This window comes from Crocodylus siamensis, chromosome 9 (assembly GCF_052110815.1).
Source record: "Crocodylus siamensis isolate JL-2025a chromosome 9, ASM5211081v1, whole genome shotgun sequence".
NCBI lineage: Eukaryota > Metazoa > Chordata > Crocodylia > Crocodylidae > Crocodylus > Crocodylus siamensis.
The window spans coordinates 37,904,469-38,042,693 of NC_143403.1; the positions used below are offsets into that span (position 1 = coordinate 37,904,469).

The 138,225-nt window shown below is 45.3% G+C and overlaps 4 protein-coding genes across 12 annotated transcripts; 2 read left to right on the forward strand and 2 right to left on the reverse strand.

The window, feature by feature from the left end:
* The first annotated feature begins 24,580 nt into the window (after nucleotides 1-24,580).
* On the forward strand, nucleotides 24,581-38,479 carry CFAP263 (cilia and flagella associated protein 263). 6 transcript variants are annotated; one of them, XM_090062990.1, is made up of 9 exons: nucleotides 24,589-24,798; nucleotides 25,846-25,972; nucleotides 26,887-27,048; nucleotides 29,788-29,958; nucleotides 30,435-30,515; nucleotides 31,061-31,216; nucleotides 34,803-34,910; nucleotides 36,121-36,276; nucleotides 38,244-38,479. In XM_090062990.1, the coding sequence occupies exons 1-9, from the start codon at nucleotides 24,692-24,694 to the stop codon at nucleotides 38,328-38,330; spliced, it is 1,155 nt and encodes a 384-aa protein (XP_089919116.1). In that variant the 5' UTR covers nucleotides 24,589-24,691; the 3' UTR covers nucleotides 38,331-38,479. The 6 variants fall into 6 exon arrangements, with proteins under 6 accessions (XP_089919119.1, XP_089919122.1, XP_089919116.1 ...); XM_090062991.1 differs by having other exon boundaries at nucleotides 24,592-24,798; nucleotides 29,788-29,943; XM_090062993.1 differs by lacking the exon at nucleotides 26,887-27,048 and having other exon boundaries at nucleotides 24,581-24,798.
* Nucleotides 38,480-38,619: 140 nt separating this feature from the next.
* Nucleotides 38,620-45,129, reverse strand: PRSS54 (serine protease 54). Its single transcript, XM_090063941.1, has 4 exons — nucleotides 45,076-45,129; nucleotides 43,703-43,902; nucleotides 42,260-42,515; nucleotides 38,620-39,705 (listed from the first exon to the last, which is right to left on the reverse strand). Exons 1-4 carry the CDS (start codon nucleotides 45,127-45,129, stop codon nucleotides 39,268-39,270), a joined length of 948 nt encoding a protein of 315 aa, XP_089920067.1. The 3' UTR covers nucleotides 38,620-39,267.
* An 8,766-nt stretch (nucleotides 45,130-53,895) lies between these two features.
* LOC149857362 (diacylglycerol O-acyltransferase 1-like) lies at nucleotides 53,896-94,713 on the reverse strand. 3 transcript variants are annotated; one of them, XM_090062796.1, is made up of 18 exons: nucleotides 94,633-94,713; nucleotides 90,090-90,210; nucleotides 87,658-87,745; nucleotides 85,974-86,014; nucleotides 83,902-83,987; nucleotides 81,746-81,798; nucleotides 81,317-81,422; nucleotides 77,119-77,244; nucleotides 75,167-75,250; nucleotides 72,074-72,177; nucleotides 70,477-70,515; nucleotides 68,559-68,600; nucleotides 68,421-68,465; nucleotides 65,083-65,195; nucleotides 59,455-59,520; nucleotides 57,511-57,598; nucleotides 55,688-55,750; nucleotides 53,896-54,440 (listed from the first exon to the last, which is right to left on the reverse strand). In XM_090062796.1, the coding sequence occupies exons 2-18, from the start codon at nucleotides 90,194-90,196 to the stop codon at nucleotides 54,273-54,275; spliced, it is 1,419 nt and encodes a 472-aa protein (XP_089918922.1). In that variant the 5' UTR covers nucleotides 90,197-90,210; nucleotides 94,633-94,713; the 3' UTR covers nucleotides 53,896-54,272. The 3 variants fall into 3 exon arrangements, with proteins under 3 accessions (XP_089918922.1, XP_089918921.1, XP_089918923.1); XM_090062795.1 differs by having other exon boundaries at nucleotides 75,167-75,253; XM_090062797.1 differs by lacking the exon at nucleotides 90,090-90,210 and having other exon boundaries at nucleotides 75,167-75,253; nucleotides 94,633-94,675.
* A 99-nt stretch (nucleotides 94,714-94,812) lies between these two features.
* On the forward strand, nucleotides 94,813-101,583 carry GINS3 (GINS complex subunit 3). 2 transcript variants are annotated; one of them, XM_090062799.1, is made up of 3 exons: nucleotides 94,813-95,019; nucleotides 95,790-96,023; nucleotides 97,356-101,583. In XM_090062799.1, the coding sequence occupies exons 1-3, from the start codon at nucleotides 94,951-94,953 to the stop codon at nucleotides 97,584-97,586; spliced, it is 534 nt and encodes a 177-aa protein (XP_089918925.1). In that variant the 5' UTR covers nucleotides 94,813-94,950; the 3' UTR covers nucleotides 97,587-101,583. The 2 variants fall into 2 exon arrangements, with proteins under 2 accessions (XP_089918925.1, XP_089918924.1); XM_090062798.1 differs by having other exon boundaries at nucleotides 94,890-95,225.
* The last annotated feature ends 36,642 nt before the right edge of the window (nucleotides 101,584-138,225 follow it).

A 138,225-nucleotide genomic window follows, 5' to 3' on the forward strand; every position in this document is an offset into this window, starting at 1 on the left:
AACCTCCCCTGCTGCCATGATGAGCCCAGTGCTTCCTGTTACAGCTGAACCATTCCCTAGATGCCGGTGACCTGTGACCAGCCCAAACCACTGAGCCCCCAGCCCACGTCTGTCCCATTAACCCCAACACATCCCCTGCCCTGCGGTCACTCAAGACCCAACCCAACCCACCAGGCCCCAGAGTACCTCAGCCAGGGGCCCTGAAACCTGCCAGCCCCACCCTGCTTCAGGGTCTGCTCCCAAAATCTGAACTTCCATCTCCATCCAGTGTCATCCCTGCAGCTGCCCCAACCCCCATTTCCAACCATGGCGCCATTCTCAAATTGCAGTGGGGCTCAAAGGCACAGCAGTGCTCAACACACAGGGAACTAAGAGCACTTGCAGATTGTGGGGGAACTCATTTACCAGAAAAAGTGTGTTAGTTTGACCAGGCTTCGCGGGATCTGTATAGATCAAGTGCTTCAGCGGGGCTTTTTGGGGCTTTTATGTAATAGCTGATTCAATCAGCTATTAGATAAAAGCACAAAAGAACCTCCCACTAAAATGCCCAATCTATACAGATACTGCAAAGCTGGGGCAAACTAATGTGATGCCTCTTCTGGGTATGCTCTGGGCTCAGTGCGAGGGCACACCAAGCTTAATGTAAAGCACCATTTTTCTGGCTTTTTTCACATCTTTTTTTACACCTGGCCTAGCTTGTCTTGGCCTTCCGATACTTTTTGTACAAGATCAACCAGGTTTATTTTCTCTAGATTCTGCCCAAGGAATCCTTTCTGCCAGGCTATCTCCAGAAGTAATATGGAAGGTTCAATCCATTATCCAAAACCAAGAAATTCTGATCCACTGACTCTCCCATCCCTCTTGAAGAAGGGGAAGTGAAGCTGACTAATTAATACTTAGTTTCATTATTACAGTTAATGTTGTCTCTGGAGCATACAGGTACAACATCAATAACCTCTAATTTAATTTCTGCTGCACTTCCCTCCTTGCAGTGAAATCACAAGGGTTCTTGTATCTTAAAGACTGTGCAAAAACTTCATTACTACGGAGATAAGGCTGACCAGCAAGGCTTTGTACTGAACATTTAATGCAGTGGTTCTCAACCTTTTTAGGCTCAAGGCATCCCTTGATAGACTCAAGGCACCCTTCAGAAAATGCTAGCTATTACTTTTCATTCTTTTTTTGACTACAGAAAAATAACAGAGCAATTATTCTGGTGCAAGGAACTCAGAAAGCCCACAGCAGTTCAGAATGGTGTTAACTCTATGGATGCCTTTTTGAAAGCTCTGGATTTATCTTGTGAATAATGTTTGCATACCTGACAGTGCTAATATTGCATGACACCCTGTGGCACTCTTGACAGGATCTCAAGGCACCCCCCTCCCCACCCTCCTGGCACCCTGGTTGAGTATCACTGGTCTAAGAGGCCCATACTTAGACTTCTGCAAACCTGGAAATAAAATTAAGGCTATACAAACTTGAATCTCTTGAAATCAGAAAATATAGTCAAGACCAACTGGGGAGGATCAAAGTCTGAGTCTGTCACAAGCAAAAGAAGTTAGAAATGTACATGTTTTGTCTGGTAATTTTATTGTGAGGATTGTATCTTGGCAACCACTTGCTCAGACACTCCGATTTCTGAACCATGAAGCTTTCCCTAGGAGGCATGGCAAATCTGAAAAAAAATTAAGTGAGCAGCATTAGATAAAAAAGGTTGTGAATAAGAAACCTAGTCTCAATCTTAGCTAAAGTGGTGCTACTACTCACAACGATAGCTGAAAATGTCCCAAACAAAATAAAGTGGTAAATGTAAAACCTCTTACTCCGGTTTACGACTTATTTCCAGTCAGTAACAGGTACTCTGAGATGATGAACAGTTACTAGCACAAGTCACTGATCAGTTCACTGGTATTCTGTAAGTAAGCAAAGGGCTGAAATTATGATAGTATCAGGTGCTAGCTTATCTGTGTAAGTTTGATCCAATAGTATAGGTACAATTGCAGTAAAGACATGGCAGCAAAGGCTTTAGTATACCGTGGGCATATCTAGCCCCGTGCTGAAGCACCCTCCTGCTGCAGCCAGACCATATGCAGCACATTGAGCTGGGCTGGAGCAGCACCAAGCTGGCAGGCTGACTCCCAGGACCCCCTGCCAGCTTGGGCAGCACCACCCTAGCTCAATGTGTTGTGGTCCCCGGTACATGTTTAAACACTGTGCCAGGGAGAAATAAACTCCAGCACAAACTACACTGGAGTTTATTGAATCACATTAATATTCCCATGTAGATGTGCCCAGTAACAACCAAACTACAGACCCGAGGTTACTGGAGCGTTTCTCTTCTGGTTGCTAGCACATCTTCACTGGTACTGTTATTCCTGCTAATAAGTTATACAAGTATGCTGCACCTGCTACAATCACATCTTCATTTTGCCATGTCACCATACCCTAAGTACTCACCAGAGTAAACAATACTCGACAAACTGACCTGTTATACCCAGATCCCTACTTCTGGCTGCACTTCAGGTCCTTCTTACTAGCACCTAACATTGGCCTAGCTGTCATCTGAAAGCAAAAGGGCTCCTTCTCTGGAAGATTTGACTGGTGTAGACTTTTAAATAAGTCATAAGTTGCTGTTTTCCTCAGGCTCAAGTGTGCTACATTGAACTCTTCCCTGGAATATATATATAAAATAGTGCTTTATGCTTAATCCTACTCCTTAAATCTTCAGATCAGAATGGACTACTATGTGAAAGAAGCATTTGTTTTGTGTAACCCAGCCTCATTTGCTCCAGGCAGCCTGCATTACATACCTTTGTTTAAATGCAGGAAGCCCCATTTCACTAGTTCTTAGTGCAAATTGGCTTTATGCTTGCTTTTCCCCCCCACCCCTTTACCCAAGGTCATCAATTGCCATAACCATGTGGTTATTTTTGGAGCTGCTCAGAAAATGGTCTTGTCTGTGAAAAAATCTAAAATGTTTTTTGTGATTTGTTGATATTGGGAAAATTGTTGAGTTTTCAAAAAAAGATAAAAATCTTAAAGATTAGAATCAGAACATTTAAACAAAACACTTTTTCTGCAAAAAATGTTTTGGAAAAATGGGGGGGGGGGGTTAAAAGTTTAAGCATAAAATGTTCATTCCACTGTAGTTATTTCTCATTTGATCTGGGAATTCTTTATTCAGATATATCATGTCACATAAGAGGGTGATTCATGTAAGCTAGAAGAATTCCCATACCAGATCTGAGCGATGGAACTTCTGGCCAAGTGTTCTGTCTCTCACAGTAACTATTACCAGCTGCTCCAGAATAAGGAACAAGAACAGTAAATGGAATAACTTCAAGAGTTCCACTTCCACTGTTGCTCTACCTTGTGCTTCTGGTTCTTGTTTTTCCCTATGAAAGCAGGCTGAGGGGGCCAGCTCCATTGCTTTAGGAGTTTTTGTCTTGTTAGTTCTCATTCTCACCAGGGCAGAAATGACTAGCATTTATTGGGCAAATTCCATCTAGTGCTCTTGCTTCCTTTTTCTCTGTGCTGCAGCACATATCTGTTCTCCCTGCTCTCCTGCAATCAAGGCCAGTTCCTGCCCCACTGTTAGCTCATTTGGCCTCTACATTAGCTTTGTTCTCTGTGAGAGCCATCAGTTTCTATAGCTGTTGGCCTCTGCTTACAACCGCTTCCTGTTGACTGGCAAGATGTTCCTTTGCAGGCTGCTTTCAGGCTGTTTCTTTCTCCTGAATTCTGTCTTTGTTCAAAGATGGAAAAGAAATTAACACGACCAAAGAAATTAAACTTTGTCTTGCTTTACAAATGTCTGTGTACATCAACCAAAACTCCTCATAAAACTTTTTAATTGTTAGAAAACGTCTTCACTGTTAAAACAGTTATTTATTTAGCAAATGCAAATCTGTGGAGCCAAGCTAGAACAGTGAGGCAGTGGAATAGACTGCCTAGGAAGGTTGTGGACTCTCCATCACTGGAGATGTGCAAGAAGAGGTTGGACAGCCACTGGTCGGGGAAGAGCTAGGTATAACTATCCCTTCAATGTTCCATGAGTATTTCCAGTGCTTCTGGGCTTTGCTGGTTGCCCCTGCCACCCTCCTGCCCTTTGACTGGGGTGTGCCAATACTCCTGCTGGGACTGAAGCCGAGGTTCCTGGCTAGGGGGTTTGGTTACCAGTGGGGATGAATCTTAATACCAGTCAAAATACATGTAGATGTACTGGTGTAGATGGCAGCTTGGGCTCAGCCCTGAAATGGGGAGAGGGGAAAAAACTTTGCCATATATTATAGAGGGAACAAGACTGAACCTAACTGAGCTGGAGTTGCCTTGCAATAATCAGTCAGCAGCCTCCAAACACATGGAACAGGATCTAAGTCAGATCTTCAGCTAATGATCAGTGCAGCTCCACTGATGCCAATAGGGTAATGATAATTTATACCCATTGAGGATTTGACTCTCTAAGGCCAAAAGAGAATGGAAAGGCCATAATCTGAAAATATTTCCTAAGGGTAGAAGCTGGATTTCTCCACAAGTTCCTGGAGTGTGATTTGGAGCCAATGTAGGGGTGAACATGGCAGGTTCATATGCTCCTACACAGATCTACTGGAGTGCAAGGGCACTGAACCAGGTTGACCATTGTAGCCTTAGGGGTAGAGGAACAACCTTGTAAATGTAACAGCCTTGAAGTTTGGAAGGAAGCTCCCTTTCCCACAGTTCCCATGAAACTTCTCTATGCCACAGCTCAGCTGCTTGGCGTAGAGGAAAGGATTTAGCTCTTTATTAGGTTTTTAGCCCTTATACTGATACTTGAGATGAGACAGGAGATGCTAGAGAAGGCACAGCCGAGGACTCCATACAACTACAGATCCTCTCCCACCTGCTTGTATTCTGCAAGGGACATATAAGCAACCCCATGTGACACCACCAACATTTTACAAGCAACTGTTGTGAAGACCCCTCTCTACAGCCCACCTACTTGCCATTAACTCAGAAAGAAGAGGTGGCAGAGGGAGATTTGTCTGATCATGTGACTGGGAGGAAGGGGACAGTCAGAAATTCTCTCCCTATATCAGGCAGAAGATTCATCCTGGCTTTACAGTTTATAAATGAATTAATGAGGATTGCAACCTTCCCAGGCCTACATTTTCTTCAAGGTTTATGTAGGTCCTGCATTCAAGATGGCTATAGGGAATTGGAAGGGGGGAGCAGGATGGCTAGGAAAGGAGAGAGAGAACAAAGATCTGTAATGAGGGGGAATAGCCCCTTACCACTGAATAGCAATGGAGAAGAGAAGCACAGAGAGAAAATGCAAGGAGTGGAGCATAAAAGAGAGGAGTCAAGTGGAGAGATGAAAGATAAAAGGAGAGAGAACAGCTCCATTCTGCCAGAAATAGTCTCTTCTGAGTCAGCCATGCACAGAAAAGGCTGGGCCGAAGGACCAGATTGGAATAAAGTAAGGCTCAATAATCTCCCCAGATACACCCAAAACTCAAGCTCTGCTGATTGATTGGTAATGCCAGAATGAGAAGTCACAGAGAGGAGATTCTGAAAATACTATCTTAACTCAAAAGAGGAGATATAAATAGCATATATTTAGGATATAATGGCTCACCCCCTTCTTTGACACTAATAATAATCATTTAGGTTTAGAGGCCCTAGAGGCACTTGGCCGACTCCATTATCTTCATCCGTTCACCTATGTTGTGTGCCTTTGTCCTCCATTCATCCACATTTCATTTCTGTAGGTCTGACACTGTATCATCTAGCCATCTTTGTCTTGGTTGTCCAGGTGGCCTTCTTCCTTCCAGTACCCCAAGGTGTATTGTCTTTGGTGTCCAAATTGTTTCCATTCTTTCACTAGGCCCAGCTACTGTCGTCAGTGTGCTATGATTTCCTGTATCGGGGTGAGGCTCTGTACAATGAATAAAACTACTTGTTGGTTCTTGTGTGCCATGCTTGTGTCCTGAGATCATACTGTGCACCAAAGATTTTCTTCTTTGACTGTGTTGAAACTTAAATGGTCTCACCATTGGTCATCAGAATGAATGCCCTATTGAGATGACCAGGGTAGTTCACATCCATCTGAAATATTGTTTCAGGCTCTCTGCAGCTTCAAGCAGATGTCACTGGGGCACGTTTAGAAGGTTTTCTTTGTAACTACAAGGGTAGGGACTTCATTAAAATAAAAGAATAAGAGTATGGGGTATAAGCTATCACCAGCAGAATAAGTACTATCCTTTGTGTGGCCATGAATAGTTTCTCTCTGGCTGTGCGTAGAAGGACTGTTATTACCACCAGATTTTTCAGAAGGGTCATGGTCTAGGGCAGTGGTTTCCAAAGTGGGTGCACACACCCCAGGGGGTGCACAAGACGATCCATTGGGGTGTGGGAAGAAAATATTAGAACTTCTATTTATATTTATATAAATATATTGGGGGGGTGTGCTCAAACATTTTTTACTGATAGGGGTGCGTGAATATAAATATACATATATTGGGGGTGCATGCTCAAAAAGTTTTTACTGATGGGGTGCGCAACCAAAAAAGTTTGGAGACCACTGGTCTAAGGGACCAAGGACCTCTGAGTTCTGATCCTAGTGCTGTCTTTTTTTCTGGCCTTGGGCAAATCATTTTGCTTTTCTTTACGGGACCTATCTGAATTGATTAGTCTAAATCAGGGATTGTCAACTGGGGGTATGCATACCCCGGAGGTACTTTGAAAGGTCCCAGGGGGTACACAGGGGCAGGTGTGGACAGAGTGCCACCACCCCATGCTGCTGCCTCACAGGAGCAGGGCCAGGGCAGGGCAAGACCAGGGCCGCACAGACTCCACACTGCCACTGCTCCACCACTTATCACTGTCCCCTGTCCACCTCCGGCCCCTCGCCTCTCCCCCACTCCCCCGGCTCCACACCCAGCTGCTCACCACCTCCCACTCCCACTCTGTGTTTGTCTGCTCACCACCCCCACCCGTGCTTTGCAACTGGCTGCTCACCACCGGCCCCCCCCCCCGGTACACTTATTAAAAAGGGGGCCGCCAGGGGTACACTTATTTAAAAAAGGTTGAAAACCACTGGTCTGGATCAGTGCTTTTCAACCTGTGTTCTGTAAATTATGTCTAAGGGGTCAACAAAGGATGAATATGATCAATCAAAAGTGTGCGAATACCCACACTTACAATTCAAAGGGGTCTGCACCTCCATTCAATTTTTTTAGGGGTCTGCAAATGGAAAAAGGTTGAAAATGACTGATCTAGACACTCACCCAAACCTGCTCAGGGCAGAGGGTGAGATCAGCATCAAGCAACAAGTAATGACTCCCTGAGTCTTTGCCCTGGTCCACTCTGGATCTGGAAAGAGAGTAACCTTAGTCCTAACAGACATATGTCTGCTGAGATTTAAGAAAGTCTGGCTCAGCCCCTGACCCTCATGTACCCCTCCCTCCATATGATACTGCTCAGTAGGTCAGTTCTGGCTCAGGGGGGCCTAGAAGGTGGATCAGAGAAAAGAATATGGCATGTTCTTCATACTTTGCTTTGTAGAGGAAAAATGCTGGTTCTTATTAGGCAAACCCTGCGGTCCTTACTGAGGCAAAGCTCACATTTATATTAGTAAGACAAAAAAACTGTTAGTAATCTCATTCCCCATCTGTAGCAGGGCACTAAGGTGCCTGCTACCTGAAAAGGAGCAGTATGGGCTCAGGTATTTGTTGCTAGGGGCAACCAGGAGGAGCTAAGGGCCCACACCTGGTGAGTCAGCTGACCGGAAGGGGCAGGGCTGACTACTATAAGACCCAGTCTGCTCTCTCTCTTTCTGGTGGCAGCCAGGAAGAAGAAGTACTGCCTGACTAAGGAAGAGAGCTCGGCCTTGAATGTGGGAAAGGGAAAAGGCCCAGATGTACAAGCCGCTATTTACACGGGTGAGAGATGTGGTGTGGTTTGGAGAACGTTTAGCCAGCAGGCTTAGATTTGTGTTATTGCTTTTGTTGTTGTTGTTATACTGGAGGACAGGGTGAGGCTATTAGGGGTTGGAGGAGGCCTCATAGGGTTCCACGGTAGCGTGGGGACCCAGGTGCCAGTGAGGGCACAACATTCAGGGGTGCATCAACCCCAGCCCCAGAGCAAGGGGTGCATCAACCCCAGCTTCAGAGCAAGGGGTGCAGAGATTGATGAGTGCCAGAGAACACAGTTGCGAGGCAAGCCAGAAGCGCCCATGGGGCGTGGAGAGTGAAATCAACCAAACAATATCTGGTACATCTGCAAGGCTTGGGGCGTGGTACAGGGGTGGCTGGAGCCACGCATAGCCCATAAAGCTGGAGTGCCCAGAACCCCATTATAGAACCGAGCCACAGGGAGAACCAGCAGAACTATAGCCAAGGGAACGAAGGGCAGCCTCCCTACATAACTACAGAAAATCAAAGACATGGCAGGCAAGATTGTGAGGGTGCTTTAACAGTGACTTGGCACGGTAGGGGGCACTAGGGGAGATCACGGTCACCCCTAGGACCCCATGCTGCTACACCATCCTTAGGAGTTTTGTCTGAGCCAGGTTATCAGAGCTTGGTTCTGGGATTCCAGGTGTTTATCCATTCCCCAGCTTTCAGTGATTCAGGCTGCAGAGTTGCTTAATCTACTTTTTCTCCATAATGCTGGAGACTTCATTGCTTCAAAGCTGTGGGATATGCACAGGCCTTGGCAGAGCCATCCCTAGGGGTGTGTGGGGCCCAGCATGTATCAGCCCTTGCGGGGCTGTAGGTGGCAAGTGGACAGAGTGTAGAGCAAGGTGAGGGAAGGGGAGGTGGTGAGCAGCCAAAGCGTGAAGCAGGCGGCATGCAGCAGCCACAGCGGGGCCTATATGGCACTGTCCGCAGGGCCCCCCCAAAGCACAGTGCCCAGGGCAGTCACCCCAATTCACTCACCCCAGGGATGGCCCTGGGCCTTGGCCCTAGTGCCCAGTTATGACATGCTGAGGCCCTATGTCCAGCTTAAGAGTCGCCATACGATAAAAATAATTCACAAAATCCATAAAAATGGATTTTAATTAAATTTTAAGATGAACTATTGTTTTATTTCTGCACAGATTTATGAAATCAATATGAATAATAACTGTGGAACCATATACATGTATATTTTTGTCATATTACAACAAAACATCCAGTTTTTTCTTCTTATTTAGAGGCCCTTCGTATTGTGAGCCCCAAAACCGTAGTTTAAGTAGCTTAATCCTAAATCCAGCACTGCCTGGCCCCGATCCTCTGTTGCCATTGTCAGGAGAGCTGCAGAGGTAGATCAGATGCTGCAGCCCTGCTCTAAGAGGGCACTGACAGAGCAACCAGGCAGGAGTCACAGTGTCCATTCCCCTGCTGTCACCAGGATACTGGTTGGTCAGTCTTCAGGGACAACGATGAAGGAAAAATATACATTGTAAAACTTGTTCCTTGTACAACCTATTCTACCTGCCATCAGGGTGGATTTGATTTAAATCACTGGTCAGGAAGCTTCGATTTAATCATTGTTTTCTACAAAAAGTGCATTCTAGTTGTTTGATATAACCTTAATACATAGTATTCACAACTCAGAGATAGATGTAGGGTTTATTTTTAGAAGGTACACACTATAGAAAGTTTAGAAGATACACAGAGCAAGCGGGAGACAACAGGGGAGATGCGCTTATACTTTCTGAGAAATCAGGGCAATCAACTAGTTACCTCAAGTGCCTGTACACAAATGCACAGAGCCTGGGAAACAAGCAGAAAGAATGGGAAATCTTTGCACAGTCACGGCACTATGACGTGACTGGAATAACAGAGCCTTGGTGAGAGCTCATATGACTGGAGCACTGTCATGGATGGGTACAAACTGTTCAGGAAAGACAGGCAGGGGAGAAATGGAGGAGGAGTTGCACTTCATGTAAAAAGAGTCATGTGATTGCTCAGAGCTCCATTATGAAGCTGGAGGTAGAGATTTTCAATGGCCAGAGTTAGGGTCAGAGGGGAGAGCAACAACAGCGATGTCGTGGTGGGGTCTGCTACAGACCACCAGACCAGGAGGAAGTGGTAGATGAACCTTTCTTTAAACAGTTAGTGGAAGTTTCCTGGTTACAGACTGTGGTTCTCATGGGGGACTTCAATCACCTTGACATCTGTTGGGAGGGCAATACAGCAGTGCACAGGCAATGCAGGAAGTTTTTAGAGAGTACTGGGGACAGCTTCCTGGTGCAAGTGCTGGAGCGGCCAACTAGGGCCCATGCTGTTCTTGGTCTGATGCTCACAAACAGGGAAGAATTGGTGGGGAATGTAGTAGGTAGTAGATGGCAACTTGGGGAACAGTGACTATGAGATCATTGAATTCAGGATCCTGAGGAAAGGAAGGATGGAGAGCAGCAGAGTAAGGACTCCGGACTTCATAAAAGCAAACTCTGACTCACTCAGGAAACTCATGAGCAGGATCCCCTGGAAAGCCAGTCTGAGGAGGAGAGGAGTCCAGGAGAGCTGGTTGTACTTCAAAGAAGCCTTACGGAGAGTGCAGGAAAAACCATCCCAATATTAAGGAAGACTAGCAAGTATGGCGGAAGACCAGCCTGGCTTAGCAGGGAGCTCTTCAGTAAATTAAAATTGCAAAAAGGAAGTTTATAAGAAGTGGAAACTTGGACAAATAACTAGGGAAGAATATAAGAGCATTGCTTGGGCATGCAGGAATGAAGTCAGGAAGGCCAAAAAGCAATAGGCGTTGCAGCTAGCAAGGAATGTGATGGGTAACAAGAAGGGTTTCTACAAGTATGTTGGTAGTAGGAGGAGAATCAGGGAAAGGTTGGGTCCCTTACTGAATGGGGGAGGCAACTTTGTGACAGAGGATGCAGAAAAGGCTGAAGTGCTGAATGCCTTTTTTGCCTCTGTCTTCACAGGCAAGATCAGCTCCCAGACTACTGCAATAGACAGCACAGTTTGGGGAGGAGGTGATCAGCCAACAGTGAAAGAACAGGTTAGGGACTACTGAAAAGCTGGATGTGTACAAGTCCATGGGGCGGGATGGGACGCACCTGACGGTGCTGAAGAAGTTAGCTGATGTGATTGCAGAGCCATTGCCCATCATCTTTGAAAACTCATGGTGATCCGGAGAGGTTCCAAATGATTGGAAAAGGGCAAACATAGTGCCTATATTTAAGAAAGGGAAAAAGGAGGCTCCAGGGAACTACAGACCAATCAGCCTCACCTCAGTTCCTAGAAAAATCATGGAGTAGATCCTCAAGAAATCCATTTCTAAGCACTTGGAGGAGAAAAAAGTAATTGGGATCAGTCAGCGTGGATTTACCAGGGTGGGTAAGTCATGCCTGACCAACCTGACTGACTTCTATGACAAAGTGACTGGCTCTGTGGATGTGGGGACACCAGTGGATGTGGTGTACCTTGATTTTTAGCAACGCTTTTGATACAGTGTCCCACAACGTTCCCTCAGGGAAGCTAAGGAAGCACAGGCTGGATGAATGGACTGTAAGGTGGACAGAAAACTGGCTGGAGCATCAGGCTCAGAGAGTAGTAATCAATGGGTCAATTTCTAGTTGGCAGCCGGTATAAAGTGAAGTGCCCTAGTGGTCAGCCCTGGGGCCAGTTTTGTTCAACATCTTCATCAACAACTTGGAAGATGGCATAGAACAAATTTCCAGATGACACCAAGCTAGGGGAGGAGCAGATATGCTGGAGAGTAGGGCTAGGATTCAGAGTGACCTAGACAAATTGGAAGATTGGGCCAAAAGAAATCTCATGAGGTTCAACAAAATCAAGTGCAAAGTTCTGCACTTAGGAGGGAACAATCCCATGCACCAGTACAGGCTGGGGGCTGACTGGCTGGGCAGCAGATCTGCAGAAAAGGACCTGCGGGTTACAGTGGACAATAAGCTGAATATGAGCCAACAGTGTGCCCTTGTTGCCAAGAAGGCTAATGGCAGACTGGACTGGATTGGTAGGTGTGTTGCCAGTAGGTCAAGGGAAGTGATTATTCCCCTCTATTCAGCACTGGTGAGGCCAGTTCTGGAGTACTGCATTCAGTTTTGCCCCTCTCACTCCCCCCTACCCCACTACAGAAAGAATGTGGAAAAATTGGAGAGAGTCTAGTAGTCCAGTGGAGGGCAACAAAAATGGTTCAGGGGAATGGGAGACATTACTTCCAAGGAAAGACGGAGGGAACTGGGTTTATTTAGTCTAGAAAAGAGAAGACTGAGAGGGGATTTAATAGCACCCTTCAACTACCTGAAGAGGGGTTTGAAAGAGGATGGATTTAGACTATTCTTAGTGATGGCAAATGACAGAACAAGGAACAAGGGTCTCAAGTTGCAGTAAGGGAAGTTTAGGTTAGATATTAGGAAGAATTTTCTACTAGGCAGGTAGTAAAACACTGGAAAGAGGTTACCCAGCGAGGTGGTGGAAGCTCCATCCTTGGAGGTTTTCAAAACTCAGCTAGACAAAGCTTTGGCTGGGATGATCTAGTTGGAGATGGTTCCTGCTTTGAGCCGGGGTTAGACTAGATGACCTCTTGAGGTCCCTTCCAACCCTAATTTTCTGTGATTCTACACATTTTAAAGCAGTGATTTTTTCAGATTAATTTTGCAGCTACATCAAAAATCTGAATTATGATTATTTATTTTATTTACCAAAGCTAATTGAAGCAGATACTTGTGGAGTCACTGGGAAGTGAACTATGTTCAAGTCACTAGATTAATCATGGATATTTGGGGGATATTTTTGCCACGCTGTATTAAGAGAACAACTACAACCATCACCAAAAACAGCAGACACTTCATAGTTTCATAGTTAGTAGGGGCGGAAGGGACCTGAGCAGATCATCAAGTCCGACCCCCTGCCATGGCAGGAAAGAGTACTAGGGTCAAATAACCCCAGCAAGGTGTTCGTCTAGTCTTGTCTTAAAGACCCCCAGGGTAGAAGCCAGCACCACTTTGCCTGGAAGTTGGTTCCGGATCCTAGCCGCCCTGACCATGAAGTTGCAGCTCCTGATATCTAGCCTGAATCTACCCTCTGCCAGCTTGTGACCGTTATTTCTAGTCACTCCTGGGAGTGCTCAGGGGAACAGGGACTCCCCCAGTGCATGCTGATCCCCCCTGACTAGCTTGTAAATGGCCACTAGATCCCCCCTCAGCCTTCTCTTGTGGAGGCTGAACAGGTTCAGGTCCTGTCGCCTCTCCTCGTAGGGCCTGCCCTGCTGCCCCCTGACCATGAGAGTGGCCCTCCTCTGGACCCTCTCCATGTTGTCCACATCCCTCTTGAAGTGCGGCACCTAGAACTGGACGCAGTACTCCAACTGCAACCTGACCAGTGCCGCTTGGAGGGGGAGGATCACCTCCTTGGACCTACTTGAGATGCATCTGTGGATGCACGACAAGGTGCAGTTGGCCTTCCTGACTGCATCCCCACACTGCCGGCCCATGGTCATTTTGGCATCTGTGCTGACTCCAAGACCCTTTTCTGCCTCTGCACTGATGAGAAGGGAGTTCCCCAGCCTGTAGGTATGCTGCTGGTTCTTCCTCCCCAGGTGCAGCACCTTACACTTGTCGTTGTTGAAACCCATCCTGTTCTCATCCGCCCACCCCTGTAACCTGTCTAGGTCTGATTGCAGCCTATTCCTCCTGTCTAGCGTGCCCGCTGTTGATTAACATCCAATAAGTCTCAACACTTAGCAGTGTTACATGGAGTACTTCAGGCCTGTACGCCTTTCTGAATCTTTGTACTTTTCACTTCTATCGTGCTGTTCATTTTGAAACGTAAAATACAAAAAAAACCCCAGAAAATAAAATTACAAACCCCCCCACTACTCTGGTAAAAGATTATCATGCTCATATAACAAGGATATTTACATTGTTTTATTTAACTAAAACAACAAGCTTATGTATTTTGGATATTTTCTTCAACAAACTTGTATAATTATTTTAACAAAACAAGCACATGTATTTTTTAATTTTTAACTATTTTTGTTGTAAATGTGAAATGTGTTTTTAACAAAAATTAACTGGATTATTTCAGCCAGGTGAACATGATAAACTTAAAATACTGGGTTATGTAGCAAACTCAGTCTTCACCTTTCTCTTTCTGTTTATTCATAGACTGAAAAAGAAAGACAAGCACAGTTCACAGAGATGGTTAATGGGCTCTTCTAGACTGAGTATGGAGTCCCACTGGGTAGAGTGGTTTTCTTTAATCTTTACTAATCTATAGAGGAGCCTCTGGGAACCCATAAGATTGGGTCCCTAATATAATCCATGGCCTGTTGTGCCCTATTTATAAAACTTTAATAAAAAGGTTACATAAATATATTGTCTCAAATAGTATATAATTAGAAGTTACAATCCTTATTCTATGATGATATCTTTGATCTTTAACATCTCTTAAAACTATCTTTATATGGGGTTTCTTAAAAACATCCTAACAAAAAAATTAAAAATGTGATTTAAATTTTAAAAAATCTGATTTCTTTTTTTAAATTAAAAAATCATTGATTTTTATCTACCCTGCCTGCCATCATTTAGTGAGATAGCAGCACAAGCGGAACTGGGGAGAAAGAGAGGGAGAGAGAGCCAATCCTCCTGAGATACTCCACAGTCAATGTTCGGCCGGGAGCAGGGTAGAATGAAACTACAACTCTGTGTATGAGATTAAAAATTCCAATCCTTGCCCATTTGGGACAGATGAGTCAGACTTACTGCTGCTAAGAAAAGAAGAAAGAAACCTAAAAAGGAAAGGGCGTGGAGGCAGAATATGAACATGAGAGTGATGTCAAGGGCTTTCCTGCCTTTGAAAGGCTAAACTGTTGGCTCTCTGGGAACTCTTCCACCCTCTAGCAGCTGGTTAAAGATAGGAACAGAGATGAAGTTTTGGCCATCAAGAAGAATATTTCACAGGCACTGTAAGCCAGTCCTTCAAAATACAGCCACTGTTTGCCTGCAGCTTTCCTTCAAAGGCATCACAGTGGACCTTGTGATACTGAGATTTCATGATATAATGTCCTACGTTCTTTTGACAGAAGTGGCATCAGGGCTGAGATGTAGTGTGGAGGAATAGGCCTCAATCATTGGCATTTTTGACCCACTGCTCACTTCTGACACAAGCCCTGAAGGAGACCCAGCAAGTGGGGCAGCAAATTTCATGAACATCAGAGAATTGGAGTGGGAAACAGCCAATGCTTCATGTTCTCACTGCTCTAGTAGCTCATGTAGAGCTATCGGGGGGTGGGAGTACATTGGAGGGGTAGGGTATGAAGCAGTCAATTTATGTGGCAGAATGGCTTCCAAGGCAAGAAGAAATCAGCAGAAGTTAGGACTACAAGGCGTGACACTTCTTACTCAGTACATGACACCATGGGTGCATCCATACATCACCCTGTGGCAACGTTGTTACAGTGCTGTGCTTTAGTACTTCCTTTTGAAAGTACTAAGGCACAGTGCAGTAACTGCCCGTACTGTGCTGGGTGTGCAGCACATGGTTAGTTTTTGCCACTACTTTGCTATTGTGGCATGCTAAAACAGGGGAGTGTGCCACTACGGTGAAGTAGCTGCCAATCATGGGTAGACTCGCGTGATCACTGTGTTGCCGCAGTGCGCCATACAGCAATGTAACGCATCACTATGGTGATGTAGGGCAACGTGTAGACATGACCTATGTCCATCACCATGGACAATAACATCACAGTTATCACATTTATAGTGTAGGGCACCTCAGGGAGACAGAATGCAAAAACAACTTAAAATCACCTTTATTGCCTCCCAGGCCTGGGGCCATCCAAGCACAAGTTTAGAAGCTAATGGAAATTCTCTATTTCATGCTGGCTGCTCTTAATATTCAAGGGGCCTTCCCAGCAGTCAGGTTTTAATGATGCCACAGCCATCCCCTCCTTTCCTGGGACATACTCCCTGTATTTAGAGGCATAAGAAACTTGATTTAGGAACCATTATACAGTATAACCTAATAAATCCAGCATGCTCTGGACTGAGCACCTGCCAGAAATTTGAAAATTCCAGATTTTTGAAACTAGAGCAGCAGCCAGTCGTGGAGCAGGAGGGGAGGGATGCAGGGGTAGGGCAGCAGTGGCTGCACATAGGGCAACAGCGTGGTGTGGTGGATGGCGGTGGCGGCTGCTGCATGTGAGCTTCCCCCTCTTCTGCTCCAGGACCAGCCACCACTACTCCCCAGTTTGCCGGATTTTCAAGAATTCCAGATTTTTTGTATCTGGATTGGTGAGGTTATACTGTAGTAGCTTTATCCTATCCAAGATTCTAGAGCTGTTTTATACTGAGGCCTGAGTAGGGAAAAGGATCTCACCCATATAATACACCAACTCTTAGACTACATTGCTTCCCAGAGAAAACATAGCATGAAAAAGCACACACTGGGCTTTGTAAATGCAGGAGGCCAGGAAGAACTCCAGTGAGGTCAGAACACTGTATCGGTGTAAACTGATGTGAGAATTGGGCCCATATTATCTTATGATATGTGAGTGGAGGCAACATAGGAAATATTTTTAAAAAATAAGAGTTAAACTGATGGGATATATCATGTATAGGATGGCAAAATCCAATAAAGCTTTCACTTCATAAAACAGAATTACTAAAGAGCTAAATGAGACTTCATAATTTTAGATATTGGGGCCTAATGAGCAAAGGAAGGTGACACTTTTAATTTGATTTTTAGTTAACTGGTCCTCGAGTTTGGTTGTCCTGATGTACAGCTCACCATTGCAAGGAAATGTCAGGCCTAACACCCACTTAAATAAGTCTTAGCAAAGGAAGCAAGAAGTCACCCATAACTTGAAAACCAAGTCACAGACAATATATAGCCTGAGAAGACATTATAGGGAATAATAAATGTGTTTTCATTTTAAATTTATTTAAAATAATCTATCCAGTGCTCTGTATAATGGGATAAAAATCTGATGGAAAAAGAAACACATGAGCCTTGCTGTTGATTAGAGAAAGGGTATTACTATTACCATGTAAATTATTTTTCATAATAGGGTATGCATAAGGGTTGAGTCATACTACTTGATGATTCAAGATAGCACTGTGATAATGGCGTGTTGAAAGGCCTCTTCTTATTAGAGTATAACCAGAAGGCTAGAGAATGCCATGTAGCTGAACAGCTTATCTGTGCCAGAAAATTCTAGATAGTGGCAAAAATCTAGACGTAGATGATACCCATGTGTCGGGCAGTCATCGGGTACGGACGTGTACCCCTATGACCTGCTGACATTCACTGGCCCCTCAGGGTGGCTGCACCCCTGTGGTCGAACCGGGTGAGATCTGGTGCCCTTTCTTTTCCTGCCTGCCACGATTTTGATCATAAAAGGAGATTCACAAAAGGGAGGTGGTGACTACCCATCTCATGCCTGGATCGATTGTAGGGGCTGCCCACAACGCCCAAAGTCCAAAACCAGAATCGAGGAAAGGACCAACTTAAAACCAATCTTTCTACCTTCTTTCAGGTTTATTTATTTATGTATTTTTATTTCACTGAAGTCCTATGACCTTTGTCCTTTTCTTCTTCTGGGCATCTTCAAGGTCTGGTTCCAGTTGCCTGGGACAGTTACCCCAAGAGTCTTTAGTGGTTTACTTTCCCCACCCTGGACTCCTCCCAGATACTTTAAATCAGGACTGCAACAGGCTTAATTGCCGGTGCCTACCCCTTAACAAGGAGGGGGATTCCCTCTGGAGTGATCAGCTGGGAAGTGGGTGTGGTTCTCACTGCTCAGGGTTTTCTGCCCGCCCCCATCTCAGTTGTGGAGCCCCTCTAAACGCGTGCTCCTCTTCTCTTCTTGGGAGAATGCCTGACCCTGATCTGGGCTCTCTAGCTGGTGGGGAGAAATCAAAGGAAAAAAAAAAAAAGGACAAGAACCCCCCCGCGGCAAGCAGTGTGGGTGAATCCGCCACCTCTGCTGCTCCTAAGGTCTTTCCCTAATCCACCTTCTGCCACCTGGCCCCTTCCACCCTCCTTTTCACTCCCGGAGCGAGGGTGCCACTGCCTCTTTGGGGTCTGATCTTCTCTATCCTCGCCCCACATCTCCAGCTCCCAGGCTCCGCTCCTCTCCTCTCCTCTCCTCTCCTCTCCTCCTCCACCGTCCTTCTCCTACTCCCCCATGTTCCGCCCCCAGCCTCTGGATATTGCCCACGCTGTGGATTGGTCTCAATCCGCTCCACCTGTCAAGGAGGTAAAGCCGGGCAGGTGCAGATGGGGAGCTCCCATTGTAGAGTGGACGTCATAACGCAGTGCAGTCCATGCCCCTGGTCAGGGATGCACTCTAGGTGAGTGCCCTCTGGGCTCTCACACCACAAACCTTGGGAAAGTTTGGAATCAGGACCAGACCCAAGTTTTGCAAGTTCAGGTTTACTTTGCTTCTGACCAAGAGCAGGGACTATCTTCCACATGGTCAAGATATAGATACATATGTGTGTTGGAGTGCCATCTCTCCTGCAACCCAGGTAACTCACCCTACTAATGACCCTAATGTCAACAAATTATGCAGGTAACTATGTAGCACTTCTGGATGCAATTGCCAACTAGGTAATTATTCACGTAAATGACTAATTATGGTAATTTGCATGCACAATCACCTGAACTGCATGTGTAATCAGGGTAACAAAACAAACAGGTTAGTCATGTAATTGCTCACCTAGCTAATGCCAAATTAATGTAAAGAGTGAGCTAATAAGTGTCCACATTTTGCATGCTATACTATCTGGACATATAAACTCATACCTAAAGCCAGCTGAATACTGTCTGATGGAATGTGTTCCTGTTGGAAACACAGATTGGCTGGAAGTGACATATTTCATAGAAATGGGTCACTTTCAACAAATCTTCCAAGAGAATATGGCAGGTTTCAAACTGAGCCTGCCAGGCAGGTTTCTGATGGAAATCTGCCTAGTTTCCTGCCAGTTCATCTGGTTGCTTTCCTGGCAGCTGAGCTGAAGGATTCCACTGTATTCAAAATTTTAAAGTTTCCCGACTCCAGAGCCAACTGGCTCCCCTGGCTGCTCCTACCACCATTGCCCTATACCAGTGGTTCCCAACTTCTTTAGACAGTGGACTGGTAAACTGTGGACAGGAAGTGACCACAAACTGGCAAACTACAGACCGGCATACTGCAGACTGGAAGTGACCTGCATACTGCGAACTGGCAGCCAACCTGTTTTTATACTCAGTCTGGCTTCTGGTCTGCAGTATGCCAGTCAATTCTGGACTGCCAGTCTGGGAGCCAACCCTCCTGCAGACTGGCAGCCAACCTTTTGTGGCCTGGTACAAGCGCGGTACCACGCCAGGGATTGGGAACCTCTGCCCTATACTTCCCATTAGAAATTATTGTTTTCAGTTGCTTATAATCATGTCAAACCTTAAATCTTTGGGCTGAAATCTTTCCTTAGCCTGGTTCTTCTTCTTTTTTTTTTTTTTGAAGGTTTCAACCAAACTGGGATTCAGCTGTTCCCAGGAATGAGGCTAAGGATTTTCTCCCCACCTCACCCCCACTTAAAAACTTCTGGAGACTTGCCATCAAGCAGGGGGCATCATTTGTCTCAAAGGTAGGCCTTTTGCAAATCCTATTATAAGCCCCCCAAATTCATCCAAGGTATAAACCTTTGTAAAAACCCCAGATTGCACATGTTAAATGGAGACTCTGAAGAGTTTAGAAGATAATGTCTCAGAAAATTCCATCTCAGTGTAGCCTGTTCCAGCCATTTACAGCTGAGGGCTGACCAGATTGTGCCCTGCCATCTCAACAGAGTGACTGAGCCTGCTCCATCCCCTTACAGGTCCCGTGTTTGACAAGGATGTGAGTGCACCATTCCCAGAAAGTGACTGAGCAGTAGACATGAAGCCAGATTTCCTTGTGATGGCTGCTTTTAGCTGCTCCAGGCAAACCACTGGAGCTGAGAGCAGGGAGCCTGTCTCTCTTGTACTTACAGTGACTCTCTGTGGGTACTAAGGCCACAAGAAGGAGGAATCTTCCAGACTCGGATACAGAAGAGACAAAAACCAGACCTGAAGGAGGGATGGGGAAAGGAGAAGATTGGGAAAAGGAGCTTAGCAGGCCTTGAGTTTGTTTGAAAAAAGGGGCTGGGACTCGGAACTGTCAGGGAGAGCAGTCTTGAGTTGGACTGGCTTTGCAAGGAGACTGAGATTGAGAGTTTGTTAGAGAAATGTGATGGGGAATCACAGGTCAGAGGAAGAACTATGGAGAGATGAGAGCTTTCTGGACAAGGACAGTGGGATTGGAAAGCAGTAGTGCAGGGAATGGGAGTGGGAGCAGGGACACAGTTCTGACCACGTTGGCATGCAGAGGAAAACTAGAACAGATTGGGCAAAGGGCCTGGGACAAGAAGCAAGGAAGGGAGGAGCTAGAGGTAGACTGAGGTTAGATAAGGAACGTGAGGAGAAGACTAGAACTGGAAGGAAATGGTGGTGAAAGAATGACTGAAGACTGTAGGGAAGGGAGAGAACTATCAGACAGGAAATGGGGAGAGGCAAATGCATATTGGTAGGGCAAGGAATCTGTAGACAAGAAGTTGTGGTGGGGGAACTGGAAATGCCTGGGTATGGAGACTGGGATTTGGGTGGAGAGCCTAAAAAGAGAGACAAGAAATCACAGGGCAATGATATGGTTGGAATGAGAAGCTTAAGGAATGGGCCCTGGATGTGGAAGAAGAATGGGACTTTGACAAAGAAAAGTAGGGTAAGAGAGAATTGGGGCAGGGACACACTGGAGGGGAAATAATAGAACTGTCCAACTGGAGGAGTATGTGGGGGAGGAGGGGCAGAAGTATCTGTATCTACTAGGCAGACAAGGTTCTTTGGGTAAATGTGATATCTTTTATTAGACCAATTAAATAGTTGACAAAAAACAATTTTGCAACTATTTAGTTGGTCTAATAAATATATCACATTTACCCAAAGAACCTTGTCTGTCTATGACCTTAGATCAACATAGCTACAGGCAACACCCCTGTATCTACTAAAGAACACTCCTCTCCCAGTCTTGGAATGAAACTCAAGATTCCTAAGTTTTGTTGTTCCTTTGTGATGAACAAGAATCTGTGAAACCCACTAGAAACATGCGTATCCCATTTTCTCTAGTGCTAGGCCACACAGAGGATGGCATCCTAGACTACTAGTATCATTTGCTCTGTGATCCTAAGTGGTGTAAGCCTATACAAAGAATCTAAAAGTAGGTTTATCATCGCCATCAGCGTGTCAACCCCACTGGTAACATGTCAATGTCAATATGATGTCATGATGACATGACAATATTTTTTCAATTTGCTTTGTTAAAAGAAACCTAGGAAATTACACCCCAAAACTACATTATTATTGAAAATATTAAAATGACAAAGTTAAGCACTTAAAAATTTGGAAATGCCAGAACTATAATTGCCTGTGAAACACTGACTCTGTCTCCTAGTGCTTACGCTTTGTGATATGGTCTTTAATTACTTTCTCAGGTATTACTTTTTCCATATGACCCCTGCCTCATTCAGTACACAGGATTGACCTGCTCTGGGAATTAGTCCAGGCAGAGTGGTGTCTTTCTTCCCCCATATTCTTTTATAAAAGCTTATCTCAGAAAGCTTATCTCAGAAAGCTTTATTATTTTAATAATCAGCTCCTATAAGTGATATAGGACTGCAAGTAGGTGGCCTTCTTGCTGGAATACTAATAAGACCAGGGACCTTGTTTCTTTGCTTAAGGATCAGATGTGATTATGACTAAGATCTGTTCTGTTGATAGGTTTTGACATGTTTCAGCCATTAGGTGAATATGCAATATCCTTGCTCAGTTGCTTTGCAAACATGATATGATCATAACTGTGACGCAGTCAATCAAATTGTCTCAATGGGCAAGAAATAGAGCCTGTGTTGCCAGTGCACTGATTTCCATACAGTTATATAAATAGGATTACATTGTGTAATTATATGAATATGTCATTATGCCGCATCACCAACATGCAGTGGACAGAGATGCCTATCTGTAGTAGCTCTGCAACCTCGGTGTTGGTTTGGTGTTGCCACTGAGCTTCTACTCAACATAACTGAAATCAAAGGAATTGTTTACCCTATGTCTGAATTCATCTCAATGACATTACAGTGAAGAATGTCAGATCTGATCCCAGACAGCTCTGAAGATGTGTAAACCCCACTGCTCTGAAAATGGGCAGCCAGGCAAGGGTATCAGTTTGAGGGGGCTGGGACCTTAATGCTTACTGCTTACTTAATGCCCAGTACTGGGCGTGTTTACACATGCATTAATATGATTTAGTTAATGTGCTTTAAATCTAGTACCAATGTCCACTTACATGCGGGGTGCCTCCTCTGACGCGCTGGATTTCCAGTGCTTCAAAGCAGACTCAATTAATAGAGTCTGCCGAAGCACGTAAGTTGTCGTGCTCTGGCAGCCTTGCACAACATGTATATCAGCAGCAGAGCACGCCTCTGCGCTGAGAAAATGGTGGGAGTGCGCTTTGAACTAAAACAAGTTCTATGTGCTTTAGTTCAAAGTACACCACATTCATTTTCACAGCATGGGCGCTGCACAGCTGATGCACATGACATGCAGGTGCTTTTAATTAGCATGGCTCACTAATTCAAAGCACCCAGCACCAGGTCAGAAGCACATGTAAAAATGCCTTCCATTGTGTAGTAGGAGGAAAATGAACATTAGCTTGTCTTAATGTGCATTAACTAAAGAGCACTGTGATTTTACTGCTACATGTCAAAATATAATAAATAACATGAAGCCCAAATTGGAAACAAAAAGATTGAAGGTCCTTACCACAGAACGCACTTACAACTGTATACATTCATATTACAATTGTCCCTATATGTTTATATTCAGCATGCAGTCTCCCCCTTGCAGCTGATCCACATGAAGAAGTTTACAGGAGTCAGGCTAACCAACCCCACCCTTTAGACTAAGTAATCAGCTACACCAGATCCAAAGACATCCCATTTTGTGATTACACGGGCACTTATAAAATAAAGACCCATGGATTCCATAGTTAAAGAATGGCATGGATATGTGAATCCAAGAGAAAAAAAATGTGGTTTTTACTAAAGCAAATATCCAGAGATCACCACTTAGCTCTATATCTAGGAGTATTAAGCATATGCCAATGTTAATTCTCAACAAGAGAACACTCCTAAGTATTTGCATTCAAGCCCATCTAATCATTGAAAGTATGGCAGGAAAAACTGGCCCTGCTCCCACTGTATAGTCATTTGTGACCCTTGTGGCAGCTGCTGATCTCACCCTGAGAAAAAGCAGAAGACAGTACTTTCTGTTTTTAGTTTTGCCACCTGCCTGCTTGCATGAACCTTCAGTCTTTGACTTGCATTACACAAAACCATTCCTTAACTTTATAATATTGTATATACTGATAAGAGACGTTGCTATGGATTTATAACCACATTATGATTCCACGTAGGCAAGTGTAAATCTAGAGTAACTTTAAGTCAGTGGTCTCAGTTCTGATCTCACACTTATTTTGATCTATTATATCTCCTTTGTTTTCAGGGGTCTCAATTTACACTTTCTCCTCCTGTGCCTTAATTTCCCTGCATCTGAAATGGGGATAGTGAATTTGACCCATTTTGTGAGTGCTTTGAGATCTATGGATGAAAAGCAAAATCCAAGTGTGAGGTTTGGTTTCATTGAAAAGGTACCTGGATAATTACAAGAGCTTTGGCAATTTACATTTGGCCTCAGTTTTTGTTAAACCAAAGCTTTTATAAGATCTGCATCCAACAAAGCCATCTTCATTAAATCCCTTTTACAAAACACCGATGAAAAGTTGTTTCAGACAAATAAATGCTCCCCTGCTGTCTGAAACCAAATAGCTAAGACTGATGTGAAACTGACTGTAATCAAATGTAAAACAGACTTTACTTTATTGAAGCACTTGGCAGGGGGAAAAAAGCAAGCAAGCAAAGCATCATCAGTGACAAGAACCTTGGGCTTTTAAACTATTTCACTTTCTCTGATACAAGGTTGCATTAGCAGGGGTGCATTAGGACCTCGAGGCTCAAGGTTTTGGCAGGTGAATTACATGGGGCTGATCCAAGGGCCAGATCCAGCCTCTGCTGCGGCCACCTGTTGGGATCAGACCCCAGAGCCCTGTGCTGCCCGTGCCCAGCATCAGGTCCTGCACTTCCTTGTGCACCTGATCTAGTGCACACGGCCACTGCTTTTGGGGCTCCCCACAGGCCCCTGGGTAGTCCTGTGAACCGGATGACCCAGAGCTGTGGGCCAGATCTGACCTATAGGCCAGGGGTCGAGCACCCCTAGGAACATACATAAGCCCTTGTGCCAATGTGTTGTTTCTGAATGGACAGTGTCCCTCTGAGACAGTCACTACTACAAAGTCGTGCGTGCTAACATTTCTGCTTGACACAAGTCAATGGGCTTTTTTTCTATACAACTGCAAAAAACCCAGATAAATCCGTGCTACGCACACACGCCCAGCCTCATGATGTGTGATTAAGCTACCCCTGATCTCTGCCTGATTCAGCAGCAGCAGCAGCAGCCGACAGGTAGCACAGACGCTGAGCCAGGCCCAGCAGCACGCGGGCGGGGCGCGGGCCGCCCCTCGGGGCCTGGCGAGGCGCTGAGCGCGGCCGGGCCGTCGCCAGGGTGACGGGGCGGCGGCGATGGCGGACGAGGACTCGGAGAGCGGCGCCACCGGCGAGTCGCAGGGGCTGCAGGAGCTGGCGGTGTTGCCGCTGCCCCAGCTCGAGGCGCTGCTGGAGGAGACCAGGTAGCGCCGGGCCGGGCCGCCCCCCCGGCCCCAGAACCGCGGCCCCGGCCCGCAGCCCGCCGTGCCGGGCCCTGCCCTGGCCCTGGGGGCGGGCAGAGGCCCAGAAGCAGGGTTGGGCGGAGGCTGCGGTGTTCCCTCAGAGAGCCGCGCTCGGCCGCCCCTCGGCGGGTCTCAGCTGAGGACCCCAGGGCAGCGCCCCTCTAGACCTGGCCTGGTTCCCGGGGGTCTCTAGGACCCTGCGCTGGTTCTCACCCTTTCTTCAGGGATGCGTCGGTGCCATGCCAGGGATTTCAGGTGTTAAAAGAGTCCCGGCTTCCTTGTTCCAGGCTTTCCCAGGCCTTTGCAACAAAAAACTGCTCAAAGGATGCCTGTAGTCAATAGGGGACTGAAAACAAAGAGCTGGCACTGATCGAGGGGGTGGAAGTCTGTCCAGGGGTGCCTTATGTTGAGAACATCTGCTATGAAAGTAGTCTGTATTTGGCCCCTGTCAGCAACATGAGGGAATAAGATTAGCATAAAGTTGATTTATTTCCCTCCCAGATCCACTGATGACTGACTGAAATCACCTTGGACTTCCATCTTGCAGCCTCAGAGAAAAAGGGAGAACCCCACAATGGGTCCTTCTGTCTCCTAGCAGGGAATAGGATCGTCACCAATATTAGGACTTTTGGCTCCTGAAGGATCCTGTACATCTAATAGATCAGCCCTAGCTGTCCCAGCAGAAGACTGGAGAGTTTTCAAAGTCTCCGTGACTGATGATGTGTGTGTTCCCACTGAAATCTGTAGCTAAACTCCTAAGGATTTTAGCTTGTGCAAGCACAGGGTTTGTATAAAGCTTGGATTTGAGTTCTCTCTTACCCACTTTTACACCATTGTGCAATGAGATTCAAGTCACTTGTGTGCATCAAAGAATGGCTGTGCACCTTCAGTTTTGAGGACCGTAAACCTTGTGTTTCTCCCCTAGTTTCTTACACTGACCATGTGCTGCTATTGTGTCTTACACCCAAAAGTCAAAGATTGCTTACTTAAACCTCCATTTCCTTGCAGGTATGCCAATGCCGCTCTCAACATTGAGGCCGAAATGTTTGAAAAGTATTACAATAAAATGGAGCCAAAGGATATGTCTGTCCAGTTGTTGCCTGACATGCATGGATCCTCGTTTGACTTGACACAGGTGCTGTACTGAGTTATGGCCAGGGCTGCTTCTTGTTGGCAGCATTGTATTTCTGTATCTGTCTGTCAGGTTTTCAGTACTCATTTGCCTCCTTCCCTGTCATTCTCATGTTGACCTCTCTGTCTTACTGCCTTCCTGATGAGTGATGCAAGGAGAGGAGCTATACACAGACCTCATTAAATGGGCTTCCCCTTGCATCTCGCACAGTTGGAGATGTGACCTTGGATATTTGAAAATAAGCGCTAGAAAATTATATTTGCCATACACATAAGAAACACTTCCACCTTACATCTACTGCATTTAGATTCCCTGGTGGGTGATGTCTTATAAATAAACTAGATACATACAGACTTGAGGTGAGATGCCACTCCTTTCTGAGTCTCTTGGAAACCTTTCCTCTTCTCCCATATTTTGGCCTTTGGTGTCTACTGTCCTTTACATATACTAGTCTTTTGCAAGTCCTTTACATATACTAGTGATTTAAGTCTCAATAACCTTTTGTAAGACTGGAATTTTATAATTGGCAACTCTGAGATGCAGAAAAATTAAGGGACCAGCTGAGGCTGTACATCAACCTGTGACAGCAGGCATCTCCCAGACTTTCTGTCTTATGCTCCAACTGCTAGATCTACCTGAAGTATGAAAGGCCTTGAAGTTCTACTAGCAGTCAAATGATTTTACCTACATCCTCATTTAAGGTTTCAGATGAGTTTCCAGCCCAAAATGAAGACTCTCCATCCAGGCTTTAATCAATAGCCCCTGACGGCTTCATTTTTGTTATTCCCCATTATAAGCATAGGGAAAGTATTGGGTACCTATTGGTAAATGTTTATGTTGTAATAGCAGCCACTCTGACTGAGTCACATTGCTACCTACTTGCTCTTTCCATATGTCTTTGCTTCTCTGGATTGCAGACACGTGGCAGACGTAAATCTAAATCTCGTTCTGTAGCAGACCGTTTTACAGGCCTGACAGTGGAGCAGAAATGTGATATAGCACAGAAAGAGTTGGATGAGATAAAGGATGAAATTCAGCGGATAAAGGAAGATTCTGAACAGAGTTTACAAAACCTCGAGGTATACCTTCCGTGAACATTAGGTTCCCTGGTGTATTGAGTAACCTCTCTTCCAGACCTCTCTTTAACACAATAAACTTCATGTAATAAAGGGTGTGGGGGGGTTCTTTTTTAATGAAGGTTTGCTGGAGTCCCATCTGGGGTCCTAGATCCTGTAAATTACTAACTCAGGAATGCAGGTTAGGGTGCTGACAGACAAAACCATGGGTGACTGGTGCCTCCTGATCCTAGGGGGGCACCAGCGGCTGATTGCTGACCGATATGGGGGTGGGGTTTCCCAGTGGCTGGTCGTCACTGCCACTGGAAGTGCTGGTGGCAAACCCAGAAGTGCCACCAGCACTTCTCTCAGCACCCAGACAATCTCAGGGGGAGGGGTGCTGGCCATTGCCCCCCACTCCCTGGCTGGCGAGGGCCAATCTCAGGGGAGGTCACTTGCCCCCACAGTGCCCCCCCCACACACATTGCCTACGGACAAAACAATTGTGCTGATTTGAGAGAAGGGTACTTGCTTTGTTTTCAGGTAGTCTGCTTTAACTGTTTTATGTGTCCACTTTATCCCATAGTTAGTAGAGATTGACTTTTATTAGTAAATGTTTAGGATTGGGAATCCAGAAAAAAGATGACAAAGCTGATAGGGAAATACAGATTGCCCGAGTGGGGGACTAACAATAGAGGGATGGGGGCGAGGAGAGGAATGCAACTAGGTTACAGGAGATACAATGTTAGCCAACTAAGCCCGGGGGGGTGGGGGGAAGGGGGAAGGGGAGGGATGGGGTTCGCGACGCTGAGAGAGAAAGGAGATAGATACACACAAACCCATTACAATGGTCTGCAATGGTGGAGGAAGCGGTTCAAAGGAAGTGCCTTAGTCCAGATAGAGTCTCATCACAGCCATCCTCTTCGGGTGGAGTGGGTTCGTTTGTGGTTGAAGAATCCTCTCGAAGTGAAGTGAAGGTCCATCTGGCACGGAAGCAGGGGCGGGTCAGGCAGTCCCCTCCAGGTCCGGTCTGGTGGCGGCTCATCTTGTGGGGTCGGAGTACTGGTGGTGGCCCGTGATGTGTTCCACGTAGATGTCGCGGGACCAACGGATGGTGTCAGACACCATGAGGCAGCACATCAGCTTGGCGTAGCGGCGGGAGATACAGCAGGCACTCAGGACACTCTTGTTGCTCGGGTCTCAGGCTCCATGCGTTCCCACGATGAGCGCGTCGACCATCATGTCGTAGCCACGGCCCCTCTGGGTGTCTGCCAGCGGGGCGTACTTCTGCTTGCCAGCCCGGGCATCAATGAAGGCTTGGCGCTGGTTCTCGAAGGGGATGGTAATGTCCACGATCACGACCTTCTTGGCCTCTTGGCTGGTGATAACTATGTCGGGTTGCATCTGGCTCTCTCTGCCCAGGTTCACAGAGATCCCCCCCGCTGCGGTCAGGATGGCCTTCACCAGGCGGTCCTGGACAGCGTTGTGGCGGAGCTGCCAGGCTCTGGCATGTGGCTTGCAGCTGCACAGCACGTGGCTGCCTCGTAGCTGCACCATTGGCGCCTCTTGTCATGGCCACCAGGACAAGGCAGGCAGTTGAGGTGGGTGCAGTGGAGGAAGTGCCAGTCCGCAAAGCACGTGAAGCTCCCACTGGACATGAATCTGGTAGGGCAGTTTATGAACTATGAAATAGTGCTGTTGCTTCTCTTTGAGGCCAGAGGTACTGGGTAATACCAATTTCTTGGTAGGAAAAGATATACCTGGTGCAATAAAGCACTTAGACCAAGCCCTTCGAAAGTGTTGGTGTTCTCTAAAAATGGCATTTTGGGCTTCCATATTTTAGTCTCAGTGACTCCCTGTCAGTTTTACCCAACTTGCAGGTAAACTTTGGGTTTTCCTAACTTCAGTGTCACCAGTTCAGTTTAGAATCTGAGTGTTAGCTAGTGGAAGTACTTGGGGAAGGGAGAGTTGCTGTTCATCACCAGTAAGAAAAGGCCAGAACTCTCCTTCCACATTGTAAAATTAGAGTGCTCCCATTTTAATCAGGGGATCCATTTTGGTTTTACACTGGCATAAATGAGTCAAATCTTCTAATTCTTATTTGCCATACCTCATCGTTCAGGGGAAATGTTATGAGTTTAAACAATTGTCTTTGTTGTTGATGACGAAGATTGGCTAGCTATATTGCTGCCAGCCTGTGTATCCATTTGTTCGAAGATTTGTTTTTGGTTTCTGGAGGTCCCTAAAAATTATGATGATGTGTTCAACAGGTATTGTTGCTTGGAATACTAATTCACATCAGCTATACAATCTGTTTTGATCAGCTGTTTCTCCTTTCATGCTACAAAAGTCTATTGTCCTTCTTTCTTCCTGTAGTTCTATATTAAAATAAGAAAATATTAGTCTTTTGGTCAAATTTAATGGTTAGAACTTGTGTAACTGTGCCAAAATGGTGTCTGGCGCACAGCCGTTCTGGGAGACTTGATAGAACTGGAGATGCTTACTAAACAAGGCAGGATTGGTCCTGAAATTCATCTGTAGTGCCCAAAGTTTTTCATGGTACTTTAGTCAATGGGAGACTACAACTGTTTTCAGAATAGCACTTCCACAGGCTAAGTAGGGCAAACTTCCCTGACTTCAGTGGACTTAAGCCAGCAGAGAACTTAGCCCATCATTTCTGTATGTTGTTCTCCATGTCTAAAACTTGGAGAAGATAAGTGGAAGCTGACATCTTTTTATTATAAGGTGACTTTAATTCTACAGGCAGCCATGGAGGAAGCAGATGTCCAGTGGGCTGATATTAAGAAAGCCATGTGTGACTTTAACAAAGAGATTATCACAACCATAGCCAAGAAGAAAGGGACTGTCATAGCTTCTGAGAAGGTGCTGAAATACCTGGAAGAGAAGAACCACTACAGGGTCAGTTCAGATTGGGTATTTATACATTTATTGTATACTGAGCTAGATAGTTTGGACAATATTCTGACCTGTTTTGCTCAAGTGAATCCTGTATCACATATTCAGCTACACTTACATTAGCAGGTCTACTTGGCTGTCTCCTCTTGCTTTGCAGTTACACCTGGATGGGAGTGGCCAATGTGGTAGCTCACCAGTGACATGGGAAGCTGAAGCACAGAAAGCCTGGTACAAGAGAGACTTCAGGGCGCACACACCCATACCTAGTGAAGCTGGGAGAGGTTGCACAGCTGATATATGTGGGATGTGGGGCAGGGTTCTGTCCACTTTGCTATGGGACCATTTTTTACTGATAGAGTTTTATAGAAGGGCGTTAATGGTTGCCTGGTGATAGTGCCACTTCACATCCTTTTCTCATCAATGATAAACTGAGCTGTCCCTCAGCCTGAGCCCCATGGTACCACTATGATGGTGTATTCCGGTTTCTATTTTAGGATGCATTGAAAGAGAAGTTGCGTTTGAAAAATGACTCTCTCAAGGTTCAGAAGAAAAAGCTGCAGGTGCAACTTAGGCAGGTATGTAAAGATTGAAAAGAAGTGATAGAGATTCCACTCTCTGGGAAAGAAAAGGTGAAATGGGCAGTTTCTTGTCCAGCAGGGAAGGGAGCTGGGGTTGTTATTTTCCTGTTCATTTCCTTTGCCTCTGATTTTACTTTTTGTGATTCAGAAAAATTTGGTTAAGTTCTTAGTAATTAGGAAAAAGCTAAAGCCTGGGGCAGGTCCATAAGCTGTATAAACCTTCCAGGGTAGCTGTGCAGGGAGAAAGCAGCAGAGATCCTACAGAGAAGGAGCTGCGACCCTTTTTGAGTCATGGAGAAGATCCACCCACAATAGATCCTTACAGCTCCCTATGAAAAGGACATTGTGAAGATGGCAAGTGCGTGCATGGACAGTGGGCTTGAGTCCATGCACTGTATATCTGCTACTTCTCCCTCCTTGTGTTAGCAGCCTGACTGGGGACTCCATCTTCTCCCCTGAAGTTTTCATCACAGAGAAAAGCCCTGTTAGGCAGTACTTATCCTTAGGTCAGTGATCATCTCTGTTCCTTTTCTGGCTTGCAGAAGGAAGAGATGGGAGAGGTGCTTCATGAGGTTGATTTCCAGCAGCTAAAGATTGAGAATGCTCAGTTTTTGGAGAGGATTGATGAGAGGAATCGGGACTTGCTGCAGCTAAAACTGACAGCAGGAAACACACTCCAAATCCTCAATTCCTATAAAGTGAGTCAGGCTTGTGTGACCTGCCTGTTCTTTTTCTCCTTATCTCCTGCTAGGCAAGGGTTAGGGTACTTCATACTTTCTTTCTCTCTCACACACACACATACTTCCTTTTCTGACTATCCTTGTCAATCAGAGGCCCTTTCTAATTATATGCTACAGACAAGGTTCCCTCCAAGGTATGCGCATGCGCGGCTATGCCCAATTTAATACAGTGCCACGCACTAACTTACTAACATCATGCACCTGCCCGGGGAGGAGCTGGGCTGTGGCACTGCAAGGCGAGGCAGGCACTAGGGGCTGGCACGGTCTCTCCTCATTTCCAGAGTGCCTCCTCACTCCCAGGGACGGGGAATGGGGGCTGCCACCATGAAACTACTTCACTCCCCAGCCCAGAAGCCATGTACCTCCTCGCTTCTGGAGGTGAGGTGGGGGCTGGGGCTGGTGCAGGCTCTGCAGGTACCAGGAAACTGCTTCACGCCCCAGCCCTGAGGCCATGTGCCTACTCACTCCTGGAGGTGGGGGCTGGAGGCTGCTGCCTGGAAATTGCTTCACTCCCCAGCCCCGAGGCCACATGCCTCTTCACTCCTGGAGGTGAGGCAGGGGCGAGGTCTGGGCTCTGTCAACTCTGGGGAACTGCTCTGCTCCCCAGACCGGAGTCCGTGTGCCTTTTCACTCCCGGAGCAGGGACACATGCAGAATTTGACTTCCCCAGATCTCAGGTGCGCGGGGTAGAGCAGGAGGGTGCAGAACCTGGGTCTGCATCAGAGGAAAAGGACCTGGCACAAGGAATTGTTCCTAACCATGATGTAGTTTGGGGGTGCTGGTTACAGCTGTGTTAGTCTAAGCACATAGGCAGACAAGGTGCTTTGGGTAAATTATATCACATTTACTCAGAGCACTTTGTCTAACCATGACATAAGATTTCTGCATCATGAATAGGGAGTCCCCATTACCAGCTCTGGGGAAATGCTCTGCTCCCCAGCCCCCAGTCTTGTGCTTGGAGGATTATTGCAAAATCCATTGCATGAAGATCCATTACATGAGGATTCTAGTCTATTAGGCTTAGCATAGTCTGGATCCAGGCTTAGCAAAAGGGGCGCGCTCACGGACTGAAGAGGTGTACTCACAGATTGCTATATCTTAGAACATTTGCTACAGGTGTCTGGGTTCCCTGTGATACTCACCAGGTGGAGGCTGTGAGTTGACACCACCTTTGGAATCCTTGGATTTGTCAATAACTGAGATGGTATTGCTGACTCCCTGGGAGAAATCCTTCCGTTTGAACCAGTAGTGAATCCGGGGAGCTGTGGTATGCTGGGTTGCACTTCCCAAGATGCTCTCAGGTGTGCAAAGTTTGGTGTTATCAGTTAACTTGGCCAGTCCGCTTTTGACACCAGTGTCCAAATCATTTATGAAGACTACAGGTCCAAGAACGGAGCCTTGGGGGATGCCATTAGTCACCAAGTGCCATGTTGATTTGGTTCTGTCAACTAGCACTCTCCGGGTCCGACCTTGGAGCCAGTTCCCCAGCCATCGGACTGTAATGTAGTTGAGGCCACAGTTGCCCAATTTTTCCATGAGGCCTGCAGTTTCCCAGGTCTTCTTTCCTCCCTTTCTTGAAGATGGGCACCACATTGACCCTCTTCCAGTTTTCAGGTACTTTGCCTGAGCACCGTGAGTTCTCAAATATCCTCCCCAGTGGCTGCACTATGATGTCTGCTAGTTCCTTTAGCACTCTTGGGTGCAACCTGTTTGGACCAGCTGATTTATGGGGGTCCAGCCTCTTAAAATGCTCCCTCACAAGATCCACACCAATGGTGGGCATATATTCATTTTCACCCTAGTCATCCTGCATCATGCTTGGCAGGGTAGTCCCTTTGGGCTGATGAAAAACCAATGCAAAGTAATCATTAAACAGACTGGCTTTTTCCTGGGTGTCAGTAGTCAGTTGCCCTAGCTGGTTTAGCAGGGGTCCAATGTTGCCCTTCTTTTTCTTTTGACTCCCTACATATCTAAAGAAGGACTTTTTATTGTCCTTGATTCATGTAGACAGATGAAGTTCAGTTGCAGTCTTGGCTTTTCTAGTTCGGGTGTGGGCCAGTGCAGTATACTCCTCCTTAGTGGTGTTTCCTGTCTTCCATCTATTACACTCCTCCCTTTTTAGATGTAGGAGGTCCAGGAGCTCCTTATTGAGCTAAGGGATTTTTTGAGCCCTTTTACTACCTTTCCTGTGGATTGGAATGGACTCCCCTTGTGCTTCTAGGATCTCTTCCTTAAGGAGCAACCACTCATCATGAACTCCTCTCCCTGTGAAATTATGGCCTCTCAGGACCTCAAGAACAATCCTCCTGAGCTTATGAAAGTCAACTTTCCTGAGAGTGTGCAGCCTTGGCCAGTTTCCTGGTGAATTCTTGGTCAAGCACTTGTTCCTGGTTTGGAGGTCTCTAGTAGACTCCTACCATTGTATCCCCTTCACTATGTTCCCCTCATATTCTGATGCAAAGGGTCTCCAGTCATCCTCCTTGGGTGCCAATATCAGCTTGTAGGGGCATGTAACTCTCCCTTGCCCCCACCCATTTTTTCAGCATGATCTCTCCTGTACAGGGTATAGCCATTTATACTGGTAGTCCAGTCAGAAAAGGAGTCCCACCAGGTCTCTGTGATCCCTATGAGATTGTAATCATTTGTGTTTAGCAGAAGGACCAGTTCCTCCTGTTTAATGCTAGGAGTTTGGGGAATAACATACAGACAAGTAAGTGTGCCATTGGAGGCCCTAAGCTTCCTTGTACTCATGGAGAAGCTCTGTTCTTAGGCTGGGGTAGAAGTGGGTTTGCTTGAGCATCCTAACCTGCTGATTTTGCGGTTGATGCTTGGTGAGCTTGCTCTGGTGGTTGTCCATCTATCCCCCAGTGAACTTAGTTTAAAGCCTGGTCAAGCAAGTCAGCTGAGAAGAGCTTCTTCCCCAGTGGAGTGAGGTGAAGGCCATCTCTTTCCAACAGACCACTGCCTTTCTCTCCGAAAAGCGGGCTGTGGTCTTACAAGCCAAAGCCTTTACAGTGGCACCAGCACTGCAGTCTTCTGTTTACTGCCTCGATTAAGCTCTCCTTCCTCCGCCCATGACCCATAACTGGAAGGATTGAGGAAAAAACCACTTGTGCCCCCAACCCCCAGAACCCTGTAGCCACTCATGACTCAGCTGGGATAGCTCTGAGCCATGTCATTTGTGCCTACATGGAGAAGGAGCATAGGGTAGTGGTCAGAGGGCCGAATAAGTTTTGGGAGTCTCTTAGCCACATCCTGAACATGAGCTCCCAGGAGGCAGCAGACCTCCTGGGCTAAGGGGCCGGGATGACGGATTGCTCCCTCTGTCCCCCTCAGGAGGGAATCACCCACAATGAGATGAGATGTCACCTTGATCAATGTATTCTACTGTGAACAGGTAGTGAGGAGCACAGTTTCTAGACCATCCAGACTGAGATAAAGTATGATGAAATTCTCAGCTTAGTGGGCAAAGGGCTTCTGTCTTCCCTGGTAACAGAATAACTGATGCCCTCTTCCTCCTCCCCTTTGTGCTACCATATTTCAGGGGAAGCTGCAAAATGCCACAGGGACAGCCACCCATCTGGTGAAAGAGATCTCCCAGAGGAAGGAGTTGCTGGAGAAAACTGAGAGAGAAACTACCCTGGCAGAGGAGGTAGGAATGCCAAAAGCAGTCACCCTGGGAATTGGGGGCTTATTTGGTTTTTCAGTCTTTAAATTGTATTATAGAAAACCATTCCCTAACATTATAGTGTTGCATATGCTGATAAGAGGGGTTGCTACTGATTTATATCCACATTATGATTCTACTTAGGCAAGTGTAAATCTAGAGTAACAGTTTAAGTCAGTTCTGACCTCAAGCTCATTTTGATCTGTTATATCTCCTCTGATTTCACTGGACTCAGCTTACACTGATGTGACTTGGATTAGTACCTGCTCCAATAGATGTTAATGATTTTTAAGCAGCCCATCATCTGATTTACCAGGCCACTAGAGTAAGTGCATTGAGGGAAATAATTGCTGCACCAATAAAGCTGTATATTGAAACACAAAATTCAGGGAATATAGGAGTAAGGGTTGTCTAAACAACATTCACTTGTCCCCATCCTTGACTGAAAGTTGTTTGGGACATGGCTTCTGCTTTCTGTGTACAGTGGCTACCACAAGGGAACCTAAATCTTTGGTTAGGGTGTCTAGGTACCACCACAATACAAAAAGCAATAATACTGTCACAATGTTTATATTCCAGAATATTGAAGAACTTGTATTGTGACATAAATCAGAATTTTTAGAGCCAGTTGTCCAAAGTTATACTCTGAAGTCCACATTCAAGCCTCTACATGCAGTTGCCTTGGTTTTCCATGGGGCCAAGTACCAGCAGCTCCTGCTGAAGTCAGGAGGATTAAATAGAGTTCTGCAGCTCTGAAATGCAAGCCACATAAGGTTCCTCCATAAGGATCTTATACCCTACTTTTAGGCACCCAACTTGACAGAACTGGCCAGGGCTTCCTTACTTTTAATTTCCTTGCACTTTTCAAAGGCAATAACCTGCTGTCCCTGGCTAGGGCACTAAGAAGTAGGACAACCCCATAAGACAGGTGCACATAAAGCAAAGGCTGCAAAGTATATGTTCATGAAGATTCCTGTTGCCCCAGGCAGTCAGGAAATGGAATTGCTAATAGAAACATCATGCTGTCCACCTGAGTCACTCTGCAGTTAGTGTTAGGGAGTTTGGTTGTTTTTCAGAGATAATTAAGTGGCCATTCCCCTCTGAGCACTGATCACCAGGTCTGAGGGGGCCAGACCCCTCTGAGCACTGATCACCCACTGATTCCATCTGTCTTGTATCTCTTTTTCTCTCTCAGGAACAAGCCAAAGTTGAGTGTCTGAATAAGAAGCTACGGAAGCAGCTGTCAGATTACAGAGTCCCCCCCATCCTTAAGTATGTCAATGAGAAGATGGCCCTGTATGACCTGGAAAACAGTATAAAGACCTGGGAGAGGAAGGTGGAGATTGCTGAGGTACAGAAGGACGCGCTCTCCCTGAGTTTAGAGCAGAGCATAGGTTGTGCCTTTGTCCTGGCCTACAGGCAGTTGGGATTTGATTTCCAGAGGGTCCATACCTGTGCATATAGTTATGTAAAAGGCCCTTTTGTTTTGTAAAAACCATCACAAAGTGGGAAATTTTAGCTGTGGTTTTCACTACTGTATAATAGAATAACTTGAGGTGCTTCCTGTTAACACAGTCCTGATTGCTTCCTATTCAGAGGATAGAGGCCAAAGCTTTTCTAACAATTAAGCTCTGAGGCTGAAAACCAAGGAGTTTTAGGATGGGATACATCTACTGCAATGTTAACAGGAGGCACTATCAAGCTGCTGTTATACCAACATGTTTACAGTACAAAAGCGCAGCAATGCAAACCTCCCCTCAAGGCGAACCAGCACAGGTCTGCCTCTGTTCTCACTTCTGCATGTGCAGTCCCTTTGGTTCCCTTTGAGCCCTAAATGTTTGTTTCAAAATGTTTTGACCTGCTTTCTGATCCTGATCCTCCGATGATCTCAAAGCTCTTTGCAGACATTAATTAAACCTTATGGTGCATTATTACTCCAGTTCACTAATGAAGGAACTGAGACACTGAAAGGACAGCTGTGACTTGCATTTTTGTAGTAAAGATAGGGAGTGCTCTGGTACTCCAGAGTAGTAGAAATTAAATAATAGTAGGAAATGCATTTAATGCCTAGAGCTCAAGGGCATCTCTGGGCATTTATACATGTGCTCCAGGAAGAGGGGGAGGGTGCTTTAATTAATTAAATTAAAGTGCTAATTAAAGTGCACTAATTAAAGTGCCTGGAGGGTCACATGTATCAGCATCTCTGCTGAAAAAGAGCGGAGGGGATGCTAATACACATGACACTGGAGTTTGCTGGAGCACAGTAATTAACATGAGTCTGCTCTGATGTGCTGTAATTACAGCATGTTGGAACAGCCTCGCTGCACAGCTGTAGGTGCTCTCTGTGTTGAAATGCCACCTTCTCCACAGTGTAAACTAAATGCAAATATATGGTAGTGTAAAGAAACAGAATTGCCATGGCAGGTTCTGAGTGTCTTCTAGTGCTCACAGTGTAGTCTTACAATTTTACACCTCTGCTCATCAATGTGAAGGGTTGGGCCTGACCTGTGTACTTAGACTGGAAAGCCATTGGCGGGAGCCATCCTTCAGTTCATTGTTTGTGCAGAAGCTAGCAGCAGTGTCCTGATGTATGGTAAGCTTTTAGCTGCTGTGATAATACTATGACAATAAAGATAAAATACACACTTGCAACTGGATCCAGTTTTTCTACAGGCTCAAGTCAGCTTGAATTCAGGGTTTTGGATTAACCCCTCATAGCAAGTGTTATGTGTTATGAAGGTTAGATCTGAGTGCAAACTTCCTCAGAGTTCCTGGGCTCATGTATAGAACTGTCTGACAACAGCACAAAGTCACTTATCACATAACCCTTCCACTTTTTATTTAAACCAGCTGCATGGCAGATTGAACAAATCTTGAGTACAGAGCATTGTTATATAAATAATATATAATGCAAGTCTTATCAGCTGTACTAGGAGCTGAAAAGAAGCAGGTATTCACTAGACAAGAGAAACATCTTAGCTTCCCGTTTATTTCAGTGATGGTATTTCCATATAGCTAAATCTTGTTACTATGTGGTTACAGAGACTGTAAATGCAATAGCACATGAAAGACAAAAGGCAAAACATATATGCCATGCTGTAAGTAGCATTTGACTCCTACAGTACAGCTGTGTGGCATCTCAAAGTTTTCCACATAGTATTCACAGAAAACCAATGGGAGCAAATGATAGCTTGAGATTGCAAAGTACATGCTTGACATACATATGCACGTATACAGTAGACAACATGCCAGATAGTATCCCTCATGGCAGTTTGCTTCTGAACTACTATATCTTCTTTTTTCTGTTTACTTCCACAGGTGTCCTTGCAAAGCTACCGCAGAGCTTGGAACAAGATGGCTAGTAAGCAGCCACGGACTTGTCTTACATTGCAAGGTAGCCAGTGAGAGATGTAGCTAAGAGCCAGGCCCTTGGAATGCAGAGATATCAAACAGATTAATACAGAGCTGTTTGCACTGCAGCATGAGACGGAACCGTTTCTGCACAAGTAATAAAACAACCACCTTCCTGCCCTCTGCCCTGGGGTTGGAAGTTATCTGTTTGGTCAAGTCCCATTTATCTGATGAGCTGGATTCTACTGGCCTCTGTCACTTGGGTTTCTTGCTGGGCTCTCAGGGCATTTATACAGATACTTTTTGTCCCGCAATGCTCCAGAGATCTGGCAGGTCGGAGCAGACTTGATTAATTGAGTCTGTTCTACACGTGAGCTGACGTGTACTTCGCTGTGGCAAGTGCAGTTATGTAAGTGGTGAAATGTGTGTCAGTGTGCAGAAAATGGTGGCTGTGCACTTTTGAACTAAAACACCTTTGATGCGTTTTAATTCAAAAGCATGCCACTGCCATTTTCTCAGTGCTGACATGCATTTTGCCACTTATACAATCGCATGCACTGTGGTGCTGGGTGCTTTTAAAAGTACCCGGTGCCAGCATGTGTACAAATGCCTTCAAAGTTCTGAATCAGCTTTGCTCTTCATATTTCTTTTCCTGTCAGATATCTTGATGACCCGTTATTCTCTGATGATCATATCTGACATGTTTACATGAACTGCCCTCTGGCCTTCTTTGGGTTGATTTTTGTGATCATTTAATGCAAAAAAAAAAAGGAATCAAGAAGATTTCTTGGGAGAATTTTAAAGTTTAATATAGCCTTCAGTGAGCTCCCAAGGTGGAGTGACAGACAGATACCTGGTGCATTGATGTGAGGACAGGTCATTGGTGCACATGGATGGTGCTACATCAGCACTCTCAGGAGTAGCAGATGTGGGTGAGTGTTCCCTGAGTACTGGCCCCAGAGGGGGCTGCTTTTGTAGTTTGATCTCTTGTCTAATAAAACACAAGACAAAGCAGAAGGAAAATGGCAATGGTGTCCTGGGTGGGATAAGTCAGACAGCAGCTCCCTTCAGGAATGGGGAGCACTTCCCCACTGTAATAGTCATAGTACAGAGGAACAGACTTGCTTTTGGACCTGTCTAATCCGACCTGGGAGGACTCGCTGCCTTTCTGTTGCTGCTTTCCTTGGCTATAGTTGGACCCTTGCAAATACTCTGTGGGAGCTGGGGAAGCAGCATGGCCTCTGGCAAAAGTGTGAAATATTACGGCTCCTGCTTTCTTTGTTGTGGCTGAAATCCAGTCACTGTAGTAGGACAGTCTGGTGTACAGAAATGGTCCATAGCATCTCATGCCGCCCTCACTGAGTACTCCACTCAGAACCCATCTTTTGGTTCCCTTTGGCTGGCACATGACTGGGTTTCCTGAGTCTCCCTTTGAAAGACAAAAAGCAAGCTTAAGTCACAAAAGTGCACATATCCTATACAGATTGTTTCTCTGTTTTTGTGTCCTCTGGATTCCTCTTCATGAATCCCACTGAAGTGGGTGGAAAGCAGAACACATCAACCTGTTACTCTGTCTACTTTGTCATCAAGCCAGCACTAATTCCAGGGGCTAACGGTTTTCCTTAGGCTGACAGAAATTAAGAGCCTTGCTGTTCCATGTTGCTATGTGCTTCAAATTAAACAACCAGAAGGCAGCTCCTTAAGCCCCAGTTTCAATCAGTGTAAGCCCTTCTGCATATTTTGACCTCATGGGCCTTGGAAAAGTCATTCAATATGGCATTCACCCCTAATAAATCCACAGGGAAATTCCTATAGAAAATCCTAGTGAAAGACATCTACAAGGACTCATCAGGATAGGCGAGGAGGTTATGGCCCCTTGGCTATTGAAAGTGAGGGAGGCCCATGGATTTAAGGGGGATGCCCCAAGATTGTCCTGGCATTTGCAATACAGAAGGCCTCACTCCTTCCACAAGTTTAAACAAACTCCATTAAGTATACAGACATTCTGCACACATTTGGCATTTGCAGGTGGCTGGCTTGCTGGGGCCATCTTGCTGTAAGAGACAGCAACAATACTTTAGAAAAATGACCCTCATGGAGAGGACCAAATCAGTATTCAGGATGCTATCACAATCAAAATTCAGAGATGAATGAGATGAGAGGGTGGCTAGATCACAGCAGGCTTGGAATCCTCCAAGACTGGGAGAAAGGAAGTTTGTATACATGATTTTAGTGGGATCCTGTCTCCATCAGAAGCAAGACTTTAATATGCAGGTTCTAAACTGTCATAGTGTGGTTCTGCAATGATGATCTCTGCTGTCAAACCAGCAGTGCTCTACCAAGAAGTATCTGCTTTATGGTGTTACATGTTAGGCTTATAGCTGATGAAGAGCAAGGCACAACAGTCACGAGCACAGAGATTCTTTCTGCAAACTGAGCTCTGGCCTAGAATCAGGTCTAGGGAGGCTTGGATTCAAGGCTTGACCATAGTCTTTTACTTCCTGGGTTAGCTTCATGTGGGGGAAGATGAATGTCACTCAGCAGCAATACCTACTGGCTGGAGAGGGACAACATTAACCGGGTATTGGGGGGACCCAGTTCAGCTTTCTTTAGTGGTGGCCAGTAGCTGTGGTTGTGCAAAGATGCAGGACAGAGGTGGGAGGTAACAGGTTAAAAATAACCTGCTGCAGGCCCTGGACTTCATGACTCCACTACAGAGGCCCTTCTGAGCCTAGCAGCCTATTGGGCTGGTATGGTTAGAGAATGCTAGTTTCTGTAGCCAGCAGCACACTAGGCAGCAATGTGCCCCTTTGCTCCCCACCCAAATAACCAGGAAGAGCCTTTGTTTGGCACAGGTCTGAAGTGAGATTCAAGCTTGTGCCTTTGAGGCCAGAATGAGATACCTTCACTAGTTTGCCATGGATAGCACAGTGTAACAAATTGCTATTGTGGACTGGGCTATTGAGTGACTGAAGCAAGAGCCAATAGGTTCCCGTGCTTTGTTCTGTGCCTGGATCACTAGACGCTCCTTACCAGGCATCCTGTCATGTTGTCAGACTCCCTGTGGCTGCAACACTCTGTTGTGATGATTCTCTTTAAGGGGCAAGGATCCACATCCATGACTGACAGTTTTCTCAGAAAGCTTACTGCAGCCCTGCTTCCTGCCTGAGCAGAGAAAGCAAGGGGTCAGATGCCCCACACTAGCATCTGCCCAGGGTAGAGGGTGGTTTTTGGGAAATGGAAGTAGCAACTATGTTGCATGTTATGCCATGTTTTTCCTGTTAAGACAGTAAGCTAAAGGCAGCACTACTACTTCATCTAGATCCTAGCTGGGTAAGGAACCCAGGGGTGTCTTTCTGCATTGTCACAAAAGACCTGGGTTTGAAACATGAGTTCAGTCAGATTGAGAAAGGCTGTGATAGGAGCACTGCTATCTTAGAGGCAGAGGGCACAAGCTTGGGTTTATTTCCTTGCAGCCTCTGCTTGCTGATTTGAAGCAGATCTGACTGAGCTCTGCATGCATCTCTCTTTAGCTTTCCTAGGACAAACTGGTGGGAGTGCTGCTTGCAGGGATGTGGCCCTATCATGAGAAAAAGAGGGAAACCTCACCCTTGAGACTCTGCTCACTGGTTCACAGACAGTGCTACTACTACTCTGCTCTTAGCCATTAGATTTCCTGCCTGGATCACATTTCATCTTCTGGGACAATGTGCAAATATACCTGTTGGGGAGGGGGGAGCATTCCCACCATCAGCAGGATCCAGACCTCTTGAAGTACCCCTGCTACTAATTGGTAAATGACTTCTCTTCTCCTGCAGCATACCTTACCTACTGTCCTGGCCAGGAAGAGCCAGCAGGTCTGATTGTCTTGGACAGATTCAAGCTCCTGAACATCCCCCCACACCCCTCTGTCCCAGACTTCTGAGTGCAGTCTTAGGATTCACCCTCCTCCAGAGCCTATTATCTGGCAATGATGGGGTTACCTGCTTGGCATGCAGCCATCCTGACACCCAGCAGTTCTCCAGGGCTGATGCAGTCAGGTTCCTGCCTGGGAAGCAGATGGGCTGAACTGTGTCACTGAACTGTACTGGGGTGGCTGTCTTCAGAAGGGCAATGTTGTTGTACAGGGTGATTTCATCAAAGTCATCATAGGGGATTATGGTCTTGATTGAATAGTGGAGCTGGACCTTCTGTTGCACATTCAGATCACTTATACCAACCATGGCTAAAGCTGGGTGCCTGGTGAGAGAGGGAGCAAGGAGAAGAGACTTCAATAAGCAGAGATTTGGGTAAGGCAGCTATACTGGTATAAAGCCAGTGGGAGATTGGAAGCCAGCTTTGTGACTTTTCAAGCATTAGAGGACTAGGACAGAGTAGGTTTTCAAGCTGTGTTGTGCCTTCATTCTACCTAATCTTGGGAGGCCCAGGACCAGGTTTATCACAAGGCACAATTTAGAGCAGCCTAAAGACTGCACTGTCCGCTCTCAGTCTACAGGGGCTATTCCAGCAGTAAGGGCTCATCAGCTACCCACCCTGCTTCCCTTAGACCTATTACAGTGGCATGTTATAGCTGGAAATATTCTAGTGGCTCTGTGATACACAAAGATTCCCCCACAGCCCCCTGAGCCAGTTTTTCATCACCAGAGTAGCACAGAGCCACCTCATCACAGGGGAGGACTGCAACTGGGTGGAATTGTGTCAGGAGAGCAACCCTAAAATCTTGAATATATTCAGTTGTGACATGGATAATGTGCCAGTGTTCAGTCATCTTCATCGGGAGGAGCACAGCAGTTCCTAGATGGGAGACTATATTGGCTACTGCTGTGTGTGGAGGGGCAGGGTAGAATGTGGCCAAGAATAAGAGGCTGGTTGAAAGGTTTCAGTTGATTAATGTTGAGTGGCTGAGAAGGGATGAGAAGAAATCATTGTGCTCACTCTCTGGCTTGCCAAAGCAAAGCAGATCTAAGAGATCCAATTCTGAGAGGGGACCCAACGAAACCCCAGGGTAACATATCAGGAGTTGCATTTCTATATTCATGCATGGAGGTAGATCAGATGACCTTGAGGTTCCTTCCAGCTCTGCCCAACACAGGTGTGCAATGTGTGGCAATCTGGGTATTTAACTCTTGTTTCCATTTCAGTGGAAGTTCTCACAGCAGCAGAAATTTCTATGCAACATTTAGAGAGAGTTTCATTTGCTTATGGGCTCAGATCCTGCTCTTTTACTGCAGTCAACCCTGTCTGTTAAGGCAGTGCCTGGTAAGTAATTCAGGATGTGGGATAAAGTGTACCTTGACAATTCCACTAACCTCCTTTCACACAGGGTCACAGACAGGATATACCCTCCAGAGAACAAATACAGGCCTTAGGGCATGAAACTCCCCTCTCCCCCTGGAGGTATGATAGAACAGCAGCAGGATACGCACCTGTTCTGAAGCCTGGATGCAGCGCTCAGTATCCAATACTCGCTCAAGATGCAGCCAAAGGCCAAATGTTTGTGTTGTAGGTCCTGCAGTGACACTACCCAAGGGAACTCACCTACAGCAGCAAACTCCTGCACTGTGCTAGAGGGAGCCAAGCTGATCTGGATCCCACAGCCTGCAAAGCAAACAAAGGGCACAGTCCTCTAGTATAGAGAGAGGCTCAGGCCTGTGCTTTACCTTCTCTTCTCACTTCACTTATCTTTGCTCCTCCTTCATTATTATTCTATCTTTTCCTTGGCTTCCCTCAGTTTCTCCATCTCTTGGCTCCCTGCCTCCCCTCTCCTCCCTTTCTTTTCTTCCTTGTCATTATTGGTCAGGTGACACTGAGCACACAGAGCTGTACCTCCCCCAGGGCACAGGTGTCCAAAATGCTAGTTTGGGTTGACAGATACTCAAGTAGGGCCCAGCCTTTACTAGCCTGAAGAAATTGTTCGAGGACTGAAAGGGCCAGACTAGAGCACTTTGTTCCCAGGCAAAGTTTCACTCACCAGCTGCCAGGGAATAGGAGATGCACAGAAAGAGCAGCACCAAGCCTCCCATCCTTCTGCCCTGACAAAGAAGTGAACTGTTAGGCTGGAAAACCCAGGGAAATCAGGGCGGCAGTTCTGATAGCTCCCTCCTCCACCACATTTTTCAGCTGTCTCTCCCTTGTCACGTCTACAGTGCATCATCTCCTCAGCTCTTTCATAGGCAGCTGGACAGCTGAAGGGAGATGTAGGTTGTGGCTACTAGCCTCAGTCTGGCAGCGGGCATGGGCTTCTGTTTTCAGCCTAAGCCAAACTGAAGGGAGTATTTGCCTCTCTCCAGAGCCATTCTACCTCTGTGTCTTTCCAAGACCAGAACTTTCTACATCCTAATTCCCACCATCTAGCCGCACCGGGGCCCAGCAACAAGCAGGAACCCAGGGAGGTCCAGCACACATGTTCCTGGGTCAACCCCTGCCCTGACACATGCCATCCTCCATGCCCCTTTCTGAAGCCAGTGGGATACCACAGGCTGTGAGGCAGCACCTGCTGTTCACATCCATTTTTTTGAAGGACCTGCCTCATTCCTGGTGTATTCTCCATAACAGCTCTGGAGTCCTCGCTAGCCCCTCTTTCTTTCTTCCCCCACCTGGCCTCGGTCTAAGTCCCATCTGCTGCTTTGCCTACACTAGTTCCAAAACCATCCCTTCCCTTCCTGTCTCACTACAAGCCTTTTCCTGTCCTTGCCAGATCCACAGGGTTGAAAAGACCACCTGCCACAGCTGTTTCCCACCATCCCCCTATGCTTTACTGTCTGTCTCTCCCCCAGTCTCTTATGGATTGTCATCCTACATGCAGCTGCTTTATGTTGTTTGCAGCTCGTGAGCCTGCATTTCCTGAAGCCATTGTGCACTTGGGTAGGGCTAGGAGCAGAACACTGCAGGCCTGCAGCAGTCTGATGCCACATAATCAGCCACTGTTAGATCACGTTGCCATGGTATCATCCAGCCAAACAGTGGAGTTCAGGGAATGCCCAAAGAGAGGCAGTTCAATGTTCACTTGATGGGATTTGGTGCCCTGGGGGTACAGTCACTTCATAAGCAGTTTGCAGCCTGGTTACAGAACAGGGAAGGACCAGTGTCCTCAAACAATACCATTTGGTCTAAAGTTGGCAATGCCCCCCATCTTCAGATAGAGAAAGTGGCCAGTTTATCAGACAACTTGAGAGCTGCATGTGGCCAACAAAATCTTTATTGCTGGGGGCTGTGGGGATGAACAAGAAAGAAGAAATCCAGCCTTGACTCTGCAACACCAGGTGCAGGGCCGGCCACTTTACATGGAAATAAAGCATGTGTACTACAGAAATCATTAAGGCACAATAAAATGGGGCCTCAGGATGCCATTTTTAGCCCCATGTCTGAGTGAAACAACACGGTAATAGATACCTCTGGGGAATCAACCACCAAGCCCTTTCAGAGGCAAAGTGTTTATTAAATTGTTACCATTTATGAAGTGTTTATAGGAGAACGAGGAGGTCAGCATGGGTCTTTATATGTCCTTAGGGAAAGCTGAACCACTCAGTGGCTCACAAAGCATAAAAGAGGCTCCTTGTAAACTCTTATCACTGCTGCTATTTTGGTTCAAGCCAAGGGGTCCATCTAGCTTATGCGCATTTCAACTGTGCTGTAATTCTACAGACTCACTTGGGGGTCAAATGGAAAGGATGTTGTCTAGGGACTGGCTGCAAGCCACTAAATTAGATAGGGCCATAGTCTGTGGGTCTGAGCTTTGAAAGAAGCAACTGAATACAGACAGGATGTAAAGCAGAGAGCAACCCAAGCTTGGCTTAAGTTGCTAGGCAATCTCTCAGACCAAGACACATCACTACCACACCAGAGTTTCAGGCCCTTTTCTCTCAGCTATTCTAGCATCCTACCCTGCCTCAGAGGCTCCTATAAGAGCCCATTTACCCCCTATAATGCTTGCTCATGAGACCAGCTAAATACTTGAGTCATCTACTAACACAGCTCTTTCCTTTGTCCTAGGCCATACCACAAAAAGTCCACTTACCTGCTCCCTATTGTTCTCTGTTGCAGCTGAGTTCTGGCTGGTTCTTAGTAGGACCAGGTGTGCTGTGGATGCCACTAGCATCAGCTGGGAGAGGAAATGTGGGTCAGTCTCAGGTGGGGTTGTGCTGGATGTTTCTGAGAGGGCCAAAAATGGTGCAAGGGAATTGTTGGTAGTAGTGTGTTCTACTTGTGTTCTGGCTGGAGGCAGGGAGGAGGTGGTGGTTGAGCCTGGGCAGGCCTTTTGATGTGCTCTTCCAGACAGAGTCTGGGCAGGGTGCTGACAGGCAAGGAGTAGCGGTGACTCTTCAACCGGATTGTTGGCTGTTGCCTGTGCTGAATTTCTTACTCAGCAGGAGTGCTCTGCACTTCAGTACAGTCTAAATACTGCACAGGGAGAGATAAGAACACTGAGAGGAAGAGTTGGAAAAGGAATAGGAGTTGCTTCTTAGGCCCCTGCTCTCAATTGGATCAGGAGGTTTATTGGGGACCCTGAAAGGCCTGTCAGTATGGGGGAAAGCTCTAAACCCACACAGTGGATGCTGTTGTAGGGGTGCGTTCTAGGGAGAAGAGAAGAGACTAGTAGAACAAGGGGTTAGGAGTGGCAGGGGACCCAGTGGGGTGCCTGAGGGGACCATTCCAGCAAGGCTGGAGCATGGACTAGTGGCCATGGGTACTCTGCTAGGGAGAGAGCAGCTGAAAAGCATCTTCCCTGCTGGTAGCTAGTGGGTCTTGCACTTGCTTTGCAGAGACACAGTTGTTGCCAGGGACATGTGCCATGAGGGAATGTGGAACTTCAGAAGGTGGCAATGCAGAGTCATTGCCCCAGCACCAAGTGAGCAGAGACTGAGGCATGGTCAGAGACCAGCTGTGTGTGACTTGGGGCAAGTGGAACTACCCCATTTGAAGGGGGGTGGGAGGAAGGTGTTCACTATGTGACTCTGAGTATATATGCCTGAGCCTGACAGTGGGGCAGAGGCTGATGGCCAAAGAAGAGAGTAGTTGGTGCAAGCTTGCTCTGGCACCTTGTAAGCCTGAAGAATCAGGGAGGGCTCAAATAGCTGTGTCTGTGCAAGGCGTGGAGCTGGGACCAGCATGGGTATTATGGAAGGAGGAGCAAGAGGAGAGCAGCCCTCAGGGTAGTGCACCATGTAATAGTGTGGGTCAAGCCATTGCAGGCATCTCTTGGGAGTAAGCCTTGAGCCAGCCAGCCATTGACCACTGACATGATGGGAACACAGCCACTGATAGAAATCTGAAGAACTCCATGCTTTTGTAGCAGAAGTCCTAAATTGGGTATTGCGTGTTCCAAAACTTTGCTTTCATCCAAGGCATCTACCAACCCTTCCTGGTGTCCTTCAGCAGCTTTAGATACTGCTTGTGTGCAGACAGAACTGACAAGTTTTGCCTGATCTGGCCACAGAAAGTAGCTTACAGCCATGCCCAAACAAGTGCATGGCTGCAGTCAGCTTAAAAAAAGGCTGAGCAAGTGAAAATCTGAGCCCTCATTGTATGCAATGAAGAGGTTTCAAAATATAGCACCTTCTGTAACTTGTGTTTGTGGGACTCCCAGCCTGTCACTGTTTTCAGAATGGGAGGGGGGGGAAAAGAGTGGAGGGAGTTCAGTCTGGGGTTTTTTCAGCATCCCCATCCTTCAACAGTGGCTGAGGAGCCCCAAAACGAGACACCTTGGCTACCTTTCCCCCCTCCCATTCTGAAAACATTGAGCCTTTGCCACTGTTATGGGAACCTAGCTGCAGGTTCTGGACAGGCAACTAGATTCCCCACCCTCCAGGAACCAACAGTGAACTTCTGTTCAGCCTGGGGTAATGGTGCAACTAACAGTATTTTGCAGAAAATGTTCTGAGTTACAGCTGGGAGCTGCAGTTCTGTCTGTACCCCTTGTGATGGCCTGCTAATGAACCTGCCTTTTGTTGAGCTTGGCTGACCTAGATGGATATGTGCAAGCACTGCACAAGCAGCTTCTGTAGAGGCTTCCTGGTCAGAATTTTGTGGCTTGTTTTGAGCAAGGTGAGGGGCCTCTGGTTGTCCAGAACCATTCTTACCCCACTTTTCCCAACAAGATGAGACTCTCTTTACTAAAAGCTCCATCGAGTGCCCTCTAGACAATGCCTGGTTGAAAACCCCAGTTAATATTCTAGCAGACCAGTAAAAAGGATTGGTACAACTTACTGGTGATATTCTCTGCCCCCTCCCTCAAGGTTACATCACCTCTTCTATTTTATAATAATAGAAAATGGTGATAGAGAAGTTCAAAGCCACCCACTACTCTGAAATAACCCTTGTGAGTACTACAGACTTCACAATAAGGTTAATTTGGAACCATATTTCCTGTAAGTACTTAAAGTCTTCCAGTCCTTCCTTCCTGCCAGTCCCAGTCCTTAACCCCAACTTCAAATCTCTCAAGTCCAGCAGATTTTGGGCTCCATGTCCTTCCTTTTTGCAGACAAAAATAAGTCACACTGACCAACTGTTTATCATGGCCATAAACTCATTTGGCAGGGTTTCCAGTCTGCTTTTCATAACCTACTGCATGCTCATCTTCCAAACCAGACCCATCTTTCCTACAATCATTTCCATCTATCTCTGCCCAGAGGACTCTTAACCTCTCTCTAATGCCTTGTGGCAGTATTCAAGATAAGGATCTCTTGCTGTGAACTCTCCCTCCCATTGCTCCCCTCCAAAATTTGTTTGGAGAGTCTGCAGCCTTTATGGAGGCTTTGCATGGGTCTCTTATTGGCTCCTGGAACTTGGATCAAAAGTGCTAATTAATCTCCTTGGCCCCTGGTAGCTGACTCAGTGTGGACAGGTCCAGAAGGAACTGCACACCCCTCCTTGGCTTATGAACAAATTGGTTTAAAAATCCCACCTTTTGTTAACTTGGTGCAACTTGGGTGTATAGACAAGACCTGTAACTCAACCTCCTCCTTGAACCACCTTGAACCCTGCTGATGCTGGAACTGCACAGGCTGCTATTCTGAAAGCTATCCACTTGCACAAAGCTGCCTTTGTTCAGAACAAGGGGTTTAAGCATATCCATCCACACAAACAATCTGTTTGGCTGAAGGTCCTTACTGCTTTATCATTTTTATTATGTTTCTGAATTGTTTCTCATGCCAAGAAAGGTGTAATGAGGGAGTGAGAGCCCTCCAATAAAAATCTGTTGATCACGAAAAAACACGAACACAGCAGAAATTGCCCATGCAGTACAATCTTATCAGTTTTGAAGACACGTCCATTTGGTTTTCCACCTCATGGAATAAATAGCTCTGCTTTATGTACTACATCTAACAGCGCAAAAGCTTTGGGGAAATCTTACATGAACAAAACAAAGGGAGGCATTTGAAAACTGTTTTTTCCTTATTTCCCACAAACTGGTTCCCTGTTGTGCAGAGGCACATCTATGCTCTGCTTAAACTATCTCCTTCTGTGTCTCCAGATTCAGTTGCATCCCGTTCTGTGCTGGCCTTATTGCTGAAATCAATGCTTTCTTGTGACTGACAGGCAGCTCTTGGAGACAGCTCCTTTTGGCACTGCTCTGAACTTCCCCCTGAAGGCCCTGGAGAAATGATATGTGTTGTCTTCAGAAATGCCGGTGGGCATGTGTAAGTTTCTCCCGCTGCTCTGTGACTTCCAGAGAGATTTACAGATGGAAGTGTTTAGCTTGTATGCCAGCTAGGAACCAGCAGCTCTCTTCCTTTTAAAATGTACTCGCTTATGAGGCAAATGACCAAAAACTTCCATGAAACTAAATGAATCAGATTCCCCACAGTTTCTACAAGGATTTCTTGCTGAGGAGCTGTGCTGAAAGAACTTCTGAGGGAGGCTTTTGAGCAGTTTCTTCTGAAAATAGTCATGAGGTGAAGGAATGGTTAGTTGAGATGAACTAAGCTGCTTTGATTTCTCGGGTCTTTGGCTCAAGGAGGATGGACATGATTGTTAAAGTTTTAGTAATCGCGAAAGGTGCTGGACTGAGGGACTTGTAGGCCTCTGCCCTCTCTGCACAAACCTGGTTCAGCACGTGGAGGAGCAATGCGGATTCCAGCATGCTTCACTACCCCATGCCAATGCAACAAAGTAAACCTCTAGGAGCAAGAAGGGAAATGCCTCTCTCTCCATCCATTCCTTTTACTTTTTGCTGACTGCTAACTTGGTGTTGAGGCTTTTGTGATGCAGACAAGCTTCTACCAGGAACCAAATTGAGAATGTAGTCTTGAAGCCATTAGAAAGTAACCATCTCCAGCTACAATTGATGTGGGCTGCTTTCAAACCTGAGTTCTGGAGGTAAAAGATATACTCTTTCATCAGCAATCCCCTGAGTCATGAAGTCCCATGATAAATTGTTTTTTGTTCTGAATACATTTGACTATACAGTGCGAGAAATGTCAAGAATGGAAGCCCCTTAGGACTGGATGGATGGAGTACAAGGACAGGATGGGTGCAAGAACTGTCCAGTACATTCCTATTGATTGACAAGTAAAAAGTACACACGGGGAACTTGTGAAAGATGCAAAGGAGATGACATGGGATGACCCTGTAATACACCCCAGAGTAGCTAAAGATTCCAGGCATATATAGGTATTGTGCAGGATTACCTGATCTAAGTAACTCTCTGAAAACCTGCCTGGATGGCATATACATCTGCTCTTTTACCTACTGCTTCTGATCTCCACTGGTGCTGTAAGGGTCCTTCACATAAGAAAGGAGGATAGGAAGGAAGGAGGACAGAAGAGATCAGAGCTGAGAGGGGGATCATATATATACCACATTTCAAGTGGCTGCAGTATTTTTAAAACTTATGGCAATATTTGTAGCAAGATTACTTTTTACATAAGCTGTAGGAACATTCAGTTGTCACCTGTTATGGTACAAACAACATCTGCACATATGAAGTTGGTTACAGAGCAGGAGGAAACTTAGCCCTCTTTCTAGGGGAAGTGAGGGACCAGGATGAGAAATGGATCCTCTTTGTTTTTTAGACCACTCCTGGTCCAAGCCCTTTTCTAAAGAAATGCCTTTCCCATTGCTGCCAGCAGGAGGCAAGAAGACAATCACTGTTTGAAGGAAACACTGGTTTAATTCAGGATCAAGGAATGTGAATAACGCCTTCCACTGTAGCAAATAGGGATGCTGGGCACTGGCATCCTCAAAGTCAGGCTGTGACATACAATCTAAATGTGACTGGTGTTTGAATGATGTCTAGTTTCCTTATAGAAATTTCTGTAAAATGAACAATAATATTGCAAAGGAAAATGTGGGAGCTGCCAGGGTTAGGGTTGTATATACAGCAATAGTGCTGTGCCTTTTTGTACTTGCATTAGGAGACGGGCTTTACTTAAATGCTTACATACCACAGACACTGCCAAATCCTGGCCTGGTTCAGCATACAAACTGGGCTACACATGCGGTGAGCAAGGGGAGAGATATTTCTTATTTGAATAACTTATTCAAAGCTAGGAGACAGCACATAGTCCAACAGCAATGTTACTGCTCATGCTCACTGTATCCTAGTTAGTGGGCCTGGAAACGATGTCAATATTTCCTGCTACATTTGTTAAAATTAAGCTGTCATTAATTAAGGTTTTCAATAAATTCTCCTCCCTTAACTTGGCCTCTAAGGGCCTTGTTCAGAGCTTGTCATCCAGCTTGTATTCAGGGCCTGGCTGGGCCCTCTCAGAAAGCAGGGCAAATTTGCAGCTGATCAACTAATCAAAATGTGTGTCTGTGTGTATAATATAATATACCACAAGCTTCTGTGAGCTGAAGCTCAGTTCATCAGATGTTGTGAAAGGACATGCAAAAAAAAGTAACTTCCCCCTCCTAGTCACAATGTTACTGTTTGTATTACAGTTGTACTGAGGAGTGCCTGAGGATACCTCATTAGCAAGGTTCCTGGTTTTCTCTGATTAAAAATTGCAGTTTCTCTGATTTTGCAGCCCTGCCCTCACCCCCTGGCCCTGCTCCCAGCTGTGGTGTGCTCAGACCCCAACCATCTCCCACAGCCCTGCTCCCACCCAGCCCCACTTACCTCCATGGTCCAGGGGCAAAGGGCAAGTCAGAGCCTGAGCCTGGCCTTGGCTGCCTCAGAGGCTCAGGGCCCGCCCTCCCCCCTCTCCCTCCCCCTCCAGGCAGGACTGGGGGTTTCCCCGCCCTTTTTGCAATTGGCTCTTGCAGGCTGGATTTCTCTGCTAAAAAGGGAAATCCACATTTTCTCCGATAAAAACAGGGAATCTGTGGTTTTCTTCGTTTTTCCATGGGAAATGGAAAACCCGGATCCCTGCTCATTACACATTTAGCAGGGCTGGGATGCAGGTCTGATGCCCAGTGACCACTAAGAATCCCAGGTGGTCATAAACAGCGATCAATGATTACCTCAACATGTGTGACACAAGCTCTGAAGCCTCACACAAACTCTCACCAGAGTGGTGGAAGCCAGTTCTCTTCTCTTTAAGGCCACTTTGCTACCACAGAGCTGCTTTCTGCCTCCAGCCACTTCACTGGCAAAGTGCACCCCCCTGAGCATGGCAGTACACCCCCTGCAAAAAGGAATCGTGGGCAGTTGCCACTCATCATCCACACCCTGCTGCCAACACCACTGGTGGTGTCCACGGGCAGTCTGTGATCACCACTGGCTGCTGCCAGCAGCATCTGTGAGTGGTCACTGACCACTCGTTGGTGCTCGCCACCCCCACCCTTGCCAGTGCTGCGGCTCCCCACTTGCCTCTGCCATGCTCCTGCCCCCAACAGCGCCGTTGCCACTTGTGGGAGCTTGCCATGCCCCCCTGCAACCTCTGGGGGCACGTGGCATTCATGAGCCACTTCACTACTGCAGTGATTCAAAGAGCATCAGGACACTCTTTCACCTAACAGTACTACATTGCAGCCTCTGCAGGGTTATTCCTGGAGATGGGGGAGCAACATGAACCCTCCCAGCACAGAGTTTCCCCACACAGGGCTGCTTTAGTCTGAAATCAGGCAGAAGACAGGCTGGATGGCACCTTAGAGACTAACTCTTTCAGACAGGCACAAGCTTTCATAGATGATGGCCTACTTTGTTAAATACTAGAGGCAGGTGACTGCTTTTCTTCATGGAAAGAGTGAAACCTACGCCCTTCTATAGATGGTTTGTCCTCCTGTTGCTAATTACCTCTTCACTACTTCACACAGAGGGCCCAATTCTGCCACCCATAACTGCAATGACTAGAACATGCTTTGCCAACAGTCCAACTGAGTTTAATGGGATTGCTTGGGTTATAGCAAAAATGCTCAACTTCAGTAAAGTTGCCAGTACTGGGCCCAATTTAATTATACCTACTATACAGCAGTCAGATGAGATAAAAGAATCAGTGATTTTTAATAGAGCTCTGCTGTCTCCTGCTGTGAATAGAAATGTCTTCCCTTTACTTTAGCATTTATTAAGCTAGAGGAGACCATTCTCCTGCGACAACCTTCTGTCCTAATGACATTATCTCCTCATTAACCTGATTCTGTCATTTAAATCATTGGGTGAAAAAAGTGAGGCAAGATTATTTCTTTTAACTAATTTTTTAAAAATTCATTTTCCAGGCAAGATGTTTTAATATACAGCAGTATTTTAATAGGAAGAAAGAGAATCTGTTATAGTTATTATATTTATAGTCAGCAGAATTTTCCAATGAAAAGAGCTGTTACTTAGCTACCCAGAGACCTTGCACAGAGACAGAGACTAGCCAAAATGCCTAAATACATGTGGGTCCCGCAGCTTTGGTCTGTGATCACTCATCTGCAATATGCAGGGAAGCCTTCACACAGGGCTCCATCTTCAGCCTAGTGGCCAGCTGGAGCTTAGCAAGCTGAGGTTATTCCTTCCATATTGAAGATGAGGGTGGCTTCATTTTGTGATTATATCATGAGCCAAATATTGCTCTTTCTGCTGTTGACAAAGCCAGGCAAAGAATGCAAGGCAATGAAGACATGGGAAGGTCAGAAAAAAAACATCCCCCAGCTTGAATCCTTCCGATGGTGCAGAATGTAATAGTCATGAAAGTACAAGAGAATCATGAGGGGAGGACCGAGGACCAGACTGATCCACATGAGGATGTTGCCAAAACTACCCCCAAAAAGCCTTTTCATTATGCAAGCCAGTGGGACCTGTAGGAAAAAGCAAACACTAGTCAGTAACAATAGGATTCACAGCAGTTCTGAACTAGAGACCAGGTTCCAATCACATTTGCTTTTATGCAGTAATGCTGACGACTTGTTTTCTTCTGACAGGGTTCTCTTGCCAATGCACTCTGGGCTCATGCATATCATAATAAAACAATTTAAAAACCATTAAAGGGACCACCTGCTACGGCTTAACAACCAAATGGCCATAAGGAAAAGGAAAGGTTCATACATTTAAAGCCAACAGTTGTCAAACTAAAAGTCCCTGCTGGAACATAAGTGTTTGGAGATAATTTTTAAAGGTTAAGAGAGATTAAATGGGAATGATTTTGGAAGGCAACAAATTAATTGCACCCCAGAAACCATATTAGCAAAAGACTGATCATTATACTGTGAAAATTTCCACACCCCCAAATCTTATTAGGCTGCAAAACTGCTTGCACAGATGAGGTGACCTGTTCTATTTCTAATGAACTAGTTAGAAAACCCCCTTAAGTTTTACTTTTATTTGCTGAACATAGTTTATAATATGTTCAGAGAACATATGAAATTATTCAGTCATTTAATCCTCTCAGATGATTTCCAGTAGCTCTCAACATTACACCAAAAAACCCCCAAAGAATACATACAAGATCTCTGAAGTAAGGAAAATAAAATAAGATTAAGGAAACAATTTTCTATGTGGAACTTATAAACAGCATGCTTTTGGGGGCCATAAATGTCACGGTGCAAGATTTTTGTTTAGCATTTTCACTGAACGCTGATAAGGAACATCATAAAAAGTAGTTAGTGTGTAGCTCCATTTTGAGACTGGTGGTGTCAGCAGATGGCTGGAAGGAACAGGATACCCAACACTTGCCAAAGAATCTGCACTTGGCAAATTGTTATTAGTGGTTTAAACTACAAACTTAATGATTTAATTATAAAAATAATTACTAATTAATAGGAACTATACAAAGAGCTTTGTAATTAATTTCTTGATAGATTTACACTCACTGGTATAGTTTGCATCTTAGCATTAGTCTTGGGAGGGGCCTGGAGGGGCAGAGCCCCCTCCATAAGAGATGAGAGCCCCTCATCTGTACCATACCTTTCTAAGCAGCTCAGATGGTGCTAGCGGCAGCGGCGGTGGCAGCTCCTTCCAGCTTCCAGATGCCACCACCGCAGAACTGCCCACCCCCCACAAAGAGTCAGAGTCCAGTTCAAACCCTGTCATTAATATCTTGCCCTACCTGAACTACCATAGCAAAAAACATCCAAAACCGGAACATCTTCAGTGGGATGGCAATCAGATACTGAAAGAGACAAGAGCAAGAGGCTGACATGCATTGGCTAGTGGGAGGCTATCCCAGGCTTTGTTCTTTACTATAACTGAAAATTAAGTTGAGAAGGCCTGATCCTGATGGGATTTTAGTGGCAGATTAGCTTGAGGAAGGAGTGCAGAAGGGGAAAGAGAGCCTACTGAGATGCAAAACTTGTGAAGAACCACTAGCCAGTTACAAAGACAGTAGAAACTGACAGCAGACTAGGGCAATGGTTAGCTAGGATTTCAGCCACAGGCTTTGACTTGCTTGCTGTGTCTGCCCGCATTTACTAAAGCACCTATCACTTCGACACCAAAATACCAGGAACCAAGAGTCTATACAGGGACATCTCTTTGGACATCTGGTCCCATTCCTGCACCCAGCAACAGCATCGCTTGCTGTGCTGATGCTGGCTGGAGACAAGGGTCTCTCACAGTCAATTCCTATGGCACTCTGGAAGTCACAGAAGGGTGTTTATGGCATTCAGAGCAGCAGTAACTACTGACATGTACTAAACAGTAAGGTGTGCTGTCCTTAGAAGATGCATACAGAATAATTTTCCTCTGCCTCCTTTTTGACTTAACCCCTACTGCATCCCTAATCTGAAGACTACAGAAACTGCCATGTGATGGTTGGGTAATGTTATGTAGCCACCCACTTCTGTAGAAATACCTATGTTCACTCACAGCCTCTAATGAAATGAGCTTCATCTCACAAAAGCTTGTGTTACACACACACACACTCACTTTAGTTAATCCATAAGGTGCAAACCTACCCTGCCTTCTATATCAAAGTAATTCAAACGCCCCATAGCCTGATGCTAGTATTCTGCTTAGTGATGTGGGGCAGACCCACTAGGTTTCATCAGAGGCTGGATGTAATGGGATGGGGAAAACTTTCCTCCCCTGGCACTGTGAGGTCCTGTGCATTCCTAGCTATGCATTTTTCAGTGTGGAACGGAGGCCCATACTCAAGAAGTTAATTTTTCCAGAAAAGACTATTCCAGGATGGGTAGTAGGCAAAGGAACACCTGTCAAATTGTCTCAGTGCTATTTCCTCTAGACATGCTCACTTTTGAATTAACCCCACCACTTTTCAAGCCACCTTTTCAGTCCTTTGTTTGTGACCAAAGCCTTCTCTTCACTGCAGTTAGTTTAAGCTGTAACTCAAGTATTGCCCTGACCCTAACCAGACTCCATCCACACTAAAAAATCTCTATCCCCGAACTAAGTGCCATCTCAAACTCAAGCAAGCTGGCCTGCCAGGGCTGTGGGTGAAGCTCCATTTTATAGCTAAAACTGCAGTAGGAACACAGCTATTCTGTGCTGTTAATACAAATCCTGATTCTAATCTGATCATTCCATACAGCTTGAATACAATTTTGTGATGTGACTGCTCTTGCTCAAACTTGGGCCAACTTTGGAGGAGATAATTGGAACTAACTGTACAGTATAGACAGGTCCTGTGTGGGATGAAACTGCTTTTGCAGAGCTGATGAATTCCAAACCACTACAGCATAACCTGCTCAGACATTCAAGTTCATTTTCAGGCTAACTAATAACACAATTAACATTGTTCATACTTTTAGCTGAATACTCTAAAATTAAATGCTTCTTAACCAGCAGAGCCAAGACAAACTACACAGACTGTAATCTGTAGCAGGAACTCAATATTATCAAGGAGAGACCATCTTGGATTTCTCAGTGGAAGCAAATGCTATGCTAAAAGATAAGACTGCTGCTGTGACCTACCTCATAGAAACATGCAGAGAGTAAGAACACAGTCATTCGGGCTTGCCACTTGTCATAGCCATGTTGCAGCAAAGGCCTGTAGATGTGTCTGTTTACACAGAGAAGAATAGTGTAAAAAGAGCCTGTTATTCAATTGTTTGTCATAATTCAATTGTCATTAACATCAGTATTAGTCTCCAATTTGATACCAGTGGAGCTCCACTGAAGTCAGTAGAGTGAATCCAAATTTACACAGGTAACTAAGTACAGGGTTTGTCCCCCAGAATAGCTATTCTGATGTGCAGAAGCATGCTCTATTATTTCCTGGATCTTTAGTCCTATGCATGGAGGGATGGAGTTAGGATGAACTACACTGAACAAATAAGTAGATTGCAATTGGTTCCTCCAGGAGTCTGTCTGGGTCCTGTGTGTTGGACTCCTCCCAGGGGTGCAACTCCCTGGATCTGTGCCCCAGATGAGAGGAGGCTGCCCTGTTGCTTGGGACCAGTGCTGGGTGTGGGCTGCACCCAGCACCAGCCCCAGGCAACAGAACAGCCCTCTCTCATCTGGGGCGCAGATCCGAGGGCTCACATCCCTGGGAGGGCTGCCAGGCTGTGCCAGACTCCTCCCAGGGGTGCGATCTCCTGGGTCTGTGCGCTAGATGAGAGGAGACTGCTGCTGCTGCCTGGGACAGGTGGCAGCAGCAATTTTCTCTGGTGCTGGTAGCAACCCACACAGCACCAGTCCCAGGTGGCAGAGGCAGCCTCCTCTCATCTGGGGTGCAGATCTGGAGGCTCACACCCCTGGGAGGGCTGCTGGGCTGTGCCAGACTCCTCCTTTAGGGGGTGCAAGCCCCTAAATCTGTGTGCCAGCTGAGTGGAGGCTGCCATTGCCAGAAAATATCAGTTGTTTTTTGAAGACTTTGAGGTGCAGTTTCCCAGAAACCTCTGCATCTATCTCCTTGAAACGTGGCACGCTTCATGCCATCCGAAGGGGCTAATATCTCTGCAATTTTCATCCAAATCAGGCAAGAAATGGCAACGTTTTAGGCATTTTCATGATTCCACATGATAGCCTATGGGCAAAACGTCGAAACGTGTTGAAGAGTTTCAACGAAACAAAACGGAACAGTGCTTCAAAATTAAACGAAACGAAACACTGTCCCTTTGAAATGGCAAAATGAATGTCAAAATGAAATTATGGTTTTTCACACAGTGAATGATGGTGTTTCACACAGTTCCAGTTTCAATGGAACTGATACAGAGTGCCTAGTTGTAGAAGCAGGGGCTGGGTATAGCTGGCATAGGTGGGCTGCATGTGAGAGAATATCAGTGGGACTGGGGAGAAGTAATCACCCTCCACTCAGGCTACTCGTCCTCCAGCTCAAGCAGCTCCATGTTCAAGTAGCCATGGGAAAAATAACTGAGGAATCCACATAATGGCAAAACTGCCACACTGGACCTTCTTCCCAGCTACCTATACAATGAGGTGAAACAGCAGACACAGAAGATGTCTACAGTCCTTGTTGGGGCTGCCCTCTCATTTTTCTGCACTGGAGCTGCACTGATCTGAGCCCTCTGGAACAGGACAGGATGGGGCTACAACATTATTCAAAATGATCACATTCTCAGTAGTACAAACTAGTTTCTTACAGAAATTGTGAAGCATTTAACAAAAATATTACATTTCCTTTGACACCCTGCTATTCCTTTGAGACGACACTAAAATTTAAAGCTTGCCCATTAATTACAGCTAAATGTCAAGGTTTAATTACAGTGCCTCAGAATTAAATTTCAGGCCAGCAGAATTTCTCATGCAATATAGCAGGCAAATAGACACATTCATGGCAATTTAATTCTTTGGAAAGAAAATCAATGTATTATTATTGTTGATTCCCCCAACCAGTATTTCATCTCCTAAATGTAACTGAATCTTAATGGAAGAATACAGGGCTCTGTACTATACCTGTCTAGCCATTTGTGGGCTGGGATATTCCATCTGGACCAGAACTGTAAGAGTGAATCCGCATTCCTACAGGACAGAACAAATAATGGGGCTTCTCTCACAGCAGAACAGGAAAAGCATGTAGCCGTTCTAGTAGACAGGCATTGATCAGTGCAGATGAAGCAGAGGTTCATCAAAAATCCAAGTGAAATTCCCTTAATCTTCTGACTACAACTGTATTTTGACAGCATTACTGAAATAAATGTATGACAAGGGCTTTGGTGTTCTCTATAAAACTACCCTTGCAGTCTGAAATGAATGTTACATTTGCTCTCTGCAGCAGGAGGGTTTAGTTGAGGGGTTTAAAAAAACAAACAAACAAAAAAACAAATTACACTCGAGTACTAAGAGTTAACTCATTTACCGGCATATATATGCACTTGACCCAGGAGTGATAACCCATCATTTTTCCGGATCTAGAACTCAGGAGCCAATTATCTCAGACTTATGATGAAAGATGTGAGGTATTGTTATGTGCTATCCAATCTCTGGCTCATAAGCTAATTATTTTGGTCCCTCATCAACAATGAAGCAGTCATCACACCTGACTAGAAAGGACAGCCTAAAGTGCTGGTACAGGAAATAGGCAGCAATGAGTAAATCTTGAGTTTTAGATTCCAGCAAAATTAAACATTCAAGACTGTTACAGAGATTAGCGTGCCACATGTGGATATTTTTAAAGGAGGGATGATACTGGCAAAGCAATTAATTATTTAGGAAAAGAGATGCTTTTTCATACACATTTCCTATCTTCCATTGTTTAGGCTTGATCAGCATCAACCCTTTATACATTTTGTGGGGATCCTGAAAAACATACCACTACAAAACTCCAGTCTGTAATTTAACTGGCAGCCATTCCTGGTTCTTCTTTTACAGATTTGGCAACCTGAACAAGATTTAATGGTCAGTCACTCAAAATGATGAATATCTGACTGGATGAAGTGGTACTAGCACAATGCATTTCCCATCTCTGACTGACTTTTCTAGAATTTATAAAACTCATTTTCTTGACAGTGCTTATATTAGTAACAGAAGATGAGACATACAAACTGAACCTCTCCTGACCACATTCTATGGACTATAATCTTGCTCTTCTCTTAAATGATGCATCTTTATAGTGCATTTAAGGTATACTCTAATTACAAAGGATTTATGCCAGTGTGTAACCTTCCATGACTAGATCCCGAGTGCTGCGCATCTAAGCTCTTCTTGAACTTCACTGCGGCTTGTTGAGCTGCACGGCCAGGCTACTGGGAGCGACCTTGGGTCAGTTTCCTCAGGGGTCTTTCCTGCCATGTCTTTGATGGTAAATAGGTTTTGATCAGGAGGATGATGGTCCCACCTCCCGAGGTATCTCCCCTCGGTCCTTCTCATGATATGTCTCCTCGGGGCTCCGTTTCCCCTACACCCCACCTAATGCCAACCATGCTGTTGTCCACCGGGGTCAATGTTCTGACCCTCCCTGGTGCTTGGTTCCTTAGGGGCTGTGGTAGTTGGTCACTAGTGATATTTATTCCGAGCATCTCCCGCAGCCCCCTTTTCCTCCTTACCTACGTGGCATCTGATTCTGCTCAGGCTTCAGTCGCCCTTGCTGCGCCGTTTCCTCCCCAGGTCCAGTACCTGTTGTCCATCATCCCTGTCAGAGTGCCATCCCTGTCACTTCTGCTGATGTCCCAGTCACTGCTGCTGTCCTCCATCCACACCGGTCCTGCCAGCAACCCCTGGGATACTTGTCAGCCTGACGTCTCCATTGTGTTCCCCTTCCACAGGAGCTACCACGTTCTTGCGTTTGGAGCCTCTAACCATCCAGGCTCCTCTGAGCTGGCTGAGGATGCTGCCGCTGCTGCTGCTGCCTCTCCCTCTGCCTCCACCTCCACTTCCACTTCCATTTTCGCTTCCGTCCCTCCCCTTCAGGCTTCTTTCCTGCCGGGTCTTTTATCTTGGTGCCAGGTGTCTGCCCAACCAATCGTCCCTGGCACACTTTTATAAAGCATGCCCAGGCAGACGCGGGAGCCGGTTCCAGCTCCTCTCAGCTCCACCGTGGGTTTTTACTTTGATCTTTATCTGTGGTGACTCTGGCTGATGCGGTTTTGCTCCCACTGTGCTCCACTGCTGGTGCAGCATCCCACCACCTCTCCATCGACTCAGGTAAGTTTTCTCCACACAGTGGTTTACAACAATGTGAGTCTTTGAGTCTTGGAAAACAAGTGTTTTCTTTTAAAGCACCAGCTCCTGGAATCATGTGGATACATCAAAATCTCAGCTTTGGTTTGTATTAAGAAACAATTAGTTCTTTGCCCAATACAGATTAAACTGGAAAATGTGAACTCTAAAGACCCAAGCATCAGAAAGCAACTGAAATACTACTGATTTTAAAAAGATATCTTGATTTTAAAATCAACCCTGTAGTGATTTATGAGCCTTGAATCCCTGCAGTTGTCCCTGCTGTAACTTATTATTTGTTATTTGTATTCGTTATCCTTAGGGGAAGTAACTTGCTGTGGGGTTATGCAGCCTTTAACTTCCTAGGTTTTCATTATTTTTAAAAACACATCAATTGCAGCCAAGGCTTTATCAGCAACTCTGTCCCTGGAAAGTAGAAACACTAATGGCTGATCACCCTTCTTGACTCCAGTGGATATTGCCAAGATGGAAGGCTCAGTTGCTTCTCTGGGCCTTGGAGTAGGGTGCAGCAGGAATGACAGAGCCAAACACTAAGACAGACAGAGCATCCTGATAGGCACACTACAGAGGGTTGTCACACAACAGGCTTTATATAGCTGTTCATCTTTTGGCTCTAGCTGCCATTAGGACTCTTGTTTAGATTGCACAGTCCTAGGTGTCTGATTCAAGCAGTGACCTACAGAGATCTGTACCAGTCCTTTGTGCTTTCTTGAAATCCACCTACTGAAACCACTGCCTTAGTTATTCCATATATTGCAACTACCTTTGGAACACAGTATACACATGGAACTTAATACTATTGGTAAAAGAATCCATCTTGTTAATTCTGTAGAAACCCTGAAACATCAGTATTATTTTCATTTTCTGTTATTTGCATCTCATGTAAGCAATCACCCATCCCAAGTTTACTATGCCATCCCTTGAGAGGTTCAAATCACTTTTGAGAACTTCCAGTACATCCGTAGCATGCAAGAATATCCTTTCAACCCACTACAGGTCCTGGCTTGGTGCATAATTAGATGCATCTGTTCTCTACAGGCTATGAGTACCTCCTTTATATGCTATCAACATTTCATACTGCTGTATAGTATGTGAGTATCAACAGAACGATTACTCGATGTGGTATGACATCTGCTATACAAATAATAATACAAGCAAAGTGGCATGTGTCTACTGGGTAGAAAGCCAGGGGTCAAAACCCCCTGGGCTGCTTCCTTGCAGCATGGAGAACAGCTGAATGTTCGGTATGTGATGCCGCAGACGTGTCACAGTCGCACTAGTCTGGACGCAGCCTGCAGGTCCATTCATAGCAGCTGATGAAGCAAGCTGTTGCTTATGAAAGCTTAGGCTTCCCTGAATTAGTTAGTCAATAAGCTGTCATTTTACCCTGACTTCAAACTAACACAGTTAACTACTTGTCTCTGATATACAGTGATGTCAGCTACTTACTTATACTTAAAGTAAGTATAACTGCCTGTATATGAAATAAAACAAAAATTAATAAACAAGAAATTTAAGAAAGCCTCTAAACTGAGTTCCTCAAAAAAATTACTAGTTAAATTTCTCCCCCCACCTCCATTTTTAATGAAAAATACCCCCTTTCAATTGGAAGTTTTGCTGATTTGGGTACTTCTTATGTAAACCACTTCTGGGGAGGTCACCAGCAGCTGAAATCAATTTTCACTCTCTCTTGCTTGGTTACTGGCTCTCAGCAACTAGTGAGACTGACACACTAATGGCTTTCTTGCCCCATGACCTTGGAAAAGAAAGTCAGATTAATGAGAATCAGGTCAAAGTTAAAGGCAGAGACTTTGCTTAATAATTTTCCTCTACTTTGTTTTCACAGATCCATCTCCTTGTATGGAAATGGCAAGAAGAACAAGAAATAGAAACCAAGACACTTGTTACTTTCATGGTTGCACCTGCTGGCCTTGGTTTTCTCTTTTCATAGGAAATCAGCCAAAATAAGGTAAAGTCTTAATTTCTGGGTCTTATTCATGTATTTTAACAGATCCGAAGACCATTTACGCAAAAACAGTGGTTCAGGTTAAAGTACATCTATTATAAGGCAGCTTTTGTTGCAGTATAATGTGGATGTACAATCATTGCTATGCTGAGTTGGGAACAGTTACCTCTCAACAGAGTTAATGAACAATTTTGGTGTCGCAGTGCACTCAGGTCCCGTGCGCCTGAGAGCGGAGACTGCTCTGGGGAGACCCCTAGTGGCAGAAAGGGGGAGGCTCAGCTGCCAGTCACCAGGGCTCCACAGGTGCTGGTTGCTGGGGCAACTGGTAAAACCAACTGACCAGGAAGGGGCAGGGCTTATCCCTTCTTAAGCCCAGGTCCCTCTCCAGCAGCCTTGGGAGTAGGGACTCAGCTCGGACAGACGGGGGGAGGACTCTGGCCGTGAGAGCATCCCCCGGTCACTGCTGAGGTTGGGGGAGCCCTCCTTCCCCCCCGCTCCCTCACTCTCTAGTAGGGAGTAGATTTTCGTTTGACCGGACGGTCTAGTTTTATGTTGTAGCCCAGGGGCTTTATGTTTTATGTTTACTGTTTTGACCGGAGGACAAGGCGAGGCTATTAGGGGTGGTGGAAGCCTCATAGGAGCTCCATGGTAGCGTCGGGTCTCCTGGCGCCAGAGAGAGCACAGCTTTGTTTGGGGACGCATTGGCCCTAGCCCTGGAGCTAGGGGGTGGCAAGAAGCCCCGGAGCTAGGGAGTGCCCCGAGAGAGAAGGGGGCAGCAAGGAGCCCCAGGAGAGAAGGGGGCAGCGAGGAGGCCTGAGAGAGAAGGGGGCAGCGAGGAGCCCCAGGACAGGGGGCAGCAAGGAGCCCCAGAGTGACTGAGAGAGGGGGCAGTGAGGAGCCCCAGGAGTAAAGAGGAGGGCCAGAACATAACAAGGCCCAGGTCAAACCACATCAACTCCATCTGCGAGGCTTGGGCTGCGGTGTAGGGGAGGAAAAGGAGCCGCAGGTAGCACCCGCTGTCACCAGGGTGTGGAAAAATGGGCAGCCTCCCGCTGATTACAACCATGTTCTAATCAAGTAAGATCAAGGCGTGGCAGACGAGTAAGCATGTGGTTGGCCCATTACAGGAGGGCGGAGCCACGCCCAGAAAGGCTCCGATATTGATACTCCTGTCACATTTGGTCTTTTTCTTTCTTTTTTCAAATCTTCATTTTGCTTTGCCAGAGTCATGTTACTTAATGATCCTAACTGGTTAACAACTCTAGGGCTCCATTCCAGGCTACGTTTACCACTAGATCCCTTCCAAGCCAATCAACTCCTCTTTTTGGAATGCTTTTTCTCTAATTCCCTTACTCTCTTCCCATTACCTTGGACATATCACATAGTAGCCTGAATAAGTAACAATAACCTAGTTTTGCAAGAAGTAAAGGAAGACTTACCACCAATCTAAATAAAATTGCCTGTCTCCAAATCGTAGCAGTTCTGCAAGGCAATTGAGGCAGGAGTGAAAATACCAATAAAAAAAGATCAGCCAGATGAAATGATTTGGCACCTATAGAGGAAACAGACAATAAAAAATATCTTTTCCTCCTGTTCAGTTCTAGTCCTTCAGCATAGCTTGACTATAATCAGATATAAACTTACCCTTACCCAAGTGACTGCTCTCATAAAGAGCTATCCCACTGCTTGATTTAAAGTGTCCAGTTGCAGGCCAAGCAATAGAGAGAGGTTTTTAAATATGATTTTAATATAAAGAAAGATGAAAATTATTCAGATATAAATAAAGATTACAGAGCAATTCAGGACAGGGTTCAAACAGTAAACTGAGATATACATATACTGTATATACATATGGTGTGTAATAAGGCATTTTTGGCATGGCACCTAGAGAACTACTGAGAGCACTTGCTGGATGCAGGAAGAGTGGAAGCAAGTTCCTTCCTGTATCAGTACTCCACAGTCTCCTGTTCCAGATCTGGGCAGAGTCATGTTCTGAGAGGTGGTATGAGATGTGCGAGATTTTACTTTTTTGTTTTTAATGTGGATAAAAACAAAATACAACGATGATGTAAGATTCCTTTAAAATTTAGTTCCATTCTGAAGAATGAACATGTAAAACTGGTTTTACCCAACAAATCTTTTTTTTCAGAGCCTGATTCTGCTTTCATATTTAGGGTATAAATTAGAAATGCCTGGCAAAATGAGTATTGAAATCACTGGAGTTCTCCAAATGAAAAACCTGAGAAGGAGAGAGGAGAATGTAGGCTTTTGTAGGCATCACAAGTCCTGACAAAAGCCGATGAGAATATTTTTGACTAAATTACATTATGGTAAAATGAATGAAGCCAAAACATTTTAAAATGTGTAAGTTTCAACTAACTTGTGAAGTTTGAGGTGAAAGAAAGAGGACACCCTCTCACTGCTTCTGGTTCAGGCATTCACAGAAAACATGAGTTCAAGACTCTGCTCTACCTCGCTTGGATTGAGTTCAAGACCCTGCTCTGCCTAATTTGAAGTCACCTAGAATGAAATACTCTTTTCTGAATCAGGCAGAACATAGTTTTGGATATAGGTACCCAGAAACTATAGGTAGTGCCCAACTGCTTTAGTTCATGTATGTGCACGCACACACATTTTATTACTAGTGTTGTATGGTTCTGTTTTTATCTCAGTGCAATGTAGAATAAAATCAATTTTTGCAACCAGAATTGTTGCAGACAACAACCAGAATTGTTGTCTTCTGGTCAAGTCTACTGCTCTTGTTAGTGGCAAAATCCAGCAGAAGCAACCCAGAATAGAGTGAACTGGATTCTATCCTTGTTTTGTCTCATCATCTAAAAGGGACAAACAGCAGAATACAATATATAGAAAAGGATACAAAGAATATGCCAGTCCCTAGGACTGACAATCTAGCATATTAAGGAAGCACTAAATCCACTAAATCTAAATTCTGGAGTCATTTAACACCATTTTCTAATAAGGAAAGTTTAGACCTTTGCTATTAGGTGTTTTTGCAGTTTGCTGTTAGAGGAGCAACTGAGATGAATAGACAGCAATCTAACAAAGTGGGGGTTGAGTGGGGCATCAGCCCCAGGCACTGACTTTGCAGGGGGGAACACAATACAGACACAAAAATAGCAGCTGCCAGCAACCTGGCTATTGGTGTTGCCCCACATGCCACTGCTGCTCAGGGTGCAGAATTGCCCAGCTGCACTTCTGTGACTGGAAGCCTGGGGAACCTGGAGTATTGCTTTAAAAACTCTTCCATGAGATTTAAATCTTCCATGAGATTTTGGTGCCATCAATTGCCATAAAGACCAACAAGGGTTATTACTGCAGTGAAGACAGAGTACTCAGCTCCTGGATGGAGGACGTTAGCACCACTGAAGAGCAACTGCTTTGAAAAATTGAGAGTTATGTTAATAGATCTAAACCAGCAGGCTGCCTAGCTCTCCTTGAGCAGAAACATAAGGACTGCTGAGAGGCCTGTAAAGAGAAGGTATGCAGCTTAGAGTAAGTACAGTGTTAACTAGGAAAGAGTTGGGGAAAGTCTAGGGTTCCATCATGGAGCTGATCATCTTCTCATATATGAGGCAGTTAAGAATTTCAGGAAAAGATATAGTTGCTAACTCAATGAAAGTGCTTCCATTTCTGTTCACTAGGAAACTGTCCCTTCCAGCCCCCAGTGATCCACGTATTAGTCACCTACAGGCTACATTAATGGAATTGCCTGTATCTGAAACTGGATGCATAGATGATGCATAGGCTTCACTTAGTACAGAATGCTGCTGCCCACCTTTTCCAAGTCAGTTTAAAGCCTCAGTTCTTGTATTGAAAGAAGTTAATGGCTATATTAAAGCCCAGATTTTGATCTACAGATCACTAGCAATACCATCCCTTGGGACCATGCAGATATTGGGCCCAGAATGAAGAATGTGAGTAAGTGAGATCAAAGGAATCTTAGGTCAAGGGCGCAGGTTAAGAAACAAACTTCTAAAGGAAACCAGGTGGATCCAGACTCTGATTTCTCTTTAAGATATAATATCATTTATTGTTCTTTGAAAAAAACTCTTCTACCATATGAATGATACTTATAACTCAGATGCTCCTTCAGCCTGCTTTTGCAAAACATCCCTGCTAAAAAAAAAGGGGAAAAAGTCACCATGTCCCAAGAGGAGTTCTGACCCTGAGAAGAGAGTAATAGCAAACACTCTAGGATAGTGGTTCTCAACCTTTTTTGTACCAGAACCCATTTGTAAACAATGGCCAGTCCCTCAGTGCCTCTCACTCCCAACCTCAGACTCTCAGTGTGTGGGGCAGGGGGAGACCCAAGCAGCCCCTCACAAACTGGAATTCTGCCAGCCTGTGAGGGAAAAGCCATAGTTTCCCACACTTTTCGCCTTTAAAGAGAATCCATTTTTAAAGTTTGTTGATCCATTTTTAAAGTTTGTTTGCAACCCTTTCATATATTCTTGTGACCCACTTTTGAGTCCCGACTCACAGGTCGAAAAACACTGCTCTAGGGAATCTACCATGGACTTTGCCACTGCTGTTTAACATGGTTGTTGAAGTTTTTGAAGCACTGAAAAAGGAGGTTAGTGATAGCAGCACTATAAAAGCCAAAGATTGACAGATGGAAGGGAATGGAACTAGTATGCAACTGAACCCCTTGCACCTCCAAATCTCCTTTGCTTTCTGTTACAAAGCAAAATCTCTCATAGATAAGCATCTGGTTAATGGTTACCAGTGAGTGCAAAAGCATACAGATTGACCTTACCGCTAGTTTTAAGATGTATTCTGTGAGCAAGGTGGACTCTATTTCCTGCAGAAATAAACAAAACTGATTAACATTATCTTGAGCACTGAGATAAAACAGAACTGGGTTAAAGAAAATAAGAAGGTATTATTTGCTTACATTTATGGGCTTCATTGATTTATTTATATTTGGTACAATCCACTGAAAGAAAAAATAGAGACAACGATGAGGACACAAACAGCTCTTTCTGGAAGGCGTTGTAAAGTGACTCATTATTTTATGTGTCTGTTAGGATGAGAAAGCAGGGCTGCAGGCTCTGTAGCATACAAAACATTTCCAAGGCTGTCAAACAAACTGAAGAGCCAGTTAAATAGTTGCATCCCAGCCTATAGATGAGTGATGGGTAGCAATTCCTTTTTGTCCTGAAGACTGTGACGTTCCATAATGCCCTCACTATCACTTCAGATATGGAGCAGAACTTGGTATCCTCCTACACTGGGGGGAGCAGGGCTCAGAGAAGCATTAAGATACAAAACTCTTTTATCTTCTCGAGCTGTGAGTCAAAGGCATAAAATCAAATGGGGGTGTGGGGAAGGTTTACTGCAGCAAAGCAGAATCCTTAGTACTTGTTACTATGGTGCAAAAGGGGGCATCTTAGATTGACGCTTTGCAGAGAGATTTTTTTTAAGTATGTAGGTAGAGTTAGGAGTTTATGAGGTAGATTATTAACTAGATCATTATTATGCTATAATTAACATTACACTTGATTACTGGAAAAAATCTATCTAACTGAATCCTCCTCCACTGCACTCATTTGGTGCTGTTTCAGACTCAGGGGATTTTGGAACAACGCCTTGATGGGAAAATTATTGAACAACCAGACCAATGATAACTCTTGACATAGCGTGAACAGGATTAGCAGGTGAACTAGGTGTAAGAAAGGGAATTGGAAACAAATATATTTTTATTATTACTACTATTGTGGTTATATAGTGCTTTTCATCACAAGACTGTAAAGCACCACCTTGAAAGGAGGCTAGCATTGTTGTTCCCATTTTACAGGTGGGGAAACTGAGGCACAGAGCAACTCTCTTTGTGCAGCAGAGAGATTTGCTCACGTCACCTAGCAAGTCAGTGGCAGCAATGGGAACAGAATACAGGTTTCTTGAGTCCCAGTTAAATGCTCTGCCCACTAGTCAGTGTGAAACATGAACGTATTTGTGTATAGATATTTGTGCATTTTCAGGATTTAACTTTCCAACTGGGTGGCTTCCAGAAACCGGTATAAATTCTGGAGTCATTTAACACCATTTTCTAATAAGGAAAGTTTAGACCTTTGCTATTAGGTGTTTTTGCAGTTTGCTGTTAGAGGAGCAACTGAGATGAATAGACAGCAATCTAACAAAGTGGGGGTTGAGTGGGGCATCAGCCCCAGGCACTGACTTTGCAGGGGGGAACACAATACAGACACAAAAATAGCAGCTGCCAGCAACCTGGCTATTGGTGTTGCCCCACATGCCACTGCTGCTCAGGGTGCAGAATTGCCCAGCTGCACTTCTGTGACTGGAAGCCTGGGGAACCTGGAGTATTGCTTTAAAAACTCTCGGTAACAAACAACAGAGACAGTGGGTACTTTCCCTGTACTCTCTCTTAGTATGTGGATTCAGTCTTTAACTTGAGTCATAGACTGCTAGGGAGGAGCAAGACAGGGGTGATGGACATCTCTCAACACAGCTAAAAGGTGTTGTGTGCCTCGCTGCCTAACAGGTCTGACCCACTGCTATATTATACAGGCATTGTGTTCTTGCAGTAGAACGCTGGGGTATTACGTCCCAACAGCTGAGAGTATGAATGCACATGATAAACAAATCAATCTGTTTCCAAAATATGTACTTAGTAAAAGTAGATGTAGGGGCATATTTTGAAAGTAAAGAAAATAAAGTGATAAAGGTTAGTCCTAATCAGCTTCTGGTGTTAAGGGGCACATCACAGCAGACCTCATTACCATTGTATAGCAACTGAATCCCTGGGGTTTAACCACAGACAACCCCCCCACAAAACAAAAATAAAATCATACCTGCTGGATTAGCCCCAGCATGAGATGAAAGAGAAATACCTGCAAAAAAACAAACCAAGAGAGGACTTCAGAGCCTTTCCTGGGTTCCCTCAGGCTGATTTCACCATATCCCATGGCAACACTGCAAATCTCCAATCTATTACCATAACAACAACAGCCTCTTCAAGTGCCATTAACTGACATTGAAATTGATTGTGCTGTACCCCTCTGGTGAGGGTCTTCTTGGATGTTGTGCTTTCTGATATATGACTTCACCTAATACAAGACGTCAAACATCTGAACCTTCAAAATGCAAGGACTCTTCTTAATACCATTTTCATAAAATTGTTGGTAGAATTTTAACTTTGTATTTCCTACATTAATGATGGACTAAAGGTCAGACTGAGAAGTGGACAGTGGCTGCTACACAGAGTGGATCCATGTCTGGGTGCTATGTTTGGCGCTTTGTTCCTTGTGTTGGCTGGAGCTCAGAGAGTTCCAGACACTTCACGCCAGTTTCACTGACCCAGATGGCCAATGCTTACGAGCTGAAAAGGGAAGCTTCCATGTAAGGGTTACTATGAAACAGAGATTTCTATGACCACCATTTAGGGAGTTCTCTTACTAAGATCATCCAAGATGGCCAAAACTCATTTTCCACTTGTGTCCTGAAGAATGTGTGTGGTGGAGAGGTTATATGGGAATCTGTGTGACATACCCCTGTTTTGTAAAATGTCAGCGAAGAGTGAAAGTTACACTGACTTGATGTAATTTAACAGTACAACTGTAGCATAGTTTGTTTCAAAGAAACTAAAGGAAGCTGCAGACAGAACTGGTGATTGTCACGTTTCAGTACAGTGCACTTGTAGATTAAGAGCTGGAAGAATGGTCTTCCTTAGACAACTAAGGAAATCTTTTTTTTTAATATTGCAGAAATGGACCCTCTGGGTTTGTAAAACATCAGGGGAAAACATGTTCATAAGATAATGAGCATCTGGCTGAGACTTGTAGCACCAGCATCCAGGAAAATGCATACAATGTCACCCACAGTGTAAAACCTCAAAGTCTACTGCATTCACTGATAAATGGGCTTAAATCGCAACAAGAGAAATTTAGATTGGATATTAGGGAGAACTTTTTGACTATGAGGGTGGTTGGGCATTGGAGCAGGTACCCACTTTGAGAAGTTGTAGATACCTATCATGGGACATTTTTAAGTGAAGCTAGGCAAGTATTTGTCTAAGATGATTTACAGCAGTATATCTCAACCTTTTTAGACTCAGGACACCCCTCAGAAAATGCTAGCTCTTAGTTTTCACTTGTTTTTCAAGTACAGAAAAATTCTGTAGAAATTCTTCTGTTGCAAAGAACTTTAGACAGCAACAGCACAGAACAGTTTTAACAACAGGAATTCCTATTTGAAATCTCTGGGTTTATCTTGTGCTGCAGCACCCTGGTTGAGAACCACAGTTTTACAGGAATGATCCAGGCCTAAACATGGGGTTGGACATAATGACCTCTTGAGGTCTCTTCCAGCCATATATTTCAATGATTCACAGTTAGTACCCATGGTAGGGCTGAAGAAGTGGATCATTTTAAACGCAGATCTTTTCCTTACCATTTCAATGAGTCTCCGAATGATATAGCCTTGTCTGCATTCCTTTTGTCTTGGGAAATTCAGCTGGTAGCAAAGTGTGGGGGCCAGCAGGAAGTAGTAAAGGTCTTGGCAGGGGTGGGGGTGGGGAAGAAAAATAGCATAAATAGCACGTTCTTTAAAAAATCCACTTGATTTGGCAGATCTACTTTAATATTCAGGCTACCTATTGAATTTCAGCTACAATCACTGTAAAGGACTGTGGTTTGTATCAATACATACTTCACCAGTAAGTCTGATGCTGCTAGAAGGAATGGGAAAATAAATATATGTTGTCATACTGTTAAGTACACACAAACTAATATTCCAAGCATAACCAGAACCACACAGTATCTTTAGGCTACGGAAAAAACATTCTGATCACAAGTGGCACTCTGTGAATGTCTGCAACTCCACTGACAGACAGATCATCTAAGGCTAGATCCTGACCTCTACTGTGTGAATAACTCCTGATAAAAGTCAATTTCAGAAGAAGTGGGTGAGTGAACTATACTAGGGCAGTAGAGAACAGCCTGAGATACAGGTGGTGCTGAATAGTCTTGTAGAGATCCTAAGAATTACACTTGCTCTCCTACCCTGAAAGAACCATGACCCGGTCTTTACCTCAGCTTTGGTGATAACTGTGGCAATCAGGTGCAGGCATTGTGCTCGAGGAAACACAATGGTTGCAACTGTAGTCAGTCCCTGCATGGGGAATGCGTGTGAAGAAGGCTCCTTGCCTTCCCTTTCCCCTCATGAACAGAAAAGGGACAGGCACAACACAACTCTTAAGCATGGCTAAAAGTTTTTTGTTTGGGGTTTTTGTTTTTGTTTTGTTTTTTTTACAGTTCTTGTTTGATGTTGTGCTTTTAGCAGTTAGGAATTCTTTGATTTTAAGTGAAATCTTGGCCCACTGAAGTCAAGGGGAATTTTCTACTGACTTCACAAGGGAGGTCAAAATTTCACTCATATCTTTGCCTCTTCTAGGCAGAATAGCCTAGACCCCCCTGGACACAATAACCATGATATTAGGGCAAAGCTAAAGGGCCAGGTCACTTCAGTGTATATTTCACAGCAGGTAAAATTCACAGCATTTGAAAATCAGGGTGACTGTACTAAGTTAGCACTGTATTTTAAAATGTTCTGCACTGCTTGAGGATGCCTATACTGTAATGTCTCCTATTAAGAAGACCTGCATGGCACTCACTCAGAATTCAACAGCTACAAAACACAAATTATGCAGAGCTATAGTGGAACTGGCAACACAGCAGAGAGAGAGCTCTCCAAGGCACAGACATTCATTTATGGGGATCGTCTCTCTCTCCATAACTGCTAATAAAATAACATTCTCACTTAGCTGCTCGCTGTGGAGGTGCACTTACAGATAGTTAATTTTTCATAGAAGCTTGTTAAACTACAAACATACACCAGACTATGGAACTTAAAGACAAGATTTTTAAAAAATGCATGTCTAATATTAGAATCCTAGTTAGATAACTAAATAATAAATGTTGCTGAGCTCTCAAAAACTCTGCTTTAGTTAAGGCACAGAGATTTTTCAAGCACATAAAAGGCATAAGTGCTGGTTAAGTGACTGATTTTCTTATCATACACACATGCACGCGATTTTAGAAGTACTTTTGAGGTACAAATATCATTTCTATTTGAAACAAGATTTTTTGCACTGGTTGCCTTGTGAAAGACTTCAGCAAAAAACAGGCTACGCAGGAGTGAATGGTGAACTTGCCTATCCCCAAAGAGCTGTCAAATACACAAATATAAACTAAAACCAGTGAAGTATTGTTTTTGCTATTCTCTTTCACTTCTAATAGTCTTAAATCAGAGGCAGGCAATTATTTCAGGTGGAGGGCCACTTACTGAGTTTTGGCAAGCTGTCGAGGGTGACATGGGTAGCCGTACCCCTTGACAGGTGCCCTGCCAACCCCCACGCCGAGTCGCCATCTTGTGATCAGAAGTCCTGCCTCCTAACGCCTGACCTTTGCCACCAGAAGTGTCTCCCCTTGCCCCCAGAAGTACTCCTTTCAGCAAGGGGTTTTGCCATCTCAGAACCAGAAAAATACAAAATTATAGTCTAAAAAGTGAATATTTAAAACATTCATTAATTGATTTAAAATATATATTTTTGTCCTGGTTTACATGCGTTTGTGTAATGTGCATAGAGGTGATTGTATATAATAGCTTAAAATGAAGTCTCACTCTTGTATATTGTGGAGGGGTGGGGAAAATGGGGAGTCAGTATAGGTTTGTGGGGGACTGTGGGTGTGTGGGTGTGTGGGTATGTGGGGTGTGGAGGAGGGTGTGGGTGTGTCTGTGGGGGTGGATAGGTGTGGGGGTGGCATGAGGGAGCATGTAGGTGTGTGTGTGGATATGTGGGGGGTGGGTGGCTATGGGGTTTGTGGGGGATGTATGTGGGGAGGAGCGTGGCTGGAGTATGTGAGGGGGTGTGGGGGTCTCCATGGATGGCAGTGTGAGTGGGGGTGAGGGTGTATGTGTATGGTGGGGTGTGCATGTGGGACTCACCCTATAAATACATACACACACACATGCACACCCCAGGGTACTGGCATGGTCCCCATGCTCCTGTGGTTCAGGGATGCAGCTGGAAGCCACGTGGTGCTGGAGCACAAGAGAGGCAGGAAGGCAAGGACATGGCTGGGGGCGGGGCGGGGCTGGGCTGCTCAGTTCTGCCGGCTTCCCCTGGGTCCTACTGCCCCTGGCTCCTTTCATCTTTGACAGGTGGCCAGGAGCAAATAAATATTAATTTACTAAATTTTTAGGGGCCCCGCAGGCTAGATACAATGGCCTGATGGGCCAAATCCTACACGCAGGTAGTATTTTGCCCATCCCATCTTACATGTACTTGTGACACTAGCTAGTTAAATAATTTCAGAACTGTGATTTTAATGAATGGTACCCCTTTAAGAAGGGTGATTATAAACTCAACCTTTGTTCATTTGGTTTTCAGGATAAGGTAGGTTTGCACCTCCTAAAACACCTTGGCTACATCTATGCAGTGTAAACTATACATATCCTGCTGACAACCTGAAGCAATGTTACCTTTTACTTTGAGGTTCATTGGGTACAGGATCTGCTTTGTCTGCCCTCTTTCATTCTTTCTAGACTGGTAGCTCGAAGACTCTGCTGCTAACAAAAGATATAAAATCAATGGCAATGAGTTGGGGGTGCACGTGAACCCTCAGAGATTGGCTGCTGCTGACACTGCTGGCAGTGCCAATGGCATCTGAGGGTGGTCACCGATCACTGGTCAGCACTCGCTTCCCACCCCCACCTCAACACCACTGCAGCTGCCTACAGGAGCTCCCTGCTCGGCTTGCCCCCACTGTTGATACTGTTATGGCCAACTGCTGAATCTCCCCATTCGCTGCCACTATGTCCCTGCCACCTGCAGGCGGGTCACTGTGCCCCCCCAGCCATGGGAGGCATGCAACATTCATGTATAAAATCTTTCATATGGCTTCAAGTGAATTCAAGATCATGAATGACTTGTATATCAAGAAGCAATGGGTGCTGCACTGCTCAACCTTCCCGAAGTCCAAGGAGATGGGCACAAACACCAATTTACTGCTAACTCTTCTGGCCTTTCCAAACACTCTGGATTAGAGTTGACTTTCTTTCTCTCTCTCTCTTTTAATTCTGCATATGTCCCCCTCCCCAGTAGAATAGTTTAGCACCTCAGCATCTTGTTCTCTAGGGCAGTGCTATTAATCCTGATATACTTCAGTTCTCCATCTGTATGCAGAGGTTAAGACCGCCATCCTCAAAGTATAACTTCTATCAACGCACCTAGTTCCCTTTGATTTTTGAGACTTCAACTAAATTAGACACCTCAACACTTTTGAAGGTCTGGGCCTAAGTGACTGTCCCAGGGAGTCTATGATGGAACAGGGAGCTGAACCCAGGTTTTAAAACTTCAGGCTAGTACCCTAATATTCATTGGGTACAGGATTCTTCCTCTTCCTCTTTTTCACAAGGAAAATCACATCTTGACTGAGAAAAGATCAGGTTTTGGGCACTTCCTTTTTTAATCATATTCAACAATTTCCCCTCCCTCTTAGGAATATGAGCATGATATTCTGTAAATTCAGGTAAACAACATTAGGCTATATACTGTAAGAGGAGAAGATCAGAAAAGGCAAGAAAAGCAGGCTGAAACTGGCATTGGCCTATCTCTGTTCTACTGATCTGAATCAGGCAGAAACTGAAATCAGTTTGGTCATCCTGGTGTCTTTACATGTGCGCTGGGGTGGGTGAGGAAGTGCTTTAATTAGAGCAGCTCTTGGGAGCCACTGTAATTAAAGTACTCACAGTGTCTTGTGTATTCAGTGACCTAGACTTTGAAATGGCAGTGGGAGTGCTTTAACTAAAGCTCATTTGATGAGCTTTAGTTAAAGTGTCCCTACTGCCATTTTGAAGCATTATGCTGGAGTGCACTATTTTAGCACTCAATTAATCGAGCCTGCTTCAACGCATTCTAATTACACGGGCATGTGTATAGATGCCCCCCTATTCACCATTATGCCATACCAAAAAGGAGTATTTTTACATTAAGGTAACAATCACAAGGTAAAGATCCACACAGAGTTCATTATACTTCTATGTGATGAATTCTCAGAGCTGGAAGTACAGGCAACCCCCACTTAGTGTTCTTAATTAGTTCCTGAAAAAACGAGCGTTAAGCGAAACAAGCATTAAGCGAAACTGAAAGTATTTGACAACACAAGGTGGTGACTGCAATTATTTGTAATGACCCAAGATGGCGACCATGAGCATTATAGTGAAACTCACTGAGTGCTAAGTGAAATCAAGTATGAATTTAAAATGAGCATTATAGCAAAATAGCGCTAAGCGAAACAGCATTAAGCATGGGTTGCCCATAGACTCCAGGAATCTCCTGTTCCTGTGCTCAGTCCACAGAGCCACTTATAACAGTACAGTCTTTTAATATCTCTTACAGCTTTGGCTAATGGAAGGGTTTTAAGTTTGCTGACCTTGAATTCTGGCAGTGCCTCTGGTGGGTCGGGAGTTTCCTTCCCTATACCAGCGATTCACCTGATAGTAGGAGAACAGTTTCAGAGCAATGGTGATATACACAAACAGAGTCAGCAGCCCTCCAACTAAGAAAAAAGAGAGAAAATAAACTGAATCTGGATCTGATACAGGTTAATTTATCTTCCCAAGCACACGCCCTTAGTATGAGAAGCTTGTCTATCTTTGCTAATCAGATGCAGAAGATTGATCTGTCAGTGCAGCCTACCTGATGCATTCATATCATAGAGCTTCAAACTAATTCCTTTATCTTCAGATAAGGTTCCCAAAGATACACAGCTCCTGAGGTATCATTTCAATCTATGCAGATCTTGGACCAATTTGCTACTGACATGGACTTTATAGTAAAGGGCCCCTGCAGCAGAAAGTCTGCCAAGAGGTGCTGTCGGAGAGCCCGCAATGGCCAAAGCAGCTCTGAACCAAGGAAAGGGCATGACAAGGCAGACAAAGGACATACTAATGTAGCTCATCCCCACTGCAGCCTTTGCGGAAAAGACTATGAAGCCCCTAGAGCAGTGATTGTCAACTAGGGTCCCACAGCACTCTAAGGTACCTTGGTATCTTTTCAAGGGTGCTGTGGGGTGCCACGCAGTGTTAGCAATATTAGGTGTGCAAACATAATTCACAAAGTAAACCCAGAGATTTGAAATGGATATTCATAAAAATAGTTTGCCCTGTTTTGGGCTTTGTAATTTCTTTGCAACAAAAGAATTACTCTATAATTTTCTGTAGTCAGAAAATAAGTTAAAACTAAGAGCTGGCATTTTCCAAGTGGTCCCTTGAATCTATTGAGGAGTGCCTTGGATCTAAAAATATTGGGAACTAGTGCCCTAGAAATTAAAATGTCCTCCTTATTAGAATCCCTTGGGTGTGCCAGAAATGGAGAAATTGCCAGCTTGCCCCAAAGTGAAATCCATCTATCATGAAAGGATCCCTGTTCATATAGAGAAATTTGTGGCAGCATTACAGTGAATCAATCCTGAAACCAATAGGACTTGTGAATCAGGAAGTCAGTAAGTGGTTACCATGGAAAAGAAAACATTTATCAACATGTTACTATGCAGGCCATATCAGAGGTACCAGACACTCTCTGCATTGAGAACAGAAAATGACTCTGGTAATGGTGGGCACAGACAGAAGTTATATTTGTTGCATGATTAGCCCTCTGAAAGTGCTGTACAGCCATGCCGTGACACACATGCATGGTTGCAGAGCGTTTTAAAAAGTGGCTGATTGCGTGACAAATTAACCCTCATCTAATGAGGTGCTCCAAAGTGGAGTGTCTTAGGAAACTTAGGTTTGCCTAGCCTGAGCTGGTGGGGGACAGGGGTGGATTTGAACCCTCCCCCTCACCTCACAGATTCCCTCTGTCCCCGCTCCTTCAGTTCAGGCCAGAGAAACCCAGCCCTCAGCTCACCCTGTCCCCTGCCCCGTCCCTTCCTGCAGACAGCACTATGGGCAGGGCTGCATCAGACTTCCTGCCTGTGCCCAGCTTCCTGCAGACAGCCAGGGAGCTGGGAGGGCTGGGGGGATAGGGCTGCATTAGCCCAGCCCCAATCATGGCACAGGCAGGCAAACAGGCTTGATTTCCCCTGCCCCTCCCCACCCCAGCAGATAAAGGTAAATGTCTGTTGGGTTGGAAGGGGAAAGGGAGGGGGTTGCTCTAGTCCATGGTGCTTTATGCAATGTGCCATGAGTTAGAGTGGGGACCTGCATGTCTGTCAGCTCCTGAAATGGTACCCACTGATCTTTAATGGCAAAATTGCTAAAATAATAAAGCATAGCAAAGCCATTCTAATATGGTTTCCTTCTCCCTAGGGATAGGGACAGACATTATACATAAACTGGTTTAAGTGATCAGAAACTGGTTTAAACCTATAACAGAACAGATGTTCAGTGCACATAAACCAGTTTGAAAATGGCTGAAACTGGTTTGAGATAAACCTGGTTGGCCTCTTGAAGGCTCAGATCAAGTGTAGTATCAGACATAACTGATTTTGGTCAAACTTGTTTATGCAATGTCTGTCCTAGGCCTCTTGCTGGTTTAGATAAACCAGACTCCCCCAGCCTCCTGGCATGCTCTTTGGGCTGGGCAGGGGTCTCTGTTCCACAGCAGAGCTGGCCCCTCCCCTCTGCTCCCTTGCTGGAACTCCAGGAGGGACTGCAGGCATCTGCCTGGCTTCTTCCTGTTAAGCAGGGATTATTCCTCCTGCCCCTCTGCTTTACACAGACACCTTTCAGCATTAGCTATCAGACCACATGCTTGCTACAGCCCATGCTGTGGGAAATGACAAAGGCAGACACGTTTTTGGAGCTAATCAATACATAGCTGTTAATGTCCTTCCTAGGAAAAGCTGTTTAAGTTGAGCCTGAACTGATGGAGAGAGGCTCTGTTTTCTTAATGGGCTGATAAACATTGAGTTAGGGGTGATAAACATTCCCTGTTTAAACATTCCCTGTTGTACTGCTGGGAGGGGAGAAGAGAGCAGGGGACATCAGAGCATCCTGCCCAGGCCTGGCCACACCCCCCTCAGCTCAGCCCTGTGGAAGGGGTGGGAGGGCTGCTCTAGTGCCCCCCCCGGCTTCTAGGCTAAGCCACTGCAGGCATGTGCCTGAGTTTTCAGTCCAGAGCAGATGTCTCCACGTTAACAAACTGGTTTAGCCTAGCCAGGTTAGACTAACCTACAAAGATTAAGTCAATACAGGCTCAGGCTTTTTCAATATCTGTCCCTAGCCTAGAAGTTGTTATACAATATTTTACTTGACTTCATGAAAGATGTCGCCTCCCCATATGTACACGCACACACATTCAAAATTGTTAGTATAGTTTTTGTTTGTTATTTTTTTAAACAAAGCACATGAGACATGAACGTTTCGGAACATACTAATAATATTGGAGTTCTGAGTAGGAGACTCAGAACTCCTTGCTGTGGCTTCTTGGGAGTCTCCCATGATTTGTTTCAGTAGATGGAGCAATTGCAGTATTCTGTACAAGTTTTGTAATAGGCTTGGCCAATGAGCTACAGGGAAAAAGCACTTCTACTTGGACATCGGCTGAAAAACTTAGCAGCTGTATCCAGGCAAATTATATGATATTTTAGCAAACTGGTGAATCTGCCATACACCTTTTGGTCCAGGGTTCAGAACTTTTGGTCTACTAATGTTCACACAATTAGCACACTTATATCACAAATAAAGTTCACATTGTTATGCACATTTGCAGGCCTATAGTTTCCTAGATCTGGCCCTTTATGTATTTCCTTCCCGTGTGTATGTGAACAGCAAATTTTTCTTTGATAATCAGCTATCACCTTTAGCCAGATTCCATCACCATTGACATAATTCAGTAGTTTTAAGCATCATGCATCACTACAATGGAAGTGACTTCTTGCCACAACTGAATGGTGAGAATATTGCTGGCTACATTTGGCATAAAAAGCAAGCTTTTTATAAAGGTGATGTATTTACACATAAATGTACCTGGAAAGGGAATAAAAATAAGTGCAGAACATTTAACATTTTCTAAAATATATATTTAAAACATATTTATGTATGACAATAAAGATACTATGTTAATACAATTAGCCACTAAATAATATAACTATCCATAGAATAACTAGGGCTAATGAATAAATTGACTAATGATTACTGTATATACATCTAATTAACAAGAGTCTTCATGAACTCAGCATGAGGAGATTTGACAGGCTTATTACCACCATCTCTGATTGCAGCTACATACATGTACAAACAAAGTATCAGATAATACATTTTTAAAACAGGAAGGCAGAATGCATTAAAGAATTGTTCTTTTACATTCCACAGGCCAAATAAGTCCTATTAGTATGAATTTTCATTACTAACAAAACTTTGAGATGTCAAAGTCAGAATTTAATGTCTGTCATTTTGTGGCACCGTTTAAAAAATACACGAGAGTGAATTAACAAGACTGCTCTATGCATTTTTAAATGCTTTTTAATTTTGTCTATGTAAAGACAGCATAGCATGGAAAGTAGCCCTTCTTTTACAGTTTCACACCAGAAGATAAGTACAGCAAGCTTGTGCCATGCTGCCATGATATCACTGGGCTGGTAATATACTGTACCTCACTGTACCTTAAACACAACATGAGTCTCTCACCTGGAGTTATGGCTTGCATTCTATATACCATCACAGCTGGGAATGTTATCAGTAAAAACAGGTTAACAGACTGTAACACCAAACCAGTGCTTTCAGAGCCACGAACCTAAAATAGGATAAGAATGTTCTGTTATTACAGTAGCCAGGGGTCATTTGGGATTATCTATAACATGCTTTTTAAGTAAGGGTGAACCTGGTAAAATGCAGTGCTCTTGGGATTCTCATAGTAGGGTTGGACAGAAAGCAAAATCAGGCATGGTACAAGCTTCTCCCAGGCATCTCAGCCAACAAGCCTATGCTCCAGTACACTCTTTAACTCCAGTCTTCTAATCTAAGACTGCTAGTTGTGCCAAACTGTGGGAATTTTAGGCTGAAATATCAACCATTATAAGAACAAGCACACTGAATAATGACAACCACTTTGCTTACCTTTTTTAAATACCTTTCAATAAAAACTGCAGGAAGCGCAAACAAAACAGAGGCTGAAAAGAAGGGAAATAAAAATATATCAAGAAATTCTGTACTATACTAATACTTTTCTGGGGACCTACAAATGTCTGTATATAATGCAGGTGACCTGAGGAAGGGCATCTGATGCCCAAAAGCTTGTCCCACTGCTCTTCCCAACTATACAGTTGGTCCAACAAAAGATATCACAAAAGAGCCTTGCTTCTCTTTGTGTATAATAGCAATTCTGGTTGTGAAGATGATGATCTGAACATGACCCAATGAGGTCATAAGACATCAGACAGAATGGAACTATAGCTACAAGGGCCAATGATAACCCTTTCTTCTCATAAATGCAAGGCCCTCCAAGCAATAGAATAACTGTGGTCCACTGCAAGAGAAGGGACAGGCCATGTAAGGAACAGCAGGCAATGGAACTGGGCAGAAGTGTAGCTAGGTCCACAGCTCTAAACCACTCATATACAGCGGCACAGGGGCCTCAGTCATTACTAAAACACATGAGCAGAAGCCCACTCCACATCAAGTTGCTGAGTTGGGCAAGAGAACAAAATATTTTCCTATAGCCTCTCACATTTTTTGTCCAGAGTCTATTAAACCATGTATGGTATGAGCCACTTCACTTTTTAGGATTCTAAGTGTGTTCTCATTAATGTCACTGATATTTAAACTCTTGTGCCTAAACTTAGATTCAGCATTGCTAGCCTTTTTTTTTGCTAATCTAGTTAGTAGGGAACATCCAGCTGTTTCAGCTCTGGACAACCTGAGCAGGATACTTGCACTTCCTAACCTCTGAGGAAATATAAGATGAAGGAAAATAAAAACTTAAAACTAAGGAACAAAGGACACTTAGAACTTACCCTTACATGGGAAAATGAGATATATGCAGTTCTCACTAGTAGCTCTTTTCCTGTGGTCCATAATGAAAATTACCCTAGCATTTTAAGCTAAAATTAACTTGAATACAATGCTGTCATAAATATCCTGTTCCAGTTTGGGGTAACCATATCAGCTCTTTATTTTCAGGGTTTGTCTTCAGATTTTTTAAAATAATTAACTTCTTAAAAGCCTGACAATTTTTGCATATTCATATTAATACTGTCAGAAAAAGTGCAGCAAACTGCTCCATAAACAATTAAGTTCCAGACACTGCAGACAATGCTACAGCCATCCTGAATTCAACAAGAATTATGCATGCAGAGGTAGTGACAGAATCACATTAACTAGAGTAGTTTGTGATCTCACTCCTCCTAGTGGAAATCAGAACTTTAATTCTGATGAAATTATAGTAGAATTCTCTCCCATAACAGTAAATTTTGCTTATGCAGGAGACAGAGCTTTCTGGTCTCAGTCTGTGGAATGAACTCATCTAGGACCATCACAAACCTCACTACCTTTGCGTGCAAGACATTCTTCCAACCTGCCTTCTGTAATATAAGCATTGAGCAGTAAGGACACTTGTAAAAAAAACCCAACACATTCTCACTGAAACAAAGCACCAAGCTGAGACAGCATTACCCCTGTGGATCTATGTCAGTCATGTTTCTCAGTGCATCAATGCAAGGCACCCATAGAAGAATGGAATAGAACAGAAGCAGTTCCTTTGAATCTCTCCTCCTAGAAGCTTAAGACGTAACTTCTTAAAAATGAGGGTGCAGCAAAATTCATCACTGGATGCAAACTTTATTTTTCTCAATAGAGTTACATTTTATAATCCCATTGGTCTATTTGGCTGAAGCGTCGTTGCTAAAATGGAATATATTCTAAAGCCTTATTTTACAGAAATAGAGGTCTCACAGCATCACTCCTAATTAATGAGCCAGGTACACCCTGGGCCATTCTCGCTGAATGGGATCTTTTTGTTATTTCTGTCACTGGATGACAGCATGGGATTATGTGAAAAAGAGAAAACCAGAAGATAGACAGCCTCTCTTAGCAGAGGTATAAACCTTGCCAAAAGCCCACATCTGGGTTTGTGAGATAAAACTGGGCCTTGATTGCAATCCACAAAAAAACAGAGAAAATATATTTGTTCTAGAAATATTTCATAGTACACTGCTAAACTCAAAAGTGATACCCTTGGGTATTTGGTGGATGACATCGGCATGCTGTCAGCTTACCAGCAATGAGACATATCGCTGGCCACTTATAGGGATCTTTCAGGAAAACTGAGATTATCTTTATGGGATCAAATAGCAGTCCATACCTGAGAGAGAAAAGCAATAAGGTATCGCCATTAAGTTGTGATTTGATATTCTTGTAACTACAGCCTCTCTACTTCTGCCCAACTGTCAAATTATGACAAGATTCCTGCCTCTCCTACTCATACCCCTCCTCTCCTCAGCTCCATTCTTTTCTCTAGCTGAGGTACTGCCTTTTACAATTACCCAGAAGTACCAGCTCTACATTTGGTCAGAGGTCTTGTAGGAGACTTGACAGGGATACATCTGCAGAAGATCCTTTGAGTCAGTACATCCACCTACGGATTTGGTTTTCTGCCTTATTAGTCAGCCCTGCTCACTTTGTGGGTTGCACTGGCAGGCTCAAGGTCACCTAAAGAAGCAGGAAATGTCAACAAACTGTTTCACTCCATGTCAGATAGACCTCTTAGTTGTTCACATTCTTCCTTTCCTAGCTTAATAGGTTTTCCTTATAGTTCAGAGTACTCTTCATGTGGTGCTGCCAACAATAATCATATTACACGGGCCAAACTCACAGAAAGGGTCAAATGATATAACAACATTAACTTGAACTCAGCTAGATTAATTTATGTCAGCTAAAGAACTGCCCCTTCACTTATATTTTTGTTCCAAACAATTCCAAACCATTTTACAAAGCTATGGACTAAATTCTGTCCTAGGCATCTTTGGGTTTGCTGGGGACTACACAAGGCCTTTGTATGTGGCAAATGAACTCTACATGGAGCATTCTATCTCTAGGATCCCTTAAAAGGATGCAGAATGCTGTATAATATGATTCTGAACAGCACCTGCATGCAAGGGTGATAGAAGAAAATCCTTTGCATTTTCGTCCAGTCTTACATACCTGAAAAACAGTTAAACTAAATTTGGCTCTGTGTACAGCAGCCTCAAAATGGAGCTACATATAGCAGAGGAGAGCAGCAGTCAAGTAGACAAATTAAACCAGATTCTATTCCACTTGTTGGGCATCTAAGTGGATTTCATATGCTTAAGTGTGATTCTATTCCACCCTGTTTAAGTCCATGAAAGTCATTTAATACATCACTTGTGCAATACACCATTATTTTACCCTTAAGATTAAGGTGACCACATGGGAGAAGGGGAAATCTGGGACACTCCTCTCCCAAGCTAGTAGTGCTGCTGCAGGCAGGGGTGGGACAGCATGATGCAGCGGGCAGATGGGCAGCAGTGATGCCTGCCTGGTGTTGTGTTGTGCCACTCTGCACTATTCCATCTCTTGGCTGGGCTGCACCCTGCACTCCTGCATTTCTGGGATGCTCATTTTAATTCTCACCAGCCAGCTGGGACCAGCCTCTGAAATCCAAGACTATCCCTGCTATATTGGGACATATGGTCACCCTACTTAAGACAGATCCATAAAAAAGCAGCAAGGAAGAGGACCCACACACCTTTTGCACTGTTTTCCAGGGACTTTAGCAGGAAGGACAAGAATTTATGTAGGCACCTAAATCCACTTAAGCACACACTTATGAACGTCACAGCTAGTTGATGCACAAGAATTCTGGTGTCAAGGGTACAAAGATAAAATGGTTCTTGTGCAATATGTGTCAGGAGATCTTTAATGTTCAGGAAGAGTAAACAAGTACCTCTGCTTTTCAAGATTAATGTATTACATAAACATCATGGAACTCAACTTTATATTGCTAAAAGATGACAGTTTAGGTTCAACCTAAAAGATGAAGGTTTAGGTTCATCTTGAAACCAGATGCTGGTTTCAATATTTGAAACTACAAATCTGAGGCTTTGTTGTCTTCTGTAAATGAGATGCCTGAGGCACTATTATTGGCACAGAAACCATGGAAAATGTTCTGTGCAAAATCTGAAAGCAGTTAATTCTCTTCTTATTCCTGATTAAGCATAGAATGATACTTCACTCAATATACACCCGCTTATTCTGTATTTTAAAATTCAAGTTTTTATTCTAGTTCCCCAGAACTGAAAAAATGCTTTTTGTTCAGTGGCACACTTACTTGATGAAATTCTCCAAACTCATGTGAACGTGAGTGACAACCTAGAGTGAAGAAACAAAATTACTTCCCCAAAGTTTTATGCAAAAATACATTTGAAATATCTGTATTTAGACTGGTTACAAACTGTAAGAATTAGTTTTCCTCATACAAACATACACAGTTGGATTCTGTTGGCATGTTTTGATTGTTATGGCTAGGGTAGCTCAGAACAAGTTCATGGTTCTATTGAGAATGAATGGTCAGGTTCATATAAGAAAATGGTCTCTTTTATCCCCCATGCTGACTACCAGCATTCAATTTTTAATTTCTTGATGGCATATTTATTCTTTGTACAAAATAATAACAGATTCTTAGGGTTTAGGGATGACAGTAGAACTTCTGTCATAGTGTTCTAAATCAGGAGTCAGTTTACTGAATCAAGTTACACTAGAGTATACCTATAATAGGAAGAGAATTGGGTCTAATAACTCCACAAGAAATCAGCTGTGCATGGCAACACATTTCAAGGATAGAGATTGTTAAACTCTAATGATGGCAACTGAAGAAACATGTGATTGCTTTGATCAACTGTTTGAGCAAGATCAACTGTCTGAGCAATTTGTTTAAGCATGATTTGAGCAACTGTTTGAGCTTTCCTGCTAAGAGAAGCTAACTCTCAAAAAAACAAACAAACAAAAAACCCAAGAAACAGATTGAGCCAGATTCTTTCATTGCTTTACAACTGCTTCACACACACAAAACTGCCTTGATTTTGGGGCAACAAAACTGTGGGAATTGTACACATTCCCTGGGATGTGATAAAGAAATCTGATCACTCATGCTAGTTGAGGCTTCATTTGGAATGAGTGATTTCCCAAATTCTTTCTGAAGGAAAAGCACTATTACCAACCTTTCCCTTACAATTTTAAGTTGCTTGTTCTTGCAAAAAGTTAGTGGTGTACATAGGGGTTGTTGGTTGTAGCTGTGTTGGTCTAAGGACATAGGCAGACAAGGTTCTTTGGGTAAATGTGGTATCTTTTATTAGAGCAGCTAAATAGTTGGAAAAATTGTTTGCAAGCTTTTGGCCACAAACTTCCCTATACCTGAAGAAGAGTGTTTGTGCCTGAAAGCTTGCAAAGAACAGTTTTTCCAACTATTTAGTTGGTCTAATAAAAGATATCACATTTACCAAAAAAACCTTGTGATGTATATAAGGAAGCACACAGGCCGTGTCTACACGAGACACTGACTGTGCAGTTGTTACTGCACAGTCATTTAGTACTTGTATAAATAAGTACTAAATGACTGCATAGTAACTGGAGTCACTGTGCAGTAGCATCACCAAACAGCTTCTTCATGATGCTGACTTCACAGTAGCTCATTACTATTGCACATCAGTGTCACATCACGGTTCCTGCCATGTGACACTACTGCGCAGTAGTAATGAGCTACTGCACAACCAGCATCTCATGTAGATGCAGCCACACAGAATGGAAAGTTATTGACTTGGTACAACAAAGAAGTGGCAGCTGCTGGCTCTAAATTTAGGAACTGGAGACAAGAAATACCAAGCCGTTTTTTAAAGTATTACCAACTACATCATAAAAGATTTAATCTTCTCAACAACTCCAAGCAAGGTTTTAGAGTTAGAAATACTAAGCAAATATCTATGACTTGTGCATTTACATGGCAGCTTTTCACTTACCAATAGAACTACAGACCAGTTGAAAATGCCTTGAAAATTACTGAATCCACTCCCATATGATAGCAGGGACTCACACAGTGAATGGCAGCTAAGAAAAAAATAATTGAAGAATTACAGGAATATTTTTATTTTTATTTTCATTTTCATTTTTCTTTTGCTTTCTATAGATTTATATCTCAATCTAAGGTGGTAAAAGCTGAGAGACAAATACAGTTTTTCTTTAATTTTCCAGTGGGACCTGTATGGGAGGCAGTGTGACCAAGAGGAAAAAGCTGGTGATGGGCTCCAGAAACCTAGGTTATATTCTTGATTGAATTGGCAGGTAGCTCTAGCTACTTGTCTACTCCATGGGTCTGTTTTCCTATCCATAACATGGAGATGACGATTCTCACTTCCTTATTAAAAGACAAGGGCTTTGAAATCTATGGATGAAAGCACAATGTTGTTTGTTATGATTATTGGACCTCCTGGGTGCCCCAACTTCAAAATAAAAGGAGCAGAAAGGTTAAAGTTTAATCATTGTTTCCTTTCCCTTTTTTCTCCAAGAAATCGAAGAGCAGCTAAATGGTTCAATGGGGCAATGGGTGGGAAGGACTGTGAAATGTTTAGTCACAGGGCATAGCAGTTACTCCCAAAGGTCACCCAGTGGGAGCCCAAGGAACTCACTGTGAGCACTGCATGTGCTACTCAGTATAAGGTCTGCAAAATCCAGTACAGGGGGTGTGATATGACTAGTACGTAAATAAGCAATCATAGCATCACTCAAACAAGCTGAATAAGAAATACAAATTGTTCCCATGAACAAATGTTCCAGTAAGCAAAAAAGGAGTTTACTCAGTATCTGGAAGTATTTTCTATAGAAAGCTAATAATGATAACATATAATTTAACTTATATCTTCAAAGCACCAAAAAGAACATTTAATGTCCCAGTCTTCAGAATGATGTTACCCTCAACATGTATGAGCATTACTTGCACACACAATTACCTGTATGCCCTACATTAGGATACAGGATGAAATCCTAGCTCTGTCACAGTCAGTGTAACTCCTACCAACTTCAAAAGGGCCAGGATTTCACCCATGGTGTTTATTTACATAATAGCAAGCTGTTCCTGAAATAACAAAACCAAGTCACGTACAAGGACTTTTTACAATGCAGCAAGAGAAACAATGTCGCAATGTAAATGAGGGACATTATAAGCCCAATATCATTATAAGCCCCATGATATCGTTTTTCACCCCAACACTGCACTGTTAGTGATGCTTACCACTTCTAATGTAATGCTTGCTCTGACAGCCTCATCACTATCCTGTGGCTTCTACACTTGCATCTTGACTCACATATATGACAAATTCTGAAGCCATCCAAGAGTGCATCCCCCAAAGATGTCCTGACATCTCTATATCCATGTCAGTTCTGGACATAAATGCATCGCAGAAGGAGCATGATATATGTACTATGCAAATGTGTCCCTGTGATCCATTGTGATGAGCTCTAGTACTTAAGAAAAAAGTGCATGTTTACGCCTCGATAGTTATCAGAGCAAGGGACTGAATTTCCTGGAAGTCTGATGTTCTGGTTCTGGGGAGTATCCGGTGGGATACCTTTCCCCCATGTGTCCTTTTTAATTTTTTCTGAATTTCTCTGCCGTAGGCTAAGGTAATTTGTTCTTGCCTCTAACTAGAGTTGGTATATACAGTTGTAAGACTTAGCTCTGTTCTACTGGGGACTTCATTTCTTGTTTGTAACACTTCATGGTAGGATACACTTCCATCCTCTCTCCTGTGCCCTATCATCCTAATTCCCCATCCCCCTTGCTTTTTAATTCTTCTTCCTTCTCCTCACTTTTTTGTATCTTACTGCATTCTCCTTCATTCTAACCCTTTGTTTGTCCTCTCTCCTCCACTCCTTCCCCTCTTTTATCTGGCTTGGGTTTACATTTTGCTCTTTATTCATTTTTCTAAAGATAAAAGGGCTGATTCTTATTTCCAAACACTTTTAGGCCAGTGTCCATGTAATTTCAAGACTTACGCTTGATTTATGCTGAGACAAGAGGAGAATCAGCCCACAATGTATAATTCCACAGTGTACAAGAATGGTCAGTTATGCTCTTGGCCATTCTGTTTTCTTCAGTGAGGTCTTGATTGCATGTTTATTAAACAATGTGGTTTGGAAGGCAAGGGTGATTGATTGTATATGCTTTTAAGTCCTGGAATCATGGTCATGACTCACTCGTAGCAGTTCAAAGCAAGTCCCAGTACAGTACCTCACCCATCTTGGGAGGGAAAACTACATGAAAGGAGACCTCTGTTTTGGCATCTGATTTCCTTACAATGCTCACAAAAACACACCTTTCAGAGCAATCCCACAATTAGTGCAAGGATGTTCTCTGGGGTAATATGATTCCTTTATCTTTGTATTTGCCCTGTACCTCAGTTTCTCTGGGTCATCTTGTCTCACTTCTGTATCACTCACATCAGGTTGAGGCATGTCAGGATTGATTGAAATATTAATTTTCTTTTTTCTCTTTACAGCCATTTTGTATTTGTACCCTAAAAAAGAGATTATTTCATTTGTATACACAGCTCCTTTTACAAGCTCTACAAACTTGCAAACATTTGATTCAACAAAATTATCTTTATTATTCCAGTCTTATAAATTTCAGTCCTTATCCAGAACTTCCCTTAAAAAGGTCTCTTGAAAATTATTCTTTTGCAAAATAGACAAGAATGTAGATACCTTTTTTCCTAGAAAAATCTCTCTCCCTTATCCAAAACAAACAAAAAAGACCCAAAATGATGTTTAAGATTTCTAACTGAAGATTGATTCCTGTACAATGGATAAAACCTTAAATTCTTGCTCAGAAGAAAGATGGAAATTGACTTTCTCATGTTATGTGAATTCCTTTTTTTCAGATTCATGTTTCTGTCCTTCAGTTGTACAGTGCACTGTTGGAAAGATTTAATGTACCTGATTAATGGGAAAATGGGACTTTCTAAAAACAGCAGTGTGTGGGTGTTATATTTGCATACACATATACATATATTTCTCCTCCTTGGTGTCCATCCTTTCTTACTCAGCTACCTAATAAATCAAGTTAATCTGGATTCTTATCTTTTTAGCAGGCTGAAGTTCATAAAACATGTTATTCTTTCATCTAGGTATGAATTTTATATAGTGACTATCACAGTGGTATCTAAGTAATGACTATATAAGCCAAATATATATTCTTATACCACACGTTAATCCCACGTTATGTAGTTAAAAGACCAATGTTTAAGAATATATTATTTGCATAAAAGAAATAGTTCACGATTTAACGAATTGTTCCAATGTGGTTGTGTTTATAAAGAGCTGATTTAAAAAACAATACTAGAACTCCATTGTGGGAATAACACAGAAAAAACAAAATCAGAGCAAACTGAAAACAGCTTGAGCAGAAGACAAGATGAAGAATGTTGTGAGCAGAAGGCAAGATGAAGAATGTTGTGAACAGGGAACTAAAGAAATAACATTGCCTTGTGATTTAGTCATAAGCTGCAAAATGTCTGCTTTATATTTTCTCCAGTTGAACAAAATGAATTTTTAAAAGGACTTTAGACTGGATAGCTGAGAAGGTTCAAGCACAGATTTTAAGTTGGTAAATGCAATTGCTGATTTCCCCCCTCATGCAATAATCACACATTCTTGATACAATTACAGAGCACTGTACAGATTTCTATTATTTTTCCATGTAAGACCAGGAGTTCTACAGTTCAAACTTCTGCACAAAAAAGGGAGAAAAGAGTATGTTCAAACCTCTAACTACAATGTTCTCCATATTGCTTTTCTGCTTAAACTAGTTTTAGATTATCTTGGGCTATCACTCTTAGACTCTGGTGACCAAAGTAAAGGTCGGGTGGAATTTTCAAGAGTACTTACAGGTTTCCCACACCAACCGCTGGGGTTAGGTTCCTGAAACTTCCCATGGCTTGCAAAAGTGTGGTTGGCAAGACAAAAGGCTTATGGGGAAAATGGCAGGTGGCAGGGTGATGTGTGGCCATGGAAAACCCTGGTTACTCAAAACTGTATACCGTGGTAGCCAAAATGGTATATAGAATATTAAGCGTGGATACTCAGAACCATGTTTGGCAAAACCGCGGTTGGTGAGGGAAACCTGTATGTGAATTATGTCCCAAGTTGAAGTGACAGCTGTTTAGACACTTTTCAAAACTCCACCCCATACCTGTGTAATCTTGAACCACCTGCCAGTATGTCTTTGGCTGGAAGTAAAAGAAGCAAGTTTTCAGTCTTCTGGTTAAGATTTTCCATTTTTTTTTAAATCATAAAAAATAGTGGGAATGATCCAAGCAACCATTTCTGTTGGGCTTTCCCAAAACCACCAGTTTCTTTCAGTCTTACTCAACACTTTTTATGAGCAGAGATTGTAAAACATAGCTAAACCATGACACACGGGAAATAAAACTTAACCAGAAGTTTTGAAAAGCTGTTGTTTTATAGGTTCTTGTGCTTAGAAACAGTGTGGGGTTTATTTTTATTTTCAGCATACACAGTTCGAGGGAGAGTGAACAGGATTTAATTAAATAAATAACAAATGGATTCCCAAACAGGGAAACAAAATTGAAAACATTTTAATATTTCTGATCAAGCAACAAAAGGACACTAAATGTCAGTCTATTCCTGATTACACAGGTAAAATTGCAAGTAATTCCCCTATAAACCTTATCAGAATTTGACCCAAAGAATCTGATCTGCTGTAGAAGCATTTCACCTCTGGTCTATTGCTTTATAGCACTCAAACAAATACGGTATTTGAGTTCTAATCCAATATTCTGCCTCTGTGTGAATACAACAATGAAATCCTTGGCATTCACAGTCCATTAAGATCTACTTCACTCTACTTAGCACTGTTATAGTAACCTGCCTGGATTTGCATTATGCTGTTTATTAAACAAGATGACCCATTTTTCATATTGCCAAGACCAAAAAAAGGGATACCTAATTACTTGGATCCACTACAACTAACTGATCTTTACACACATTTTTGCTGGAATCAGATTCATACTGTTGGACACAATGGGGTGAGATTTGAAGCTACCTTGCATCTGCCCTATTGGGCCAGTAGCTGAGAGGTCATGTCTATGTCACAGGCTCACAGCCACTTACTGAGGCCTCAAAGGCAGCACTGTTGTGACAGAAGGATATCCTTTGGTTTTGCTGGGGAAAAATAATTTAACATTCAAGCAAGACACTTGGGGATGGCTTGTTCCACTGAGCCCTTTCTCAAGGCTGGCTTAACACTGCAAGGGACCCACTAACTGGGCTACAGCAACATGACTTTGACACCTCTGTGTAGGTCTGTCCTCTGTTTTGATCCATTTAGCAAAGGCTTGGCTGATACCTTAAACACCATGGGCATTTATAGACATTAGGGCTGTGTGAAGTGTCAGTCCCTGATTCGATCTGGTGGAGATTTGGCCTGATTTGGTGGCTGAATCTCTGAATTGAATCAGAGGACCCTTTAATCTCTCCAAATCAAATTGGAACCCTCTGAATTTATTCAGAGAGATTCTGAGAGATTCAGAAAGATTTGATGATTTGGACATAGACACAGCTTTAAGCGGTTTTTTTACGTACCTTTAGGTAGCAGGTGGCTCATCAATACTGTGATGCTGGGGTGGATGAAGCACTTCTGGTCCACTTCTGGGTCTGCCAGGGAGCATGCTGGGGTCCCCTTAAGCCCCCCTCCCCACCCACCCCTGGCTCAGCGACTGGTGCCTCCTGGGTCGGGCAGGGGCAGTGAGGGCCAGCACACTCCCCAGCAGAGCAGCCTCTCTGGACATGTGCAAGTGCCCCATGTGCTGAAGGACACAGCAGTTTGGAGTCAGGAGGTAGGCTGCCAGGAGAGAGCTCCACAGTCAGGGCTCTTCCCCTAAGCACCCCTTGCATCAAGAGCACACCCGCTGTCTTCAGCAGGAGATGGCTGGGAGTCAGCAGGAAGCATAACGTGGAAGGGCCAAGCTCTCATGCTAACCAGCTCCACCAGGCTCTGACTCAGGCTTCCATGTGGTCTGTCTCTGGGTGAATTTGGACGTGCTGAGGCAAGGCTTCCTCAGGCTGATCTTTTTTATGGGACCAACTGGGGTGCAGTCAGACAAGGGGTTCTTACTGGGGGCACTAAGGTTGCATGAGAAAGGCTCTGCCCTTGTCCCAGCTAAGTTGTCAGAATTTGTCTAAATCAGTGGTCACCAACCAGTGGATCTCGGTCCACCAGTAGATTTCGGAGCCTCATGGAGCTGATCTGAGGCTGGGGTAGGTAGGGGGCTGAGTGCCTGCATGCATGCATGTATCCCTGCCCAGCACGTCAGTCTTTGGGGGAGGGAAGAGGTGGGGGCTAGATTGAAGCCCCCGTGGTGAGGGACAGTGTTGCAGAGGCAGGAGTAGGGGTAAGTTGAGTGAGTGCCCAGCTGGGTGGGACTTATCTGCTGGGGAGGCACATCCCCAGCATAATTTTTTCTCCTTCACCTTGATCTGCTGCCCCCCCTTCCCTCCCCACAGACTTACCTGCTGGGGGTGGGGGCGGGAGGGGGTGGTGGCACATGGCAGAACTTGGATTGCTCTTAAACGCCAAAGGTGATCTCCTGTTTAAAAAGGTTGGAGACCACTGGACTCGGCAGGGAGTGCCCAGGCCTGGGTCTCAAGGCCTCTTCTTTTCCCAGCCCAGGGGCTGCTCAGAGGTTGGGACTGTCTAGCAGGCTGCATGCAGGTGTGGGACAAGCAGGGCTGTGGGTGACCCTGCACAGGTATGCATGACGTGTGGCCATGACATCATGGCCCCACCACCAGAGCCCAGTGATGTCAGTTTGCAGATCGTGACATCAGCTGTGTGAGCACCGCACCCAGTCAATGACAGTGCAGAGGAAGGACCGTGGGCGGTCACAGGCAGGTCTTGGCTTCCCCCGCCCCGCACTCACCGCCGGCGGTCGCCGCCGCGCATGCCCCGCTCCTGCAGCCAACGCCCGCGGGCAGTTACCGGCCGCCCCCGCGCGCCCCTCCCCCCAGTCTCGCGCAGGCTCTGCAGCAGCCAGGCCCACGTCACAGCGGCCGAAACCGAACGCGCCCCCTGGGGGCGGGGCGCGGCGCAGTGAGCGCGACGCTCGGCCGCCGCCGCGGCGCCCTTTCGCCTTCAGCACCAGCGCGGCCGGACGGCGCCACGGCTGGAGATCGAGCCTGTCCGCTCAGCATTGGATTGCTTCGGCCTGCGGCTGCAGCTCACTGAAACGGGGCGACAGATGCACATGCGTGCTGGCGCGCTCGGGCACTGGCTGCTGCTGCCTGGCGGGCGCCGAGCGGAAGTCGGGGTGGGTTCGTGGCTGGAGGGCCCGCCATGTCGGAGGCGTATTTCCCGGTGGGGCCTGGATTGGGCCCCGAGGAGAACTTCTTGTCTCTGGACGACATCCTTATGTCCCAGGAGAAGCTGCCGAGCCGCGCCGAGGCTGCGGTGCCCCGCCTGGCCGCCGTGCTGGGCAAGGGCGCGGGCGCTGGCCAGAGCGACTGCCTCCCTGAGGTAACCCCACGGGACTACAGGTCCCGACAGCCTCGGTGGTGCGAGGCATGCTGGGAGTGCGGGCCGAGGCTCGGCGGGGCATGCCGGGAGCTGTGCTCTCTTATTGGCTGGCAGGAGAACGGAGTGGCGTGCTGCCCTTTCTCTCCCCCCGCCCAGGTAGTGTCTTAGGGAGGGGGAGCCGCAAGCTGCGCGCCCTGAGTTCAGTGCGCGGTCGTGTACACGCACATGCTGCTCTTTCAGTGACTCGTTTCTTTGGCTTTCCCCGACCCTTGAGCACCAGTGCTTGCAGCCCGCTTTTGTATAATTCTTCTTTATTTCTAACTTTGTGTCGCACACGCCACAGTGTATTTTGTGCCACCTAATTTGATTCTTACTGTTAAAAAAAAAACCTAGTGGTTAGAGCCCAAAATAAAAATCCTAATTCTACAGGCACCTGGTAGCTTGCATGTGAAAGTCATTCGTTGTGAACCTTCAATAGGTGTCTGAGTCTTGTTTTTATTTATCATCCTGATCAGAATTGACTTCTGACTTTGTGAGGATGCCCTTTCTGTCCTGTGCATGCAGGGCTCCAAGCTGGAAATCCCCCTGTGGCTGGCAAAAGGGCTGTATGACCACAAGCGGAGGATACTTTCTGTGGAGTTACCAAAGATCTACAAGGAAGGCTGGAGGACAGTGTTCAGTGCAGATGCCAATGTGGTTGACCTGCATAAAATGGGGCCATACTACTATGGATTTGGCTTCCAGCTCTTGAATTTTGACAATCCAGAGAATCCAGAGATAGCTCAGACCATACTGCAGGCAAGTATTTGAACCAAGTGAAATCAACCGTTGAGATGCTACCCTTTTCCTTGACATCTCTTCTATCCTTCCATCCAGTTTGTCATAGTTTGGGATATATCCTTTTCTACTCAATTTGATGTGGGCTAGAAGGATCTGGACCTGGCCCTTTCATGTCCAATGAGTATAATTTTTTGATTAAATGAATTGGAGCCTCGTGTCTGCATTCACAGCTAAATTTGGTTAAATGAGTTTTGTGCAAGGAATGCAATATAACATGTTTGGGAGACCAGCTGCTTTGTTGCTTGTCTTTTAATAACAGAAAAAACAAAATGCTTAGCATTCTGTTCTACCGTAGTAAGGCCACAGCAATAGGAGAGCCTGTCTTGGATAACCTGACACTAAGAAACTAATAGTCAAGAAAGTATAGTTAAAATGAGTGACTAAAAACACAAAGATCTTGTTGAGATTTTGACATTCTCTGTTTAACACTTGTAAAGAACCAAAATACCAAAGTAAACCATGTCAAATAAATAAGTGTATTAGTAATAATAAAACCTTGTCATATTTTTTAAAAGCTTTGTTTCCCCAATATCCTTAAGCACATTTTCCAAAGTTGTTAAAAACTTTAATTCTTCCCTTTTTGAATCCGGTTATATTTAGCTTTTATTCCTTTGTAGCAAGGGGGAAAACCTTTTAAGTAAGTCCCCATTGCTTACCATTTTAAATTTGTTGTTGTGTTCTCTAGGTGTTGTTTAGATTTCCTAATTGTTAAAGGCAGCACCACTACTGTTAAATTAATTTCTCAAACACTGACCTCCCTCTGCCTCCAAAGCACTTTGGACACTGATAAAACAAAGGGAGCTTTGTCTGGCTCATTTTTAGAAAAAAAAGTCTAAATTGCTTTATGGTAGCATGATCTGTAACTAGCTACAGATTTATCTCACCTGCTCTAAAATCAGTGGCTTCATGTGCAGGGACTGAAACAAAATTCATTGTGTTGTGTTTTGTAGAAGGTTGGGACTAACCAGTAGAAGGCAGTAGTGACACCTGACCAATTTAATTCCTTGAAAGTAGAGTGCAGTGGACATGCATGCTTTCCAGACCATGTGTTGTATACGTAACGTTCCCCTACCCCATCTCAGGAAAATAAAGCTTATCCTTGAGTAGGAGGTTTATGGAAGTTGAGTACCTACAGTTAGATGCTGGTCCAGAACCAACCCTTGGCTGCTCAAATATAGACCCCATAGGGTGCAAAACACTGAACCTGTTAGTCCCCAGAGCATAAGTCTCTAGCATTTCACCTCAAGGAGACTCTTCCCTGAGTCACTGGCAATTCTCTATCTTCCTTAGACATTTATTAACCGATTTCGCCGCATCATGGACTCCTCCCAAAATACCTACAATGAAGACACCTCTACATTAGTGGCACGGCTGGATGAGCTGGAACGAGCCTTATTTCAAGCTGGCCAGAAAGGGCTGAATGACTTCCAGTGCTGGGAGAGGGGGCAGGCTTCTCAGATTACAGCTTCCAGCCTTGTCCAGAATTACGGGAAGAGAAAATTCACTGACATGGATCACTGAAAGCATGAAGGACACAAAACCAACATAAGGGACACTGCAAGATTTATATTCTGTGTGTCACTGAAAAGAAAGACCAACCGACCTTGGAAAGGGGACACATTCTCCTTCTCTTTGGGTAATTGAAGTTCTGAGCAGCTCTAATCTTCAGATTAAGCCAAAGCACATTTCAGAGGAAGAGGGAAGGTACAGTGACAACAGATTGCATCACAGAATTGTTTTACAGCACGCACACACTTCTCCCAATGATTTACGGTAATTACTTTGGGCTGCATGGCTCAGTGCAGGTGAGAGGCTCTTCTGAAAGAGGGTCATTAATATTTGCTACTTTTTATCATGTAAATAGAATGTCATTTTTTCACCACATGTCCAGCTCCACCCTCCCCATGCATGTTTCATTATGTTCATGTGGAAGCTGCTGTTTCCAATGTCATGCTTTTCTTGGTCATCCCAGTAACATGGTGGAAAAAGTGGACCATTGAACAATCCTTGTATTTCTTGCTATGCCCTGGTACACTAGTGCACCTGATTGCTGTCAGGAGTAAACCTCTACTGTTAACTGATACTTTGTTTCTTTTATTTGTGTATATTTGAACTTAATCCTTGGTAATAGTGCCCCAATAGAGGACTGCCTTCTGTGGGTCCAGAAACCAGCTGAAGCATCATTACAAGCTTTATGCACCCAGCCTCCATCACCAACCCCCTGTGTACCTGAGACATCAGCTCAGGGTGAAGGTAGGAGCAGAGCACATTCCTGGTGCCTGGAACTCTGCTGCCTGGTGATTGTTTTGATACAGATACCTCTGTACTAGAAACCAGGTTGACTTCCCCAGTTCATCTCAACAGAGAGTAACAGCATTCATACACTGCCATGAACCAGAAACCTTGATCTGAAACTGTTGCTTATCAACCAACCTCTGAGCAATCTGTTTCTCTAGAGAAGTTATCCTGATTGCTGATTTGGGCTAATGAAAAAACCAGAGCAGGGAGTCAGGTTTCCTTCCTTAAAATTCCTCTGTAAAATCATTCTTGTAAATGTCATTCTTTTCAAGGGGAGGGTATGGAATTGAAACTCCTTAACAATAATAGTTATTGCACAGAGATGGTGCAGAATTTAGTATTTCTCTCTTACTTCTTTCTGAATGAATGGGAGACAGAAAACAGAAGAATTCCCTTTGCAGAAATCTACTGCTGGTGTCAGAAGAGATCTTGATAGAAGATGAACATTTACTGTACAGTTCTATTGATGTCTGGGAGCTGGGGGTATTTGTCAGACATTCAGGATCAGACTCACTGGTGTGGACAGCTTTTTCTGTCTCTCATACTTGCCATTAAATGTAGCTGTGCGCAAGCCCTTAGCCAGCTCATAGTGAGCAGATGGCCATTTTTTGGGCACCTGGAGTGAAAACTCTGCCTCTGGAGACTGTCAAGCAGAAAATAGCCTTGGATGGTCACATGTCATGCAAATTCCATCAGCCTGTTACAGGGACAGAACCACTTCTGAGTCTTGTACTAGGTAGTAAACAGTGGATTATGAAGAGACATTCCAGTGAATTAGTGCTGCTACATGAAATAACCATACCTTATGAAAATGCCTGTGTTTCTATGTAAAGTCTGTATAATCTCTCTTTCTGAATAAATAATGCCTATTTTATTATAGAAGGTCTCACAAACTGTGCATCTGTAACTGCCCCACTACAGAGAAAGTCATGGCTAAAAGATTGCTGGCCACCTAGAAATTAATACAGGATTATTATGAGGATTAATGAAGTATCACATAAAGAGCCCATCTTGTTTTTTGCACAGCTCCCAAATCTCTGAGTGTTACATTTTGTAGTCCTGTTTGCTTAGCAACACCTCCTGTCTGCCTCTTGTCACCACTAAGGGAATCCTATCATTTCCAGTAAGTCACATTTAAAGACTTTGCAAGCTCTTGCATGAGATTTTGATTTTGTAATAAGATTCTAAGGTAGAGCTGGAAAAAATGTTATGTTTAGATTTGTGTGGTTTTGTAATTCTAAGTCAAACACTGAAGTCTCTGATAATGCATAAGAATCAAAACCCAAATGATCGGTAATGTAGCATTTATATGATACTTCATTTCTTCACAGCACTTTCAAAAGTTTAACTAGTCATCACAGTCTCCCTTTTCACAGAAGGGGAAACTGAGGCTGTGATATAAATGACACGACCAGAATAACACAGTGGCATTGTGGTAGAAGAAGGATTTAGATCTATCTCTTGATTCCTATTCTTGTGTTGTACCCTCTACAAATGCTGGCTCTCAAAAATGTGTCATACCAACAAAATCAGTATTTGTTGTTCAGCCTAAGTAAAGTAAGCAAAATAAACCACTGAACATATATAAAGAAACATAATTTAGGCATTAAATCCTCAGTGTTTAGGCTAGGTATGAAGTCATTTTACAAAAAAGACTAATTTCCTTATCGGTGGGTGGGTGGGTGTGGCTGTATGGGCACATTTTTTTTCTGTTTAAAAAAATGTTTCTCTCTCCCTTAGAGCTGTGTGCAATATCCAGCCAAAGAGCAGGGGAGATGGTAGAACTGACTGCACAAAACATTATCAAATACATAGAAGATAACTAATCTCTTCTAGTAACAGTAATCTTAGGTACCTGTGTACAGTAGCAGGCACAACATTTTTAAAAAGTGTTATTTTTAGTAGAAAATGTCTCTTTTGATAATATAAATATAAGTATTTATTAATAATCACAGATAAAGACTTCTTTTTCAAGTTGATATTTCACTTGACATTAGCAAACTTAATATTCTGTTGATTTTTCTCCCTAGATACACAATGCCTTATTCTAGCCAGAAATGCTGCTTTTTTTTGCCCAGTGCCATTGAGAAATTTTTTTAAATACTTGAGCAAAGCTTTGTTACCTTTATTGACACAAATCATGTTACATAAGTTCACTACAGTGTTATTATATGAGAGGAGCTTGGACTTGCATACTTTTAAAGCAGAAGTGATGCAACATCCATCCATGGTGTTTGATGTGCAAAAGTTAAGGGCATATACTTAATGATACAGCAGAAAGGAGGGTTAAACTAACTTCCTGGCAGTGAATCCTTGTCAGAATGATTACTGAAATAGAAAGATTCCTCCCCAGCCTTCATTTGAGATTATCTTCCCTTAAAATGTATTTATCATTTCTTAGGTTCTTTTCAAATCAAGAGAGGTAGCCACTGAGGCATGATGCCCTTATTAAATATAAATAGCTTTCCAACCAACACACAAAAACACCCCATCCACATTTTTAAGCGTCTTTCTCAGCTTCTTTATGTTCTAAACAATGTCTCAGTTTGTCTTCTGAGTTTGTTTTATTTTTGGTTGGCAGAGAGAAGATATAGATTGCCTCTGCCAGCCTGGAACCAATAGGTGTAATCATTCTGATTTCTATATCAGAAATCAATAGCTATATTAGATGCCAAATGAGATTAAGAAATAGAACCCCAGGGAAGGTAAAGCAAAAAATGGCACGTTATCTTCAACACATTTTAACATGAAAGCTTGTTTTATATGAAGTCATTGTAGAGCAGGATTTATAAAAGCACCAGCAAGTTAGGAATGGAAATTCCATTGATTCTGATCTGTGATTTTTCTGATCATTGTTTTTAGTAGCAACATATCACAGGGCCATTGATAAAATTCTAACTGAGCCAGCAGCCCCAATAAAGATCTGAACCAGTGCTGGCACAGTGGTAACCACTTTCAACATACAAAGCTCCTTCTTTCTATCTTCAAGCAGATACTTAAGAGGGCGTATTGTCTGGTGGCACAGAGCTGGGTGTAAGGAGATCTGGGTTCTATTTTTAGCCTCACCATACTCATTGGGTGGCATTGGACAAGTCATGTACCTTTTTTTTGTGCCATAGTTTTGCTGTCTGTAAAATGAATATGATCCCAACCTGCTGGGAGATTTAATGTATTTTCTTAAAGCTTTAATACTTGAATAAAAGAGTCTGGTACAAATTTATTATGCAAATCTGGAGTCCAGTTTTCTGTATCTCATATACATCTTCCAAATTCCAGATCTTCACTTGGTGAAGGCTTTGCAGCACTTCTAAAAGTTCTCCTTATTCAAAAATTACTCTAATTTCTTTGGGCCCTTAGCTTAACATGAGACTTTCTCTGGGATGCAGTCTGTCTGGTTTCTTTTAGAGCAGTTTTTTTTACACACTTCCCCCTTCTGTCCTGACTGATTATGCATCCATAGATGCTTTTCAGGCAAATCCCAGGACATCATCCTCCTGTTATACTTGGCCTTGGTGAGGCTGCAGCTGGAGTACTGCGTCCAGTTTTGGGCTCCACAATTCAAAAAGGATGTGGAGAAGCTTGAGACAGTCCAGAGGAGAGCCACATGCATGATCAGAGGTCAGGAAAACAGACCTTATGATGACAGGCTGAGAGCCATGGGACTTCAGCCTGGAAAAGCGCAGGCTCAGGGGTGATTTGGTGGCCACCTATAAGTTTATCGGGGTGCTCACCAGGATCTGGGGGAACATCTGTTCAGCAGAGCGCCCCAAGGGATGACAGTCAAATGGTCACAAACTCCTCCATGTACTGTTTCAGGCTGGACATAAGGAAGAACTTCTTTACTGTCTGAGCCCCCAAGGTTTGGAATAGACTGCTGCCGGAGGTGGTTCAAGCACCTACTTTTAACACCTTCAAGAGACATTTGGATGTTTATTTTGCTGGGATCCTATGATCCCTGCTGACTTCCTGCCCCTCGGGCAGAGGGCTGGAATCGATCTTCCAAGGTCCCTTCCAGGCCTAACATCTATGAATCTATTATTCTACATCCCAGCTGCAACTTATCCAGGTAGGCAGAACTGAACTTCCATTTTCTTCACTGTGCACTTGGTTTTGCCTGATAAAACTGTATGAAACTGATGCAAAGATAACATTGAAAAGTATGATGAAACCTCTGCAATGAGTAGTAAGTAATGGGGGAGCACTGCCTACACTAGCAACTTACATGTATTAGATGATTTTTTCTGGGGTTTCTTGTTTGCCTGGTTGGTCTTTTGGTTTTTTTTGCAAAACTCTTTGGAACCAGATCTTTTTGATGGGTTTAACCTACTTCTCTACTTCCTGGTGCTCAGGCAATATGATTTAAAGGTGTAGTGAGTGAAAGAACTAAGCTAACATGGACTTCCCATAGAAATATATCTTGGAAAAAAAGCCTATGAGAAAACTTACATTATAGCTTTCAAATGAGGGAGAGAGCTGGGTGTAGATCCCTGTAAAATCAACTATGAGTCTTCCTCCCAAGCCCAATTCCTCCTAGGATCTCTAAATAGTCTTTGACATTTTCTTTAGGGTTACGTATTTTATCCTAGCATCAGCAGGACATTGAGGATTCTAAGCTCCCATTATCTTGTGGATTGTTTGTCTGTTATTGTAAGCTGCTCTGGGCCTTTCTGGTAGGGCAGGATATAAATCTTAATAACAGCAAGAACAACAATGTGCAGCTGGAAAGGATATACCCTCAATGAGTTGGATGTTGAAATGTAGCTTTAACTACTGAACCAATTCATTTTCTTCACAGTTAAACCTGAGCTCGTCAACGCTAAGATATCTTGGTGGTGAAAAACAGCTGGGCCAGATCAGAAGAGGAAGGCTTCATGATGTCTGATCTCAGTCAAACAATATTATAATCTCAGCTAGATGCATTTAGCACAGTTGTGCTGGAAACACATTGTGTTGTTTGCTGCCAATATTATTCAGTAGGGGACACAGAATTAACCTCATATTTTATGCTGCTGTTTGTAATAACTGTGTGGTTGCTGAACAATATATGTTTATTGGTTAACTGGTGAATTTTCTTCTCTAGTTTCTAGAAAACAGAAGACTATGTCAGTGCTGTGTCTGGGTTAACTCTGTAAACTGTCTGGAGCCAGCAGAGGGAGCACTGAGCATAAGACATTGTTTTTAATATGAGTCCTACTGTAACTCTTCCTTTTACCAGTTTGGGATGTTGAGAATCAAGGTGATGTTCTTCTGTATCTGAGATCGCATTCAGTGCCTAAATGACATGAGGGTCAAAAAGGCACTTTGACCTGCACAGTAAAGGCTTTAAAGTTTTCCAAAAGACTTAAAACTGAGGCTTAGGTTGTAAAAGTGTCTTAGATCTCAGTAAACAAATGCTAATTTCCAGCTCCAGTAGGAATACAGAAAGCATAGTGCTGTTTGCTAAATGCAAGAGAATCAGAGCACGGGGAGATCACCTGCTAGAACATCGAGGAAAGTGTTACTGATATAAATCAGTTAAATCAATTATAAAAACAGTTACTTGTCTTTATCTCCTTAATAACCACAGTGTTTGCATTAATGTGTGTAGATAGTACCCCTATATGAACATGAAACTCATCCCATCAGTGCTCTAGTGCCCACAAGCCCAGGGACCCTGCAAGTTAGTGGGTTAGTGACAGTAGGGAACAGGAGCCAGGAGTTTTGCCATCTTTTTCCATTCTCTAGCTCCTTCCTCTGAATGTCCCTGGCTGCCAATTCCAGAACCTGAGGACAGGGGTCAATATTGTTACTGGTCTGGCTTTAAAAGCTGTGTATGGTCTTTGAATCACAGATATTAGAACTGGAGAAGACCAGGTCATCAGTCTTATCTCTGCCCCAGACTCAGACACACTTTCCATACAACGCCCTCCAAACATCCTCAAAGCTGGGTATAAATGTCATCCTGTAGGTATTGCCTCGGAAGACCTGTGTTCCAAAAGTTGCCTCTTCCCATTTCTCTAATTTATTCTTAAGGGGTGGGGATCAAGGAACCAGCAGGGAAAGGGAGAACAACCAGTTTCCTGTCTTTGCTGAAGAAACCCCCATGGCTATCAGCAAGCCCCCAGCCACCCACGGCAGCCCTTGGAGCATATGTCTGTGAGAGCAGCACTTGCAGGAAGGCAGCCAGCCACCTGAGGGAATAGCAGAGAGCAGCAACAGTCCTCTTCTGCCTGTGTTGGAGACAAAGATGCTGGGAGGAGTTGAAGGGCAAAAGCAACCAGAGCTTGGGGACTGTCAGATTTTGTCCTGATTTCTCTGAAATCCAGCAAATCCTATGCTGCTGTCTTTTCCACTGGCACAGTGCAGTGCAGCATAGCAGTGCTGCCCTCAGGCAACTGCTACCCTAGCGCACAGGCCACCTTTCTGCTCTGCAAAAGCTAGAGCTGCTACATCAGGCCAGGGAGAGCCTACAATCCTTTCAGACTTTGAAGCTCAAACAGCAAGTGGCATCTGAAGGCTGGTCATGGCCTAGGTGGGCTGAGGGAAGGGAGGGACAGAGTCACAAAGGACTGGGAGATCTAAAAAGAAGGGAGGCATGTGGAGTGGGACCTGAGGAGAGAAGAAATGTGAAAGAGGTGGAGTAGGAAGGCTGAGGACAGGGACCTGTAGCACATAGTGGGAGATGGAAAGGAGCCCTGCAGAGCTGCTGAGAGGACTGGGGCTTGAGAAGACAAGGTCTGGCAACAGGAGCAGAGGGCTGGACCAAAGCAATTTCTCCCCATTTTTTTATGAATACATTCCTCTTCTGCACAACAGCACTGTCTTGTCTGGCTCAGCAGCAGCAGGTATTAAGAAACGAAGTGGCTGCCCCCCACTCCAGGAGTGTTCCTTTCCCTACTCCACAGTCTGCAGCGTAGGTGCTGTGCTCACATGCTGTTAAGCCGTCCCTAGTTTCTCACTGACTTACTGTGAGGCGCTCCATTCTGGAGAGCTGAGCAGCAGGAAAGGGTGATGCGCCAGGCCTGTGAGGGCCCTACTGAAACGGTGGAAAATTACAAGGGGACAACACAGCCCAAGAAGCTAAGGCACTTGCTCTGGTTTTGAAACACTTTGTTAATGTCATTGACAATTCCAGCAGGTTCCTGAGATTAGTCCACTTCTATTTTTGAAGTTATTTCTAATGGCAGCCTGCCAAGCAGTGCCAGCAGCCTTACTAATCTTTCTATCTGCATTGGCAGGACACACTGTGGTCTTTCGGCTTTCATTGGCCTCTGCAAAATCTTGTAGCTTCAGCTTTTTCTTGCTTGCTTTGACCCTTCTTGACAAAAATTTGTTAGCCAGGTTTTATATGTGGCCCTGCAGCAAGCTGGAAACCTCTTGAGCTCCAGCATGGAGACCTGCATTTATATTGGACATCAATCCTGAAGCAAGGCCTAAGTGTGTTCTGTCACCCCCAACCGGGCAGAATTCTGGGCATGGTGAGAATCTTGCTAAGGCCTTATGAACCTTTGGGAGGTCCCTTTTTGGAAACAGGAATCACAGCACTCAAGGGTTTTTCTACCTCAGGCAGACATCAGATCACATGTTCAAATTAATGCACCATGTGAGATCCAGCTTTTTAGAGGAAGCACAGCCAACATCTGGGTGACTGAGAAGCAAGGAGATAGGTGCATGGAGGTATATATCCAAACCTCTCTGCATGACAGTCACAACTGGAGCTCTGCATTTTTAACAGTCATGATTGGATTTTCCTAAGAAAATTCAAACCAAAGAGCAGCCGTTATTCCCTGCGTGGAGGGCGAAGCTCCATTTTTCTCAATGACAGTCAAACCCTCTTGAAAACACTGGCTGAAGGATTTCACTCCTGCGAGACTTTATCTGGAAGATGAGGGGAACACAGCACACCCTAGCACCAGAACCATACTGCAGGAGAATTTCTCTCTTTGGTATATGTCTCTAGTACCTGGAGTATTCATGCACTGTTCAAATACACAATTCAAGCGCAGTGTTATTTATAACTTGTCTTTTATTTTTGCCCCATATTCCAGAGGCCCAGTCCTCCCTGAAGGCTAACCATTGAAAATATTCCACTTTTAAATTCCACCAAAAAAGATGAAAAATGCTTTTCTGCCTAAAACTCCTCTCCTATTCATGCTGGCATTGGCAAGAACAGAAAAGGCTCAGTATATTACAAATAAAAAATCCCCATTTGGTCTAAGAATGCGCCTGAGAAAATTTCAGCTTTGAAGATATAGTTTTCCCCACAGAAAGTTCTAAGGGCCTGAAAACAGGGACTTGTAATGAAAATGCTTCCTGAACCATGACTGTGCTATTACCTCTCTGCTGTGATGCTGTAATAAAGGCATCAGTGGAAAAGCAGCAAATAGAAGTGTTAAGAATCCAGCCATACAGGGCTCTAGGTCTCTGCTTGTATACCTCATAAAGACTTTCTCCAGGTGTTCAGTTAGCCACAGGAGGTCACCAGGATGGCTCCCTGGATGCAACAACAAAATAAGGAAAATTGCAGCAAAAAAATAATTACTAAAGAAAAATGGAAAAAATCAAACAGATGGGCTACATGGATCAACTAAAGCTTTTTCTTTAGTTCAGAGCAAGAAATTGCAGAATTACTGTGCAAAATTACTGTGTCATTTGGTTCTTCAATAATTAAAAGAGGGAAAACAATCTATAAAATGGGTCCTATGCTTGCTTGCATCAATATAGTCCCAGTGGTGTCAGAGGAACTTTAGTACAGTTAAATCAGCTGAAGACCCAGTCTAGAGTCTTAATAATTTAATTACAGGAAGCCAAGAGTGTTTCAGTCCTAGCTTTGGTTCTGTTATGTACTCATTGGGTGATCTTGAGTGTGTCACTTAAGCTCAATGCCTCAGTTTCATCCATCTGTCAGACAAGGGTTAACAACATTTCTTTTCCTGCTTCTCTCACAAGGGTAGTGGGTTCTTATCACCCCTGTTTCTGGCAAGTTATGGGCTGTTTTTGGTATATTGGATTTTCCTTGTGGAGGTGGGAGAGAGTTTGAGGTGACATTTTAGGGGATTCTTTTTGTTTATGGGTACCTATGAATCCAGGGGACTGGACTTAATGATCCAGAACCCCCTTCCAGTCCTGTGTTTTCTGTGTTTGTCACCACCCAGCAGTGGGAGGAGGTAAGCAGGGGCATCAGACCTCTTCATAGATTTCATAGACATTAAGGCTGGAAGGGACCTCAGAAGATCATTGAGTCCAGCCCCCTGGCGCAGGGGCAGGAAGTCAGCTGGGATCATAGGATCCCAGCAAGATAAATATCCAGATTTGTCTTGAAGGTGTTCAATGTAGGTGCCTGAACCACCTCTGATGGCAGGCTATTCCAGACCTTGGGGGCTCCAACAGTAAAGAAGTTCTTCCTTATGGCCAGCCTCTTGAAAGAGAAAGGAAGAAGGAACACCATGGTTCAAAGTTATGAAGTTTCTTGCCATCCACATGTTCTTTTACCTGAGCAAGGGCTCAGTAGCCACCATCATTTCATGAATTACTACCTCTCCTTGCTAGCAGAGGCCAGTGTGTCAGTTCAAGGCAGGCAACTTTAATTCTTTCCCTGTTGAGGAGCACATTAGACATAGCGAGCCTGGTACAAAGATGAAGCAGGAGGTCATAGCTTGGATTATAATTAAATGATTGTATCAGCTTTCATGGAATCTTACACAACGTAACCCCCAGCAGCAGGCTACATCTGCTGCTTGAGGCATACGAGCAGCCTTCAACAGCACTGTGTACAGGGGCCATTTCCAGCCAGGAGAATAGAACAAGGTGCAGGGGGCAAAATAACATGGGAAACCTTTGTGATGATGTGTTTTGTTCTGCACTTTGACTTACTCTTTGGCTTGATATTGATAGGACCATTGCCACAGCCCTTGGGAATTATATCCATATTGGTTGTAAGGCTCAGGCAGACCAATGAGGATTACTATTAGGTTTTCCAAAGCCTGTGGTAGCATCCAGGGCTTTAAGTCAATGCACAGTGGGAGAGCCCCTGGAATGATAGGACTGCATTTGTGCAGGGTATCTATGAGTGACATTATAAAATGATTACAAATGAGGCTAAGGCTGAGGCTGAGGCTGGCCAGCAGTCTTGATGCATATTTGATTTATCAGCCCTTGAAAAGTGTGTTTGGGCCACTGCTGTGCAGCCCCTCTCAATCTTCATTGACCTCCTGATGATCCTGCCTTCCCGCCCCTGCTTAACGTTCTCCAGCATCTGCTCCCATCTCTTAAAGCTCCACTATTGTGAAAATAGCTGGAGACTGATTCTCTTAGTTCAAGTTCATACCACACCACTGATTTCAACAGTTACTCCTGATGTATGTGTTAGTTGCAATTTTATCCAAGCTTCCAAGTGGCTACAAGGGATCTGGACAGAATCCTTGTTGGAAAGAAACAGGAGTGGACCAAAACTAAGCACAGTGAATCTCTCATCTGTCAAGCAAAGTTTGTTTGACAATATCTTTTATTGGACCAAGTGTGTAAGTTGCAAGAGATGCTAGGCAAGCTTTTAGGCATAACATGTCCAGCCTCAAGTCTGTGAAACAAATGGATACAGCCTTAGTTAAATCCCAGGTAAAAGTGACTCCTGTTTAACTACATTATGTAAATGAAATTCTTCATTTAAAGTAGGAAAGAAGACAATGAAGCTGTGGAGCTATCAGAAATAGCTACAAACCATGTAAAAGCCACCTGAAATATCTAAATCTAATTATAGAAAAGAATAAGACCATTCAAACAGGAAGATGGTCATTATCACCTGTGGAATTCACAGAGGTTACCAGAGATTAGTTCTAACAAATATCAGTTCTAACAAAGTTCTAACAAATAGCACCCTTGGGTTTAGTCCAGGGTTTCTTAGTGTACAGTAAAATTACTGTGCACTGGACACAAACAAACCTTGCTTCTCACATATTCTATGGATTCTTAGCACTATGACCCTACTCCCTCATCTGTTGTTACTTAAAATATGCATGCCAATTGTAGCCCACTGAAGTCAGTAAAAAGACCCCTCCCCATTTGGTTCCAATGGGCTTTATATCAGGCCTAGAGCTCCTCCTATACTGCCTGGAGCACAGATGCATACTAGCAGTAACAGATGCAGCAAAGCTTACCCAGATATATTGCCTTTGTCAAAAACAATCACTAAACAGTTCTGTTCTCAGGTTCACAGTTCAGATGCTGATTCACTGTGTCCCTTGCCTCCTTCACAGAGATGTTAACGTATTTTCTGAAAATAGGCCTGCCCTGGCCATCAATATCACCATCCCTCCAGCCAGGTGCTGTAGTAATTCTCATTATTTGGATTATGGTACCTGCTAGTGGTCCCACCTAAAATCAGATATCCCTTGGGCTAGGTGCTATACAAAGCTCATAGTAACAGTACAACCAGATGAACTAGTTACTACAAGGTGAAGGAGGTTCTGATTTACTATCCATTGGCCATTATAATATTATAAAAGCCTATGTCTGTCCGTCTGTTTGTAATGCTTTATTCGCGCTCCGATTAGCTGGCAGAAACAGCCAATCAGAGTGCTCCAAGCGTGGGGGAGCACTGCCATGATTCCGAAGCTGCGCTGAGGACTGGACAGGGGGTGGGGAGCTGGGGCTAGCGTTGCTGGCCTTAGCTCCCCCACCCTGCTCCCTGCAAAAGCGGCACTTGGGGCATTAGGTAGCAGCACTCCATCCCTGCCCCAGCCCCCGTCATTCTTGATGGGCAATTGGCTAGTTCTGTAATAACTACCCATGTTTATGTTCTTACTCTGCCATAGATGAAGACTAAACTCCAATAGCTTAGTCCCACTTCATTGAGGAGAAAGAGCCCAGTGGTTCTGGCACACAGCAAATTGCCTCAGGTGGGACAGGAGAGGCTGAGGCCAGCACCTGGGCTGGCCCCAACAGCCTTACTTGTGGTCCTGGGGGCCTCCTGGGTCTGCAGTGGCTGCGATCTGGGCATGCGGAGCCTGGTCAGCAGCTGGAGCGTGTCTCTGGCTAGCCAGGTTCTGGTTTCAGTTGGCGCACACCGCTGCCACATGCACCACCCTGCTTTTTTTTTTTTAAGACCCTTTTTTTGGATACTGGGAAATCCCAGTATTTAATTTTGGCTCCAGGCTGTACATATGCAGTGCAGAGAACCTTTTCACATGCGCCACATGCATTTTGCAGTGCTTCAAAAGCCTCTCAGACACCACAAACCATACATGCACACCCATCTGGATGCGCCCTATATGTTTACACCTACGCAGGTGTGAATCTAGAATTACTCTAGTATACTCATGGAGTTACTCCAGATTTGTACCATCTCCTCTGATGTCACTGGAGTGGCTCCAGATTCATGCCAACAGAACCCTGGACTCTTATTTGGTCTTTGTGGGTCCCATCTGATTTTAGTAGACCCCAGCAACGAGAGTGTCCTCCACACCTGCCACGTCTCCCGCCGCTACGCCAAGCTGATGCGCTGCCTCATGGTGTCCGACACCATCCGCTGGTCCCGCGACATCTACGTGGAGCACATCACGGGCCACCGCCAGTACATCGACCCCTCCAGACCAGCCGCCGCCGGACCGGACCCGGAGAACGCCGCCGCCTGAACCGCCCCCCCACCGCTTCGCTTCGCGTCGAGAGGACTTCGCCACCACGGACGACCACGCCCCACCCAAAGAGGACCCCCGCGATCGGACTTTACGGACTGAGACGCTCTCTCCGAGCCACTTCCTCCAACATCGTGGACCACTGTAATGGGTATGTGTGTATCTATCTCCTTTCCCTCTCAGCATCGCGACCCCCCCCTCCCCTTCCCCCTTCCCCATCCCCCCCACCCCCGGGCTTAGTTGGCTAACATTGTATGGTATGTAACCTAGTCGCGTTCCCCTCCTCTCCCCCATCCCTCAATTGTTAGTCCCTCACTCAGGCGCTTTGTATTTCCATCTCAACTTTGTCATCTTTTTCCTGGATTCCCCATCCAAAACATCTACTAATAAAAGTCAATCCGTCTCTGATTCAGTGGTAAATCAGCCCTTAGGTCCACTCGTACACCCCATCAGTGTGAATCTAACCTGTGCTTTCATGGGGAAAGGATAAGAATCTCTGGGCCAAGACAGAAATGTTTGGCTAGACTCTGATCTCAATTACATCACACTAACTCTATCAACTGCAGGGTCATTCCTTGCTGACACCAACACCCCTGAGGTCAGACGCATCTGGTTGATGCCATGGTTCCATCTCTGTACAGCATGTTGCACACTCCTGGCATTAGATGACCAAACATTTCTAAGAAGCAGTTTCCTTGCAAGAGCTCTCCATAAATCTGGGGTGACAAAACTATTTTAAATGCCTTGCCCACAGGCCCAGGAGCTTTGACTGAGTCAGCAGCATAAAGGAAGGCACTTTACATCATTCATTAGCAACAGCATCCAGTATGTGGGCAAAAAAACAACAATAGCCTTAATTATAGAATGGGCAGGTAGCTAATTAACTGAGAGCCATTTGGTGATGAAAGCTCTTCTCTCTCTTGCTTCCAGTATAGCTGTAGACTGGAACCCTTTTGGTTTTTTTTATGAGTTGCTGGCCAGTGTCCTCAGGGATGGTTCTGGCCTTCTGCAAAGGGCGGCCAGGGGTTGGGAGCTGTTTCCCCTTCAGTCCACACTGCTAGAAATGAATCTAGGGTGGGTAGAACACCACTGACCTGTGTGCAGGCTTGTTCTGTTGACTCTAAGCTGATGCTAAGTGGATGCACGTGGCCATGATCAGCTGCCTGGGGTGGCAGGACATGGAGAAGAGCCCAGCTGATGCTGCTGAGCCTGAGAGCTGTGTATGGTAAATAGCAATCATCTAATTTGGAAGCAAAATCAGAAATCAGCTGTATTGGGACAATAAAAGGGATTTGCAGCCTGATAAACAAACTAAGGAGCCTGCAGACAGGATTTCTTGGGAGGCCTGGTGCTGATTCTCCCTCTGTGGGCAGGGACAAGGGTTTCTGGTGTCTACACTGTGATAAGCCATGTAAATACTGAGGTAGGTCACTTGGGTAACCTCCTCCAACAGATAATCAGCACAAAGGAGACCAGTATCCCTGAACATGGAGTCTTCCTGTTCCATTTTAGCACTTCATAGACAGGCCTGTGATTGTCTAGCAATGTCAGAATGTCTCACACCACAGCTAGCTCTTGAGGCTGGTGTGATAACACTACAAACTAAAGCTCAGCATCTTGGGAATCTGCGTTTATTAGTACCATGCATTCTGCAAGTCAGTGATCAGAATGCAGGTGCAGAGGGCAGGTAGGCAGGTGCCATTAGGTGTTCATAGGCAGACAAGGTTCTTTGGGTGAATCTGATATCTTTTATTAGACCAACTTAAATAGTTGGAGAACAATTTTTAAGCAAGCTTTCGGGTTCAAAAAACCCTTCAACAGGCTAAGGAAGTTTCAGCAGTTAGTGTGTGCTCTTCCTGGATGAAATGAAATAAAAAGTAAAGAAGCCAGAGGCTGGGCTGGTATGCATACAAGACAGGTAGTCAGTGAAAATGTAGAGGAGTCAATGGGTGAGAGACAGGCTGGGTGTGGGGGAGAGATGGGGGATGAATAGTGGAGAAGTACCTGGGAAGTCAGATGTCAGGTATATGTGTCATAAATCCAATGTCTATATTTAGTCCATGATTTTTAGTATCCAGGAGGTTGATGAAGTGGAGTTCATAGGTTCATCTCTGGGATGAGCCTATGTCCGCCTATGTCCTTAGACCAACATGGCTACAACCTATACCCCTATTAGGTGTTCGTGGCATCTTTTTCCACTTGGGAGACGGATATGCATTCTGGGTTTCTAGGGTGGCTCTAAGCAGAGGGTCTGGCAGTGTCTATCCTGAAGGAGATGGGAGTATTGCTGATGATCGTTATGAGGTTTGCAGCAGAGACCACAGTCCAGTGTTGAGTGTCACTTGACAACCCAGACAGAGGAGCTGCAGGCTCCTGGCCTGTTCTTCATGATGCAGCAGTGACTTGTAGCACATTTCTGGCTGGGAATCCAGAAGGAAGAAGCAGAACCAGTGGAAACCTAAAGCTGCAGATCATCTCAATATCCAACATCTGGGTATTCATACTTCATAGACATCAGGGCTGGAAGTAACCTCATAAGATCATCAGGTCCAGCCCCCTGTCCAAGGGGCAGGAAGTCAGCTAGGGTCAAAGGATCCCAGCAAGATAAGTGTCCAAATGTTTCTTGAAAGTGTCCAGAGCAGGTGCTTGCACCACCTCTGGGGGGAAGTCTGTTCCAGGCCTTGGGGGCTTAGAAAGTAAAGAAGTTTTTCCTTACATCCCGCCTAAAACAGTCTTGCAGGAGTTTGTGACTGTTGGATCTTGTCAACCCCTGGGGTACTCTGGTGAACAGGTGTTTCCCCAGATCCTGATGCACACACCTAATGTACTTATAGGCTGCCACCATGTCTTCCCTGAGCCTGCGCTTCTCCAGGCTGAAGATTCATAGATGCCAGGGTCATAAGGGACCTCAACAGATCATCAAATCTGACACCCTGCCTAGGCAGAAAAGAGTGCTGGGGTCTGCTGACCCCAGCCAGATGCCTATCCAGCCTTCTCTTAAAGACCCCCAAGATAGGGGAGAGCACCAGCTCCCTTGGAAGCCCATTCCAAGTTTTGGCCACCCTTACTATGAAGAAGTTTTTCTGCTCTCTGACAGTTTGTGACCATTGTTCCTTGTTACCCCAAGAGGTGCCCTGGTGAACAAAGCATCTCTGATCCTTTGCTGCATCCCCTCAATGAATTTGTAGGCAGCCACAAGATCACCTCTCAGCCTTCTCTTGTGGAGGCTGAAGAAGTCCTGGTCCCTCAGTCTCTCCTCATAGAGCTTGTCCTATAAGCCCCTAATCATACAAGTGGCCCACCTCTGGACCCTCCTGAGTCCATCAACATCCTTCTTGAAGTACAGCGCCCAAAACTGGATGCAGTACTCCAACTGTGGTCTGACCAATGCTGCATACAGGGGAAGTATCACCTCCTTGGTTCTGTTTGTCATGTATCTGCTGATGCATGATAAAGTACAGTTAGCTTTGCTGATGATTTTGTCACACTGACAGCTCATGTTCATCTTGGAGTCCACTATGACTCCAAGTTCCTTTTCCACTTCTGTGCTGGTGAGAGGGTCACTTCCCAGCCAGTAGGTGTGCTGGATGTTTTTGCGCCCTAGGTGCAGCACTCTGCACTTGTCCTTGTTGTACTGCATCCTATTGTGTACTGTCCACTTTTCTAACCAGTTCAGGTCTGCCTGCAATCGTTCCCTACCCTCTGGTGTGTGCATTTTACCCCACAATTTAGTATCATCTGCAACCTTGGACAGAGTACATTTTACACCCCTATCCAAGTCACTGATGACAATATTGAAGAGTACAGGTCCAAGGACCAAACCCTGTGGGACCCCACTACCCACATCCTTCCAGGTCAATACCAATCCATCTACTACCACTCTCTGGGTGCAACCACTAAGCCATTTTGCCACCCACTGGACCACGTAAACATCTATGTCACAGCCTCTTAATTTATTAATGAGAATGGGATGAGATACCATATCAAAGGCCTTGCTGAAATCCAAGAAAACAACATCCACCTCTATTTCTGCACCTAAGCATTTGTTTTATGACCCGGTCATAAAACTAAGCCAGATTGGTCAGGCATGATCTACCTGCTACGAATCCATGCTGGTTTCCCTGCTGCATTGTTTTTCCCTCTGGACTCCCACAAATATGATCCTTCATATCCTTTTCAAAGACCCTTTCAAGCATGGAGGTGAGACTGGGCCTATAATTACTTGGATCCTTCTTCCTCCCCTTCTTGAAAATAGGAACCACATTCCAGTCCTCCGGCACCTGACCCAAGCACCACAAGCACTCTAACAGCAGTGCCAGTGGTTCTGCTATGACACTGGCCAATTCCTTCAGAACTCTTGGATGAAGCTCATCCAAGCCTGCTGACTTAAACACATCCAGTCCCTCCAAGTGACTCTGAACCAAGTCAGCGTCAATAGTTGGTGGACTGGTGTCTCTCTGATGCCCACCTAAGAACCCATTAAGAGACTTATCTTGACCCCTGTTCAGGAACACTGAGGCAAAACACTCATTGAATAGCTCAGCCTTGTCCACCCTGTCTATCGCTAATTGCTCCTTCTTGTTCAGTAGGGATCCTATGCTGCCCTGCACCTTCCTTTTACTCCCTACATACCTATAAAAAGACTTTTTGTTGTCTTTAATTTGTATTGCCAGCCTCAGTTCTGTAGTTGCTTTGGCCTTTCTAACTGCCTCCCTGCAAGTGTGGGCCAAGTAGGTATATTCCTCCTTGGTAGCTTCCCCTGCTTCTACCACCTATATGTCTTCTTTTTTGACCCTTTGGCCCTTAGACTCCCCTGGATTTCCCTGTTTAGCCAAGGAAGTTTTTTGGCTCCTTTCCCCCTCTTCTCTTGTACTGGGATAGTCTCCCTCTGTGCCCGAAGGGTCGCTTCCTTTAGGAACGACCACCCTTCCTGGACTCCCATCTCGACAATACTCTTATCCTGCAGTGCACTATTGACTAGACTCCTAAGCACACGGAAGTTAGCATTCCTAAAGTCAAGCACTTCCACCCTACTAGTTATCTTTCCCACCCTACGCTGTATGGTGAATTTGACTGATTGGTGGTCCCTGTCCCCAAGGTGACCACGAATCTGCAGCTCCCTTACCAGGTCCTCCCCCCTAGCCAACACCAAGTCTAATAAGGCATTCCCCCTAATGGGACCGAATACCTCCTGCATTAGGTGAAGGTCCTGCACACAGGTTAAGAACCTACATGAATGGTTGGATTTGACTGACTGCTCCTCCCAGCAGATGTTGGGGTAGTTTAGCTCCCCCATGACAACCACATCCCTAAACTGTACGGACTCTGAGAACTGCCTCAAGAATTCCAAGTCTAGCTCTTCCTCTTGGTGTGGTGGTCTGTAGCAGACCCCCACCACCAAGTCCCTTTCCCTTCAACTTCCATGTATGCCCCAACTTTTTCCTCCTGTGATCTCATTTTGATTAGGGTAGATGTAAAATGTTGCTTTATATGGAGAGCAACCCTGCCCCCCTTTCCTCCCTACTCTGTCCCTTCTGGACAACCTGTAACCCTCAATGTGTACCACCGGGTCATGGGTAGGGTACCACCAGGTTTCCGTTAGTCCCACTAAATTGAAGTAATTGTCTGCAAGTAGGAGTGTGAGCTCTTCCAGCTTGTTCCCTATGTTCCTAGCATTAGCGTAGAGGCACTTGAGCCCTCTGAATGGTGCCTTTGGTGCCCCCCCCATTCTGATGCCCAAAGGGCCCCTTGGTACTTACCTGGAGCATACTGCTGTATGTCTCGCAGTCTGTAGATTCTAGACTCTCTCCATCTCCTGCCTTCCCATCCCCCATCATACTTAGTTTAAAGCCCAACATAGGAGGTCAGCCAACCTGTAAGAAAAGAGACTCTTACCTTTTGTGGAAAGATCCCATAGCTTGCAGCCTCTCTTCATAAGGCCTGTTCTCCTGCCCTCTGATCATGTGTGTGGCTCTCCTCTGGGCTCTTTCAAGCTTCTCCACCTCCTTCCTAAACTGTGACGCTCAGAATTGGATGCAGTACTCCAGCTGCAGCCTCACCAAGGCTGAATGCAGTGGGAGGATGACATCCTGGGTCTTGCTCGAGATGCATGAGTAGATGCAAGCCAGAGTTTTGTTTGCTTTGCCAGCTGCGGTATCACATTGGTGGTTCATACTCACCTTGTGGTCAGTCATGACCCCCAAGTCTCTTTCGGTCACGGTGCTAACAAGTGTAGCATTGCCGAGCCTATAAGTGTGATGTGGGTTTTTATTCCCAAGGTAGAGCACCTTGCATTTCTCTGTATTGCATGCCATCAGGTTTTCATCCACTCACCTTGCAAGTCTATCGAGGTCGGTCTGGATCACCAGCCTATCCTCAAGTGTGGACACTCTTCCTCAAAGTTTGTCGTCAGTGACCTTGGCCAGCACACTTCTGACACTACAGTCTAGATAGTTTATAAAGACATTAAAGAGTACAGGTCCAAGAACGGAGCCTTGGGGGATGCCACTAGTCACTGAGTGCCATGTTGATATGGTTCTGTCAACTACCACTCTCTGGGTCTGACCTTAGAGCCAGTTCCCCAGCCATCAGACTGGAGTAGTCAAGGCTGCAGTTGCCCAATTTTTCCATGAGGACATCATGGGACACCAGGTCAAATGCTTTTTTAAAGTCCAAATATATGATATCAACCTCTTCCCTTTTGTCCAGGTGATACATCACCTGATCATATAAGGAAATGAGATTGAGCAGGCAAGACCTACCTGCAACAAACCCGTGCTGGCTATCCCTCAGAATGTTGCCTCCTGTTAGTCTATTGAGAATGGTTTCTTTGATAGTTTTTTCCAAAATCCTCCCAGGGATCGAGGTCAAACTGATTTTGCTCTTGTGGGGGTTTGCCCAGTCTGCTGGGTAGGTGTACAGAACTTCTGGAGAAGGCTTGGTTCTTGAGCCCATGAGCTCTATAGGGGAGCTGGTGCCATCTTGACCCTAGCAGCCTTCATGTAGATAAGGAAGAAGCAGTACATGTTGGGAATGGCGGTTTTAGAGGACGTTGCCTCCCTTTAGATTTAGAAAGATAGTGCAGTGCCAAGCAGAAGGCCTTCATCCATACCAAAGTAATGGAAACCATGTTGCTCATACAGCTGAGTACTGAATAGACCTCAGCCCACTCTGAAGCTTGCTTGTATGCCTGTCTCCTGCCCTGCAGTAGCACCAGAGGGCATGTCCCTGAAGCCCTGGCTTTTCAGCTTCACTTTGTGTTTGACATTGGACATCACTTCCCAAGGACAGCCAAAGAGATGGGGGTGGGCTGGGCTGTTCCCAAACCCCCACTTCCTCGGCCAAGAGCTGGCACCTTGCTCTGCTGCTGAAAGCCCATGAGCTGATTAAGCCCAGCATGTTAATTGGCTGCGACAGCTCATTTTGTTATCACACATCTAGTTATTGACGAGGCGCGTGTGTGCCTGGATGCAAAGTGAAGGTCAAAGCCAACCCAGGCAAAGCCTCCTGATCCCATTCCAGCAGGGCTAACGGCAGCATCCCCAGGTGCAGTGTGATGGGGCTCTACCCTGGCAGCCTCTCATCCAGGGGGAAGCAGGGCTGTGCTGTGAACAGGCTGCTCTCAGCTGCAGGAGGGAACAGCTCAGCTTGTGTCTGCTGCTTCTAAAGGGCTCTGCTATCAGGCCAGCACTGCCCATATCCACAAGTACAGTCCTCTGGGCTGAGCACTTCTTAGTCCCATTGCCCATAAGAGGGCCCACTGTCCATCTAAGAGCCCAGCAGGAAAAATTATGCTGAGGGGAAACCAGCATGGGTTCATAGCAGGCAGATCACACCTGACTAATCTAGTCTCTTTTTATGACCAGGTTACAAAACACCTGGATGCAGGAGTAGGGGTAGATATCATTTACTTAGACTTCAGGAAGGGTTGTGATACGGTATCCCACCCCATACTGGTGAACAAATTAAAAGGCTGTGACTTGGATGATTACACAGTCTGGCGGGTGGCAAATTGGCTAGAGGGTCATACCCAGAGGGTGGTCGTGGATGGGTTGGTATCAGCCTGGAAGGACGTGGGCAGTGGGGTCCCACAGGGCTCAGTCCTTGGACCAATACTCTTCACTGTCTTCATCAGTGACTTGGACGAGGGAGTGAAATGTACTCTGTCCAAGTTTGTGGATGATACAAAACTGTGGGGAGAAGTGGACACACTGGAGGGCAGGGAACTACTACAGGCAGACCTGGACAGGTTGGACAAAGGGCAGAAAACAATAGAATGCAATTTAACAAGGAGAAATGCAAAATGCTGCACCTAGGGAGGAAAAATGTCCAGCACACCTACTGCCTAGGAAATGACCTGCTCGGCAGCACAGAAGTGGAAAGGGATCTCGGAGTCCTAGTGGACTCCAAGATGAACATGAGTCATCAATGTGATGAAGTCATCAGCAAAGCTAACGCCACTTTATCATGCATCAGCAGATGTATGACAAACAGAACCAAGAAGGTGATACTTCCCCTCTATCGGGCGCTGCCCACAGGAAGTGGCGGCTGCTGTAGCAGAGCAGAGCGTGGAGCCTGCCTCCTCCTCCCCTGTGGGCAGCACAACTGGAGCAGAGCCCATGGTGGGGCAGTGCAGGCTGCCCACTGTGGGCTTGGACTCTCTGCCCTGCTGCCCTCCACTGGGGCCTCTGCAGCCCAGTGGGTGGGATCTGGCAGGGCAGAGTGGGGCTGGGCAGGGAAGCTTGTTGCTGCCACTAGGAGCCCTGTCACAATGGCGAGGCATCCCCTGCCTGCCTGGCAGCAGTGAGGACCACAACTCTGCACCACCACCCCAACTGCTGCTGGGCAGGCAGGGGGTGCCTTGCCATGGTGGTAGGGGGCTCCCAATGGTGGCAACAAGCTTCCCTGCCCAGCCCGCTCTGCCCTTCTGCACCAGGTCTCACACTGGGCTGCAGAGGCCCCAGAGGGAAGGCAGCAGGATGGAAAGCCTGAGCCTGCAGCAGGAAGCCCACCCCCACTCCGTGCACAGATCTGGGGACATGAGCCTTCCCCCCCCACCAGGAGTGCACATAGTGGTGGAGAGCCATCCCCAACCCCGCTCCCCCCCATAGATGAGCTGCCTGTGGCCCACTCCTACTCCCCACCTGGGCGTTGCGGCTGTGCATTCCAGCCCTGGGCCCCAAACTGCTCAGGCTGGGCAGCAGCCCCAACCCCAGCCCAGCCCAGCCCCAGCCCTGCCCAACTCCCTCCCTATGGGTGCCTCAATCCACCACCCACCAGACTTACCTGTGGGAGCTGCTCTCCAGACTGTCTGATGGCCATATGCCTGACCATTCTCCTCCTGCTTCCACCAGCCTTTTGCAGGCTGAAACTCTGCTAGCCTGAAGAGAGCTCTTTGCAAAAGTGGAAAATCCATGCGTTTCTGCATTAAAATGAAAAATCCATGTTTGTCTTGGTTAAAAGGGAAAATCCACATCTTTTTCCCATTTTTTCATGGGAAACAGAAAACCTGGATCCCTAGACATAACTAATGGTGTGCAACTCTTGGGGATTTTCTTTTTTTGCTGCAGCAATTCTTCATATGGTATTCAGGTAGCTCTTTCAAAAGTGCAGTCTTTCTCTTTGGAGGAGTGTCCTTGTTGAATGACCCCTTTATTTAGCCTCAACACCCTGAGCAGTTGATTATGACTCCAGGTTTATCTTTTGCCAGATACGCAGCTGTAACCCTGGGCTTCCCTGCTCCTGGGGCTACAGTACAAGAACACTTCCACATAGGCAAGGACATGACTCACAAATATTAAAATGGAAATAAAGAGGTTCCACATCGCAGCACCTGACAGCTGGAATAGTAATGGAGATAGAGAACCAGCGAGAGCCATGCAGATGCCTTGTTACATTCAGTCAGGTTGCTAGATGTGGGTGGGATTCAATGATCAGACCTCTCCCTGATGCTTCCCCTCCCTGTACACACCCCTGCCTCCTCATGGCAGCAGCATGATCCAGACAGGTCACGCAAACAGGTCAGCTGCTGGAGGTCACTACAGAACTGAGCCCTAAGTCTCATGCATCACCGCCAGCTTAGAACAATCCGGTCCAGGCCCTGGGGATTCAGAATCCCTCTGCACCCGAGTTCTCTGGTTGTATGGCTCAGCAGACTGATGCTGGGAGGACTCCTCCCCAGCTGCCCCAGGGAGCAGGGACATTCTCTTTACATGAGGGACACAGCATCCTAAGGGACGGCAAATTAGTGTAATTACTTTCTCCTTATAATTTCATAGTAGCTAGGGTCAGGAGGGACCTGAACAGATCATCTAGCCTGACCGCCTGCCACAGGCAGGAATGAATGCTGGGTTCACAGGACCCCAGACAGGTGATCATCCAATCTCCTCTTGAATTTGCCCAAGGTAGGAGCGAGGACCACTTCCCTGGGAAGCTGGTTCCAGATTTTGGCCACCCTAACTGTAAAATATTGCCTCCTGATCTCTAACCTAAACCTATTCTCCATCAGCTTATTACCATTGTTCCTTATCACCCCAGGTGGTGCTGGGGAGAAAAGGGCTCTCCCTATTTGCTGTTGATCTCCCCTGATGAGTTTGTAGGCAGCCACCAGGTCCCCCCTCAGCCTCCTCTTGCTGAGGCTGAACAGGTTCAGGTCCCTCAGTCTCTCCTCATAGGGCCTGTCTTGCTGCCCTCTCACCAAGCAGGTGGCCTTCCTCTGAACCCTCTCCAGGCTGGCCACATCCTTTTTAAAGTGCAGCGCCCAGTACTAGACACAGTACTTCAATTGCGGCCTGACCAAAGTTGCATAGATGGGGAGTATCACCTCTCCGGACCGGCTTGAGATGCATCTTTGGATGCATGACAAAATATGGCTGGCCTTGCTGGCTGCAGTCTGGCATTGGCAGCTCATGTTCATCTTGGAGTCAATAATGACTCCAAGATCCTGTTCTGCCTCTGTGCTTTCAAGAGGGGAACTCCCTAGCCTGTATGTATGCTGTGGATTCCTTCTCCCAAGGTGCAACACCCTGCATTTGTCCACTTTGAACCCCATCCTATTCTCATCTGCCCACTTTTGTAGTCTATCTACATCTATTTGCAGCCTCTCTCTCTCCCTTCAAGTGTGTCCACCTTGCACCACATCTTAGTGTCATCAGCAAACTTTCCACCCCCTCGTCCAAGTCGCTGATGAAGATGTTAAACAGTGCAGGCCCCAGGACAGAGCCCTAAAAAACCCCACTGCTCACATTTCACCAGGTTGACTACGACCCATCCACCACTACTCTCTAGGTGTGCCCCATCAGCCAATTTTTTACCCATCTAACTGTGCAGACATCAGTGCCACAGTCGCTTAATTTATTGATGAGGATGGGGTGAGAGACAGTGTCAAAGGCAGTCTTAAGTCTAGAAAGACTACATCCATGGTAACACCATCATCCAAGGATTTAGTTACTTGGTCAGGCAGCACCTGCCTTTGATGAACCCATGCTGATTGCCCCTGAGCATGATATCCCCTGCAGGCCCCCACAGATGTGCTCCTTGATGATTCTCTCTGGGATGCTCCAGGTACACAGCAAGGCATCTGACACCAAGCCCCAGTAATCCTCTACTTTAGTCCTGTTTTCTGTTGGAATTACAGAGGGTACATTTCCTTGCTGGTCACAGGCACAAGATGTCTCTGTACTACTCCCTTCCTTCCATGAGGCAGGAAGTGAAATCCTGCCAAACGTTACTTCTGGAAAACAGTGTGGTACCATAGTGCTTCAAGTCCTGCAACATATAACAGCCCAGGGAAGCTGTCCTGTACCAGCTGGACATGTGCTGAGGAACTCAGTGGGTGCTTGGAAGCCAGACTCAGCTCCAGGTCCGTATTCTGCAAATGGCCCATCAGACCAGTTTAGCCCCCCACTCCAGGCAGCCACAGGGAGAAGATGCTGGCCTGTGTGTCAGTAGACTGACAGGCAGTACAGCCCTTGGTCAGTCACTTTGCCTCCGTGCCTCTCTTTTTCCCCCTATCTGAAACAGTGTCAGTGATCCTGATTCAGCATTTTGAGCTCCTTCAATGAGATGTGTTGTCATTAAGCACCCCTGCATGTTGATTTGTTGAGCTGAGCTGTTCTCTTAGTCCAGTCCAAATCTTGAGTGGGTAGCAGGGTAGATAATAATCAACTTTTTTTTTTGTTTAAATCAAATTTTTTTAAAATGTAATTGTAGTTTTTTTGTTAAGATACTTTTTAGAAAAAAAAAGGAAAAAAATCTATAAAGATAGTTTTAATTTAAGATAATGTTAGAGCTCAAATATATCATCATGGAATAGGGATTATAACTTCTAATCATATACTATTTGATACAATATATTGATGTAATCTTTTTAGAAAAGTTTTATAAATAGGTCACAGCAGGCCATGGACTATATTAGGGGCCCAATCTTATGGGGTTCCCAGCGTCTCCTCTGTAGATTAGTAAAGATTAAAGAAAGCCACTCTACCTAACAAGACTCAGTGCTCAGTCTAGAAGATCCCATTAAGCATCTTTGTGATTATCATGGAATGGGGTCCTCAAAGATGCCCGTGTTATCCCTAGGGCCCCTTGACCGTGCCAGTTCAGCCCGATGTGGTGGGCGAGAATAGAGGATGCCCATCTTGATGGAATGGTAATGAGTAGGCAGGCTGCCTTTAAGCCTATTTGAACACAGTCCTGTTGGACTTCCAGGAACCCTGTGGGTCCTGGACCCCTTGTGGGTCCTGTTTCATAATAGATGTCGGAGAGACACCCCAGCCTTATGGGCTATATACATGGCTCCAACCATCCCTTAGCCTCACAGATGGTATTGACGTTGTCCAGTCTAGGCCTTGCTCTGATTACCCCCCTTGTCCTCTCTGGGCTTTCTGCAGCCTTGTCTCTGCGCCTCACTGGTGCCTGGGCCTGTGCATCCCAGATACCATGCCCTCTATGGTGTCAGGGTCAGGGCACAGCATTTAGGGTGCACACTCTGGTGCTGGGGTCTGTGCACCCCAAATGCTATGCCCTCTCTGGGTCTCTACATCCCAATGAGGCCTCCTCCTTCCCCCGCAGCCTTGCCCAAACCACCAGTGTTATAAATAGCAAACAAACATAAGTCCCTGGGCTATATCATTATACAAAATGACCAGGACGTGCTTTGCCCCTTTAAAAGCATCAAACTTCATCCCTGACACTAAGTGTCTAGTAGGCAAGCGTACCTGTGGAGCTCATGGAGCCCCATTAGCAGTAGGGGCAGCATATCAGGCAGTTGCTGCATCAGTAGGCACTTCCTCCCTGGAGGCTCCTTCCCCTCTGGCTGCTAGCAGGGCCTTCCTGGCCTCAGCCCTGGGGTTTATATGTGAGCCAGGCCCTGCCCCTTCTGGTCAGCTGACTGCTGGCAGGTGTGGGCCAACTAACTCTTCTGGCTGCCCTGGTAACCAGCAGCTAGGGCTCCCAACTGACTGCTAGGGCTCTCTCCCTAGCAGTTTCAGTCTGTCACAGAGCACAGGTGCTCTGCTCCTATAAAGAGGGGAGGTGTGTCACAGAGCAGGCAGGCGCCCTGCTCCTTAGGGTGGAAACAGCTAGACAGAGGGCCCTAGCAAGAGTGCAGAGCTCAGCTGCTGGTTACCAGGGCGGCCACAGTAGTAATAAAGAAGCACAGCTGTGGGTTGCCCAGGGAACCAGTGAGTCAGCTGACTGGAAGGGGCAGGGTCTGACCCAGGCTGAGGCCAGGGAGGCAGTTCCCTGCCAGCAGCCACTGGGGAGAGCGAGGAAAGGGAAGAGACCAGGATTGTCGGGGAAATTGGCCAGCTGCTGCATAGCACCCATACACCGAAGGGTGTGCTCATACGCTGAGGAGCACTGCCCACGTCCCGTCTCTGGGCTCGTTCCTAGCCGCGATCAATTAGGCAGAGAACGAGGGGGTATCAGCAAGATAATTTATTTCTCTGCAGAGGGGTTGCTTAGTGCCCAGTAGACAAAGAGCTCCTCTGACCCGCGTTTGGTAGCACCTTTTACACTAACAGGTCATACATATGCAAATATAGGTATACACAGGCATAAGGCATATATGTGTGCGCATCTTTGGGGAATTTCCACTAGCTTTGGGGGGTGGGGAGGGTGTTTCTTGCTTGCTGTTACAAAGTTACAAAATACACAGAACAAGTTTGCTTACTGTCAGCAAAAGGCTATCTTTAAGCTTAGGAAAAGGTCATATGCTTCTCAAGGGTCATCTGGTCCTCATAGGTCATCTTGTTTTTCTAACAATTCCCCCCTTTCAGCCGTGAGTGTCAGCTCAGTGGCTGACATCAGGGGTTGCCATTCTTGAGTGTACATGACATACTTGTTCTGCACTGCATGTGCAAACAGCTTTTTTACATAGGCAATAATACAAGATACAAACATATACCTTATAACGAGTATAGCAAGTAAAGAAAGCACCATCTGTAGCTTAGGAGGTGTCTACCAGGCTCTTAACATGCCATGTGTCTCCTACAGTCTTTGTAAGTTTTAAGGGTGGAACAGCTTGCTTTTCTGGTGGTGCTGGTGAAGTTGGCTCTTCTTTGGGTTTCAAGTGGTTATGGTGGACTCAGGATTCTTTCTCAGCAACTTTGACTGCAGCGTGAGTCGTCAGCAAGACTCGAAAGGGTCTTTCCCAATGTGGTGCCAAACAGTTCTGACGTCAATGCTTTTTGATCCACACTCAGTCATTGGGTTGATATGGATGGAGGTTGGTGTCAAGGGGTACGGGTTGTACTAATGCTGTGGACCTGTGAAGAGAACGGAGAGAATGCTGTAATGACAAGATATAATCAGTTAACTTTTCATCTCTCTCAAACAGGCTTACATGTGGGCTTTGTTAGTCTTTGTACAAAGATGGGGGATGACTAAACAACAACTTGTAGGATGATAGATTTAGGGGTTTGCGTGGCTTAGTTCTAAGAGCAAACAACACAATGGGCAAGGCTTCAGGCCATTTTAATTTGGTTTCAGCACAGATCTTTCTTAAAAGGGTTTTCAGGGATAGGTTTAACCTTTCTACCTGACCTGAGGATTGTGGGTGGTAAGGAGTATGAAACTGTGCTTGAATTCCCAAGGCTTTATACACTTCTTGCAATATCTTTTCAGTAAAGTGTGAACCTCGATCTGATTCAATAACTTCGGGGAGTTTGAATCTCAGTACAATGTCTCTAAGGAGAGCTTTGACTACAGTCGAGGCATCTGCTCGCGAAGCAGGGAAAGCCTCTGGCCATCCGGTGAGCTGGTCAATTACTACTAAATAATGTTTATAGTGGAAGGCTTTTGGTAAGTCTATATAATTGACCTAGAGTCTTTGAAATAGTAGATAGGCCCATGGCCCCCGCCCTTTGTGAATACTTTTTTTTTGTCTTGTGATTAAATGCTTGGCATGCAGGGCAGGAGTTGACAATCCTGGCGGCTTCTACATGGATGCCAGGCGCGAACCAGTCACGTAGAACACTGTGCACTAGATTTTCTTTACCAGAGTGGTTTAGACAATGGGCTCCTTGGGCAAGTGTGCGAAGAACAGCTCTGGGGCCGATGGGACGCCTGTCAGGTACTCGCCAGATGCCATCTGTCCCTTCGATGCCTTTGTATTTGGTCTTCCAGTTCTGGACTTCTGTTGGTTGAAGGTGCTGGTATATGGAGGTTGGGCTGGATAATGCGATGCATAAAAGGCGAGAGTTAGGTTGTTAGAAACGGGTTGAATGGCCGCTGCCTCTGTGGCTGCATCAGCCATATGGTTCCCTAGGCAATCTCAGTATTGTCCTTGGAATGACCTGAACAGCGGACAACTGCAATTTTTTTTGGGTAACAGGATAGTGTTCAGAAGATTGTTGACTTCCGTGGCATTAGCAATTGAATGTCCATTTGAGGTGAGGAATCCTCGTTGCTTCCACAGTTGGCCAGTTGCATGACAAATACTAAACGCATATCGAGAGTCAGTAAAAATGGTTACTGAACAGTTTGTGGTGAGCTCACATGCTCTTTGCAAGGCAATAAGTTCTGCAGCTTGGGCACTGGTACCTGGCGGAAGAGGCTTGGCTTCCCAAACCCACTGCACTGTGGTTACCGCATACCCTGCATGTCTTGTGCCTTTAATGAATAATGATGATCCGTCAGTAAACAGAACATAGTCTGGGTTATGCAAGGGTTGATCTCTAAGGTCACTCCGGGGTTTTTCTACATACTCAACCAATTTACAGTAATCATGGTGTGGCTGTCCTTCATCTGCCTTTGGCAGAAGGGTGGCTGGGTTAAGTTGTGCACATCACTCTACGGTGTCAGCAAAAGGACTTCATATCGGTTGAGTCTCTTGTTTGAGAAATGCTGAGTGTTATGCTGGAGGAGAGTTTCTACTGAGTGCAGCACTCTTATGACAAGTGGGTGGCCCAAGACCAGATCTTGGACTCGCTGTACCAGTGTTGCGGCGGCAGCAACAGAGCAAAGGCACTCAGCGGCTCTTCGGGCAACAGGGTCCAGTTGAACTGAGTAGTATGCGACTGGTCGAGGCCGATCTCCCCAGGGTTGTGTCAGTATTCTAGAAGCAACTCTTCTGTTTTCATGAACGTATAAGATAAAAGGTTTAGTATAGTCGGGGGGCCTAGGGCTGGTGCAGTCATAAGGGCATGTTTTATTTGGTGAAATGCTTGTTCTTTATTTTTAGACTAGTGAATGGGATCCTTGGCTTCCTTAGTGGTAGCTTGAACCAAAGGACGGACTATTTCTCCGAAGGCCGGGATCCAGGGTCTACAGAATCCTGCCATGCCTAAGAGTGCACGGATTTGCCTCTTATTCTGGGGCCGTGGGAGATCTTGGAAGGCTTGCAAGCGTATGGGTGATAATTTCCTGGTGCCTGCTTTGAGTATATAGACTAGATACTCAACTTTAGGCTAGCAGTATTGTAGCTTTGAGGGAGACACCTTATGTTCTCGTTTGGCAAAGGCAGAGAGTAGCTTTGTGGTGTCTTCTTGACAGCTCTCTATGCTGTTTGAATCTAGTAAGAGGTCATCTACATAAACAATCAAAGTGGTATTAGAGGATAGAGTGACCGCAGACAAATCTTTATATAGGATTTGTGAAAAAAGTGTGGGGGATTCCACATACTCCTGAGGTAACCGAGTCCAGGTTAACTGTCTCCTTTTCTAAGTGAAAGCAAAGAAGTACTGTGAATCTGGGTGTATGGGAATACTAAAGAAAGCTGCACACAGGTCTATGATAGTGTAGCAAATCACCGTGGCTGGGATGGTTGTAACAATAGTAGTCGGATTTGGAACTACGGGGTGTTGTGGAATAACATAACTGTTAATTGCCCAAAGGTCTTGTACAAACCAGTACATGGGTTTACCATTGGGACCGGGTTTAGGTTTTTTGATTGGAAGGTTGGGGTGTTACAGGGTGAGAGATACTCTTTTATATTCCTTGTTCTAGATAGCTAGTCACTAGTGGTTCTAAACTTTTCTCCGCCTCTTTGGAAAGGGGATACTGGGGTACTGACACGGGTTGGCCTGGCTTTGTTTGGATACTGACTGGGGTAGCAGATTTAAGGAGCCCTACTGCTGTGTGGGTCCATCCCCCCAGTGATTCGGGCAAAGTTTGGAGATCTTCAGGGAGAGAAGGGCACTCAGACTCATTAAGTATGGCCTGAAAGGCCAAGAGGTTAATACTGGGGACAGTAATTTGGATTCTGTTTGGGCTACACTGCAAGGTGGCATGGAGCTTGCAGAGCAGGTTTATCCCCAATAAATTAACAGGTGATCCACTTGAGAGTAAGAAAGCATGTTCCGTTGTTAAGGGTCCAATGATGACTTTTGTAGGAACAGTATACGGGATGCTAAAGGGCTTTCCTGAGACTCCTACCACCCGTTCAGTTTTTGCTACTCTTAATTTGGCCTGACTTGGGGAGACACCCAGTGAAGAAAGATCTGCACCAGTATCAATTAAACGTTTGTATATCTGACCCTGGACTTCTAGGTTAATATATGGCTCAGAGGATGGACATTCTAATTTGTGTGAAGTTTCATTAAAATCTCCAAGGTTCATCTCGTGGAAGAGCCCCCCCTTATGTTAATCCTCAAGTTCAGGCGACTCCTCCAGGTATTGTTGGTAGTGGTCAATTTCAGGCGGGGCAGGCGTGCGGGAAGCGTTAAATAGTGCAGAGGTCCCTCATGGGCAGACCGGGCAATCTCGTTTCCAGTGCCCTCTTTGTTTGCAATAATTGCAGGTAGCATCTGGTTGAGGCCCCCTTGTTGGTTGGTTGAAGGGTTGGGAAGACCAAGTACGGGGTCTGTCTTGTTCCCGCCCTCTCCCTTGGCCTCGGCCGTAGCCTTGCTGGGGGGGTGCTTGGAAGTGTTGAGTGAGGGCAGCTGCTAACATATTCACTTCCTTTTGCTTCAGCTTTAATTTTTCTAGCTTCTGGACCTCAGGGCGTCGGTCAAAGACATAGGAAGCCAGATCGACTAGCTGGGGAAGTGTTTTGGTGCTCCAATCAGGGTGGTGCTTAGTAATATTATTTTTTTATATCATAAGTTGCTTGAACAACAAATGCAGAATTTACTATCATTTGATTGGCAAGGCTGCTGGGGTCGAAATCACCACCTTGTCTATTCAGAGTACTCAGGAGTTTTTGACAGTAATCACTCGGGTGTTCATTTGGTCCTTGTTTAACAGCCTGGACTTTGGTCCATTCTGTTCTTTTTCTGCCCACTCTTTTCAGCCCTTCTAGAAGGGATTGTCGGGCGTGTTGCAAGCGCAACAGATTATTGCTGCCTTCAGCAATTGGATCCCATCCAGGATCCAATTAGTTCTATTCCGCGTGTCTTCTGACACCCACTGATTTCTTTGGTTTATAATTTCTGCTCTCTCTTCTTTGCTGAGAAGAGCATCTAAAAGTTGATTCATATCTGTCCATGTAGGGTTGTGGGTGTTAATTACGTTTCTACTCTGTGTCTCACTGACTCTGGGTCATCTCTAAACTTGGGGGTGTTAGTTTGCCACAGGACAAGGTCTTGAGGCTTGAACGGGACATGTGTATAGGGATATTGGATTCTGACCTGTGTGGCAATAGGATATTGACACAGCGGAGCTAGGGAGGCAGGTAACTGATTCTTTGTTTGACTCCGCGTGTGTCGACACAAGGGAAGAACTTCCTGTTTCATCGGAGGAACATTCACTTGAAGCACTGGACACGGGGGTTGGGAGCGTAACTGGTGCCAGGAGTGGTGGTGGTCCTGCTGGACGCCACTCACCTTCCTCTGACCTAGGGGCAGTTGGAACATATGGAGGTGGCAGAGTTTCAGAGGGGTTTTTAGGACTAGCCTGGAGTGGAGTCAGGTGTTGGGCCCCATCTTTAGAGAAGCCCAAGTGACTCTTGTTTATTTCACTTGCAGCACTGGCTCAGACATACCAGTAAACCATCTGATGGGGTTGAGGATCTTCCAGAGATCCTCTGAGGTACCTCAGTGTTTCTCGGTCAAAAGAATTAAGACTAGGCCACTGTCAGCTTGGATCCTCGTAAGTGTATCCAGGCCAGACAGTTGTAGATAGCTGGATCAATTTAAGCTTTTTAACCTGACTAGTTCCTGGGATTTTAGCCCAACCAGAAAGGATAATTCCAAGGGGACTTCCCGGTGGGACAGGGACTGACTCTGTCTGTCCCATCCTCTCTCCCTTGGCGGGGTACCTCTTTGCCTTTAAGCCAGAATACCAGAGTCGACTCACAAACCAGACCTGACTAGTGCCCCAAACAGGAAAGGGGACTTATCAAAGAGAAGAGATAAGATTAGAGATCGGTTCCTCAGTGCGCGAATGGAGACAAAAATTGCGCCACACAGCTTTTCCAGCCCAAAAGGGTTGGACGGACAACGCTCTATGGTTGCCTGTGTCACCAGAAAGAGGAACCAAGAGAAGACAGGCCTAAGACTGACACACAGACAAACAGAGACACAGATAACAAGGAGCCTGAGAATCACCGTACTCAGACTGACACACCATAAAACAAACAATTAATTTGGTGCCTGAGAATCACCGTACTCAGGGCATATAGCCGACACTCCTACCCTTTTAAGTTTGAGATCACCTTACCTCCAACTTAGGGCCGCCCCGCTCCCCCGACAAGGACACTGAGGGGAAACTTACCCTCGTTTGCTGGCTGGACGTTGTTGTGGGGGCGGTGGCACCAATCTGGGTCGCCAATTTTGTTGGGAAAATTGGCCAGCTACTGTGTAGCACTCATACACCGAAGGGTGTGCTCATACACTGAGGAGCACTGCCCACGTCCCATCTCTGGGCTCGTTCCTAGCCACGATCAATTAGGCAGAGAATGAGGGAGTGTCAGCAAGATGATTTATTTCTCTGCAGAGGGGTTACTCAGTCCCCAGTGGACAAAGAGCTCCTCCAATCTGAGTTTGGTAGTACCTTTTACACTAACAGGTCATACATATGCAAATATAGGTATACATAGGCATAAGGCATATATGCGTGCACATCTTTGGGGAATTTCCATTAGCTTTGGTTTGTTTGGTTTTTTTTTCCCCTCGCTTGCTGTTACAAAGTTACAAAATACACAGAACAAGTTTGCTTACTGTCAGCAAAAGGCTCTCTTTAAGCTTAGGGAAAAGTCATATGCTTCTCAAGGGTCATCTGCTCCTCATAGGTCATCTCGTTTTTCTAACAGGATGCATGGGCAGTTGTTATAGGTGAGAGAGGAAGAGACCCTGTGACAGGCTTGAATGTGGGTATAGCTGGATGGTGTAGCAGCTGATGCTGCTGGTGCAACTGTCATAGTTCCTTGACTGTGCAAGGACTTCCAGTTCTTCCTGCTTGTTTCCTAGGCTCTTTGCATTAAAATACAGACTGTGGCAGGGTGCCTCTCTGGGGTGGCCATGAAGCCCATGGAGTCCCTGCCCTCACTTTCTGGGCAATCACCCTTTCATCAAGGTGTGGTGGGTATTACTTTTTATAAGGGAAGCTGCCCCAGGGCTTCCCAAATTACTCTCTTGAAATGACCACCAGGCACCCAAGGTTCCTGCCTTATGAGCTAATTGCATAGCTCTGTTTCTCCCCTACACCATACCACATGCCTCGCAGATGTCATCCTCATTGCTGTTCTCTTCACTTAGCCCTTCTGGGGTTCTTGGATGCTCTCTGGTCCCACACTACCAGCCTCTAAATCTGGGCTCCAGATCTCTCCCTGAGTCTTTAGAAACCTCCTCCAGCCCCTTTGTTCCTACCCAAACCTCCAGGCTGCTTCATGGTCAGCTTGGAGAGTACAGCTTTGGAAGCTGAAGCCATCCTGCTGAGGGGATGTTCTGTTATCTTCCAAAATGTTGCTGCTGGCTTATCTCAGGGCCTGGGCTTATACGTGCTCTAAGCCCAGCCCTCCTCCTGAGACAGATGACTGCCTCTATCAGGCTTAGTCTCACCTGCTGGTTACCTGGGTCAGCTGATTCCCAGTTAGGCTTGGCCTGCACCTATCAGTGGCTTCACAGGCTGTCCAACCTCTTAAAGTGGCAGGCACCCCAAGTGCTCTGCCATACAGACACCTGGGTTAACTAACCAATTGCTCTCCTTTCTCAGGATGAATGAGGAGGCCTCCTCTGTTGCTCCCTCTCCTTGTGTCACTTCCAGGTCTCCCACTTACCTTAGGGCAGGAGTGGGCAAAATGCAGCCCGTGGGCTGGATGAGGCCCACCAAGCCATTCTATCTGGCCTGCGGGGTCCCTAAAAATTTTAGAAAATTAATATTAATCTGCCCTGAGCTGCCAGTTATGCGGCCCTTGATGGCTTGCATTGATCAGCAGGTGCATCCACTCCTGCCCAGGCCCTTTCCCTTGACTGGAAGGATCAAGAACACCATCTGTGCCTCATCTCCTTCATCGTTAAGCCCAGAGCCTTGTAGTCACTCTTGAGCTGCTCGGGGTCACCCCTAGCAGTATGATTGGTGCCCACTTGGAGGAGGAGAATGGTGTAGTAAGTCAGAGGGTTGGATGAATCTTGGTAGTCCTTCCATGAAAGTTTGGATCCAGGCTCCAGGCAAGCAGCAGACCTCCTGGGACAAGTCAGGCCAGCAGGTGGATCCCTCCATCCCCCATAGAAGGGAGTCTCCAAACACTACCATCTATCACTTCCTCTTTGTATTGCTGGAAGAGACCAGGCCAGGAATCCCCAAGGTGGACAGCATCAAGACCACTGCCACGATGTGCTCCTCCTCTGTTGCTGGTGCTGCATATCTGTTCTCCAGGCAAACCACTGCAGGTGAGGATGATGACTTCTTGCTGTTAGAGGTCACAAGCTTCCGGCTTCCCCCTTCTTGGGAGTCCATGCCCTCTACCTTTCCTAGCACTGCCTCTGGCAATCCTTCCTCCACAGTGTTAGAGGGTTTTCTCCAGCACAGAATCAATGTAGTCCTCACAGCAGAAGATGCTTTGGAGCCTTGCTACCTCCTCCTGTAGCTCTTTTGCCTTCTGCAAGGTACACCACTAGAAAGCACTGCCCACATCACTGGCACTCCCCCACCTGGCTGACACTGGAAGGAACCTACAAGTCACAGCCTGCAGAGCACTGTAGTGTCACCAGGTGATGTCGCTAGTTCAGGAAGGCCTGAGTTTCATTAGACTGCTGAAGCCACTTTCCTCTTCCTCACTTCCCCCTACATACCTTTGATTGTTCATTGTGGTCCCACAGTCACAGATCCAGGGGATCCGATTTTTCCCTGCTGTATATTATTTTAATGCTGTCACAGTAGTGCTGATAGAAAACTACTACCACTGTGCTACGTGCTGTACCCACCAAAAAGACAGAACCTGTCCCAGAGAGCTCTTAAATCAAGAACAAGCTTGTCAATGATGACAACAGATGAGAGAGTGGAGAAAACCCAGCTTTCCGGTAATTTCTGGTGCAAAGTGGATGCAAAATGCTCCCCAGGGAGAAGTCTCTGCTCCCACCAGTGATAGTGTTTTCCACTTGCATGCAAATGCCCAATGCAGGTTCCAGGTGGAGATGTGAGGGAGGGGGGAAGGAAGTTGAGTCAAGGTGCCCTGCACAGAAATTCTGTTCTCTAGACTCCCTGTCCTGCATTTACATGATGCTACGTTTACAAGAAGCAACTCTTGTTTATGATATGACTGCAGCAGTCGCTGATGCTGCAGGTTGCAAGTTGAGTATTGACCTTGTAGTGGACACAAGCAACTTGACTGTCCTCTCAATTCCACTAATTTAAGTTTCTACTGACTTTGCCTGAGTTACTCCCGATTCATAATAGTGAAAGAACCCTGATTCTTACATGTTTTTAATGCTGGAGTTTCTTCATCAGGAACAGTTGGGTGATTTTCCATTGGTTTTAACTAAGATGGAGCAGGTCACTTTGTTGAGAGGGAATTTTAACCCTAAGGAAGTTTGGTTTCTTTTGGTAGGTGCTCTTAAACAGTAGAAGTGCCCTCATATGATTCTGTGGTGCTTGATCAGGTAACTCTATTCCTGGGTTTGAGTCTGGTGTCTTTTGCAGGCTTCAGAAAAGCAGGGTGTGTCTCCTAGTGTGACTCAGCAATTCTAGGGACACAGATCCTGCTCAGACTTTGCTGTCAGCTCAGGAGATGGTGCCTGGTACTCTATACTGCCCAGCCACAACCTGGAAACAGCAAAAACCTTATTGATAACCATTATACAATCATCCCCTAGGAGCAGCTGTGACACCCTGGGCCATATGGTTCCTACCTGGCTCAAGCGCTAATGTAGCCCTTGCTTGTTTGCTCTCCTGCCATACTTTGTTTTTATGGGAGATTATGTAAGGGAAGCTGCCCATGAGCTTTAGAGTGAGCCTCACTTCACTAGTCTCAATGCAGCCCACAAGCTCAATGGGGCGTCCTGGCCTGTCTATGCCCTGCTGGTCACTCATAGACTTAAGGGTTCATTGCATGCCTCCATCCTACCCTACACCATGCCCCATGCCTTGCAGATGTTATTGTACTATTACACTCTACTGTAGGTGTCTTGGCCTGATTAGCCGCCTCTCCTCTTGCTCTCGCTGGGCCTCTTAGCACAGGCCCACAGTACCAGAGCTGGCTTCTACGCTCCAGCCTCCCTGACTCAGGATTCCAGCAGTGGCTCCCTGGACCTGTTCCTGAGCCACTTGAGATCACCAAGCTCACTGGCTCTGGCAGTCCCTGGCTGCAGTCTCTCCAGGACCATGAGCCTGTCCTGGGCTCCTGGACCCCCCTGGTTCCCCAAGCAGCTCCTCCCTGGATGCTCCTGGATGCTTGGGTCTCCCCAGGCCCTCCTGGGCTACCAGTTCTCCAAGTATACCTTGAGGTCACCTTCAGTAGAGCTCAAGGCTAAACCACTGGTGCAACTTAAATAAAAAACATCTCAGCCCTTTGGCAGGCACCCCCCAACTCTCTCTAGGTTAAACACACAACAAAGTCACTTGCCTGCATCAAAAGTCCCTCTGTGCCCCTAGCAACTTCCCATTCCCAGGCCAGGAAAGTTTCTTACCCAGTTTTACTGTCTGTTCAGGAGCCTGGATGCTCCGCTACCAGGAGCTCCTACCTTCAAGGCTCTCTGGGCTGAGCTGCCTGACCAGCTTAGGTGCTGGGCTTATATGCCTCGAGCTCAGCCTTCTTCTGGTCAGGTGAGTCCTCAATCAGCCCCCTTCGCCACTGCCCTCTTAAAGGAACAGGCACACCCCAGTGCCCTGTCACAATAACCATGACCAGAGCATCTTTTCCTCAGAAACAAAAAGACTGCTAACTGGTAGTATTAAAAATAACAAATACCACATTGCATGTCAAGGAGCTCTTTTTCCTGAGGAGTTGACAAGGATTAAATAAACCCCACAATCCACCATGAAAAACATGGTGTATTTCTGTATTATTTTAATGAAAAAATAGCTGACTTGGTTTAACCATTCGCTATATCACTGCCTGCTTGTTTGCAAGGGATGATTGCATTTTCTTGCATACCATACCCCTACCCTCCAAATAAGATATGCACCTTGTTTTGGGAAGGCAGAATGAAGAAAATATATTTTTCCAGAGCCATGGCTGAATTCTGGCCCAAAGGAGCTCACCGTCCCCTTTCTGTTCAGCCAAAAGTAGCTGCTAATTTGGCAGCAGCTGGAACAGGGTTAAACCTCTAGACTTCCCACCCTCCTCTATGTGGCTGAGAAGTCAGTCCCAAGCAGCCATTCCAGCCTCCCCATGTCTCTATTCTAGTATAGAAATCAGCTTTCTTGCTTAAAATGCACACCTCAGTTTTGGATGGGTAATTCTGGGGAGGAAAGGTGCATATGGTATGCAAGGAAACACGGTAAGTTCTTTCCAGAGGCCCTCTTTGTGCTAAGTAGACAGGGAGCAATGTCCAAGCGTTCAGCTAGGAATGAGATGGTCATTAAGGACTGTCAATAAGCTGGGCTTTCGCAGAATAAAATGGATGCTGTAGGCTAGAGAAGCCCATTTTCCTTCAGCTTTTCTATAGGGCTGGGTGTTCGGAGGGGAGAAAAGTCCCCGCGAGGGGAACAAAGGGACCAAGTGTTGTCATGAGCCTTCAGAAATGCAAAGGTTTGATTCTAGGCTTGCTGGATTTGAAGGGACTGATTGGAGGGGTCAGAGAAAGAGACTCTTATGTCTTGGAACAGAAAGTCTAACAGGGAAGTGGGGGGGCTTTGGGCCCCAAAATGCTATGGACCCAAACCTAAAAGAAAGCTCAAGAGTGGGGAGGACACTGACTCAGGAAATGGCCTCCAGGTGATTGTTATTTTGCCTATGTCTGTATGTCTCTGCTGGCTAAAATAAGCATGATTACTTTAGAAAGCCTTCTGCACAGCCTGATCTATTTGCTTTACCCACCAACTATGAAGAGCTTTGACAGAGGGTGTGCTTACACTACTGGGGTATCTTGTTTGAGAGAACAGCACTGGGCTGGGGGCCTTGGGGCAACAGGACCATGGGGACCTACCTTCAGATGGTATCAGACAGAAACTCTACACCCAAGAAGCATGCCAGAGGCAAGAGCCAGCAAGCAATACCTGTTGAAGATCCATATGCAGCAGCCAGAGGAGTGTCCAGCAGAGTTAGCATGACACTAGCTGTGAGCAGGGCCAATAATACTTGGCTTTTCTGAAGTTGGGTAGGGTGCCTGGCTAGATTGAAGCAGCTAATACTGGTCTTACTTTTGTGGGTGTTGGGTACCCCCAGCTCTCTGTCTTCACTGGGCACCCCTGGGGTTCAGTAGCTTGGCAAAAATATATCAGGATACATATTCAGGTGTCCGGTTTTAAACATTGCGGCCTAAGTGACAAGCCCATCATTGCACAGTAAGTCAGCTTGGGTCTCCAGGCCCTCACTCTGACCGCTTTGTACTACTGCCTCTTTTGTTAAATAAATATGCAGTTTAACTGGTTGTAACCAGCACTGCTTGACTGTAGTGCTGCAACTCTTTGACTATGATCCTTTCATGTCTGTCATACCCAGGTAACACTGGTGTCAGAGGAGTTTCAAATTACAAGATAGTAGAACCCCTAATCAACACACTTCCTCCATGGGTCCCTAGATGGAGATCAGATGATTTGCTCAAGGTCAAACAGGATGTCAGCGGCAGGACAGGGAACAGGACCTGGTTCTCCCAGAGTCCAGGCAGGCCCCTGTCCCCTGGGCCATCCTTCTTCCCTGCTCTCTATGGTCTCTACAGAAAATAAATCTGGAAGAACATAGCAATATGGGTGAGGGACGAGAGGGCACCTTGCACAATCATCCCAATGCTAAGCCCACTCCTCTGTAGTTGCAAGGAGTCATTCATCTTGTCGGGTTGTGGCTGTGATGCTATTACTCCATTTGCCATGGACACAGAGCTACCTGATGGGGTTCTTGTTTTCTCCTGGCCAGCTCCTGAATGCAAACATCTACATACCGGTTTGCTCCCCTTAGAGGCATACAACTGAATGAAGGGCAAATGCACCTTCTGTTTATGAAGTCTGTGCTTACAGAAATAGGCTGGTTCTTCCCTACATGTGGGTGTGACAGTAGTCCCATAAATTTAAAATCCCACTCACCCTGTAAGAAGGGAAGGGGGTTTTCTTTCTGTTGCATTTATTTGATATTGGCTTTGACTTATAGGAGTGCAGTGGCATTTGGTGGAATTCTCTGTGGCCAGACGTTGTTGATCAGATCATTGTATCAGTGACAGATCAACCAAGAAGAGTCTGGTGCTCTGAGAGCTGTGAGCCCTCACGGCCCAGATGTTGGA

Coding starts and splice junctions, on each gene's coding strand:
- LOC149857362 (XM_090062795.1), bottom strand. CDS start 90,196: ATGGCTGTAAAGAGAAAAAAGAAAATTAATATTTCAATCAATCCTGAC. Junction 83,988..85,973: donor AGTTTGGAGAATTTCATCAA/GTAAGTGTGCCA, acceptor TTTCTCTCTCAG/GTATGGACTGCTATTTGATC. Junction 65,196..68,420: donor AATACATCTTAAAACTAGCG/GTAAGGTCAATC, acceptor TTTCCTCTATAG/GTGCCAAATCATTTCATCTG.
- CFAP263 (XM_090062990.1), top strand. CDS start 24,692: ATGGCGGACGAGGACTCGGAGAGCGGCGCCACCGGCGAGTCGCAGGGG. Junction 27,049..29,787: donor AGAGTTTACAAAACCTCGAG/GTATACCTTCCG, acceptor TTAATTCTACAG/GCAGCCATGGAGGAAGCAGA. Junction 31,217..34,802: donor AAATCCTCAATTCCTATAAA/GTGAGTCAGGCT, acceptor ACCATATTTCAG/GGGAAGCTGCAAAATGCCAC.
- GINS3 (XM_090062798.1), top strand. CDS start 95,046: ATGTCGGAGGCGTATTTCCCGGTGGGGCCTGGATTGGGCCCCGAGGAG. Junction 95,226..95,789: donor AGAGCGACTGCCTCCCTGAG/GTAACCCCACGG, acceptor CTGTGCATGCAG/GGCTCCAAGCTGGAAATCCC. Junction 96,024..97,355: donor TAGCTCAGACCATACTGCAG/GCAAGTATTTGA, acceptor TATCTTCCTTAG/ACATTTATTAACCGATTTCG.
- PRSS54 (XM_090063941.1), bottom strand. CDS start 45,129: ATGGCTTCAGGAAATGCAGGCTCACGAGCTGCAAACAACATAAAGCAG. Junction 43,903..45,075: donor ACAACATAAAGCAGCTGCAT/GTAGGATGACAA, acceptor TCTCTATACTAG/AGGACTGTGCCCTTTGTTTG. Junction 42,516..43,702: donor GCATCCAGGCTTCAGAACAG/GTGCGTATCCTG, acceptor CTCTCTCACCAG/GCACCCAGCTTTAGCCATGG.